At 37.6% G+C, this 116,058-nt stretch overlaps 1 protein-coding gene across 34 annotated transcripts; it reads left to right on the plus strand.

Moving 5' to 3' along the window:
• Positions 1-3,000: 3,000 nt before the first annotated feature.
• Positions 3,001-113,850, plus strand: col13a1 (collagen, type XIII, alpha 1). Of its 34 annotated transcripts, none has more exons than XM_048204421.1 (45): positions 3,001-3,650; positions 9,088-9,157; positions 49,922-49,966; positions 52,498-52,505; positions 59,877-59,903; positions 63,025-63,060; positions 64,609-64,635; positions 66,696-66,746; positions 69,010-69,045; positions 69,554-69,580; positions 69,885-69,911; positions 71,211-71,237; positions 71,340-71,366; positions 71,480-71,506; positions 72,505-72,561; positions 78,829-78,921; positions 79,383-79,424; positions 79,558-79,575; positions 80,069-80,095; positions 80,538-80,582; positions 83,273-83,299; positions 85,312-85,356; positions 90,155-90,199; positions 91,027-91,062; positions 91,150-91,194; positions 92,513-92,599; positions 92,761-92,787; positions 93,978-94,013; positions 94,138-94,194; positions 94,337-94,360; positions 94,497-94,550; positions 94,720-94,764; positions 94,869-95,003; positions 95,802-95,873; positions 96,028-96,072; positions 96,221-96,271; positions 96,472-96,498; positions 96,956-97,042; positions 99,320-99,355; positions 100,391-100,444; positions 100,776-100,829; positions 100,932-100,967; positions 104,792-104,878; positions 108,676-108,714; positions 112,674-113,850. In XM_048204421.1, exons 1-45 carry the CDS (start codon positions 3,366-3,368, stop codon positions 112,704-112,706), a joined length of 2,286 nt encoding a protein of 761 aa, XP_048060378.1. In that variant the 5' UTR covers positions 3,001-3,365; the 3' UTR covers positions 112,707-113,850. The 34 variants fall into 34 exon arrangements, with proteins under 34 accessions (XP_048060378.1, XP_048060380.1, XP_048060381.1 ...); XM_048204423.1 differs by having other exon boundaries at positions 78,832-78,921; XM_048204424.1 differs by lacking the exon at positions 72,505-72,561 and adding an exon at positions 73,963-74,004.
• Positions 113,851-116,058: the final 2,208 nt, after the last annotated feature.

Genomic DNA, 116,058 nt, shown 5'->3' on the forward strand with positions numbered 1-116,058 from the left:
GCTTGGACACTCTCCAATTCACGTGGAATGAACCTCTGTGGGGCCATCAGAGCCTCAGATGTGGTTGATAGTGGAAGGACATCTTTTAGTTTGACTAAAATCACAGCTCCACAACCTGGGCCAGGAAATTCTCTATTAGCTTTTTAAAGCTTTCTGTGGGCCTGTGGAAAACGTACTATAATCTAATCTGCCCGTGTGGTTTTGTAAATGTAATTAAAGCAGCCGCTGCTTGAGGTCTGCGATCTTGATTCTGGAGGTCCAAAGCTCATCTGCTCAGCTAACCGCAGGCCTAGTTGCTACAGACAGCAAAACAGCAAACAAATGAAGTAGTAATTATGACTGGCATGACCTTTAATTTACAGATTAATGAAAAGCTATTAAAAGAGGTATTTTGAAACCAATGTAAAAGCCTCTACACATAAATATATGGCTGGCAAAAAATACAAACACACTCTGAGCTGCCAGTTTGACAGAAAGTCAACGCTCACATCCCTGTGCTCGGGCGGTCTTTGCGTCAGGAGCAGAATTAGATATCATTCAGTACACTCTATCGGCCCTTTGCAGTAGTTGTGCCGAGCCAAATACTCCCCTGACAGCCAACTCACATGTGTTTTGTGGACAGAGGACAATTCTCCTTTTGTCCTTGTGCATGGACTGCCTTGTTCTGGCTCTTGTTTTTTGTGTCTTCTTTCTGGTTTAGCCTAGAAACATTCTTCTTCAGAGACATTTGGTGATAAAAATGCAAGTTTGCTTTGTCCTTTATTTGCAGACTTTGATTAGGTGGGACAATTTGTTGTTTGTTTATCAAATGAAGAGCCCTTCCTACTCACTCCAACTCACTCAACACAGATTGTGATGAAAGGAGAGAATAATCAAAGAGTTAGTGGTGGAGGTGGTAAAGATTGACGAGGGGGAGGCTAGTTTTTTTTACCTCTTGCTGATAAAGTTTTCTCAAACAGATCAACCAGATTCATTAGGAATTTACAGTCACCTGTCAAGAAGATACAAATTGCAAGAGGAGTGTTTTGAAAGGAGCGTTTTTCCTCCATTCTGTCACCTCATGGAGTTTGGGTTCCTTTCCACTGTCGCCTCTGTCTTGCTTAGTTGGGGAAACTTAATATTCAATATTCAGATGTGTGAACTGATTTTAGGCTAATAGATCTACCAATGTGTTAGGTTTCGCCCAATATGATGTTAAGTGGTAGATCAGTGGGCTTGCTGCAGTTGAATATCTAAGTAAGAGAGACGTCCTCTGTCCCAGATGAAACCTAAAATACTATGTGGAGGACGCAGATCATTTAATAATTACAGTATAACCATTTGGTAAACCTATGAACCTAACTCTAACAACTATCACTTTATGTTACACATATCCTTACAAGTATAATTTTGGCTGTATTATTTGTGTCTCCTTCAAAAATTGCTCTTGAGAAATTTTGTTTATTGTCCCCCCCAACTGTTAGATGAATTTATGCCCATGCCAAAACATTGAAGGTCTGAGAATCATAAAGCCAATGAACCGTCACTGCTGTGTAACCCCAGGTTGTTCCAGAGGAATTGTCCCTGTAATAAGTGTACGGTAAGTCATTTCGGATAAACGGATGTCTGCTAAAATGACTACTTACTTGTATCCAAGGCATTCATTAAAAGGAGGGATGGGAAATCAGACATAACCGTTAGCAGCGTTAACCTACTTTGTGTTCTGGCTACAAATGAAACCTAGTTTAAAACAAACAGACAGTTTTAGATTGTTGATTGATTGATCCCTTAAAGGGATAGTTCACCCAAAAATGAAAATTCTTTCATCATTTACTCACCCTCAAGTTGTTTCAAACCTGTAGGAATTTCTTTCTTCTGCTGAACACAAAAGAAGATATTTTGAAGAATATGGGTAACCAAACAGTTAAAGGGCCCCATTAACCTCCGTAGTATTTTCCCCCTACTATGGAAGTCAATAGCCACATTCACATGTATGCTTTTTTGTCTTTCTGATTAAAATCATTCCGATTGAAAGATTCGGTGGACTGTTTACATAAGACGTTATCTAATCCGATATGGTGTTTACATGCGCCAGTGTTGTGCCGAATTCCTACCCCCACCAAATTATTATCCCCTTAGTATTGGTAGGTTTAGGATTAGGTATGGTGGAGGGGTCAGGATTAGGTGTAGGGTTAAGATTAGGCAATCAGGTAGCGACTTCAACGAGGGGTAATAATTTGGCAGGGAGTCGAAATTCGGCACAACACCGGCGCTTTCAATCGGAATGACTTTGTGACATGCGCTCATTAGCCTATGTCCTGTTTGCCGCCTTTTTATTCCTGTCAACATGGAGTTTCATTATTTCTTATGCGCGCTATTTTAATGTAAAGTGTTGCTCCTAATCAAGCAACAGTGTGAATTTGTAGCATATTACTGCTGTAAGGTATGAGGAAAAGATGGGTGCAGGAAGCTGACCTTTTTGGTGGCTGCGCATCTCTAAAGAGTATCTCAAGCAATTTGCAATTTGATTTTGCCGCCGCCATTTTGCATTGTGACGACCCCCGACCTCTTGATGTGATGACATAGACGCAAAGCAATCAGTTTAATGCGTTTACATGGCAGAATTTTTATTTTGTTCGGTTTATAGAAAGGTTTATCCCACCTCTCTCAATCTGATTATAATTTCATTCAGCTTTGGGCATTTTTATTCCGATTGAGGTGTTTGGAGCATTTTCATTCGGATTGGACTTTTAAACCCATTTCAACGCTCCATGTAAACGCACCTTATTGGGGCCCATCAACTGTTTGGTTACCCATATTCTATTTGATGCATTCTGACTAATTTGTAATAATGTTTTGGTAACTGAAACGTTAACCCCGTGGTTATCATTTCCCCCTTTACACGTTGATTCAGTGAGTGCACCTAAAAATATCGTATATCCAGAGCCGGATCAAAGCCGGGGTCAGCTCCTCCGTGAATCCCGCCCTACCGTTTAGCCTAAATAAACCGAAAGGAGGGGCTTGTCCGCGACAGAGAAGCGAAGGGTCCCGTGGTGAGCGCTGCAGAGCCGTGTAGTGTGTGTGTCAGGTTTCATTCCGAGAGAGACTCAAGCTCGCAGCAGTCAGAGAAACCCGTCAAATGGCAAGACCGAAGCACACGGACTCCCACTAGAGCCGGACCTCACTCAACCAATATCTCCATGCACTTGAATGAGCAGCATGCCTCTGTTGAGGTCGCTTTGAAGATTCATATTTTCACTTGAAAAGCGGTTTAACTGCCTGAAAGGAAAACTTTAATCAGTTTATTTGAACAAGACCCTGCTCTGCCTGATAAAGTGGTGGATAAACATTACATTGCCTATATATATAAGCTACGTTTCACAGACATGGAGGACATGAAATTGCGAGTATCACCTCAGTCCAGTCGGGAGAGGACCTGTGTTCAGCATCCCTGCCAAAAGCGCATTTTGACGAACTGGAAGGACGTGTGTGCTATCTGCGTGTGTTTGATCTCGTTTGGAGTTTGTGTGTTGCTCTACCTGAGGACGTCGGATCTGCAGTCCAGGGTGCTCAGTTTGGAAAAGGACAGAGATCCCCGTATCTCCAGTTGGATCTCTTTGGAACAGGTGGAGCCAGTCCTGTGGAGTCGACTGGATCAGATATTAGAGGAGGTGAGCGGTGACTTTTATTCTTAAGATATTTGTGATAATATCTAGTCATAGTACTTTATACAAGCTATTTGCATGAGTCATGAGTGTGAGGACAGAGCGAAAGAGAAGATATTCATGTTGTCCCACCTTGTTGACATATCTTAACGAAAGGTAGAAGTGCGTTGCTCAGAAAGTTTAATGTGTTTGAGGTTGAAGATGAGGAATGTATTTCTGGAATTACGTTCAGGTGTGTTATAATATGAATGTAAAGAAACTGACGAGCTAAGCTCTAAATCTCCTCGTCCCCGTGTTAGTTTGTTTACTGGTCCTCGTTTGTTTACGCACTTTCACTGTGCACATTTGAGCTCTGGGGACTGAACAAACGCGCGTGCACATGGATCAAAATAATTAGTTGTTTCCTTTGCCCAGTTTTTTTTATTATTATTATTATTTTATTTTTTTATTTTTTGTTTGTTTATTTATCAATTATTATTTGGCATTATTTCATTCCTTTAGTAAATTGTCTTTTTAATGTATTTGTTGTCTGTGTGCTTTTTTGCCAGGTCACTTTTTTCTCGTTTTATCTCACTTAGTCCTTTTCACTTGGTTAAATATAATTGAGATAAAACAAACAGACTTCTACTTCTGTTTTAACTCTCTACTGACTTTAAAAACAAACTACTAGATAACATTAATTAGCTTAACCTATTGGTTGATATTAATATTTCAACCAATAAATGTCATTCACTAGAGTAGGAAATGATTAAATCATGATTATTGAATTACATTTGTTAGATGCTGTAGCTTTCCAGATGCCAGATCTCTTTTACATGGCTCAAATTCTCCACATCCTATTTAGCATTGCTCTAGAACAAGTGTCTATAAATAACACAATCGTATTGCCAAAATTTCCTTCTGCCATTTTGACACATCCATTAGTGTAGCTGTCTTAATAAAAGTACAGATAATTGATGTGATCCGGTAGATGCACCCGTATAACTCACATATGACCCACTGGATTTTAAAAAGGAATCTGTTGTTATATTTAGCAAATCTGCTACTGTAAGCTATGACTGTTGCTGTTCAGTAAAACTATTGTTTGCAGCATGCAAAACCTGCTAAACACATTGTGTCACCATACGACCACCTGTTTTACATCAACAATCAAGCAGTTAGGGCTCTCACCAGTTTCAGCACTGGCTGAGCACATGTCATCTGTGTAGAATAGGATTGAGCTTGAAGTGGTATATATTCAGTGCATTGCCTGTGGCCATGGTCCCTTCACACTGGCCTCTGGTGGATCATCACCTAGCTGCATGTAAAATATTTGCAGTGTTAAAAGTATCTTGGGTAGAATTTTGCTCAGGGAAAGGCTACCATCTCACTATCTGCAGTTCATAAAATAATAGAGTCTGCAGAGGATGATGCAGGTGGATATTTAGTGTGTTAACGAGACTAAGCAGACTGGTGTAGAGACAGAAAAGTGTGAGTCAATTTGAGGTTGAGTGTGATTACAGTGTCTGAATAATGTTGAGTCATTTACAGGTGAATCTCACTGAAATCTGTCAAGAGCATGTCAAGGAAAGAAATGTGAATTTGTTTAGCTTATTAGAAAATTAGATTTTCTTTTTGCATGCATTATAACATGACAATTAAGCATATTTTGCCACCCCATTTTAATTTGGATAATGCAAAAAAAAAAAAAAGAATAAGAATCTAATGAGAATTATCCTTCAGAATAATTTAATTTGCAAAAAAAAAATTATATATTATAGCAAAAAGCTATAATAAACTCCAGTGTTATCTCCTGTTATCAAGGGCAAATGTTTCTCATAGACATATTGACTACTGACATTTCAGCATCACCATTAAATTGCATGTACGTCTCCATTAAAGCTGAGAAACATATACATTGGAAGTGCCTGTTGAAGTTTAGAAAGGTGGCGATTTCACAATTTATAACAGAATGTGCCGGAATGTCCTTTAGGGGTGTAATCAAGATCTGGTGAGGGGGAAAGTAGAAAAACGAGAGAGAGAGAATGAGAGAAATGGAGAGAGAGATGGAGTTAGGCCTCCGGGCACAGAGTCTGGGGGTCTTAGCAGTAATCGGACATTGGAATTGTAAAACGTTTTGTCATCCTTTCAAAATAGATTGTTAAAACCAGATCAAATACTGGGCATCGAGTTACCATTAGAGCTGGGAGGCAGAGAATGTCGCCTCCCTCCTGTCCTAACCCATCCCTGCAAACACTGGGGCATCAGCTGTCACATGTCATTACTCCAACCTTACCATTTACATCACGTCATGATCTTAAAGTCAGCAAGAAATGTGTTCGCAAACCATTTTACTTCAATAATGTGATGCGTTTTCAAATGAAATGGTATTTAATGAGAAAAAATGTTGGACAGGACACAATTTTAACAATCAGGAAATTATTGGATTGTGAAAGTGGGCGTTGCATTCCAAAAAGTTGTTGAATGGCACTTGATGTCACTATTTGTGACATCAAAGTCGTTTCAGAGGTGAGCAAGTTATGACTTTTTGATGAAAGATTACAAAAACAAACATTTTTTCTCTCTCTCTTTGGAATAACATGCACAGATGAATGGTGTTCACAATAAGTACAGAGAGATGGGTATTAAGAAGGTAAATGGGGCCATTGTTGATTTCATGTTGACTTAAAGAACAGCTATATTTGAGCATAAAGGAACACACCCTAGCAGAATTAAATACATCAGTAACTCCATGTGCTTCAAAATGAAAGCTAAGTCTTTAGATCTTGTTCACTGTGCTTCCCGTCAATGCAACTCTTCATGCTAACTTTTCATCACTGGTTATTGTTTTCTCAATGTCACGCTGCATTGCTGTTTATGAGAGCACTTAGCTTTAAGTGAAACAGGGTCTTGCAAGCACTTTCCCATGGTTTTATGTAAAAACATTAAAGAAACCTTTTATTTGAACATAACCTGGGAATGTGGCACTGGAAAATCATGAGTTAAAGCTCTGGGAAACTCTGTTCCTGGACATTGCTCCTGTGGAAAAGCCGTTTACGCACAGCACAGGTTCCTTCCAAATTGTAGTGCATTTTCCACAGCTTTTCTGCTTGCAGAACAAACGTCTGTTGGTTAACCCAGCTGTCACATGTACGGTATATTTTCATCTTAACATTCTTCAGGTTTTCCTTTTTCTTCTTAACCTCCGTGAGTTCTTTTTCTGTTTTACAATATCTACCGAGTTCAGTAGTGTGGAAAAACTTCTACAATAGCTTGAGTGGTCTGAGTAAAGACTTCTCCAGCTGGGAAGAGGGTTTGCCAGTAACAACCAAATAAAGCCCTGGAACGATCGGTGGATAATATAAACTGGGGCAAGAAAAATGTCCAATAGTGGCCCCAGAATTATTTAGCTTGAGTGTTTCAATGTTAGATGGGGCAGGCGTGACCTATAGTACCACATTGTAGACGCTTGACAGACTTTACAATTCGGTCATAAATGTAGCCGGTCAATTATTGTTCTACCAGTGACATGGCATAACATACAGTTGGTATGTCTATTAAAGCTGGTGTTTTGTAAGTTTGGGATAAAAATGCAATAGTAGCTCTGTTTAATATCACTCACTGTTCTCTAAATTCTGTTAATCTATAGTTCATCGATCACTTTGATACCTTCACTACAATACCCTGGGGTGTCCATCTAAAACGGATGAACTGTTTGGTTCCATAGACTGACCTATGCACACATACATTGTTAATCAAATAACTAAGAACACTGCAGCACCTGTCAATGTGATGCTTCTAATAGAGTGAACGGCTCCAAAAGCTATGCAGAGACAACAGACATTGTGCCTCTGATCATGGTTGAAGTGCCAAATATATATTGTGCATTTAAAGGTGCCCTAGATTCAAAATTTGAATTTACCTCGGCATAGTTGAATAACGAGTTCAGTACATGGAAAAGACATACATTGAGTTTCAAACTCCATTGCTTTATCTTTCTTATGTAAATCTCATTTGTTTAAAAGACTTCCGGAAAACACGCGGATCTCAACATAACACCGACTGTTACGTAACAGTCGGGGTGTACGCCCCAATATTTGCATATGCCAGCCCATGTTCCCAACATTATGAAAGGCATTAGACAAGGGCAGCCAGTAACGTCTGGATCTGCACAGGTGAATCATCAGACTAGGTAAGCAAGCAAGAACAACAGCGAAAATGGCAGATGGAGCAATAATAACTGACATGATCCATGATAGCATGATATTTTTAGTTATATTTGTAAATTGTCTATCTAAATGTTTCGTTAGCATGTTGCTAATGTACTGTTAAATGAGGTTAAAGTTACCATCGTTTCTTACTGAATTCACGGAGGCAAGAGCCGTCGCTATTTTCATTTTTAAACACTTGCAGTCTGTATAATGCATAAACACAACTTAATTCTTTATAAATCTCTCCAACAATGTAGCATTAGCCGTTAGCCACGGAGCACAGCCACAAACTCATAGAGAATCAAATATAAACATCAAAATAAATACTTTACTCACATAATTCGAAGCATGCATACAGCATGCATGACGAACATCTTGTAAAGATCCATTTGAGGGTTATATTAGCTGTGTGAACTTTGTAAATGTGCTGTAATATAATCGAGAGCTCGTGTGGCAGGGAGCATGCGAATTAAAGGGCAGCGCGCTGAAAAAATCAGTGCATAGTTAATGATGCCCCAAAATAGGCAGTTAAAAAAATTAATTTAAAAAAATCTATGCGGTATTTTGAGCTGAAACTTCACAGACACATTCAGGGGACACCTTAGACTTATATTACATCTTGTGAAAAAGCATTCTTGGGCACCTTTAAGGTTAATTCATAAATATATTTTCAGTTTTCTTTCGAATTTGAATGTTTTAATTTTTTTAATATTTTTGTATATATTTTTATAATTATATTTAGTTTTTAATAAAATTTATATCCTTAAATATTTTAAGACGTTACACTACTGTTTAAAAGTCTAATGATGTAAATGAATAATTTTTTTCAGCAAGGACACATAACTTATCAGACGTTACAGTAAAGACATTTATAATATTACAAAAGATTTCTATTTCTAATAAATTCTGTTCTTTTATGTGAAAAAATCCTGGGAAAAAATGTATCACGGTTTCCACAAAAACACTGATAATGAAAAGAAATGTTTGTTTAGCAGAAAATTTGAATGATTTCTGAAGGATCATGTGACACTGAAGACTGGAGTAATGATGCTGAAAATTCAGCTTTACATCACTGGAATAAATTTGATTTTAAAATATATACAAGAAAACTACACTGTGAAACACTGTACTATTTTACTGTATTTCTGAATCATACCTATACTATCTGAATTATACTTTTGAATTATACCTTACATACAAAGCGGTTTGTTTCTGCACAGCTGACTTTAAATGTCCTGTTTATTTATTTCCAGAAATTAGCTGCACGTCTACCGAAGATCCGGGCGGCTCGGGATGCGCCTCACAGCTGCCTCTGTCCACCAGGTATGCCTGTTTACCCCATTCATCCACAGCCCACTCCTCCTTGATCACAACACACCTGTGACATTGTGCTCCGTTTGTTACTTCTGATATGCATTTAAATGTATGTTGCGGTTAAGCCTTTTGAGCTTCCCTTTTGCAAAAAATGCTATTGCCGGCCTGTATGAAGAGATTATATTGTTGCCTCGGCAATAGGATAGAGACGTGTACCATGCAAGTACATGAGTGAAAAGATTCTCCTCTCCCCAACCCTTTGCTGTCCACTTGTGCCCTCGGACTGGCATCGCTATGGTGACAGGTGCAGTCATATTTTCGTGCGCTGTTGGCAGTCATTGGTTTCACTCAACGTTTGAGTGGTTCGTGATGCAAGCCGGAGTGTTGGGATGGCGTCATCTGGACGTTCCTGAGTGCAGGGAACAGTCAGCAAGGTTCGCAGAGTACAACTAACAAGTCACATCTGTGTGTTTAACAGGACTAGCCTTGTTCAATATTCATAACATTAGATGAGATATTTTTCCAAGATTCTTTGATGAATAGAAACTTCAAAAGAACAGCATTTATTTGAAATAGAAATCTTTCGTAACATTATAAATGTCTTTACTGTCACCTTTGATCTATTTAATTCATCCTTGATGAATAAAAGTATTATTATTATGTTATTAACTATATATTATTATTAACTCTTACTTACCTCATCACGTGACACTAAAAACTGAAGTAATGGCTGCTGAAAATTCAGTTTTGCCTTTTCCATCACAGGAATGAATTACATTTGAAATATATTAAAACAGAAAAGTTCCTATTACTGTAATGATGTTACTGTTTTTACTGTATTTTGGCACAGATAATAGCAGGTGAGCAGCATAAGAGACTTCTTTCAAAAACTTAAAATATCTTAATTATTCTTTTAAAATGTATATGAGCACGAATTAAAATGACCTACTAGTCCGTCACACTTTTTATAATAACAATGTGGCTTCTTAGCAGCTACAATTTTACTTGCTTCCCTAACATAACCTCCAGATGTCAGTCATTAGACAACCTCTTGTGTTATAGCCTGTGTGTGTGTGTGTGTGTGTGTGTGTGTGTGTGTGTGTGTGTGTGTGTGTGTGTGTGTGTGTGTGAATTTACACATCTCTGAGAACCAGGCCAGATGGTACAGACATCTCAGTGTTAATTAGGCTAGTCAGTACTAGTCATTGTTGTGTTAACTGAGTGGGAAGTGACTTCAGACAGCGTAGTGAAACCAGTTTAAGATGGCCATGTCATGGATAGGCACTTTTGAGCCAGGTGTGGAGACCGTTTAACAGCAGGCATCCCAGATGATGGTCGTGTTTGTTGTTGTTTGGTCTTTATTGCTGAGCCGTGGGAGAGTGTCTGATCTCGCAATACAGACTGCGCTTTTACTTCATTTCAACCGTTTGATGACAACCAGGCAAAAGATCAGCATAGAATGTGTACTTGTTCAGCTGAAATGACTGTAGATACAGTGCAATAAAAGTACCGTTTGTATATTGTGTATAAATGTGTATAAATACTATCTGTATGTGAGGAAGTGTTCACATATATGTCGTTCTCCATGTCGCCAGCTGCTGCTTGTCAATCATTCCAGCACGCAGTGTTCAGATGGCTTCCATTCCATTGTTTATTTTGAGTGCTCAGCAGCGGGCAATAGTCTGTGACTCCTTCATCAAGCGCATGTATATGTATAGCATTGATTTAATGTTTGAGCTAGAGAAGAGGAGTAATAAGTTTTCTGCTTGCAAAGGTATCATTGTTTCAACCCATCAACAAAAATAGTTCTTTATTGTACAGTTTGCACCTCCTCTTCCAAGTTCATAAAGAATGCTATGTGTTTGTCATGTGCAGTTCAGCCCAAGGACAGCGTATTATTATTCTTGGCTCGGCGTGTTTAAGTGAAGATGATGTGTGGTGTGACTGTCTGTAAGACTACCTGGTGGCTTCATACATAATTTTAATTCTCTCTCATGAACTGTTATTAGTCTGAGCCTGTTCCTCTCGCAGCACTGCTACAATCTCAAAACACCTCGCATATGGGCCTGGGGAATGTTTCAACACATCCAAATGAGTTTATTTTTTCTGATTTTGCAAATCCCAAGGGGCTGCAGAGGTTAAATTCACTCAGCTCGTGTTTAAAAACCCATTTGGCCCATTCGCATTCACTCGGAAATTCTCCAAGATTTGTTTTTATGAACAAAGTCAGAGTCAGTTCATACATTCAACTGTTTACCCCCCAGCGCTGCACATTTCAGCACTGAAGCAGTAACAGTGCCCACATTCTTACTGTGAAGAAAACTAATCACCTTCTCAGAGGCATCTTTACATTGCAGGGATGATGAACAAGCCTGTGTGGATTAGAGGGCTGCACAATATTGGAAATTATGATATGTTGTTTTTTTGTGATATACAATGTTCTGTCATGAAACTCTAGATGGCACAGGCTGATAGGTTCTTAACTCAATCTGCTTGCAATCACATCATTCTCTATAGGGCACAGCTGATTGGTTCCTGCTGTATCAGTAGCCATTGAGCTCACTGCTCAACCTTCAAATACTTGGTCAGCATTTTGGAGTAGCAGTTGCAGCACACTTTCAGAAACCCTCCACCCTCCCCAGCTCCACCTGTGCAGATCTGCTATGAGTAATTCATGTACGCTATAATGTACAGCAGCTGCATGTCTTACTTCCTCACAGCAGCGTGTCGTGTATGTAATGGCAGTAGCAAGTCCTGTACTTGCTCTGCAGCAGCAGCAGCAATAACCAACAGCAGCATCAGCGTAGCTGATCTATTCCGCCAAGACCAAACATATCAACACTGTCATATCCTTTACCATGCCAAACACTCCGAGAGTTGTCATGACAGAAATATATTGCAATATGAAAAAATACAGGACTTTTCACCAGATGATTTGAATAGCTATATTTGGAAAGATTTAATAATTCTAGGATGGTCAGAGTGATTGTGGAGTGCATATGCATAGAAAATAAAAGGTTTTTAAAAATGGCATTAACTTTTTTCTTTTTCTTTTTTTCTTTTCTTTTTTTTAGTGTGAACCATCCTTTGATTTGGAAAAACTTGAAAAAATGGGGCCTTCACGCCTGGGTTTAAGACCAACTCAAACTTCTTTCATAAAGTGGACAGAGTTTTTTAAAAGAATCCTTCCACTTAGGTCATATTTGCACAGTTTTTAACCCATTTAATATCACTAAAATCATATTTATTATGATGTTATTGTGATTTATTAAATAAAATATTAAACATATAATATATTGTAATAATACTATTGTATTGTAAAATAAAAAATGTAAGTATTTAATAGTTTATTGTATAACTGTAAAGTTACAATACTAATATTTACATTTTACTTTCTTCATTTTCAAATGTTAAACAATCTAGCTTTTGTTTTGGCAGTTTCCGAGTGTAATAAATGTTTCAGGGTCAAGTGCGGCACTCTTCATTTACACACTTGCAGCTTGTGATGCAGTGTTTCAGCAGCTCAGTTCAAAGGAAATGTGCCAAGTTGCTCTGAAACTCTGAAACAAACACTGGATCATGAGCTGCGCACATGCAAATTGAACACAGTGTCACATTTCACTCTGAAATCCACCACGCATATAGTTATGTAAGCAAATCACAGCTTTTGAGATTTGAAAAGTCATATCGCAATATCGATTTTATTTATTGTGCGGGCCTAGTTATTACAAAATTGGCATTGTTTTAACTATACTTCACCAAAGCATGCCCATATTCATACTCATGTGAAACATTGCTTTAAGAATGTATGTTCTGATGTTATATTTTTCATTAATTTTAAAGCTTGATATTTTTAACTGTAATGAGAAGCATAGACAGATGCCAACATGGCACTTGAAGTGAGGATAAACGTGATTTGTACCGACCACAACAGGTTTTGTGTGGTGATTTATTAGCTGCCAAGAGCATGAAACCATTGAAAAAGACATTTAGAAACCAAACACTCAAACAAACCACTTGAAATTACCATAATACTTTAATAAATATTTAAATACATTTCTGTGTTTGATTTTGTTTACTTTTGTACAATAAACATTTTTTTTTTTTTTTTGGTTGGTTGGTTGGTTGTTGAGTCGCTGCTTTGTAAAACCAGTTAAGAACCACTGATTTTTAAGTGTTTTAGGTTTATTTTCAGTGTGCATGTTGCTTAGCTGTGCCCCTTTAAACAGATGTGTATATATAAACATCATTATTAAAAAATGACATCTGCGGCTTATCGTAGATGGCTGCATGTGTGACAGTTCTGTTAACAGTGACTGATGCATTGTCGCTATTTAGTCATCAGAGAAAACAAGAACGTAGTATGTATACATAAAGACAGTGATTTATGGCTCTAAAAAATGTTTTTGGAACGGTGTGTTTATCTGCCCTGGTATGGAAGAGTCACAATGACGTGAAAACCAAATGCACGCTGCTCAAGGTGTGAATGAACTGTGTAGACAATTGTGGCATGCTGATGGATATGATGCTCTTTGTTCTAGCAGAGATTTGTAAAAATGATCCTAGATGCTATTGCTGCCAACAGCTTTGTCAGTGTACAGGAAAACTCCCATGACAGTTAGATTGAATCCAGGCCCAAGCGTCCAGAACGCTCTTGAATCCACACATTGTTTCCCGAGAAGCTGAATGGCACTTTCTTGGATGTAGTAGTAGGAAACAGAGAAATAGAGAGAGACTGCTGCCACCCTCTTGGCTTCTATGCATCACACACTCACATTGCTCTTATTTCTGAAAAAAACAAAAACCAAAGACCCAATTCCCAAAAGGATTTAGTGTCTTTGTGACTAGATTCCGATCCGCAGGCCAGCATTGGTGGCCAGCATTAGTTGTGTCACCAGGGGTCGTGAGGGATTGGGTAAGAGTGCTATCTTTAAATGTGTGCATCACCGACACTAGTTCGACTGCTTCTCTCTTGGTCTTCAGTTGGATTGTTGTGGCTGCCATGAAGAGCGGGATGAGGGGTTTCATTGCATGCCCATCTGAGGGGATTAATCACGAGTACAACAGGAAGGGTGAGAGGCTTCTAAAGCCCCAAGCTTCACTGCAGGAAGTGACATTTGACAGTATACCTGGATGCGGTCCGAAGAGAAGCCATATCTAGCGCGTGTAACTGGAGCTTGACTCCGGGAACTTTATGTATGACATATTTGCCATATTTAACATCCTCATCATCCCTAAAAGTACAACACAGTAACACAGCCAAGTGGAAAAGTGTTCAGAGGTTAATTGAGTTCTCAGTTACACTTTAATTAAGTACTCAAATGTCTTCCGAATATGACTTAATAGAAATAAAAATACACGTATTAGGCAATTGTCGACAAACAGATGTATAGCATAGCTCTGGGTGAATGTGATGAGAAATATTTGAGACTTTTGATTGTAGATTTTGGTGTTATCTGAGCAAACCTCTTCAGCAAAAGTCTCTATTTGCTCCACATTTGATCTCATTTCTGTCAAGGAGAAACAACTAAGATATTAAAGAGATATAATTTGTGGAAGAAACTGTTCACAACTCAAAAACAAACCTAAATAGATTGGTCAAATATTGACATGTTTATTGTAACTAAGTGCTGTAGCTAGAATTGTCGTGATACCAAAATTTCAGTCAGTAACAATACCAGTAAAATTTCACAGTTCTCAGTACCATAACGGAAACTATTATTTCATTAACTATTTGAAAATGTAAATAAATAAATCAAATGAGTTATTATAAATGTTAATAATAATTCTAAGTAATAGGGCTGGGTATTGACACAATTTTCATGATTCGATTCGATTTCTATTCACATGCTTGCGATTCGATTCTAATTTCAGTTTGAGAAGGAAAAAAAATCTTTCAACTAATGCTGTAAACTACACATGGGAGTCAGTTGCTACTACATTACTATAATATTGAAGGTTAAAATTTAACTTATTTATATACAAACACTTAAATTACAAGAATCGATATCGGTTCGTAAAAATGAGAATCGATTAAAATCGAGAAATCAATATTTTTACCTAGGGCTGGACGATTATGGCCTAAAATCAAAATCTCGATTAATTGAACATTTTACCTCGATTACGATTAATGAACGATTATTTTGTTTCTGTGGGTTTTTTTTTTTTTTTTGCCCTCATAGTTAACTGACAAGGTTTGTAGGCTACTGTAAATATGCTTGACTATTATTATATTTTTTCCTATTGAAAGAGCGATCTGACAAACAGTAGCTGCACAAAACGTGAAGATCGCGCGCACAGAGAGGAACGCAGATACGAGTTGTCAGCGCTGTCCTGTGATTTATCACTAAAGTAGCTTAGAAACTCAAAACTAATTAAAGCATTTATTTTTCTACTTTTGAAGGAACTATTAACAACCCACAGCTTCACAGTTAATAGAGAGACAGCATGACTAATTCACACGTAATCGCTCTCATTACGCACTGGTACTGTGCTATCCAGGGCTGGACTGGGACAAAAAAATGGCCCTGGCATTTTTGCTCAGACCGGCCCACCACAATCGGTCGGACACCACCCACCAGAGTATTACAATTAATTGGTAGAGTTATTAAAAGTACACTTAGTAAGAGTAGGATTTCTAGATAGACAATGTGCTCCATGATATAAAAGCTAGTTAACCCTTAGAACGTGGATGTAGAATACTGATAATTCTATAAAGAATTAAAAAAAAAAAAAAAATTCCAATGAAACAGACAGCAGAAAAACTATAATTTACAATTACAAATATACTTTGTTTTAAAGAGCACAAACCCCTGTTTAAGTGTCAAACATTTACCTCTCATTGTTTAGATACTCCCCATTAAAAACAATGAAAAAGAAAACTATACTACCAAATTACTCACAAAAAACGTCCTAATAAAATGATATTCATGTTATTCACTTGCCATAAACAACCAAGTGTTCATACCAGAGTAATAGGGTACAAGAGCTACAAAACATAACTTTTTATAGCTGAAAAGTGAGATCTAGTAGACCATTATCACGACTAACAGCTATAAATAGACACCTATAGTCTCGTTGTGAAATAAACACATCGTCAGTAATATTACATTATAATAATAACCTGAATTTTTTTTTTTTTTGAAAAATCAAATTGCATCATTTCAGGTTTTTCTATAAGAAAGGCCGTTACTGCATAAGTGAACTCTGATAGCTACAAGGGCACTGCTAACTACAAAAAAAATAACTTTTGCTGTGCTATTTGACTTTAGTTGACTGAGTGACCACTGCAGTAGGTGACAGTCTGACTTTATAATAACGACGACGATTATGTTGTCTTATAATATTCATTCATTTAAGCATCATCGTCGTCGTCGTCGCATCATGAGTCCCTCGCTGTTAATCATGTAACTACCCTGCTTACCGCTTCTATTATACTCTCCTGCTTACTCTGTCCCTCATTGGCTTCACTGTCAGACACCTGCTGCTCCTCTGCCTTACAGGTGTCTCCTCCATGTTCTTCTATGTTCACCTGTTTTTGCACGTCAGGTACTGTAGGTTTGGAAACTGAAGCTACAGTAACCGCACTAAACATGCCAGTAATTTTTGCACGTTGAGGCATCAACCTCTAAATTTTTTGATTTTTTTTGCCCGCAACTTCTCCGCACCCCCCTTGCACTTGCGCTTTTGTTTCTCCATCCTCCTAATCCAAAAATGTTCTGGCGAAACAGAGGGGACGGGCTGGAGTCTGTTAAGAGATGTGATTGGGCCAGCCCAGTGTCAGTATGGAAAATGAACCAATGGGCCGCTGTCCCTGCTTTATGGGCCGGTCGTTGGCCAATTTTTATGTTTATTAAAAAAAGCCCTCAAGTGCGTCGGCCCACCGGGCATTTGCCCGGTATGCCAGATTACCAGTCCAGGCCTGGTGCTATCTGATTTACAACGAGCAGATAGTGACTAACTGCTGATAGTGAGCTGAGTGTTCATGCCATAATGCAGCTGCGCGAACGCGGTAGCTCGATATAATACATCTAATCGCTTGAATGTCCAAACCATAAAATAAATACAACTGACAAAGTTTAGGGAAGACGCAAGGCTCACCGCTCGCGCGCACCATCACTATGTGTTGAACCGGCGTTCACCTCCGTGTTTTGCTTTTATGCCACTGACTAGACGGGGCAGAGTCACGTGCTATGTTTTTAAAGGGGAAGGATTAAAAAACCAAAATAACCGACATGGGAAAATTACGTCGGTTAGAGGTTCTGAATTTCGGTTTCGATTACTTTTCTATTAATCGTCCAGCCCTATTTTATCCAGCCCTACTAAGTAAATGATACATTATAACATTGGCATATAGAATTCACAGCCAGGTCTATTTTGACGTCAGACTTTTTTTGTCCTGTTCATTGCTATGGTTATCATAGTTGATCATTGACAATTTAGGATTCAATCATGCATTTAAATACAGAGGTCACTCCCACACCTTTGCATTGTGCACTTGGTAGGATAATAGTACATTTATTGTATTTAAAATATTTCATATACAGATAGCAAGCAAATCAAACCCTTTTAGTCACTGAAGCTGTCAGCACAAGCTAACTCTTGCAAAAACTCCCGAAAATTCATTTTGATCTGCACTGAGTGGATTCTGACTAACTTTAACACCTAGATTGGTCACTGTGTTCAACACTCAACAGATTTCTGTGATTGGCTACAGTGATCAACACTTCAAAAACACCTGGTAAATAGAAACATTTGACACTCTTTACAGAGCACTCACACAAATGGAATGTCTGAAAGCAGCCACTCATCAGCGGGTAACGAATGTCCTCAATACCACCGGAATTGCAGAAAGGATGGTATCTTCACATTTTTTATATTTCAGTATCGAATTGGTTCTGAAGTAAAGCTAGTCTGCAGAGCTAGTCTTAGGATTGTTTGTCTTTGCTGAAAGCGAAAATGCTTCGTGACACAGAAACACAAACAATCAGAACAGGTTAAATGTGTAGGTAAATGTATAGCAGGATTTTGGACCAATGAGATTTCACTGTGGGCGGAGCTAACCAAAGAAATAGAAAATGGACAAATTTGGGATGAAATGACTTGTTGCTTTATTGTGTCACACTTGTTAGAATACAGTGTTATGTTCTGGTATTATGGCTGTTGGATATGGCACACATTGTCAGAGCGTCTCCAGAGCTCCCACAGGGACAGGGTGCACACAGCACATGGCATTCTGGGCACTCAGAGAATGCCCAGTGCATTGCCTGCTGACAGACCAGTGCAGACCCCCAGGACTGGATCAAAGAGCACTGCGGTGTGTGTTGGTAAGAGAGAGAAATACACAGAAAGATTAGCAGCAACCTTAAAGTAGCTACGTTTTGCGTGCTCAGATTAACCCAATACATTAAAACCAGTTGATACTATCATTTGAACAGCACAAGAGAAGAAGGAAAGGAGAAACGCTGTAGCATGTCCTTAATGCTCTTGTAAACAAGAGGCTTCTTCTGATCCTCACAGCAGGGTCAGGTGAAAGGGTCGTGCTGCTGGTTATTTAAGGAGTTCCAAGTTCACCTTGACATGTCTGCTGACAGGAAGAGGGGCTTTTGGATCTTGTTTCCTCACCCGTGATTACTTTACACTGCAGCTGCCAGAGAGCAGTCTTACTCGGGAGAGGTGTAGTCTGTGAGTCATGACCGACACAGACGAGAGATCTTCAGATGGACAGAAAGAGTGTAAGGGAAGCAGAGAGGATGAGACTATGAGAGAATTGGCTTGAATTCATATAAGTGACTCTGATTTGAGTTATTTGATTTATCGATAAAAGGGAATTCAGAATTATTAATCTATTTTTATATGTGTGTGTGTAAATAAAATGATGGTGATTTGTATGTTAACAAATGATGATGAGTTTGTCTGTTTCGGATCATTAAAAATATGGCCCCACTTTATATTAAGTGTCTTTAACTACAATGTATTAACATTTAAATTGATCATTAGATACAATGTACTTGTATTTACTTGTACATTCATTATCAGTTACATTCTAAATGATTCACAGCCTCTTTGACAAAGAAAGAGAGAGAAATGCTAGTAGTCATGAGAGTGAGTAATGTGTCTGTTTTTCACATACCACATCTTGTGCTGGATATTTATTCCTGATGTTCTCACAGAAGATATTCACATTGTATATTTGATTCTAATCAGTTTGAATCTTGGTTGTAGAAATATTTGTGGCATGAGGAATCTTCACTTGAAAACAAAGGAAAATGTACTATGAAAATTCAGTGGTTAAATATCTCTCGGCTAAAATATTCCAGTTTATTCTGGGAATGTTGCTCGAATAAGCAGTTTGAGGAAATGCACGGTCGTTCCATTGTGGTTGGCCAAAAGCGAGCACCATTTTTTGTTTCTACAGATGCATGATAGTGAATCTGTGAAGGTTAAATTGGGTGTAATAAAAAAATAAAAACAATTGGAAAAATAAAACAGTTGGAATGTCTATGATTAAAAAATTTACATAAAAGCTTGTCTGGAAATCTTGGGATTATTTGAGGTATAACAATAGCCCTCAATTTAAAAATCCTGAGCGGTATGAAAACCATTTCCTAGAACTGGGTTTACATAAAGGCTGATAATGAAGCGTAGAATTATGCACATAGCTCAATGGGAAAATAAACCAAAAGTGCAAATAATTTACCAAATTCTCATCAGTCACTATCTACTTGTTTATCATGATACGTAAGGAATCCAAAGATAGACTCTTCAAGACAAACAGACAACAACATACATTGTGATTGTGGTTTACAAACAGTTGTGTCACTGTTGGTTTGCTTGAATGAACTTTAAGTAAGCACAACATGTTGAAATCTTTGCAGACGTCATATCACCAGTACGCTCTCTCATTTAGCAGCACATTGTCTCTGGGGGGGAAAAAACATTAATAATTGTGATTCAGGCATTAATGAGAGTGCAACTGGTGCATCTCTCACAAATATTTTGAACGACAGAAATTCATGCAAGTTTTGATTTTCTTTGGACATGAACCAACAAACACAAACATCTTCCCACCACGTTTTAAATTCAGAGACATTTTAAGTATTTCTGCAGATGGTGATAAAAATTAGCAGTAAACTGAACCGATAAAATCTCCCAGCTGAACATAGGAATGATATCAAATGCTGCGCAAACTCGTTGTGGTCTACTGCTCTTTTTTTGAAATAGGACTGGAGGAATAGTTTCATTTTGGAAACCTGAAAAGCCTATCTTCTAAATCTTTCTGCCTCCTAACAGATCATGTGTATTTGCGTCCCCAGATGAATTCCACTTGTTGCACACACTGTACACTCAGCTTTTGGAAGATACACATAACCAAAGAAGTGTAGTCTGAAAAAGCATTTTAGTTGGAAAATTGTTTGTGGCTGTTCAGCAGTAGCCAGTGATGAAGCAACATAAGGTCAGGTTTTACACTGGTCCATCTAGATGCCTGGTCAACCCAATCAAAATGTACATTAATAATTTGTTTAGACGCTTTCGTGGATGCGAGCTCCAGGCCGTCAGTGGCCGTTCAGCACTCATGTACCCGCAAAGAACAGCTTCATCTCAGCCAGTCCTTCAGGAATTTGCTGCTGGCTCTTATGTGGATAGTGTTTAAACATGAGGTATAATTCATTTTGGGTATATCAAACGGGCTGTCTTTGGTCCTATTAATCTATTATTTGTTCCAGAGCTAATAGATTTAGCTATATTAACTTTATATTTACATTGAAATTAAATCCAGTACTAACTAGAGCGCTGCTTTTGTACATTTAACTGTTTGCTTGTTTATTTTCTTATTTTACTTCTTATACTCTTATAATGGCTATTGTTGTTAATTATATTACTGTTCAGTAAATATTTTAAATAAATAACGTGCCATATTTTTTGGTATTGAGAAAGAGTCAGTTAGTGATTTCGACTTCAGAGAAAAGTTACATTAATATGCCATTAGATGGCGGCAAAGACTGTCTTTATGAGTGAGTCAGTCACAAAGACTTTTATATTGAAATGGACTGAAACAAGGAAATAAGGACGTGGTTTTTACTTTAAGCAACATCTTACGAGACACAACTGACAAATGTCATGGAAAGTCCTCTTAAATGTTAAAAGGACAAAGATATTGCTTTCCTCAGTGGACATTGAAATGATTTTGTGATTATGATTATAAGATTGACCTGAAGAATATCAGCTATATGCAGGTAATGCACTCACTTAGTTGATCTCTTTCTCATAACACAATGAGGTTCAATGAAGCGACTTGGTGTCCCTTCGTTGCTAGTTCTAAAGTGACATTTTAGAATTAGTAACGGAGGCTTGGGCTCAACTGTTAAACTGTCAATTTGAGATGTGAATCTGTGGCGGAAGGAAGTAGTTCCTCTCAAAAGAGGGTTTTTAAAGACAATCCATTGTTGTTTCTTATTTATTTACACACTTGTGCCGTCAAACTGTTGTATAAACGCAATATCACAATCGTAGCCATGTGATATGGCTCTATATCAGCACGGCTGTGATTACCTATGGCCAAATCACAGCCGTGCTGATATAGAGCAATAATGCACAGCTTATTTAAACACTGGGATAGGTTCCAGCATCCCTTTGACTCTACATACAGTATACAAGTGGTTTGGAGAATGCATGGATTTATGTTATGTTATGTTATGTTATGTTAATTTCAGACTTTGGCAAATACATTAAGGCAAGGTAAATTCTTAAGGTAAATTTATTTTTCTATAAGGACAAGGAATGGAATATATAATGAAGATTTGAAGGTTTACATGATTTTGTTATTCATTTATTATAATTAACATTTATATTTGTAAAACTGCATTTTAAATTATGAATTAATATCTTTGGTATATCAGGCACTGAGGTCAGAATAGTTGGCAAGGTACAGTACAGTGCTTGGAAAATGTGGTTACTGCTACAATGTCCCTTACGATAGAAGTTAAATTGAAAATGTATTGAATGGGACTCTTAGCAAAGCCAACACAGCAAAATCAAAACCTAAAGTGTATTTACATTATGTTCCAGATCATTGAAGCACTGGAAAGCAGTAAATTTCATTGTAGACAGACGTAGGATTTGCATTCAGTCCAGGAGTCTGATAGTCTGATATCATAAACCGGTGTGGTCTGTGTGCATATGTGTATCAGTGTGTGTGTGCGTGTGTGTGATCCATGGTCCTGCTCCCCTGAGTCCGAGTGTGTGCTGGCATCATCAGTCGAGGCCCCCTGCTTGCAGCAGATTTCCTGTGGGCATCAAGGTGCATTCCGCTCACTTCTGCTCAGAGGGAGCTCGCTCACTTCTTATGTTAACAGCTCTGGGCAGACGTCCAAAAACAACAGTTTTTATTGAATTTGAAAGAGGAAAAAAAATCCCCTTTTGGACTATTTTTGTTCCTCAGGCTGTTGCCTTAACGGTAGTTGAAATTGTAGTAGCAGTTTTCTAAAGGTTGTGTGTCACCTTTTAGAGTCTAAGACTAATTAAGTGCTTGAAAGTCTTAGCAGAAGAGGATGTCGCCTCCCGCTCAGAGGCAAATCTCAGTCTTTAAATATTTCCTTCAAATATTTAAGTTTGATTTACGCTGCGTTCAGAAAGCATTCACCCCTCCATATGATATTTCTCACTCTGCTGTGCTCAAATGATAAGCCTACCATTAATTTGCACAATATAAACCAAAAATGAATGAGAATGCTCACTCTTGCCAAGTTTTGCTCAGCCTTTTTAGTACTTTAGTATTTTATCAACTCATATTTGTCATTTATGTTCACAATAGCATGATGCATTTCTTTTCTCCTCCAGACGTAAAACAATTTTTTTTTATGCCTGGAGGAGCATAAAAAAATCAAGTTTTTGCTTGATTTTTCACTGACATAATTAGATACTCTTGGGCATGTACAAATATATTATTCATCAGTAAAAAATAATTACACAGTAGATATTTTGATTCTGAAAAAGGTTTTGACATGACCCAAAATTCAAAATAATACAAAAATCTTATTTCAGATTACTAGAAAGTTGAATTTTGGAGTAATCTGGTTATGCATATTATGGTGATGATGCATATGAAATCAAAATACAAATTGCAGTCATATATCAGACTATATATGAGCAATATCACACTTGTAGCCGTGTGAGATGGCTTTACATCAACACGGCTGTGATTCGGCAGCCAAGTATTGTAATCACAGCGTGCTGATATACAGCCATATTGCATGGCTACAAGTGTGATATTGAGTTTATACAACAGTTCGACGGCGTGATTGTGCAAATAAATAAGAAATAACAACAAAGTGTCTGTAAAACCCTCTTTTGTGCAGAACTACTTCCTTCCAGGAGAAAGAGAGCTCGCCTGTGTGAGCATTAGTTACCTGTGTCTGATATAACATTCATTCATCAGGTTGATGTCCATAATATTATATCCATTATAAAAATCCGTTTGAATGTCCGCTGAGGAAAGCGATCTTTGTATTTGTGAATTTTCAATAACAGCGCTAAAACAACATCCTTTGTTTACAAAAGTCCCTTTCCATTTAAAAGTCCCCCGAAGCACTGGCCGAGATGAAGCTGTTCTCGGTGGGTACACGAGCACTGAACGGCCGCTGACGTCCTGGAGTTCGCATCTCAGAAAGCGTCTAAACACATTGTAAAACAGGCTCTATGATTAAATATGAGTCACATATTTCAGGTTTAAACAACTACATTGTCACCTGAAAAACCTGTAGACACAGTATAAATGTGATCTGTTAAATTTTGCCTGTTATTAAGCATTAGATGCATGAATTGGTGGTTGTGACCCAGAATTGAGATAGAAAAGCAGCCTGCTTGACATCAACCTTTTATTTGGTACGGAAGCACTGGCTTAGCTATTGTGTTTTTTGGAGAGACACAGGATCTCTCCAGTCAGCATAAAACTACACAGACTCATAAAACATGGCTTTTTTGACTTTGTCAGTAATTATAGTTATCTTAACAGTATAACATGCAAAGTACAGATTTTATTTCACCTGCTCTATGGAGCGAATCAGGCAAGTGTTTACCTAGAACAAGTCAGATCCAAATCTGATATCATCAAGCTTCTCACTAACAGAATTTGATCTTCAGTGATGGAGCAGGTTAGAATCTGTGCACCTTCGAATTTAAAGATCGTTGTTACTAGATGTTAATCTCAGTGATCTGGTCTCTGGATTTTAAACATGCCCTATGTGAAAAGGTTAAAAGAAAAGGTAATTTGTTGTCATAGGAAAGAGGAATCTTCATGCTTAATCCTCCAGTTTTTCAAGCATGCATGGTTCAAAATAATGAAGAAATCAGTCCTCTTCTGACTAAACGCTTGGCATCAGTGCAGCTTTTAAGCTAATAAGGACTAAAACAGATGGCTCAGTATGAAAAGACGCACGTAGATGACTTACCTCTCTCTTTTATGTCCACATCAGGCACTTATTCCGTAAATCGTCCTTGGAGTCATGCTTATGTCATTTCCTCTGAAGTTCTGAATCGCCTTTTCATATGAAACCAGAACTCATTAGATCAGTGACGTACATATCTGCGTTATTATTGAGAGGCACTTAAAAAGGATTAGGTCACATGAAGGTAGCAATTTTTAGTTATTAATTTAAAGGCATGTCAGTCTAATATGAGGTTAATTTGACTTTTACTACTAGCAAATGTATTTTACATTATTCTTAAATTTTATTTCGTCTACAGTACATGTGTATTTTGTTAAAAGGACACAATTTTTGACCAGAATAAAACTATTTAATTGAGGTGTTATGGAATATTATTTACAGCGTAATTTGTTACGCTGTTATAGCCACATTTTCCTTTGCCCCTCAATTCCGACCGTCATTGTGAAACAAGTTTTTTTTCTTTTTTTTTCTGCTGTATTTCTTGTGCCAGTAATTGGAGATTTCCATTCCAGAATCATATTGACGAAAATTGACAGGTTTAATGTTGCACTGTTTTTTAGGCTGGAGATAACCACAAAAGACTGCTGCTAATTTAGTAAAACAATATCTGTTTCAGGCTATAGAAACTCACATTGATCTCTGACCTCTCACCCCCTCCTCAGTCAATGCTGATTACTTATAATCCCTGTGAAGTATTTACTTGAATGGACATTGGAGCCTTTTGATCGTCACCTCGACACAAATCCAACAGTTTTTTAAAGGTGCCCTCAGCATAGTTGAATAACAAGAGTTCAGTACATGGAAATGACATACAGTGAGTCTCAAACTCCATTGTTTCCTCCTTCTTATATAAATCTCATTTGTTTAAACGACCTCCGAGGAACAGGCGAATCTCAACATAACACCGACTGTTACGTAACAGTCGGGGTGTACGCCCCAATATTTGCATATGCCAGCCCATGTTCAATGCATTACACAAGGGCAGGACGTCTGGATCTGTGCACAGCTGAATTAACAGACTAGGTAAGCAAGCAAGGACAATAGCGAAAAATGGCAGATGGAGCAATAATAACTGACATGATCATTGATATCATGATATTTTTAGTGATGTTTGTAAATTGTCTTTCTAAATGTTTCGTTAGCATGTTGCTAATGTACTGTTAAATGTGGTTAAAGTTACCATCGTTTCTTACTGTGTTCACGGAGACGAGAGCCGTCGCTATTTTCATTATTAAACACTTGCAGTCTGTATAATTCATAAACAATTTCATACTTTATAAATCTCTCCAACAGTGTGTAATGTTAGCTTTAGCCACGGAGCAAAACCTCAAACTCATTCAGAATCAAATGTAAACATCCAAATAAATACTATACTTGCACGATTAGACATGTTGCATGACGAACACTTTGTAAAGATCCATTTTGAAGGTTATATTAGCTGTGTGAACTTTGTTTATGGTGTTTAAGGCAAGCGCGAGTTCTTGGGGCGTGGAGCACGAGATTTAAAGGGGCCGCGTACCCTGAATCGGCACATTTATAATGATAGGCAGTTAAAAAAAACAAACAAAAAAAAAAACTATGGGGTAGTTTGAGCTGAAACTTCACAGACACATTCAGGTGACACTTAAGACTTATATTACATCTTTTGAAAACATGTTCTTCGGCACCTTTAAAGATCCTGTTTTTGTACTTTTTTTGATTACATGTACTTTATTTGCCCTACTGTGTTGTGTTTCTGAACAGTCACCTCTGTTTCCGTGTTCACAGTGTCCAGCCCCCATCTAGCCCCCCACCCCGTCCACGTAAAGCACTTAGGAACTAATTAGGCCCATTAAACGGATAGGCAGCATTTCCTTTCCTTTGTTTGCCCTGTCAAGTTTGAGAGCTTTGTCACCTTCTTTTTTTCTATTGTCTTTTACTGTGTTTACCTAAATCAGCCATTTTCTCAATCCCTCTCCTCGTCTGTGCTTTGCTTTCATCCCCCCCACCACGTTTTTCGTTTTTTTTCTCCATCTTTTGCAAGCACATAGTAAAGAATATTTCTAACCTTAAGCCAAAACGAGAACAGAATCATAAAAGAAAAACTTTTGGGTTCAATTCATGCGATTTGCTACAAAGCTACGGTTTTCTTGAAGGTCTTTGATGTTTTAATCAGCATACCCTTAGGACATTGCCATTTTATAGGCAGCGGTAAGCAATAAAATGACCTACATATTTTTTATGTGTAACACAACCAATTAGTCATAACATTTCAGGCATTTTTAATAAAGTTCAAACACATTTATAGACTCTGTGAAACAAAAGCGTGCACATTTTTTAAATATTTGTAATTATTTTATTTTTTTATACATTGTTTTATTACTTTAAAATATAATTAGCATTTTTGTCTTTTAAAAAATCTTTTTATCTGACTTTTATTTATAAGCATTTGGCACTATATGGTGACAAAACTCTTTAGTCATACTACTTAATTTTGTTGGGTGACTCAATATGTAAAGTAGACATCAATTTTAAACCTTTAGGCCAGATATTCTAAGCAAGTACGCAGACACGCTTGCTTGGCCAACACATTCTTGAATTCCGTACCAAACCTCAGCACTCAATGGTGCGATAGAGTTACTTTCAAATGTCTGTGCCATTAAACCGGATGTGTCATTATTCGGGTTGCTAACTATAAACATGTTTATGCAAGGTTCTCTTGTTGCTTCCCAATGACAGTTATTGACCTAATGCCCCATGTGGCAACAGTGAGAATACAACTCACGCTTGACGTATAAATTGCTCTGACCCATTTCAGAAGGCTACAATGTGTGAAATCGAGCTGCCACTTCTAGAAATGTGTGTGTTCATGTACGTTTCACGTGTTAGAGATGATGAGAGTATTTATCTCTGTTTTCCTGAATTTATCCAAACAAGCAAAAAACATTCTCAGAGTCAATTTTCTTCTTGGAAGAAGAGCTGTGGGATTCCTGAGCTCCTGGTTTCTTGGATTACCAAATTCATTGAATTGTAAAGTAGCAAGTAATTTAGCCTTGGTGGAGGTTCATTGGTTATATGGAACTACGAGCTTTTTTTTTTATTATTCAAGTATGAATTCAAATACTCCCACTTTTGTCTTGGAAAGACTTTAGAAAATTCCACTGATGAGTATGAAGGACACAAAAATGAGGTATATGTGTTTAACAGGGAGACTGGACACTGACTTAGCTTCCACTCTAATGTCGAAAAGCTCAAGACCTCTGGTTGACTTCCTGGTCAGGGAGATGGGGAAAAAGGCGAAGAAAGCATTGAGGAAAAGAAAGTGGAGAGACTGAGGGGAAAAAGTTGCCTCAGATATTTTGGGATACAATTACCTTCAATCAAAGCATTGAGAGACCTGAGACTGCCACGTGAAGTGATTTGTCCATCCAACATGGATGCTTGTGAATGTGTCTGTTTGAGAATCAACACACTAATTAACAGTTGAACTGCCAGTGAAGCAAAACAGATGCAAGCTCAACGGAGGGTCGAAATGCAGCCAGAGTGTGATCGTTTCAGACCCCTGTTGTTTCTCCATCTCACTGTGCAAATGACTGACACTTATCAATTCCAATAGCCCAGACAGGGACTGAGTTCACAAGCTTTGGAATCAGACGAGCCTCCTGCGCTGTCAACACGCTTTAGTCTTCCCAGAAATCTGCCCGTTTACTCATTTTATAAGACCCTTGGATCTTGCCAACCGGCATGAATTTTAAGAGACTCTGTGGGAAATTACGTAAAATACTCAAGAAGGAAAATACGACTGTGGCCAAATTGTACAGAAGTTTGCTTTGCTGAAATAAGGGAAAATCTGTTTGTTAATGCTAACCAGTTAGGTATGTAATTTGTCAAAGGGCATTTTCTCAGACTCGTTTACGAAATCTTTACTTTAGACAAATGAGCTTTTCAATTTCTTAAACCACCAACAGATCAGTTGCCCTGGAACTGAGCAACTTAAAGGTGCTTTAAATTTATGTTGTTTATGTTTCACAGGATCTTTTCCTAAACAACCAGTATGATAGTGGTGTTTATACTGCCACCTATAGGCATGGAGACAGCATTGCACGAAAGCAAAGTTTTTCAGATACAGCTATTATTATTGAATGATGCAATTTACAGGCATATTTTTCACCCATTATTTATTTATTCTACACCTTCAAGTGTCATTTGATCTCAACATGACAATCAGACCACCTTTATCTGGAAGAAAAAACTGAAGTAATTTTAGTGCCCCTTGTGGCAACACTGAGAACACAGCTCACGCTTGACGTATAAATTTCTCTGACCCATTTCAGAAGGCTACAGTGTGTAAATTCGAGCTGCCACTGCTAGAAATGTGTGTTCATGTATGTGGAAAAAAACTGAAGTAGTTTTTCTATGCCACTAACATGACTGAGCCTTCATCTCATGTGAGTAAAGTAGTTTAAACTTTGAAAATTAGAAGTGTTTTTACTACATTATGTAAACTTCTCCAGGTGACACAACCCTGGGGTTTGTCAAAAACAGTTCATAATTCACCCCTGGCTTTTCTTCTGGTAGTTAATTTGGTGGCCTTGGTATCTAATTGATTTTCTGGTTATGGTAAGAGCTGTTTAGACTGAGAGGAATCTGGTTGTGTTTATTCCAGATTTATCTCCAGCTTGATTGCGTTCTGTACCCGAGGTCAAAGGTCAGCTTTGAGGTCAGCTATAGCTCTTCATCAAGCCACTGATGTTAAGGCATATCTGATGATGCACTATGGACCCTAGGGAATGATTTTCCCAGCTGTGAAACAGGAGTGCGAGTGCCCACTTAGTTTGTGTATTGGGGGGAACCAATCAAACATGTAGAGGCCAGAGAAACAGGGAGGGTGTAATCATCTACAACTCCTTAGCCATCCTACCTTCCCCCAGCAGAGCCCCAATTGGTTTGCTCATCTTGCTGTGAAGTATCCGTTTGATGTCCTCAAGATAAACAGGGTTATTTACAGTGCCGCGGGCTTTTACTGAGGGGCCCCTTTCTGGGTTGTCAAGCAGAGGTGTGTGTGTAAACGTGGGACAGTGTCAGAACCTTGTTCTCAGTTCCCGTGGTCAGAGTAGACTAGTCACATATACACGTGATCCATCAACACTGACCTCAACTTGCCCTGTTGACCACAAGATGCTTTGTAGACTACATTTTCTTTTCATTTATAGAATAATGAAAGGGCGGTGTAATGACTGGATAGTATTTAGTATGGTCTCCCCTTTAATCAGGATGCTCAGCAAATTAGAGCAAACCTCAAATAAGCACTGTAACACAACCACACACTATGACAGTAAAGTGTAGTCTGACTACAAAGCACTATAGACAGTTACTGTTTTCAGAGAGTATGCAAATATTTATATAAATCATAGACACCTGTGTCAAGGTTTTTGAGCTTTTTGCCTGGTCTTTGACACCTTTTTTTTTTTCTCCAACATGATGCTAGTGATAGAGATGTTTCGACCAAAAGGTGGTTCTGTTCTGGATAAATAGACTAAACTGGCAGGTATTCAAGGTGGAACCATTGATGGCAGAGACCAGAATAGGGGGCAGATAATGTCCCCACAAAGTACAGTGTAATTGTACAACTTAGCCTAACTGTAATTCAAAAAGAAATACCAAAACTAAATAGTACAAAATTTACAAAATCCAATAAGATCATGTTGCTGTATTGTTTGTGGTATGTTAGGTAAATCCGTTATGTCATCATTTGGCTCCCTAAACTAAATCAGGGGCCTGCTGGCTGAAACTGTGAGTGCTTGCAGATAAAATCAAGCATGTTTGCAGGCTCCAAACCTATATTTACTGTACCCCAGCCCGACCAATGCCGCAGGGGAAGAGAAGGGGATTTAAGCTTGGTCTTTCACAGTCACAGATGAGCTAGTGTGGGGATTGTGTTATCAACTAACCAAAGTGCACTATAGTAATCCAGGATTAGAGCACAAAGTGACTGTGTGCATGTGTGTTGCGGCTTTCTTTTTATGTGCCAACCCTCTAGATCCCCATGTTTGCCTTCTATCAGTTACAGCTCTTGCTGTGGCAGGAACCTGGTAATTGATCTTTATCCAGAACTGAAGGTAAAGACGGAAAATCGAAACGAAGTCCGCTCAAATCCCGTTCTGACATGAAATTTCTTTGTACTATACTTCTTTCTGTTTTTAATGAATTCAAAACAATTTGGACTCTGGAGGAAGAACTCTGGAGGAAATATTACCACTCTGCTCACGTGCACTGTTGTGGATACAGATGATGAAAAACATGTAAAATACGCATTGATTGTGTTGATATGTTTTGTACTATGATAACATTAAAGGGGTGGTTGATTATGATTTATTAATGTGTAATGTTGCTGTTTGAGCATAAACAACATCTGGAAAGTTACGACACTCAAAGTTCAATGCGAAGGGAGATATTTCCTGGGTTAGTGATATCACTAACCCTAAAATGTAAATAAACCCTGCCCCCGAGAACACGCAACAAAGGGGGCGAGGCCATGTAGGGCTCCTTTTTTTTAGGGAAGAGTTGTAGTAGAGTGTTGTTGCCATGCCGTCATTTTATGCCGGACTGCTTCACTAAAGAGGGTCAATTCAACACTGAATTTGCACAAAAGATTAACATGACGGCACATGCTAGTCAATGAGTTGAATCAACTCCACCGCAGCTACATAAATTTATTCACTAACCATTTAGAAATGTCCAGTTGCATTCTAAAAGTTGTAACTTCTTCCTGAGTCTCTCCATCAGTGTTCGACTCCGGTTTGAACAATGTAAGGCTGAACACCGTTACTGACAATCATCATTTTGGCTGCGTGAGATTCTCCAGCTTTGTTGTTGTTGAGCAACCTTCCTGAAAGCGGCTGGGAGCAGCAGCTCATTTGTATTTAAAGGGACACACACAAAAATGGCGTGTTTTTGCTCACACCCAAATATGGAGCAAATTTGACAAGCAATAATAAATGATCCGTGGTGTATTTTGAGCTGAAACTTCACAGACACATTCTGGAGACACCAGAGACTTATATTACAACTTGTAAAAGGGGCATTATAGGTGCCCTTTAAAAGTGGTTTCTGCACTAGTGGCACCAAATGGAAATGGTGGATGGCAATTCTTTCCTTGTTAATCTTCTAACCCTGGTACAGGATGAGTTGTTTTTTGTCGCTCGCCAGTCGCCGTATTAAACATGACAAATCATTTATAGCAGTGTCTCATTGCAACTTCTCAATGCTCTGTTCTTGGAAGGCAGAGAAGCAACTCAGCACCTTTGTCTTTTAGCACCTGATGCCATAATTTCGACAGACTGTCGAAAATGTTTGGCTATGGTTCAGGGGTATATGTGACATGGGAATGGAATGGACACAAGAGACTTGAGAGATACACAAACACCTGCAGTTTTACTTCATGTCAATGTCTACTGTTGCTAATGACCATGTTTTTTTCTTTTCTGACGGATGGAGTGATCTTCATGGACTTAAATGAATAGTTCCTCCAAAATTCAGTGTTGATTAATGTTCCAAGCTGCTGTACTGATATTTTCTTAGAGCACTATAGAATTATATTAAAGAAACATTAAGTTTTTGCCGTAAGTTGAGTTTCAGAGATACAAAAAAAAAAAAAAAAAACATAAAAGAATCACAAAAATAGAAGCAAATTTTGGTGTCAGTGACATTGATTGAGTGAATAATAAATGTATGTTTTTTTTTCTGTTTTGTTTTGTTTTAATTTTTTTGGAATTTAGCCATTTCTGATCACTTTGAATTGTAAATATTCTACAAAAAAAATCAATTTTGTGTTCCACGGAAGAAAGAAAGGCATATGGTTTCGGAACAACAACCATTTTGAATTTCATTTGGAGTTCTTTAAACTTGTAAAGCCTGACATTTAAAATAATAGTCCAAAAAATATATAATTTTGGTAACACTTTACAATAAGTTTCATTACCTTTAGTTAAAAACATGGTTAAAATTAGTCAACGTGACTACAGTGGTTCAACCTTAATGTTATGAAGTGACGAGAATACTTTTTGTGGGCAAAAAAACACAAAAATAATGACTTTATTCAACAATTTGAACCATTGTCATACATAGTGAACTCAGCGCATGCTTCCTTGTTTACGTCCGAATGCCGGCTCCTTATTATACAGATTTCACAGCAAAAAGATGCATGTACCACAACCTGAAGGTGTACAGTTTTAGAATTATACTAAAAGGCCTTTTACTTGCTATTTAAGCATAAACTTTCAATCATATGACAAAAGGCATGTAATAGGTGGTGTATAACAGATTAATTTAAAGGTCTTATCAAAACCGATACAGTAGGCTTTATAGAGTTAAAAATCAAACCACTCACATTTACTCGTTCTGCTAAAATGATGATGTCAACAGACATTTGCCTTCTCCGTCAGTCTGCTGTGTTTATAGTCAAGTGACTTCCGAGAGTCTGCCCGCTCGCATGAACCCTTACTCCTGAAGACTAAACATTGCTGTCTTTGTTAGAAGTTGGAGAATTTGCAGTCATGGCTGACACCTCCACCTCTCGCTGTCTCTGTGTGATTAGTGGTGTGTGTTAAGAAGGATTTCCCCACGTGTGAGGCCCAGACGATGGATTGGGGAGGACTCCGCTGAGAGCCAGCGGTGGGCCCGTGCGCTTGAGCAGAATATATTGGTGTCCCATATAACCTGCATTGTGCATGTGAGGTGCTGTAGGTAGAGGGTGCAGAGCAGCCGGTCAGCACTTCTGGTATTTGGTTCAGAGTTCTGCATGGCTGATCAGAGGGACTGAGAAAAAGAATAGGCCACGATGTGAACAGGGGCCCACATTGTTCTGTGCATAACAGGCCAACAGCAGATGGTGGATGAGCCAATATGGCTTACATACACCCACACATTGACATGAGTATGCTGGACGTCACATGTATTGAATATATTGTCTGTCATGCTGCCTGCAGGAATCCAGAATCTGCAATTGAGCAAGACTTGCCGGGAGCCTTTCACAGTTAGATGTTTTTATTGGATTACGAGGTTCACACTACGCACTTTCAGTGCTTTGAAGTTTCATTTTTCCTGGACTTCATTTACTAGGGCTTAAAATAGAGCCATTCATACTCAGGATGTTGTATTTGAATAAAATGTCAATTCACATCTGTTCCTTAGTGATGGATTTAAAGGGATAGTTCATAAAATTTTTTTTAAAAAATTCTGTCATTATTCACACTCATGTCACTCCAAACCTCTAAGATTTTCTTCTGTGAAGCACAAAAGGAACGTTCACACCACTCTTTTCCAAACAATGAAAGTAAATTGTGACTTTGAGCTCTAGAAAAGCACCATGAAAGTAGTCCATTTAAAGGTGCTCTAGAACTTTTTAAAAAAAGATGTAATATACGTCTAAGGTGTCCCCTGAATGTGTCTGTGAAGTTTCAGCTCGAAATACCCCATAGATTTTTTTAAATTCATTTTTTTAACTGCCTATTTTGGGGCATCATTATAAATGAGCCGATTTAGGGCTACTGGCCCTTTAATTCTCGTGCTCTACGCCCACGGAGCTCGCGCTTGCCTTGAACAGTGCATAAACAAAGTTTACACAGCTAATATAACCATCTTTACAAAGTGTTCGTCATGCATGCGGCATGCATGCGTCGGATTATGTGAGTATTGTATACTGTTATATTGTTTACATTTGATTCTGAATGAATTTGAGGTTTTGCTCCGTGGCTAAAGCTAACATTACACACTGTTGGAGAGATTTATAAAGTATGAAATTGTTTATGCATTATACAGACTGCAAGTGTTTAAAAATGAAAATAGCGACGGCTCTTGTCTCCGTGAACACAGTAAGAAATGATGGTAACTTTAACCACATTTAACAGTACATTAGCAACATGCTAACGAAACATTTAGAAAGACAATTTACAAATATCACTAAAAATATCATTTTTAAATTTGGTAATGGTTGATGTTGGATATTTAATTGTGCACGCTCAATTTTTTCCATATTTTACATTTAGGTTAACTCTGATGTCAACGCTCACTTAATCTTAATCTTATCTTAAAACAAATAATTTATAATAGAAATTTAATATAGTATCATAATGATTGAAAATTTAATTTATCATTCTTACACTCTAAAAAATGCTGGGTTAAAAACAACTTTTCAAGTTGGGTTGAAAATGGACAAACCCAGCAATTGGATTGTTGTAACCCAGCGGTTGGGTTAAATGTTTACCCAACCTGCTGGGTAGTTTTATTTAACTCAACTATTGTATAAACTAAAGATGACTGTATTGCTTGCTTAAAATTAATCCAAAGTATGTTGGAAATTACATGTACCTGTATTAATATGTTTAATAAATGAACATTTATTAAGTTTAATGAATAATAATGAATGCAATTAATATTCAAATAAGTTTAATGAATAATAATGAATTTCCAACCTATTTTGAGTTCATTTTAAGCCAGTCATATAGTAATTTTTAAACAATAGTTGGGTTAAATAAAATTGCCCAGCACAAACATTTAACCCAACTGTTGGGATGAAACAACCCACCCGCTGGGTTTTACGTTTTCAGTCCAACTTGGGTTGTTTTTAACCCAGCATTTTTTAGGGTAACATGAAAATCCCTACATGGTTTGGGATCAATATGAGGGTAAGTAAATAATGATAGAATTTAAATTTTTGAATGAACTATTACTTAAATTGAATTCCAACACTGATCTCCTTCAGTAGCATTTTATATAATATATATATAATAATATATATAAGTTAATATATAAACAAATATACCCAAATATGAATCTAAGAAAACTGATGTGTTGTAATGTTACGATCTTTCAGGTACTAACTCTGCAGGACAACATCTGGAAACAGCCAGTGCATATATCACACATTGCGTGGTCAAGAATACAGGCACAATTTAGCCATTAGGATGGTGGCGAGGCAGCAGGTTACATGTTTTCTGTGAAGAGCTTTCTGACTTCCTCCACTGGTGAAATGCCTGGAGGGCAAACATATAGTGGGCCCCCTCACAAGCTGGCCTATTCCTCTCCACCGAATGTGAGAGCCTCCATATGCTTAACTCTGAGAGGCTCTAGACAAACAAGGCCTGTTCCCTGTTTATTTATGTTGTGTAATGTTTTTTTGAGTGTGTGTATACAGATTGTGTATGTAGAAGAGGTCACAGAGTTTTTCTCTCTGTGATATAGACACTCAAAGCCTCTTAAGCGATACATTTTGTGTTTTTGTTTTTTGAAATGGATGACTTGAATGTTGTGAAGTTGGATGGGATCATTTTGATTCTTTTAACAATTTTCATTTAATAATTTAGCTTTTTGGTATAACAATTTCCCCCCCAAAATTTGAGAATTTTGTTGCACTTGTGGCTTTCAAATAACGGGCCAACAAAAAAATGCTTATAAATCTCCCATTATGCTATGTTATTGCCAAATATTGGATTCAATCTTTTTGTCAACTTGTTTTCTTTCAATTAGCACAGGTTTTGTATTTCTTTTTGAGGCTGATTGATCATAGTCCTCATTGATCTGAGCTCATGCATCTACATTATTTTGATTTATAAGCCGGTCATTTTTGACCCAGAACACCAAATCAGATAGGATTTTTAACACAGATGCAAATGCAACGTTATTGTACAGTGTTACCCAAATTAAAATTTAATGCAGCCTTATAAAGACCAGAATATGCCTCTACTGTGATTATCATGTTCCTAATTTAATAAATTTCTTAAAGTAAAAAATATCAGGCTGATACAAGATAAAAAAGACCCCTGCAGACCCTCATTACTGTGCCAAGTTCAGAAAGTCTCTTAAAACACCAGGCAGTTTGATCTTTTTAGATTAGTTCAGGTTGTAATGTGGTGCAGTTCTTCTCAAAACTTAATGAGATTTTTACCTTTAAATAAAAAAGGGTTTGAAAAATAATGATTCACTGGGAGCATGAACTGTACCAAAGACTATAGAATAACACAAGACGTGTCACTCGTATTGTTTTGAATGGGAGAAAGTGTAACGCGCAATATGGCGGAATAAGTCCCGCCTTCTAAATAAGAGCCAATCGCCGACTGATAAAGTCTTCGCGTCACTTCAGCGGCCGTTAGAATCACCGGTTTCTATAGAAACAGTCAGACGCTCGCCTCCGAAGAGACGCGCATTTAGGTCTGCGCATGCGCATTAGCTTGATCCAGCCTGAAAAAATACAGTTTTTTTGTCATGATTCGAGCGTTTAGAAACTAAATTTATGAGCCGGTTGTTGTTAGATTTCTTTGTTGATTTCAAATATGAAATTTAATCATAATGTTGGCGAACAGTTTTGGAGAATTTGATGTTTCCCCATTCAAAGAGATTGCATGATGCCCAGGATGCCTGAGAGGCGTTTCAAAGATGGCCGCTGAGTGAAATGACTTGTCTTTAAGGGACTTTGACTGTACACACTGAACTTGATTTTTTGGAATTTTTGGAATGTTGAATTTCATTCCATCATCTTTACACCCACTACACATTATAGTGTGTCTGCAGTAGCGGTTGGCATTGGCACCCGCTCCAGGTCTGGTGGAGAGAGGACGTCCTGACCAGTTGTGCAGGCAGGGATGGTTTATGCCTTCGGTGAGACAGCGTGTTTGGTTGGCACGCAGTGGTGTAGGGTGACCGCTTGGCCAGCTAAGCAGTGAACAGCATCTGGACATTGCCGGAGCTTCCAGCGGATCTGATGAGCAGATGGACAGAAGGCAGTCTAGAAAGAACAGCACTGATCCTAGACAGGAAAAGAGAGGAAGATAAACTAGTGGGGGGAAAAAAGAAAAAGATGGGGTTCATAGGGTTGAGGTGTGTTTGTGTGTGTTGTTGGAACGCGTTCTGGGAAATGGCAGTGTGTGTGTTCTTGCAGCATGTGACAGGAACTGAGCTGAATCAAGCCTCTCCAAAGCACAGTAGATCTCAGACTAAGTACTTCCCCTGCTTGAGATCTCCATGGCAATGTAACATATGTAAATCAAATAAACACACATGCATACACACAAGTTCTCATATCATGCTTGCGTAAAAATACAATATTCATCATTTTAATTGGATTTGATGCATAAAATCTGAAAAGAGTAGTTCAAGCAAAAAAGATTCTGTCATCATTTACTCTCCTCATGTTGTTCCAAACCTGGATCACTTTTTTTCCCCATGCAATTGCAACAAATGCATCTGAAATGTTTTGGGCTTTACAAAGGACATTAAAGCATTGTAAAATTATCATGTAAGTATTCCAAAAGTAGTCTGAAAATGGCAGTTTACACCACACACACTGTAGCCATAACTATAAAGTTTTAATAATCTTTCTAATTCCTTAAGGAAATCCGCACCAAAATACGATAACAACACAGAGGAACAATATCAATGGAATAACTTTCAGAACAACTTTTTCCAGATGAATGATGAAAACACCAACTTTAAAGAGTGTGACATGAACATAATTCCAGCATATGCTTGTAATAAACAGATTACAGTTACTGTATTAGTTATCTTTATAGCTGTCGTTCTTGATGTGAATGGGACTAAAGACTCATGCACAGTTTTTCTAATGCTTTGTGTGAGAAACAGAATTTATATTGACATTCACTGAAAATCTTGCTCTCCTCATTGAGTCACTGGGGTCACATCATATATTCAAGAGTATATTAACTTTTTCAAAAATTTCTTGTGTTCCATAAAGGAAAAAATCACAACATGAGAGTGAGTAAATGATGACCAAATTTTTATTTTTCAATAACCAAGAAGGATTTTAATGGAGGTGGGTCTTCTTGTGCTTTTGGAAAATCCAAGTTGCTGTGTGTTCCCACACATCCTCACATCCTCAAAATGAATTTCCAGCGTCCATCAAATGCTCTGTCACAGCTTCCTCTAGTATGCCAGTGCCCAGAAACTCGCATGTAGGTAATGCAGAGCAGCCTTTCCAACTGTTATCCATGCAAATATATCTACCACAGTAAAATCAGTATAGCTAATGCTGCCTTCACATGCTATTGGAATTATCGTAAAGTTTCCTAGTCAGAAATTGGACATGAATGCCCTCTCAAGTTATATTAACTACTGGGAAACTCTGAGATAACTGGGATTTTTGCCTTTAAAAAGATTTCGCCAAGAAATAGACAAGAATAAACCCTGGTGTCCTCCGTGTTTTCTATTATTTCTGACAGCAAAGCACTCGAAAGTGACGAGCTCGTAATCACAACGTCAGAAGTGGGAAATATGACATTTCGGTAACACTTTAGTATGGGGAACAATTCTCAATTTTAACTAGTTGCTTATTAGCTTGCTGTTTATTAGCACATATTAATGCCTTATTCTGCATGATCATATTCTACATCCCTTAATCCTACCCCATACCTAAACGTAAACACTACAACAACTACCTTACTAACTATTAATAAGCCGTAAATTAAGAGTTTACTGGTGCAAAAGTCATAGTTAATAGTGAATATGTGTTCCCCATACTAAAGTGTTACGGAAATGTATGATAGCACGTGAAGGCAGCGTTAATCTTCCATTAACACATTAATTCATTAGTTCATTTGGAGTGTTCACACTGAAAATTTTGTATGCAATTCTTGCAGTCTACCTTAAAACTGGCTAAATTAGTGAGTAATCGTGCAAGCCCTGTTTTCTCACATATTCTTCACATAGTCTGGATGAAAGTTTGTGATGTTTGTTACCAAACAGATTGTGACTGCAGCCAAGGATGCTGGTTTTGTGCCACTGAATATTATTTTGAGGCGTAATAGAGAAGGGTGTTGAAAAGTTCTCTGTGTCCCCGTCAACAGGCCATAACTTCGCTGTAAAGGTCCGAGCACACCGCAGCAACAATTTACAGGCACATTACACATACCTCATGTTTGATTGTTTGGGATTTTGCTTCAGTTTAGTCTCACTTCAGTTTCATTCCCAAATGTAAATCCTAGATAAATGGGAGTTACAACACGACACTTACCAGCTTTGGGTTTGGGGAACAGAGGAATGTCGGAATTTCAGTCACTCCTGACTCATTGGATGCTGCTCCGTGTTTGTGGCGGTGCCTGTTTCTCTCATTTGAGTTAGAAACATATAACGGAAACGCAATCTTTTTTCATTTTATTCCGGTTTATTCTTTGTTCAGGCATGTAATCCTTCACCAAGACTAGGTTTATTTTGATATCATGTTTGGTTTATAGATTTGTACATATTGCTGATTGGGGAACAAACCTGAGGTTGCTATAAGAGGTGAAGTGGTGTGCAGTTGCCTCAAACCTTTATAGATTTATACATCTGCTTAATGTTCTATTTTTTGTATTACTTTAAAATACACATACATTCCCAATTTGGAAAGTACTCCACTTCCTTTGTGGCACACATGGAATTCAGATCAGGGGGGAAACAAAACGTAAATCGGAGGAACTAAGCTTATCACACACACACAAAAAAAACTTTTACCATGGAAAGATAGGTTTAGTTATTTATTTTTATTTCCCCAGTTCCGGGAAAGCATTATTTTATTAGTTTTGCAGATATAATTACTCTTCCCATTAGATAAAAACTGAGTTACTGACTTTTTGTTGAACTATCACCAATTTCGAAAATGCAACATTCACTTGTCTCATAACTTTTCTTCAAAAAAGTTCAAATGGTGGCAACTGATTTTCTTTGTAATTGCATGTCTGTAAAGTAATAAAAAGAACTTGGAAATGTTGTAATTAGGTATTTTAATGACATTTTCCCCAGTAAGTTTCCAGTGATTATGTTTTTACCAGTGGGAAAATGGGACTTCTAGTTATATCTGATTTGCCAAATTGGCTGACAGAAGATACTCAAGTGTATGGTTAGCTATTTCAATTTCAGGGCTTTATTTCAAAAATAAAAAGGACATGCTTATAGTTCTTAAAGTCTCCTTTTGTTTTGTTTTTAGATATGTTAACTACTTTATTATTTGTTTGATACCATGAAAAGAAATTCATTGTTTGTATGGTTTAGTTTTTTTTTTTTTTTTTTGGCATCTATGGTCTTTAATATCCATAAAACCTTTCCAATTGCACAAAAGGTTCTTTATAATGGAAAAAAGTTCTTTAGATCATTAAAATGTTCCTCACACTAAGAAAAAGTGGTTATTTTAAGAACTGTTAAGGTTCTTTGCCAAAATGGTTCACTGTGAAACCCTTTTTAACCTTTATTTTTAAGAGTGTACTTCCATATTTTGTTTCCAACTTGAATCCATGGCAAGTCTAAATAATGACCAACCAGTTCATACGTTTTCCGTTTGCACCTGAAAGCAGCATATAATTCAATTTCTTCATTACCACCATGGGTGTGTATGAAAGGTGCTGTAAGCCATTTTTTTTAATGCCATGCATAGTATGTCCCTGATTTTTGCCTTATTTCAGGTATGGTAGAAATATAAAGATCTCTCCTGCCTAGTAACCTTACATTAGCCCTATTAGAAAAGCCAGTGCATGGGTATTTTAACATGTTTTTAGCTGTGTAATGTTTATTTCAACAGTTCTGCTTTTGTAATCAGCCGACAGGCTGCATTTATTTGATGGCCACTTTTGACACACCAGCCACGGTGTGTGTTGAGAGCCGCTGGCCAAACGCCAGCCCTGTAACACATATGGTAAAGACATTGAGCTGCTCCCTGTTTATTTCAGCAATGCCACTGAAATCTCCTTGTCAGGCTTCTGTTTTAATAACTCTTGGCATGGCATGCCTTTTTACCCTCAGTAACCCAATATCGGCAGACGCCGGCTCTCTGAGCTCTCATCGCACTTCATTTTTTCGCTCTTGGCCGCAGCGTGAATGTGAGCGGTAAAACCCTCAGTGAGGAGGTCCTATGGGAGTTTGGCAGTCTGCAGTTTTTCGCTTAACCGATGTGACAAAGCTCAATAACGGATTTGTCTGCCTAGAGTCTCGGGAGAAAACTGACGCCACGTTGGGGGAAACCTCCCCTTTTTAAGTCCGTCTTTAAATTTCTTTTTAAGAATGTGTGGTAAGTAGCAAAGCTGTACAGATTGATCGGTATTTATGAAAGGAAATTGTGCTGTCCTCCTGCAATCATGATGTCAACATTAATAAATGTGTTGTTTCTTCGTTGTGATGAATTGTGTTTTTTCCCTTTCAAGCGAGTGTACTTTACTGCAAGGTCAGATCTTTTTTCAAAACAGACACACCAATCTTGCCCTTTTAACACCATTTTCGTATAGTTGTTGCATTCAAAGCTCCCAAAGGTCAGAGGTGTGCTCGCAAGCGTATGCATCGCAATTACAATTGTCAAGGAAAAAGCATAAAACATCCCTTAAGTTTCCTCTAAAGTGTCAGATTTTCTGTTCACCAGTAGTAAAGGTGTTGGTTTAACCCTACCCTGATGGCCATTTGTCTTGCACAAGTAACGTGTTTGTTGCTTTGGAGGATATGGACAGGGTCGTGCAGAGAGTTCCTCGGAGGCAGGGGCTCAAATGTAAAAAAGAGGCATCTATCATTATAATTCCTATAAATAAGGGGCCATTTCGTGTCACCATTTTGCATGTTCTTGACCAGCCTACATTTCACATAATAGACCTTAGATGGCACTTGAAATTAATTTAACCAACACTGATAGTTTCCTCAAACTGTAAATCAGTATGCAGTACATAAATAAGAGTAAACTGGACACTACTTAGCATTAACGTGACTTCTTTTACTGCATGGTTTTGCGGAGTGCTTTGTAGTCAATTCACATCCGATTTTTAAGCAGTGCTATTCAATTGTTAAATGAGACAAACCATAGATCCAGATCGCTCCACCAATGCAAAATAAAGTCAGTTTGTACTGTAAAACTTTTTGAATATTTTAACCCCCCCTTTAAGAGTTATAGCCATTTTATTGTTTTATTAAGTGTTTTGCTTTGCTTGGCAATAGTACAAACAAATCAGTTGTAGCTGGCAGCATAAAACAGCAATTTTAAAAACAGTCAAATTTTACGCCAACCGGTTGCATCTGCAGGGAACTAAATGATCACAAAAACAACAGGCAGTTATCCTAATATGGCAAGCACTCATTTATCTGTATTGCAGAAAACCATGTCATGTCACCTAATTAATATTCATGAGTTAAGCTGTAGGGTGAGGTAGTGATACCGATTTCAGACTTCATCTTGATTAAACGTGATCTTCTTTTGAGCGATCTTTTACTCTGTGCCAGTGTTGTCCTTGCAATATTTTTTGATTCCAGTTTGTTGTCAATCACTTCGCATTTTGAGTTATTTTTAGCTGTGCTGAATAAGCCCAGACAAGACTTCCTCCACTGTTACTACCCACACAGCCTGTCTTGCGATACTCTTCCTGCTTATTGGGCAAAGATCCAAATTCACACTGGATATTTTCACACCATAAAGGCTGTTTGATGCTTTCTCACGGTTACAGTGAGCATCTGACACTCTGCAAACAGCTCTGAGGTTACTGGGTACATTCAGCATTCTCCTGGTTAGTTCACGGTCAAGATTGATCATAATTTCAAAGAATTGCTTAATAAAGTTGCATATGTGAAAGTTTAAAGTGTGAACACCTTTTTTCTTTAGACGCATTTATTCATATATTCTTCTAGACTGACTCTAACACATGTGCACACACGCACACTCATTCTTTTCATTTCATAGCACTTTTGCTACTGAAGTATAATGACATAAGCATCTGCGAAGGCCAGCAGGTGTTAATGCAATTCTCTCTTTATAATCTGCATTTTATTTGTCGTAGATAAGATGACCTCAGGGCCAGTAACAGAGGATTTTTCCAATGGGTGGGGATAAAAAAGTGGAATTCAGTCGCTCTCAATGGCCCTATTGAGATTCCTGACGCTTCAAATCCATCCTGTTTCTGCTAATGAAGTCAAATGCTTGTACTCCTGGCTTTGCCTCAGTGATTCTTAGAACAGGACCCAACAAAGGTTCAGAGCAAATAAAAGCCAACCATATCTGCTTAAGTGAAATGTCAGTGGATCTCAATTCAGACCGGCAAATTGGCCAATTAAAGAGGAAGTAAGGCAAACTCTATTTAAACCAAATGCCCCTTGCACTTCCTGACCACACTTTTACTGTACATCATAGCTCAAAGAACATCTGCCCTTGATAAATCATCCAACACTACTGCTTTGTTTCTTTTAATCTGGTAATTAAACTATTGAGTGTGATGTTGTAGTATCATTTATATACATTTACAGCTTAACCAAAATGGAGGACTAAGAGTGTATTAATTTAAAAATAAAACTAAACATGTACTTTTCAAAAGGACAAAAAAGGCTGTGTTCGAAAGCTTAAAAATGCTGCCTTTGGAGGATGCATTTCAAGGTAGAAAGGCATCAAGGCATGTCCAATGTTAGCTTCACTTCCTGTTTCCAGGGGTGCACAATACTGTTCCTGGAGATCTACCTTCCTGCAAAGTTCAGCTCCAACCCTGATCAAACACAAATGAACCAGCTAATTAAGATCTTCAGGAGTACTTGTTAATTACAGACAGATGTGTTGGATCAGGATCGGATCTGAACACCCTGGCCTAAATGTACGTTTTTGACCAATGTTTTCCACTTTTGATGTCATTTCTAGCGAGAAATTAGTATTGTAATAAATATTTGCCTAGTTATCACCAAAGCTCTCTCTGTTTTGTTGTTGGTCAATAAACTGCTATGCTTCCGCAGAAGTCTGCAATCAGTTTAGTTAGGTATCTTTGTGTGGAAACACTGCCTGCAAAGTCATTGCCTGATAGGGCAGCGAAGCAACAAGTTAGCTTCCTAAGCTTTCATTCGCAGCCCAAGACTTCCTTGGTTATTCAGCTTATAAGTGAAAGTGACATGTGAAGGCCAAGTATGGTAACCCATACTCTGAATTTGTTCTCAGCATTTAACCCATTCAAGTTAGTGCACACACATTAGGAATCTCTTTTGAAAAATACAGCATTTGCTGGTTAGGTATGTTTAGAAGCATGGCAGCTGGTTTGAGCTGGTCCTTAGCTGGTCATGAGCTGGTTGAAGCTGGTCAAGTGCTGGTACTAAGATGGTCCTAAGCAACTAGCTCCAGCTCAGGACCAGCTTAAACTAGCTCATGACCAACTAAGGCTCATGACCAACCAGCATAAACCAGCTGCCATGCTTCAAAACATACCTAACCAGCATATGCTGTTTTTTTCAACAGGGATAGTGAGTAGTGAACACACACACACACACTGCAAACCGTGGACACACACACACAAAGAGAGCAGTGGGCAGCCATTTTGCTATGGCGATTTGGGGTTAGGTACCATACTCAAGGGCACTTTCCTGCCTATATTGAGAATCAAACCTGCAACCTTTGGGTTACCAGTCTGACTCTTTAACCATTAGGCCACAACTTCCTCACTATGCTGACCAGCTCAAACCAGCATAAAGCAGCCTGGAAATTCATGCTGATCTACTGTGGTCTTTTCAGCAGACTAGTCAATGGTAATGCCACTGTTGGGTGTTTCTCAGATTTCTAATCCTGAATGAATTTCTTTGGGGCCAAATTTCAGTCGATGACTATCTAAATCACCCATTTAGATGGAAAAACAGCCAAAGAAAATTCACTGAAAGATTTATGTGGCACACTCCAATTCTCCACTTCACCACCTGGTACAATTGGAGTAGGAAACCTTTCTTCTACCCAGAACGAAGGAGACGATGTATATTGATGTATATTTTTTCCTCCTGGGAGCAATTTGGGAGAATAATGGTAAAGTCAGGGTAATAGTGGTTTTTCTGGCATCATCACAAAAGAGTCTTTGTAGTGATCTCCTGTAAGTGACTCGCCGTAATTATTTAATCCCGGTCGTAATGGCTCACTTTTTTCTGCTCTGAGGATTGTTGGGGAAAATATTTCTCCACCTATCCACAACTTGGCATGAGAATGAATAAGAACTCTGCACCAATTCAGATTTTCTGGGAATGCTACAATTGGCCAGAAGTACGACAGAGAGGGTGAGGTGCACATTGACTTGGCTTAGAACTGTGTGCCCTTAAGAAAGCTTGCAAGGTTATTTTCCCAGCCTTCTAATGTTGTATGTCTCCTTTCTTATTTTTACAAGCAAAATACTCTGTTGCTTTTGAGCCTATTGTATGCAGGTCAGATGTTTTTTATTGACCGGTAGGTGCAAGTGTAGTAAAGTGTTTGCCAAACTCTTTCAGCAGAGAACTGGCTGGTCTGCTTCTGAATCCTGAATCATGGTATGAGGTTAGTACAGCAGGGGCCGAGAGCAAGAATGAAAAACGACTTGTGCTGTGATCCTTTTTCAAACTGTGACTGCAGTTTAACGAGGCAACAAAGCGGCAAGGGATCGTCGTGAATGGGCCAACTGTCATCGGTGGGCAGACGGGAGCAGACACACTGCCGTTCGGCTCCTGTAACCTGGCCTACGCTCTCTTTGGAGTGGGAGCTGTTCAACGAGACGTCAGTCATCTGGATTGCACCAGGTTCAGCATGGGTTGGAGTGCGTGATGGACTGTATGCTTCTCTAGGCTTGAAACTTTTGTGGACCTATTGGAACTTGATAGGGCCTTTGTTTAAGGTTTATTGGTTCCCTTAGGATACTGGAGGTGCATGGAGCACCACGTCGCTTTTTCAAAGAAGTCAACTAATCTTCTTGGCCTTCTGGAATTGCCACATAACCGTATTTTTATTTGGAGACCAAGAGAACTTACATTTGACAAGGTTATATATAACAGTTGTGAAAAGTCATGAAATGCGTGCAGCAATTTTTCCAGATTTCAAAAGGTGTGGGGAAGGCTTAGTTCAACTTAGTATAACAAAAGTGCAAGAGTTCATTCCTTTTCCTCTGACCGTCACACAACCCAAGCAGAACTAGTTTACATGCTAAATTGTAGATTTATCCTTGTTGAATTACTGCTTATTTACTGAGATTTAAGATTTCATTTTTTTTTTTAAATAAATTGTACAGTGTGTTTTAAAGGGTTTATTGGTGATTAATGTGACATTGTACATGTCCTGGCACATAAAAGAATTCTTAAAATCCTTATGTATTACATGTGTGCAACTACTTGAGGTTGATTAAATAATGACTGAATTTCCATATTGCATCACAGAAGCAGTACCATATCCTTGCACTGAAGTTGTCCATGTCTGAAAAGCAATTCATACATTGTTAGCACAACATTTGCTGTTTTATTCATATCCCTGTTTCATCCTCTGCTTGGACTTTGCTGTGCTGCGCTTGCAGTTTGGAAGCAGAAGCATTCAGTCTTGGGCACTATGGCATGTGTACAGGGGCAATCAGAGGACAGAGCATTTGGAGAAATTGGCAGATGATAAGGGGAGTGGAGCTGGCAGTGGATGGGTATTTTGGGTTGTATGGTATTCTTGATGTTATTCCTGGAGCTATATAACGGTACTCAGATCATCTTAAGATAGTGTCTCAGATGGCTTGAGTCAGTGTGTGCCTAAAAAATGGTTAAATTGTGTTTTAATTGTCACTTACTCACCACTTAAAAAATACGCTTCATTTTCTAAATGCAATTTTTTTTTCCTCCATTTAATTTTGGAGTTAAATGTAATCCAGACATATGTTCCAGTTCCATAGTCTATATAAAAATACCATAATATTACTGATGGTATCAATTAGGGCTGTCCGATTAATCATAATAAAATCGCAATGTGAGCATTGGTGACTTTTAAATCCAGCTCCCTCACTCTGCAATCCGAATGCAGCTTGCCTAAATCTAGCATGAAAACAGAACAGAGTGGATTTACCGTTACGACATGGAAGAAAGCACAGAAACAGGGAAGGTGAATTCAGTGCAGGATATGAACTTGGCCAAAAAAACAAAAAAAAATCAACATCAACATCCGTGGTTTGGGAACAGTTTGGATACAGGAGAGATGATGTATATCATTGGGCTAGGTAATTTGCAAGACCTGTCAAACTATCGTTGCAGCAAAACAAAGTAGGGGCCGGGCGATTTTGCAGTTAAAAACATGAGGCGTGGGTCTAGAGACCATTTATAAGTTGAACTTTTACCTTGAGCGTCGCGTAGAACGTTGTAAATGCGTGAGATGCTGCAAAAGACACAAGCACAATGGTTAAAGATGTCCATCTAGCATGTTTACATAGAAAAACCATGGCACATTCTGAACCAGGTGAACAAAAATCGCTAATACATGTATTTGTGAATTGCACAACATATGAAAAGTTCAAAAAGGCATGAAGAAATAACCGACACGTCATGTGCCGTCTCCAAAAAAAAAAATTATACAGACAAATGTGTGTAAGGAAATATAGTTTCAAAATCATGATTAAAATCGTAATAACAATATTGAGCAAAAAATTATGATCGTTTTTTTTTTTTTTTGTCCATATCTCAAAGCCCTACTATAATTGCACAATTTTGCTGCCAAAGAAATCTTTAGAAAGGGTTTCCAAAGGTCTATCCAGTACCATAGAAGTTTTTTTGGGAAAATGATACCAATCTATTTGGGTCATCACAGTTTAATATTCAGGGTTCAGTACTATGAAAAGAGGTGGGGCGGGTGACTCGGGTGCCTGCATGTCAGCATTCAGCAGAAGATCTCCATTTCCTATCACTTTCCAGTCCTCTTGCATAAGGACGGTAACAGGTGGTTGTGATATGCAGCTTGATATAAATACTTTAACTGACATAGCACTGCCTAAACATTAATGAAAGCATTAAGTGTTCCTTGTGTTTATAGTTCGCTGTTGTTTGTTGTGTGTACCACCACGCGGTCTCTCACACAAACATACTCCCCTAGACACGCATAGTTTTACACTTAGAGTCCTCTAGGCATCATCACATGGGGTATTTTTGACGCCCTGGCTCAATTGGCCTTTGGATGAAGGTTGTCTGTAGAGCAGGAAGTGGAATCAAGTCCAGAATGCGTCAGGAATCAGAACACATGCTTCCACGTGTCTGTGTGCTCGGTTTCGGCTTTCACTTTGGGGCTTTAAGGATCTCCACACCCAGTATACAGTCTACCAAATTGTCCACTCATCCTACTGCTGGCTGCACAGGCACAGTTTTTGACACGTTATCTGCTTCTTGCTACCGCTGCTTGCCGTGACTCTGTAGTGATGTATTTTTAGCCCGGTTTTTGCCTTTAATTATTGTAGCCACGGGGAAGCTTGGTTCAAAGAACTGTGATGAAATGATTGCTAACCAACACAGTTATATAATAAAGTATTGCAATACAATTCAAGATCTGTGCAAAAATTGTACCTTTAGGGGTGCAACAGCTAAAGGGTTAGTTAAAGGGATAGTTCACCCAAAAATGAAAATTATCCTGTGATTTACTCAACCTCAAGCCATTCTAGGTGTATATGACTATCTTCTTTCAAGCAAACACAATTTGAGTTATATTAAATAATATTCTTGCTCTTCCTAGCTTTATAGCGGGTGTGAGATTTTGAGGGCCAAAAAAGTGCATCTTTCCAAGCAATCCTACAAGTAATCCATACTGCACCAGGGGGTTAATAAAGGCCTTTTGATGCAAAGCGATGGGTTTTTTGTAAGAAAAATATCCATATTTAAAACTTTATAAATGGCTGTAGGCATCGATTTACAGCAAAAGAGTAACCCCTGACCTAATGCATGATGTAGTGATGAAAACCTATGGGAAACAAAATGTCTCGGGTTACTGGTGTAACCCTTGTTCCCTGAGTAAGGGAACGAGACGCTACGTCAATGACGTGATGGGAACCCATCACGTCATTGACGTAGTGTCGATAGTTCCCATTAAAGGGAACACCGGTCACGAATTAGAAGTCTAAAATGAAATTTTTTAAAGTGAAATGTCAGAGGTTTTTGATATAAGAGAAGAAGAGCTTTAGTTTGTTGCCCAGCCCTATTTGTTTGAATCACAAGAGGCGTCTAAGCTTATGCTACTCTTACATCCTACGTCATTTGTTCTTTTTATTTTAATATAACTCTGATTGTGTGTAGCTGAAAGAAGATAAGTCATATACACCTAGGATGGCTTGAGGGTGAGTAGTTCACCCAAAAAATCCCTTTAAAAGACCTGTGTGTGCCTTATATACCCCTAAAAATGCATATTAGTACCATAGACTAGTAATATGTACCATTAAAGTACTACTGTGAACCTTTTAGGGGGTAGATAAGGGTACTGCCCCAGTGACAAGTTGTTGTACCCCTAAAGATACAATTTTGGCCCTTTTTTTTCCCTGAGAGTGTAGCAGGGTAAGGCTGTGGTGTGGAGTTATTGCTTTAGACATTCTGTACATAAATGTAACTCTGGACTAATTGTAGGTTGTTTTTCAATCAGGATCCCCTGGTTTGAGGGGAAAGAAAGGCCGTGATGGGGCTCCAGGTAGGTCTTCAGTATGCATATGCCTGTGCCTGCAACTCCATAGACTGCTGTTGTGTATAAGCTTCTACGTGTGTGCTTTTAATAGCAAGAAAAGCATGAAAACGGACTGTCTTCAGTGGAGATCTTTTAAAGCATTCAGGGATGCTAGCACTCGATAGAGTATATAGGGATGAATTGAGTCCTAGTACAAAATTAGTAGTATTAATACAACAGAAACCTTTGGATGCAACACTGAAAAGTGTTTGGGTCACATCCATCAATATGGTATTTTTATTTCACACGATTATACTGTAGGAGTTGATAGACTTTTGATTTGAAACATGAAGATGGTTACTGTTTGCAGCTATAGCTAGCAAAGCACTGCCCACTTAGACTGTCTGAATGACATGTAAAGTGATCAATCACAGTTTGTTTAGCTTTTATTTGTCATTTAGGGTAGTTTTATCTGAAATAGATTATTATACAAAAATAATTTTTGCATTTTTATTACTGCTTGAAACCTCCAAGGGATAACTTTATATCTGATGTACCGCTAAAAGGTTAGAGTACTAATATGTCTGTAGGTGCTCCATTTGAGTCTGCTACTATACAACCTATAGATTCCTCTATATTTTGCGCTTATGAAGTGGTTTCATGTAAAGAGTCATGGGATCACATGGGTAAAATGAGAGTGTTTATGATGACAAAGATTGATCTGGAATGTTCAGAGAGCTATTCTTGCGTGACCACACATATATTGTGTGTGTTGTTCGCTCATTCTTTGACATTATTCCTGCTTTTAGGCCTAAAATAAGGCTTGCTGTCTCAGCAGCAGCTTTGATAAATGCAGGTTCTAATTTCTAAGAAAATACAGACTTCTCAAAACAGGAAAGGAAAGAATAATGATGGACCCATAGGAAAGCTTTGTCACCGGTGTGACTGCACCATTACTTAAGGCTGCCATATTTAATGCACCGTTCGGACTCACGGTGATCCACAGAGCTCAGTCTAAATGTAGATCTTCTCCTTGTTGAGGAATTCTATAGCTCATGTTTCCTTGAGACATTTCTCCAACAGTAAACGATTGTTTTAAAGGGAATTTTGTTCTCTCTTGCATCCATTATCTTTTTTTTTTTTTTTTTTTTTTCTCAAGTCAAAGTTCAAAACTGTTATTCTCTTAAGTTTCTGGCGTGCATTAACTTTTCAAACTCTTTAGAGGAACAAAAAGGTTCCTGGATGAAAGTCCTGGAAAGAACCCTTATGATTCTGATCATATTGTTCAGTGACAAATTGTTTCGACGGACTGATTTCATTCTTGCAGTTGTTCAGACATAGTAAGTTATAGAAGAGAAGTTCTGGGAGATATTAAGTTACATAAGCGGAAAAGATTTGTCATCATCGATTTTGAGTTTGCTCTTCCTCGATAAAGTTTGAGTGCTTGAAGCTATGATCTAGTTTTGCTTTGATTGAAGTGTCTTGGTTAAATGACGTAACAGAGGCTGTAAATTCTAATAATGCATGAACTTTTCTTTTCATATGCTTTTATAATGCATTAATATATGGCTGTCTAACTAATTTTAATCAACCTGCATCATTTGTTTGTTCAAAGCCAAGATATTCTTCTAAGCCCACATGATAACATTAAAGAACCAAACCTTTGAATGCAACTAACCTTATGACCAGATGCACATGGAATCTACACCCTCAGAACTCCACAGATTTCTACAGAAATCAAACAACTTTATTCACAAAATTCTCACATCCCTCACACTTGCGTGTTCATTACATACTGAAGTATATTATGCTTTCAGCAACCAATAAGAGTGTAGAAATCTTAGTTTCATTTAACATATTTTCCCCAAGGTTTTAATCTATCCCGCATTTTCCATTGGAATCCCTCTGGAAAACTATGTTTTTAACCTTTTTTTGACTAACGATGTAAATGAAATCTGTTTCCACTGTTTATTACGCTGCTAGTGTATGATTTAGCATTAGTTATGAAGGAGATGGACAGTTTGTGATGTCTGGGTGGGGTTCGCGTGCGCAGAACAGGGGTGTGATTTATCTGTGCAGGCAGTCTTCCAGTGATGTGGCTTATTCTCCCACTCAGTTCTCAGTGGTCTGTTGCTTGGTGGACTGGCTGCTCATCCTTATGCTGGAGACAAGCTGCACTTTCCCACAGAGAGCTTTTCAATCCTGTCATCTACTAAATTATAAACATATTTTTAACGCTTTATTTAAGTGCTGTGACGCACTTCGTTAAACTACCTGCGTGTGAGCTATAATCTTCCTTTAGAGATTGTCTTACGGTAAGAGAAATATTGAAGGCGGCGTTCGTCAGTTCGTACTGGGCTGGACAGCCAGAACACCCACTTCGGATTCTGGTTGGACTTCGGAAATTCAGACTTGCGTGACGTTTTTTTCCTGTTCATTGGGAAATAAAATCAGTCAGTGTGAAATGTTTGATGTAATGTGCACATGATCCAAACAAGATGATTTTCTTTTTTGTTTTTTAAGAATGACTAATCTCTGTTTCTCTGTTTTTATTGCAGGTCCTCCTGTAAGTAGACGTCCCTTTGTTGACTGGATTGTGGTAATGTGACCCAAACTCTGTGGCTTTCTGTGTATTTGTGTTTGTTTTGAGAGTGAATTTATCTTTCATGTGTTTCCTTATTGTCACTGCTGATGGTGTGCTGATTACACAACTTCATTCACATTATGGAAACTGTTAGTTACGTTTCCTTCCGCCACACATATAAACACACCCACACTTTCATCTGTCAGAAGAAGAGCTTGTGTTTTGTGTTAAAGGTGAAGTGTGCAAGTTTTTGATTTTGCTTTCTCATTTTGCAGAGATTCTGTGGCTCTATCAAAATATTGCTCTGTTTGTTTTAGGCCCAACCTAGCAACACTAATTCATCCAATAATGTGAGTTTAGGGCGGGGTTATCTGTTTGCACATCCAATGACATAGAGGGAGAGTGTTCAGGAGACTTGTGTGAAAACAATCATTATTTTTTCAATTTTGTTTGGTGTCGCTATAGTGCCACAAATTACACACTTCACCTTTAAATCGCATGGCATTATCTTGGACACATCAGTGTTTTCTTCTGCCACTTGGACGTTGGGAATTTGGTCAGACACTAATATAGAAGACGACAGCATTGGTAGACACAGTATGTTCAACTTAATTTGTCTTTTAAGGGCTAATGTTGCTGAATGAGGTTATATTGAGAAAGAAGGTCAAGAGAAATATATATAGTAGAGGAGAAAAGAGAGTTAGGCGGTATAAAATTAGGTGCGGTTGGACAGCTGCAGTAAGAGGGAGAAGGTTGAGCTTGAATGATTAATGAAATAACAGCAGCCACAGACAAACACTCCCCACAGAAAAGACAAATTACAAACAAGGTCTCTTTAACTGTTTCTTCTAGAAATCAATGAGAGTAAACGAAGAGACTCCTGCTGAAACCTACTGTAAAAAAAGACTCCAGTAATCTCACATTTCTCCTCTTAAGTTTTAGAAGACATCACTGTCTCAGATTTGCCAGGATGCCGAAGTCTGCAATCATTAGATTAGATTCTCCATAAATTATCATATAGTTCACCCAATTAAGAAACTCAATCCCGCTTTATATTAGGTGTCTTTACCTACTATGTAGTAACATTTCAAGTAATAATTTTATACAATGCCCTTATTGTGTTTTTATATTGTACTTGTATTAAAAAAATACCTGCGTGTATTTACAGCTGTAATTAATTTCTGTATTTACATCTACAGTATGATTACTCTGTTGACCCTTCCCCTACACCTTAACCCACCATTTCACCTACCCATATCACCAAAACAGTCCCTAACCTTTCCCGCATCCCACCTCAATAGCAGCAGAAGTGTTTTGCAATACAATATGAATGCAATAAGTACATAACTAAAATGTTTTTATGTAACAGTACTTAAAGATGCCTAATATAAAGTGTGACCAGAATCTCCCTCACTGTAAACCCTAACGCTCAAAATAATTAATTGGTTTGAGTAGGGCAAACTCAAATTAGTTCAATCAAATTAACTTTTATGAGAATTTAGATCTTTCTGTTTCTTTTGAGTTTACAAAACTGACACATTTTAAGTAATCTGAATTGTTTAATTGTTTTGAGTTTTATGAACTTGTTTCTTTTAATTTAGAAAAACTTAAATTTACCTCAAGTGTTATATAATGTTTTTTTGTGCAAGATTAATAGTAAGTGGGCTATTTAGTAGTGTTTAATGCTTTGCTATCCCAATTTAGAAGAGTTTCTGTTATGTGGGTTTTTTGGGGGGTCATGCATGAATAAGCATGAGCTTATATTGGAGCAAGTATATCATAAACGTTCTATATTGCTGTACTCTTTCACCAACTGCTATGCTAATGTTATCAAAGCATTGTGTTACCAGTTAGCATTTGCTGAATTACCTAAAAATAGTAGAGATTACATGATAATTTTAAGTTAAATGTATGAATCAACTTTTACAAAATTGAAATCTGATAGTTGTGCTTACTTAAACTTTGAAAAAAAAAAATGTATGTAATTTTTGTAATGTAACTGATTACCTCAAACTTTTTGAGTTTTGCCAGCTTATTCAGGTTAACAGTGCTGTCATCATTTACTCACTGTTGTAAAATATTCAATAATCAGTGATGTTCATTATCATTGAACCTCAAATCTGACATTACGTGTCTTCACGAATAGCCCACTTTTTAGGCTTGTGTGGTTGTTGGAGCTCAAATGAGTGTTTCCCCTCTCCCTTTCACTCACTTTTATTTTAGTTTTTGGGGTGAACTGTTCTTTTAAGTCTCTGAGCAATAAATATCCCTCTGGGTGAGCAGGTTCCAGGACCCAAAAAACACGAATTAGTATACAAACATTTCAACACCTGCTCGTATTACCCATAAATTGAAGGCAAATTGAGAACAACTGAAAGGCAGGTGAAAGTACTGTCAAACAATGCACACAGTATGTTAACTGACTTGACAACAGTAGAAGTATCAACTTAATGTTTAAGTAAGAATGTTTAGAGATAGTTAGTGAATTCTTTTAATCAAGTCAGTCTTCTTTAAACAAGTTTGGTGATCTATTGGCAATCAGTGTCAGTAGGTCTTTAACTACAGTGTTTGTTTTCAGTAAAGGGCGTTTGGCAAGCCTGGTCCCTGATCAATGGTCCTAGAGGGCCGTCGTCCCATTACACTGACCTATGGAAATTCTTAGAAGAGTGTTATACTCTAGGTTATCCAACAAGAACACTAAGACAACACTCTTACTGATGTGATGGCAACTGTAAACTTCACCAAATTGGCCTTTTCCTGTGCACTGAAAGTGAATACTTTGAGAAGTTTAAATACATAATTGTCTGGGGTTCTTCACAGGTCACCTCACAGGAGCATAGCCCTTTGCCCACTTTTGGAGGCACTTCTGGCCCAACCCAGCCTTAAACAATTAGTAGTGACACGAAACATTTTACATTGACAGAAAACACCTTCGTGTGTTTTCTCCTGTGGAACGTTGCAATGGTCATGTCAAGCACATGCTGAATGTGAGGGGTGAAACACTTGAAAATGGACCTGGTGATACAGTATTATATCATTTATGTTTAATGCAAGTTGTAATTTTGCAATCCTTTACACAATTGTTTCTTATTCACCTGCATTGGATTTCAGCGCTTTGTGCGATTATATTCTTAGGGTGAGTCTGTTTGTGTTTGGTGGAATAGAAAGAATCAAGCATGCATTGACCTCCACAATATTGCATCTGAAATCGCATTGCGTCTGAAATCGCATGCCCATAGGGATTTCGTGCAATGACGTGTGTTATCTACTTCTATGGCAGGGCATATTTGGAGTTTCTGCACAAGAGCGCCCTCTGGCTTTCTGATGGAGAAGCATTTACTACTGATCAAAGAGCAGTACAGCTCTGTCAAGCTTTGCATAAAATAATTGCAGCCTTTGCCAAATCGTGTGTGGTTTAATCGTGATAAATCATGCAGCCCTACTAGGGAAGTAGGCATTTTCTGAGCTGCGTTAGTAAGCCTCTTCAAAAATATTAATATAAAATATCACAATACTTTATGCTGGTTTGTTTTAAAGAACAGCATAATTAAATTAGTTTTCCCTGGGTACTTGTACTTTATGAACTCAGCATTTCTCCATAGCCAGAATGGCTTTTACCTGCTGAATATCTCTTATCCATGTAATGCTGCGCTCTTGGGAAGCGGTCGCCCCTGTTTTACTCTGGGGTGCCCCTTCATTTACCCAGCAGCGCTGTGGGCTAAATGAGAGCCACATGTACCCTGCTACCGTGGATCTCAAATGAAGTGTTCTTCCGGTGGGTGACCTCTGACCTCGCCAGACACTCCGCTGGGCCGGCCTGAGCAGCGCCCAGCAGGCCACAGTGGCCTGCTCCTACTCACCACCTGGGTCTGCACCTTGGACCTGCTATGCGTACTTCAACACGTTCATATATACACGGTACATGTAAACCAGCTCACTCGTATGCACCATAGACCACTATACACATTCCTAATGGCAGCTACATCCAGCGGAGATCTGTTCCTTTCTCTACACACTGCCGCTTATAAACACCTTCCAGCTGCGTCCAGGTCTCGTATACCTTACATGTGTGTCTACGACCTTTGAACCTATATATCCTATTAATGGTCTTTCATCGTTTCCCATGCACATTTCAGCAGTGATACACATTACATTTAAAGCGAGCAGGAATTTTGTGATTGCCCAGTTACTTAAATACAAAATAGTAGTCTTTTCCCTTTTTGGTCTCTTTAAAGGGGTGTAAAAATTCCGTAAAGTTAAAATTTAAAATGTAATTTATTTCTGTGATGCAAAGCTGAATTTTCACATGATCCTTCAGAAATCATTCTAATATGCTGATTTGGTGCTAAAGAACATTTTTTATTGTCAATGTTAAAAAAAACAAAATGTGCTGCTTAATATTCTTGTGGAAACTGATTAAAAAATTCAGGATTGTTTGATAGGAAGTTCAAATGAACAGAATTTATTTAAAATGTCGTCAATGTTAATTATGATCAATTTCATGCATCCTTGCTGAATAAAAGTATTAATTTCTTTATCTTAAATCTTAAATATTTTAAAAATCTTACTTACACACACACACACACACACACACATGCACGTTGGGTTTTCATTTTTTATGGGGAAATTCCATAGACATAATGATTTTTATATTGTACAAAGTTTATATTCTATCCCCTAGAAATTAAACCTAGCCATCACAGAAAAATATCTGCATTTTTACATTTCCCAAACCATCATTCTATATGATTTATAAGCTGTTTTTCGTGTGGGGTCCTTATAATGTAGTGTTTACCTGGTACACACATACAATCATGTGTTGTACACAATGTGTTTTACACATTTTTTCTGCATAAATAAAAACACAAGAAACAAAAATTTTCTTAAATTGTTTCAAGGAGTTTGAAATTTTATTTTTTTTAAATGTGTATAGTCATATCAAATCATACAGACAGAAGATAGTGCCATGGATGTTTTTGTCCGTCTGCAATAGTTTCCTCCCCTGGGCTGAGACTTGATAAATGGCTTCCCTCTCCACAGTGTAGTCCAAGAGGAAAGCCATTACACGCACAGGCACATGCACACACAGACACACACACACAAGTATGCACTTCCACAGGCTCACGAAATGAACTATCAGTGCATCATCAGATAATGAAGAGTCTCGAGGTGGTCTTAACAGAAAGGATCTTTATTTAAAGGGGGGTATCACACACAGTTTCTGCCAATCTCATGTTAATCTTGAGTACCTATAGAGTAGTAGTACATCCTTCATATCTCCAAAAAGTCTTAAGATACATACGCTGTACCGAGTCTTTCCGAAAACAGCCGAGCGCTTGGAGGCGTGCCGTGTGAGCGGAGCTAAAGAGTGACAAGCTGTCACGTAGCGATCGTCTGCAAGCTATCAATGGTCATCTAAACAAATGTATTTAAACACACACAATACACCATCACATTATCCCTGGATAACTTTTGAATCACTATAATGAATATAGCGTATAGGGAATGATATGAATTTTATGAATTCATTATGTTCGTGTTGTTTACACTATATGCACTTAGGCGCCTATTGCCAATAAAACAGACATTTGAAGCAGTTTTATTCACTGGTTCCGACTCATGACCAGGATCATTATCGCTGTGATCGCTCCATCTTTCAGTTTCAAACGATCTGTAAATCCAGCTTAGAACTGGGCCTTGTTTATGAAACTATAAGCGCTGATCCTGAGGGCTTGAGCAGCCATGGAAAAGCACAAGATATTCTCCATTCATTTTAACTAATAAAAAAGTGATTGCAACTATCAGTTTCTATGGTTATTTTAATAACAAATATCGAGAGTACATCAATGTAATGCATGAACACAAAACTCTCAGCTCCACTTAACGCTGGGTTCTTTGGGAAACAAGGTTATCTTTCCCTCACAACCAAAAACACACTTCTTTGGTGACATTAGTGATTTCGTGAAGTCCTGTGACCTTTGCAGCGTCCATAAAGCCACTCTCGCTCTAGTCAACGTGTGCTGCACGCTCTTCTGGAAGAAGTGTCCGTACAAGGAATTCCGACCTATCTGACGTCGCATAGCCCCATACTCGAAGTTTATGAGGGTTTGGAAGAGTATTTTTGGCACATAAACTTTGGCCATGTTTAGCATGAGAATCCAACTCTTTAACAGTGTAAATAAGTCAGAAAACATGAAATAGCATTATACCCCCCCTTTAAATGATCAAACAGCTGTCAGGTTTTTACCACTAAACCTCTGCAATGAAAAAAAAAATCATTTTTTTCACAGTGGATTAGCGCACAGTGAATGAAGTGGACTTATTTGATTTAAACCAGAGCGATCTCCTCAATCGACTCTCAAGTCAAGCATGATATAAAGGATTCTCAGCCAGCACCTTCATCTGTGAAACTGTTTCATGCATGCTCGGGCCTCTTAATGAACATCTTTTTTTAATCAGACATGTGGTACTATTCATTGTTCATGCTAGCACTAAATGCTTATGAAATATACTGAAATCAATCGTGTTTAGTGATGACATGAACTGAATTGACTTTCACAATGAAACAAATTAGTATTTTGTCTTCTTTTCCAGTACTTATATAAACACCCTTAATAAAGATATTTTACAGGGAAAAACTGCATAAGAGAATCCGATTTGTTTTCAGGAAATATTATAAAAATATTATAAACACAATATTTTATATATATATATATATATATATATACATACACATATAATATTGTCTTTATAATATTTTTAAAATATTTTTATATATTGTCTCATGGACATGTTTTTTTATTTTTTTAAATTTATAATTAATGATGTTTAAAAAATGCCAGTAGGGTTAAAAAATTAAACTTAATTCAAGAAATATTCTCTGAAAAATCGTTTTAATACCTTATACAGTGTTTGTTTCTTCTGGAGTAACTTATCTTGTTATAAGAATGTTTATATTGTATTTTGTACTGGGAAAATATAGATTAAAATGATTTTTGTTGTGCAAGTTGAAAGTCATTAAATAAAAATAAACATGTCATTATATTAAAAAAAGATTTTCTGGGGTCCAAAAAATATTCTGATATAAAAGCATTTGATGGTGTTTGCATTTGTGGAATGCTTCTTTGGAGTGTTTTCCTGCTGCTATCTTTGAGCCTTGCCACAATGAAATTTAATGCTGGATCACAGAGTTCCTCACTAAAATTGTTTTCATTATTCAATATCGAAATCAACATTATTGTAAAAGCAGACTGAATTTTATTATGGCTTGGCAGGGTGTTGTGTTCTTCTTAATCAGTAATGTTGACTGGTTCTTTCTTTATTCTGTACCCATTTCTCTCGCCCCTTTTTCAGGGTCCACCTGGACGAGCAGGCTTTCCGGTAACTGTCTCATAACGTGTCCTATTATCTGTCATTCTGTCTTGTTTGGTTTTCTTGCACTTTACATTTCTCTAGTAGTGTCTTATTTTTAAGAAGCTGTATTGAAAGAATTGTACCAGGAAACATTAATATGAAAAATACTACATTATTTATGTTGCAGCTATTCATATACAGCTTCTTTATTAGGACACACTGAGACCACCTTTTAACCAAGGGACTGAGAATATACAACCAATGTATTACGTTGAGAGTATGAGCGTATATTTAGCTTGTTTTAATTCTTAATATTGCCAATATACATTGGAGTGAAAAGCATTCAGTTATCATCTGTATTTTTTTATATACTTTAAAATTTAGGAATTTGGAAAAATTTGAAACCAAGAGGAGTTATGATGTAAAATGAATTATTTCAGATTTTGCAATATTGTTTGTTCACTTATTAGATAAATAAATGTATGACATTGTTAATGTGAACCTTTTTTAAAAACAATCAAATGATCTTGCTTCCACTTGAGATCTTTCTGTTTAGATCATTTTCAAATCATGCTGGAGAACAAGATCATCATGTTTTACACAAACGTGCGCACTCCACTGTTAAGCTATAGTATAATTTGTAATGTAGAAAAAGCATCAAATTAGATATGACTCCAAAGTGGTGCACTAGTGGTCTCAGACTTTTGAACCCCACTGAATATCGCTCTAAACCAGATAAGCTAAGCTAGGCTTAATGTAATGAGACTCATTGTATTTTATACACGATTGTGTTCTCTCTGGCCCTTTGGTGTCTGTCTGGATCCGTTCTTCTGAATTTCTGCTGTAATTTTAATATTACTAACTAAAACTCAAACACATCTGTCTTTCATTATGGCATGTTAGAAGAAGTCCATCTTATAAAGTATGTGAACTCTAGCCCTACCTGCCAATTATAACCTACAAACCCCCATCACACATGACAGCTCTTCTTGTGAAACTTTGCCATAAAATCTTTTTTTGTGTACGTTTTGTTTAAACTGTTGACAGGTCTGGTCAAAATGTGAATGTGATCCCCTGCCAAAGCTTTTGATTGATTGCAACCTAAGGAAATGAGATGAAATTTTGTATTTTTGTAGGATGGAAGGTAGGGGTGGGAAGGGGAGGGTGGCAAGTATTTTACACAAAATGTGTCCATTAGATTAGTTCTTCAAAAAAATATTGATATTGGCATTCACGCTCTGTTGAACTATTAGGGATACTTGTGGTTTGTATATTTAAGCTTTGAGGCACATTGGCGTGTATATATGGCTGTTTAACAATTTTGATTTGTAGTTAAGTACTTTGGGGTTCATTTGGATAAGTCTTTGTATTGTACTTTATCAAGCTACACTGTAAAGAATTATTTTCATAATTTGTTATTACAACAATCACAACTTAGATAATCAATGTAGTTCAGATAACATAATATTTTGAGTTTCTGTTGATTAAACCAATCGCCTTCATTGTATTAACTCAAATTTTTTATTTCAGTTAACTCAAAATTTTAAGGCAACCATGTAATTTACTTTATTAAGTTAAACCAACAATTCTTTTTTTACAGTGTACTTCTAATTTAAAGCTCTAGATCTATATATCTGCAGTTATTAAATAAGTTATACTTAAATATATACTTACATAAGTTATACTAACAGTTCACAGTATTACTAATTAATGCCATAAGGTAGTATTAAGTTTATCTCAAGTCAGCACCTTGGACAGAGCCAAGAGAATTCAGTCAAGTGACTTTCCTCTTGAGACCTTCAGCGGCAGGCAGCGAATTAACTCTGAAGGCTAACTAAATGGACACTTCTGATGTTGGAATCTTTATCTTAACAGCTTTGAAACTTATAAAACACCTGCAAAGCTACAGTCCATGAGATCAGTCGCTGTTTTAGCAAATGTTTTGTTGACTTCTGATGGGGTTTTGCCCTCACCCCCCTTTTCCATTACGTGTTACTTGAGTGAGTCGTCAGCAAGCTGTCAACGCTCCCAGCCCTTCTAATACACTGACCTGCAACGTTAGGAATGCAAATAAAAACAGCTGTAGGAATACAGCCTTGCATAATAAGTCACTTCAACATTGCTGGAGTTTACGGTCATGTTAAATAGTGTAAAACTTTTGGAAAAGCATTAGTCCAGGACTACAAATGGTGAATCCTTATGGCTGTTTATTATATCAGGATCTCAGGTTACTACTCACACATTTCCCATATGTTCTGGGGATTTTCTCCATAGTTAAAGTAAGTGGGATGTTTCAGTGTGGATAGCTAATTATGATAGGATGGGTTGTTTTCATAGTTTATTGTTGTTAAATGGATATTTCACCCCAAAAAAAAAAAAAAAATCTGTCATCCTTTAGGACTCATGTTGTTCTAAATCCGCAGGCTTTCCTTGGAACTTAAAAGGAGAACATTCCATTGTTGATTCCATTGATCATGATACCTTTATGGTGCTTTTGCATCATGTTTAAAGCCTGAAGGCTTCAGTTTCTGTGCATTGTAATTGCATGGAAAGAAGCATGAAAAACCAAGTTTTCCAGTGGAAGAAAGAAAGTCATGCAGATTTAAAGTGACATACTGTTGAATAAAGGATGACAGGATTTTCATTTTTAGGTGAACTATTCCTTTAAACCCTTCCAACAGGAAACAAACTGTCATGCTCCCAAACTTTTTCAGTCACTTTATCATATTTGATATGGTCAGATAGCAAACATCATCTTATGCAAGCACTGTGAAATCGCCCTAATACAAAAGGTTGCTGCGTCAACCCCATGCTTTCATTGGGACCATGTAATCACTGATGGCGCTTGTTGTCTGACTGCTTTCATTTCAAATTCTTAAGTAGTTGACTTTTAGCTTTTGAAGTCTTTGGCATGCCTGCATCATCAGCTTTCAATTTACCAGTAGGTGAATGTTTAGTAATATAGACATTTAGTTGGCGTCTCACTGGTCAGCTTAACATTACTAACTTTTCATAGCCATATCATGTAAACATGTGGCTGAATGTCATTTAGTCAGTAGCGGTAGTGGGAGTAACTGCAGATTGTAGAGATGCAGTCTGTCAGATTTATTGTTCCTGATTTTCCTTTTGACTTTGCATTGACCACTAGGGAGACAAAGGATCAATGGGCATTCCTGGAAGAATGGTGAGTGATTTGATAATATGCACTAAGCCCAACAAGGTAGTCTGTAGTATATCGCTGTAGTCTTGAATAATTGGTCATCAATCCTCAGTGGCATGCCATCATTTAAAGCTAAACATTTGTAGCTAACTATACGACACCTTTGCTTTTACAACAATCATTTATGCCAAAGTCCATATTGATCCTATCAAGTCAGATTGGACAATATTAATGTTTGATTTAATTGCTAAAGTATGTCATATACAACATCCAGTATCATTGGTTATTATTCTAGTTCATTTTGACCTGTTTTAGCTTGCACTGTGAATGTAAGCATTCACAAGCTTTCACATTAACTTCTTCCAAATGTTTAATGTAGCATTTCAGCTTTTCAGCACAACTGTATTATATAAACTAAGAACTATATCTTATTTATTCAGCCAGAAAATGGTTTCCACTTCATCGCCACCATTGATAGTTAGGGAAATGTCTGACTGAGAAGTCTGCAATATTTCCCTGTCACATTTGAACAAGGGCTGAAGAACAGAGTTCTTTCTGGCTGCATTGGATGAAATTCTCACTCCTTATTACTCAATTTGTCTTGGCTGCTCAGTCATGTAAAAATGATTTACTTGTTGAACTTTAAATAGAAAATAGACCTCAAAAAAGCTCTTTTTCTTATCAGATACACTCTACATGCTGAGAAGGTAAAATTCACAGCCAAACCTAGAGGAGATCTTGGAAGAAAAGTTTTGGATATATATCCACAGAGAGGACAATATGTATATGTTCAAGACGAGAGAAACAGATTTGAAAACCACAGACAGTTGTGAGCTCTATTTTACCTCCTCATTCATAAGATTTGTGCATTTGGAATTGGCCATTTTTCAGTTTAGCACAATGCATGATGTGTTGCAACAGAAATCAGGGTCATCCAAAATCCACATAGTCATTTAGATGTCCCCCTGGAGCGTAGCAGCTACTCTTCCTTAAACATTTTCACTAAGAAACCGATAAAACTGCATTGTCCTCAAAGGAGACATTCCAGAATCTTGACCCTTGTATAGTTGCATACTCTAAGCTCACCCTAATGCTTTCTCTTGAAAAACAATCCCTACCTAAAAGCAGTCAGCAGCATTCAGCTCAAACTGTGAGCCCCAAGCCGAGTTTTCCATATTTCACCCAGTGTAAAGCTACATTGTGCTCCTTTAGATTCTCACAGGAAGCGTTTTTTCACTCTTCATGGCTTATCCCCCCACCCCCCACCCCCCTCCAACCTCCTCCACTGACCAGTCTGTCTGTGAGAAAAGTTAGCAGCCCCCTCATCTACTATCCATTACTCCCCACAGGCCAGCAGTGTAACACTCCAGTGCTTCCGTTCCCCTGTAGCCTCCACCCCTCAACAACCAAAAATGCTCCAGTACGCCAGTGTGTCCCATTCCCCAACCTCCAAACACTCCGTCTCAGGCTGCTGCATGCCTGTGTCCTCTCAGAACCTCGCTAACCCTGGTTCCTCTCTCTGTCTCTCTCCTTCTCACTGTGCATGTGACTGTGTCTGCTGTGACTGACCAGGGCTTAAAGGGAAACCTGGGGGAGAAGGTAAGTGCAGGACGTCGGCCTGCATGTGCAAAATTGAGACTCTCTCACTGTGGGTGGCTGTGTTGATGCGGGAGTGGGGGGGGGGGGGGGGGGGGGGGGGTTGAGCGACCTGAATCCATTGCACAAAGTGCACAGGTATCGTGATTTATATCAGGAAGGCTTCAGGCTTTATTTTGAAAGGCCTTGGGGGTCACATTCGGAAGACGTTTCCCACAATGCTTGGATTACCTGTGTTAATTCTTGGAGCGCTCTGAAGTTTTAAGACTCCCCACTCTAGACAAAGAGATGTTTGGAATGGAGCAGCTTACGAAATCCTACCACTTCGGGACACCGCCAAAACTATCCAAATGTTATGTAGTCACTAGAAGTCTCTTCGAGTCTGTATTTGGTATGACTGAGAACTCTAAACTGAATTTAGTACATTGAGCTTCAGTTCCCGTTGTGGCAAATGTGGTTTGAGCCATTCTTAAACCAGTCCCATTTGGCAGCTTCGCTCAGTGTTTGTACAAGCCAGCAGTTCTGCGGCGTCCCTTCATCGAGCTGGAATGATATGTAATCTGTGAGGCCGAACAAGCAATGTGAGGAGAAACATATTCTTCATTTCACCATCACAGAAAAGTAGTGAAACTTCTGGATAGATATCCTCACTTGCCAGCAAAACTGTGTGGTTCAAAAGAACTTGGAAGGGAAATAAATAGTGATGTGACCACCGGGCCGACAAGTAGAGAAGCAGACAATATACGACCTTGGAAAGACCCACCTGATTCTCGTCCAGAATAATCAGTGGGCTTCCCTTGTTGTTTCAGGGGTTTACTTTTTATCCCCTCTTTTTAAGTGCGGTCATGTTTTACCTTCCAGAAAGGGTAAGTCTTGACCCAACAAATTTTGGGTGAAGAACTTCACTTCATTAGATATCAAAACAAACCCCCTCAAGATAAATGGGCATGCTAGCCCTGAAACTGGCAGCCTTAGCGCTTCAGTCCTCAAGCAAATAAATTCAGTTGAATCATAAGTGGTTGCGTTGGAAAGCTGAAGTCGGATGAAAATCAGGCGAATTGGTGATTGATTTGTTGAACTTTGCAAGAACTGCAGAACTTGAGACAATGTATTCTTTAAACAGAAAGGATTACTTGTTGAGCGAGATCGTATCATTCATGAGTAAGACCAATTCTTAAATACCAGCAGAATTTGCTCCTGCTTTGGCTGATTATATTTGGACTCTTTGTCCAGTACCCATTCCTAGCTGCCAAATGCTTGTAATGTAAGCCTGTTCAAAGGGATATCTCTAGATCTTCAGTTGTCCTGTTGCACAGATCTCTGCAAGATTCTGTGGGTAACCATAAACCTTGAGGGCAAAGCTTAGGAGTCCTTTCCTTTTCCACAACCTGAAAATCAGTCTTTCGCTCTCTAATAACCTTTGTAGGTGACTCAAAAAAGTGCTAAAACAAATACTCCTTCATCCCCTGATAAAGTGGGCATTGAACCAGAAAAATTGTCCACAATTTGATGGATGGCTGAGTCATCAAAGGTGTCTTCCTGATAGTGTTTCACATGAGAGAGCTAATTAGGGAAAGTGCAGGAAACCCGAGAGCTTTCCTGTCTGACCACAGAGCGTTGCGGGATTGCACTTGGATGTTTGGTGCAGTGCTGCGGACAGGCCGACACCGTGCAAATCACCTAGTTTACGCCAGATAACCAGCCCGCCGGGCCGTTTGCTATTTACTCAGCAGTGCTCCCTGACCCTCTCAATTCGCTGTCAAGATGTAAACTACGACTCTGAAATGAGAACCAGGGTCTGCTGACATTTTACTTATAGACCAAAATACAGTTTTCACCTCTGAGCCACATGCAAGCGCTCTCCGTGAGGCGGCTTAGCAAAAGAGTTATGTTAAACAGATGTTATAGGGTGTTTTAGAAAGGGTTGTTCTATTCTGCAGATACAATATACTCACTGATACATTTGGCTTTGTGTACTAGGTGTAGTTTAGTGGATATCATTCTTTCTCTTTTCTGTCACTTCCTCTCCTCAATGTCTTTCTACCTCTCTTATCTGTCCGTAGGGAGCACCAGGAGAGCCAGGTCTGTCTATCATTGGCCCACGAGGACCTCCTGTAAGTGTTTGCTCTGTCACTGCTTAAACTCTTCATCATCTTCCTCTAATATCAGATCTCCAGAGTAGATACAAGTTAGAGGTGCAGATTTTAGCAGCTTTTGGCCTCAATCCTATGATTCCAAGAGTTCTTGGCAAGGGGTTGTTCTATTGTTTTTCTTCCCGCACTTAACTTACAGACCACCCCAAAGTGAGCTTGATAAATATATGGTGTAGGGTAGATAAGCAGGATAAGCATCATCTAGCACACTACTGTATGTGGAGCAAATCCAATGAATCTCTTCTAATCAAGACCTGATCTCTAATGTGCACGAACAGGACAGGAATCCCATAGCAGCTTGTATGGAAGCACTTACACTTCATCAGTGTATTTCGGGGCTGTGACTCCCACGTAATGACGCCCATTAGGAATCTCATCTTCATTAGCAAGAAGGAATGAAAACATCCCAGCCCTTGTCATTATAATCCAGACATTAAACGTGCAGATTGTGCTGGATTTGTTAATGAGTGGTCAGCCATCAGGTGAAATGGGGCTTGTCCCCAAACTGGCACTCTTTCCCTTTCTTTGCATTCCTCTCAGTAAGACAAAATCGTAATGTTATGCCGTCAGAAGCGCAATTTCCTTGCTGATTATGCCGTGCAAAACTTTGTCCTGTGGTTTCCCCCATCCATCCCAACACACTCTTAAGGCAGGGCCGTCAGACTGTTCAGACATCTGTTTTTCTGCTTGCTGATTATACACTCCCCTATACCTCTGACCCATCACCTCTAATAAGGCGTCAAGAGTGGACATCAGGCATAGAGAACTGGTGACAGGTGAAGTTTCATCGCAGGGCTGCCTTAAAGGGAATGTCTTCAGCAGTTGAGCTGAAAGCATAGGCTTTGTCCTCACCTCCAAAAGGGTCACAGAGGTTGATTTGAGGCAGAAGTGTGGAGAGGCCAGCGGAAACGACTGCTTTAGCTAGGCAGGTAGACCTGATAGGGCGGTAAAAGTTTCTTTCTCACACATAAGTGGGGCAGTTAGGGAATAAAAAGAGTGATCATTAGATGATGTGTTGAGTTGTCTTTACATTTGCAGTTATTGTCCTAGCTGATCAGGGCCAAGGTTTTTTAACAAAGATACAACATCAATACAAGCTATTCTCAAACACGCAAAAGGAAAGAAGAAATAGATTTTTTTCCACAAAACTACAGGCAGTCTAACTATTAAAAGCTGAGGCTATCAAAACAATTATTGCTATGATTTCATGATTTGTCTTTAGAAGGCCAATTATTACATTAATTATAAATACATTGTAAAATACATTTAGCAAAATCCCCTTTATAGATTCCTTAGTACCTCTGGACTCCAGTTTGTCTTAGGTGTCTTTTTTGTTTTTGTCTTGTTTTGTTCAAGGTATTACGTTGAAAAATTGTGTCTGTCCTGAAAACAACTGAAAAGTGATATTTAATCTTGGTTTAATTCCAAGATCAGACTGCAGTCAGAAAACTGATGTTGTGTCACTCCTGAAGAATGTTATGGATTGCGTCCATAGTGGGTTTTTGGTTTAGAGGAATTTTTTTTGCTGGACTGGACTGGTATTCAGTTGTTTTCTGCTACATTTTGTTAGACTTTTGTGCCAACGAAATGAATGTTGTCAGTCCTTTTTTGGGTGATTCTGAGGGGGCACATGCTGCTACTTCCATTATTCCAGACCGTTAGGTTCCCAAGGCAGAGAAAATCAGCCATGTTCCAATAACTACCTGAGACCCAGACACACAATCCCCTTCATTAGCTCCGTTCACCTCTTCCTTGTAATTTTCTCTCAGGTTGCTCCAACACAGTCTTTTTTTGCCAGGCATATTGAATGACTTCCTCTTTTCCCAAGGGCTGGAAAAGTTTTTTCAGGAAAGCAAACTTAGTATTGTTCATAGGAGAATGTAGCACTAATGATTACTGACATTTACTTAATATGTGAGAGCCAATGAGACAAGGCTAACAAATTAAATAAGGACAAGTCTAATGTCTTTCAGTTAGTTCTTTCCAGTGTTGAATTTCAGTCAGTTTTTAGAGCTTTATTTGTCTTTGTCTCCTCATCCCACACAAAGTGCTTCCTACAGAGCAGGAAGGCTCCTGTCCTTCAACCTCAATTACGACACAACTGAGTTTGGAGGAACAATACTCCGTCTCTCAATACAGACCTCCTTTCATCGAGTTCACATAATCCTCATGTTTTTCGTATAGAAAATAACTGCTTATCTTTTTTCTTTCTGTCTCCCCTCAGGGACAGCCCGGTACTAGAGGATTTCCAGGCTTTCCGGTAAGTGACTTTTGTCTGAAGCCAACTGGACAAACTTCCAGTTTAGTTGTGAGTTTATAAAAGCCACCAATTAGCTACTGGTTCCTTGGCCCCTTATTTAATTGGTGCGCATGGAAATGACTCAAGTAAGTGAGAATAAATGTAGAGCAGACTTGTGCAGATGTCATTCTAGAAGTCTGTGAGACTATATATACACAGTAAGGCGTATAAATGTCCTAGAACCCTGTCTAAAGGCTGTTTACCTCCTCTGGATATTAAAGGCCCTTTTCAGGTGTTCATTACCCTGCATGTTCACCGTTCAGCAGGACGCATTGAGAACGCTGAGTTAAATACAGTTCCATCAGTGTGTCTAGAGAGCGTTTTACACGTGACCTCTAAATTGGCCTGACACTCAAGGAAATACCTTTTTTTTTTCATAAACATTGTCATATTAGCTTGTCTAGACAGAAGAATTGGAGCTGTTTTGTGCCTTCACAATATCGCCAATCTGCTGTTCACTTTTTTCCAGGGCCCCATCGGCTTGGACGGGAAACCCGTGAGTTTTGCTTCATTCCTTACAAATCTTTGAGTAATTGACACTTGTGCAGGTTTGGAACCTCCGAACCCTTGTACCAAATTATTTGGCAGTAATTGATAATTGACAGTCATTTTGGCAATGAAGAGGATAATTATGGTAATAATAATTATGCCAATTATCGTAATAAATTCACTATTGTCGTCATCATGACAGAACATGAAATCAATAACGATATGTGTACAAAGAATTAAGTAAATTGTGTTACATAAAAAGACTAAAGAGAATGGATATTTTTCCTTTGCCTTTCCCCCCAATCTTACAGGGACAGAATGGTCCAAAAGGTGATATGGTAAGTATTTTTGTAACCATTTTACCTTACCATTGTTAACTGGCTTGTGCAAAAGCAATTTCCTATAAATGTGATCCTAAGAAAACACACCTTGGCTGGAATTAATTGAAGTGTTAAAATACAAATCTAAATACTTTTTGTTTAAAGGGACACACATAATGAGATCTGTCATGTTCACTTTTACTAATGAAATACCATTGGAATAAAAACCATTCATCATAAAGAGAAATATGTAAAGAAGTAAAACATGTCATGAAGAAAAATTTGTCAGTGTCCATAAAACTCACCAGTTGAGCCATTTGTTTTCAAGATGGCTTGTTACAGTGATGTTTATCTAGGCTGTAAGCATGGCCATATAAATTCACAAAAACAACACTCTTGTAGTTTGATTTATGGGGAGAGTGACTGAATGGCATTGTGTGTGTGCGAGAGAGAGAGAGAGAGAGAGAGAGAGAGAGAGAGAGAGAGAGATGAGAGGCCGCATTTCATTCAGTGGGATTTATCAAAAGTAACTTTAAGTGAATATCTATATGACTTTAGCCGCATGTGGTATTAAAACAAGGACATTGGGTTGGCTCTGTCCTCTTAAACTGCAACTTGAAAAAACGTAGTCAAGATTTTTCTTTTACGTGATGAAAGACAATGGGCAGATAGATTAGGCTCCCAGGCTGTGCGCTTTAAACCATTCCTTATAAAATATAGTACAACCCCTATGTTCTCTCCTTTATAGCATCATGAGAAACGGCAAGCTTAGAAACTATAAAAGAGAAGCACTTTTCTGAATTGACACCTTTATAAGACAGCATCAGAGCTGAACGGCCCCTGCTGAGCTTTTGAACATGCCTGAGCTTTTAAAGTAATACGTAAAATGGATTTTATATATATATATATATATATATATATATATATATATATATATACGTTTCTGCTAAAGTTCTTCACACTCCACATTTGCTTTTAACTTTGTATGAAAGTATTACAGAAATCTAACTGTCATTTCTAAGGCTGCAGGTTACATGTTTTTCAGAGGGCATGATTTATTAAAAGCAGCCACTGAAGCTCTCCATACAAGCACACAATGATATTTTTAACTTAGTAAAACACTTAAAAAATAAGAGGTTTGTTTTTAGCTATTAGCCTTTTTTGTATTTCCTTTTCAGCATAAGAAATTAATTTATAAGGAACTGTTTTTGTGATTGTTATGACTGAGAGGTTTGGCATTGTTGGTTGTAAACAGGAAAAGATAATCATGGACAACCCAGTAACACCTCCATATTATAATTGTGATTATTTTCCCAGGGTCCTCGTGGTCCCAAAGGAGTACCAGTAAGTATTTGCTTAAATATATATTAATATATTATCATAATACCAGAGGAGTTTTTACAGTGGAATGGATTTTAAGTGTTTTGTTCAAATCTTATTTTTCAGGGTGAACCTGGTCCAAAAGGAGAGAAGGTAGAATTCATGCATAAAATTCACTAAAATAATAGCAGCTAATTTTCTTATAATTTGTGAAATTACCTTAGAGGACAATGCATAATAGATTTTTTTTTCTTTCTTTTTTCTAGGGTGTATGTGGTGACTACACTCACAGGGTGAGTGAATGTTTTATTAAACTTACTTAATTGATTTTGTGATGATATAAACGCTGTGAATGTTTCATTTATGGTTTAAAAATAAGTTACCAAATATGATTCGAAGGTTGTCTGGCGTTGAGTGCTGAAAAATCCCAAGCATATGTTTTCATTCCAGTTTTACGTGATAGTCTTCTATTTGTCAAAGAGATTTGTCTTGTTTACCCTTAAAAAGACATGTACGACATGCTTTGCGGTTCATTTACAGACATTAACATAGAGGGAAAAAGGGAAGGAATAATGGATCGGCAGCTTGGATAGTCTCAGATAGGTAGCACATGAGCACATGCCAAGGCAGGGCCTCAAAAGTCGATCAGCCCTCTCTCGGGAAAATCACAGTTTCATGTAAACACAGCAATTTTACCAACAGCCTGCTGAATTGGATTTGATAAGACTCTCTTTTAAAAGGAGTTTTGGTAACAGCCCTAGCCTATTTAAATGTAATTTTGGCCTTTTGAAGCTATTTTATCAATTATGTAATCTCAAAAACAACACGCAATATAAAAGCAGAAAAATAGACTTGGCAGTAGATGTTTCTACTGAATCTGTGTTTTGATTGAAAAAAGAAAGAACAGAAACAGCAGCAGGACACGTACAGTTGATAGTTTTGTTTCTAAGTATTTCATCACTTCCTTTATTATGTACAGTATAAGTAAGAGTACTCAGTATATCATACAGATATATCACATCAAAACAGAGTCATTCTCTCTTCATGCATGTCAGCCAGGCCTCGTGGGAGGCAGTTGACTATTTAGAAGGCTGCACATAAGGGTGGTCTTTTTGTACTGTAGGTTATTTGCAGTTAAGGTTAAAGCCAAAGGTCACTGCGCTAGACTGAAAGGATACACCCTGCAGTGATGGAACAAAAATGGGTATTATCACTTGAATGTGTGTGCGTGTGTGTGTTTATGTATCCGTATCCATGTCCGTGTATTTATATGTTGGGCCATTTTAAGCAGGGGCTCCCAATGAAAACGCTGGCAGCTTTGCGCTCCAGTCAGGCTCTGATGTTGAAGGTTTGTGGGCTGTTCGCTGTCCCTCATCCCTAATGTCGTGATATGTGTGTTACAGTCCTGCTGCAAAGAGAGACATAGCTGAAAACTGTGCTCTAGTTTATCTACATGCACTGTTGGAGGTGCAGAGAGGTGCAAGCTATTATAACTGATTGAAAACACTGTAGGAATTTATAATGGCTTATATTAAAACACAGCTGTTTTCCTGCCTTTTCTTGGGCCTTCTCAGGGAACTTTTATGGTCGTGGTATAACATTTTAAGGTACACTATGCAACTGTAACTTTATATGACATCAAGATGCATCCAAATGTTTTTTGGATATGTTAAATACATAAATTCCATGTCTCTTTTATATTTTGATTGGCCTCCTTATGCATAGAGTACCCTAACACAATGTAACATTCTGGTTAAATTGGTGAAAAACCTTCTGCAGGGAGATAAGGACACTTTAAAACGCTTGCCTTCTTTCTTTATTTGTCTTTATTATTTCTTTATCTAATTTGTATTTTCCTCTTTCTCTGAAATTCATTGAGACAATCAGTGTGTTTTTGTATATATGATATTATAGATTATGTATATTGCTTTTTAAAATATATAAAAACATAGCATATATATTTAGATTCATATATTATGTTTATATATTGGAATATGTACACTACGTTCGGAAGTTTGAGGTCAGTATGATTTTTTTTTTTACAAAGATGCATTAAATTGATCAAAAATGACATAAGACATTTATGTCAAAAAAAAAAAAAAAAAAATCATTTTCAGATAAATGCTGTTATTTTGAACTTTATATTCTTCAAAAAAGTCCTGAAAAAAGTACCACTGTTTCCACAAAATTTATAAGCAGCACAACTATTTTCAGCATAACATTATAATAAGAAGAAATGATAATAAGTAATGTTTCTTGAGCAGATTTCTGAAGGATCATGTGACACTGAAGACTGGAGTAATGATGCTGAAAATTTACCATCACAGGATTAAATTATATTTTAAAATATAGTGAGACTGAAAATAGTTATTTTAAATTGTAATCAAATAAATACAGGCTTGGTGAGCTTAAGAGACTTCTTTTAAATATCATCATAATTCCACATAATTCTTTTAATTTTTAAAAACCTCACAGACCCCGAAACTATTGAACAGTAGTGTATATTCCATGTGCAGCAAGGTCCAAAAGACCTCATTGAAAATATTTTAAAGTAGAATTAGAATGCAAAATTGAATCATTTTCAGTAATTCTTCCGTTCTTTTAGACTTTTGGAAACATTATAGATAATTTTTACATCCAAATCTCACAAGAAGGCAAGTTTTATTTAGGGTAATATCAACTATTAGTGGTTTATCTATGGGTCAATAACTCTTGAATCTGTGCTTTGCAATGCTGCTGATCTCAACAGAAACGCCGTATTGTCAACGTCTGTGCTGGAGGACAGGCCGCAGTAAGTCTGTTGCGAAACTCTCTTTGTAGCAAGACTGAATCCAGCCTGATCTACACAGCATTGCTGCAGAGTTACAGGTGCTGTCATAGTGGAGATGGACATAGAAACATTATCATTGATAGTGTTTGATATGTGAAAAAATTATCAACATTTAATCAAAAGCATAGTTTATATTCTTTTATCTACATATTACTAAACCTAAATCTTTTATTGAGCCATTAATTTGATAATTGTGAGAATTTCTTACATTTATAAATAGCAAACCTACAGTACTCCGCTCTGATGGACCCGTGACTCTGTACAATGATGCTGAATCCTTTTGGCTCTGTCTTTCCTTTCTTCTTCATCATCTCTCTCTCTCTATCCCCTTGGCTTGATTTTTCCTTACTGTTCACTCTCTTTTTCATTTGTTTTCTGTTTTTTCCCTTCCCCTCCTCTTCTATCTCTGGCCCGTTTCCTTCCTTTGGCCTCCTGGTGAACTTGTGTGGCCTGGTGGTTTTGTGCACCGTGTCCCACCTGTGCTTTGTGACCTCAGCAGATGTTGCCCATCACCGTCCGCAACATGCCCTCAATAAGCCCTCTAATCCTAAAGCGCCTCAAGGTACATCTCTCTCTGCCACCCTCGCACCCCTTCCTTACGGATGCCAACCTCCATCCACCGACTGCCAGCCAGGCCTCTTGTTGCCCCTATACTTGACATCTCTGTGTTGGAAATTTGAGTTCATTAACAATTACTAGGCTCTAGACCAGTGGTTCCCAAACTTTTTAGCGTGGAGTACCCCCTGAAGGCATTGCCATCCTTCCGTGTACCCCCTCTCTTACACTTTGACTGCAGTCACACCTTTACCATTAAGGGACAATTTTTGCCCCCTAAATTGATTTTCCAGTGCATTTTTTTTTACCTTTATGAATAACTTTATAAAATAAATAATGTTTTAAATAAAAATGTTCAATAGAGAAATATGCAATGATGGTAAAACTAAGTAAAACTTTTAAATATTAAACTAAAACCGCCAGTAGGTGGCAGCGAGTCACTGTTTTTATGAGTGAGCCATCGAGTCATTCATTCAGTAACGAAGCAAGTGGCTGTGAATGAATCATTGAATCGACTCTCACAATTCGTTCAAAGCCGCAGAATTGTTCGCGAATCACGGACGTGTGTTGTAGTTCTGCTGTGGTTTTCGTTATTATTTCATTGTAAAATAGAGTAAATACTAGCAGTACTGTGTTTAAAATGTACGTGTAAAATGTAAATGACCTGTTGTATAATAATGTCACGTTTGCAGTCATGTGGATATTTGGGAACAATTGCATTCTTGCTCGTTATCATCATTAAATACAAGAACTCACGCAAGGTATGTTTTTGTACCGGAGAAAGTTTGAGTCTTAAATCGAAATTAATTCATTATCTGTGTCTATATTTGTTCTTCATGCGAGTAAGTGCTAAATCCCCACTTTTACAAAGGTGCACTGTCGAGAACGACAGTAATTTAGCGCGAGTTAAGGCAGCAGATTCGGCACGCAATCTACAGTCATTTTTGACGGCAAATGGTGAGGTAATTTGATTAAATGTACTGGATTTACGACGTTTTGACAGTTAGAAATACATGCTCTATTTTAATATTATTTTAATGTAGAATTAAATGAAATACTCAGCATTTTGTTCGCGTACCCCCTTTTGTCACCTCGCGTAACCCCAGTTTGGGAACCACTGCTCTAGACAAACAGCCAGAGGTGAATTATCATAGCCAATAGTTTCATTGTCTTGAAATACACTTCTTTCCTGAAATAATGTTCAATTCTCAAAATTTATTGGCGTATAAACTCTACCCCACAGCAAGAACGTCTGTCAGGCCCTCTCTGTCTTTTCAGTCATTGTCCATCTGTTTTAACTGGACATTATCTCAATAAAATTCTCTAATACATAATGGATTATCCTTATATGTCTACTCGTATGATAATGTTGGACAAATTTAAGGATCGTTCAGGTATTTTTGAGCTGACAAGAAATCATCTGAGTAGTATCAAAAATTGTAATACTTTTTCAGATTTTTGGCTATTTTGGAAATAAAAGATTAATACATCTACTAGAGAATTTGGTATGTATGAAATATTTTAAAGACCCCATGAAATCAAAATTGAAGTTTTTTAGTCCAGGTCCATAAGCTAAATTAGCCAGTAGCATTTACAATACAGTTCAATTTGTTAACATTAGGTAATGCATCCAGTATCATGAACAATAAATAACAATTTTTTTAGGTTAATGTTTATAAATTTACTATTGTTCATTGTTAATTCATGTTTGTTCATAATGTATTAATGGCCACATTTTATTTGGTTACACTTTATTTTAAGGTGTTATTGTTACTCTGTAATTATACATTTAGGTACTGAGTAATATTAAGTAACTTCATGTACTAGTTATAGGGTTAGGATTAGGGTTTGGTTTATGCATGTAATTATGCACAATTTATAGTTATTACTATAGTAACTGCATGTAACATATGTAACAATAACACTAAAATAAAGTGTTACGCTTTATTTTAATGGGTCCTGGTTACAGTGTAATTAGGTTCAGGTATAGGGTTTGGTTTAGTGTTAGTTTCTTGTAATTACACATAATTAAGGACACATTAATATAAAGTGTTAGTTTATACAAATTGTTAAAAATGTATTTGTATAAGTAGGAATTAACCTACATACTGTAAGTATTTTTCTTTATTTTATTTTAGATATTACATTAACTAATGTTGACATGTAGAACCTTATTGTAGCGTGTTACCAATTGACTTTCAGCACATACGCATTTAAAATTAACACTCTTTCTCAGGAAAACAGACCAAAAGTCTTATGACATAATCTTGCACTCATCGGCGTGTCCAATTTGTTTGTCCAATCAGATGCTCTCAAAAAATTTCATGGGGTGTTTAAAAGTTAAAAATGTATATAGTTTATTCTGCAATGACTCATCAAATCCCTTAAGAATGGTAAGCAGGGCTACAGCCATGTTAACAAAGCAAACAGAACTTATTCAACAGAAGTTTAAAAACAATGACTGTCAAAAGATAACACAAAAATGAGACCGCTTATTTAGCAGAAAAGTGAGTCTTGCCTTAAGGAACTTCGGCCTGTCTAAAAGGCTCTCTGCCTTTACTGCCCACTCAAGGAAGTGCCCCTGGCACAGGTCGACCACGGTTGGCACCCGTCCTCCATCTTATTTCTACAGGTGTGTAGTCTTTGCGCACCAATTTCGAGTACCATGTTTGGAGACAGTGGTACAGACTGTAGAAGACCACAGTGTTAGAGAAAGTACTTTGCAGCTGGTTTCCTAGGTCTCCAGATTGGGTCGGGTCTGTGCATTGGATGGAGATCATGGAATGTCTCCATTTAATGGATCTACATCTGGCCCCATAAATCAAATCTTGACAAGTCCTGTCAAGGAATAAATGGATAAAATATGGATCTAAAACTGATGGATGTATTCCGGATTTCTTTGAGCTTCAGACTTTGCTACTGAACAGAGACAGTGTTAAAGAAAGGGCTTTCTTTGTCACGGTATCTGCTCTATTTGTGGTTAATCAGTCGTGTACATGGCTGCCAGCATGTTGGAGGTCTTAATTTTCTGTCTATAGTAGCAGACTTGGAAATAAATGCAGTTAATGGAAGGAAAATTATTCGAACTTCTAACACCAAATGTTCAGTTTGCAGACTACGTCTCTTTAATGTTGAAAACAGACTTTTTAAAAATTAATTACACAGCAGAATTCTTCAGAACTAATCAGTTCTCCTCATGGTCTCTTCTCAGGAAGAGTAGGATATTGTTTAGTCCAGTCTTATTTCCTATTTTCACATCCTACTCGCTGTGTAAATACTGGACACTTTCCTGTAGATGATTTTGTTTAGTCTCTTTTTGTGTTGAAGGTCTCTTTTTGCTCATAACTGAGAAGTACCCGAGATAGTATTAAAACAGCCATGAGTGGATCATGTAGAGCAGTGGTCCGTCGGTAGGATTGCGGACACCAGGGAAAAGCTATGCTAAACGTGAATAATAAAATAAATAGTCTTAACAACCAAATAAATAGGCTTATCAACCTTTCGAAGGGAGGAGAAAAGTCATCTCATATATTTTGTTGTTTACGTCTGTTGTTTAAGGCTGTGCGTCCAATCAAACTCACCGGAAAAAAACATGACCCAGACTACATGGAATTTGAGTTCAGTTACAGTGAGGATAAAATTGAGGTTTCAATTTTAAACAACAAACAATTTTGGGTTGCCACTTGATGTCTAATTCTAAATAGGCTCTTGAAACAAACTCAGTTAGGAACCACAGATGTAGACCTGACTGAGGAAGATCTGTGAGGCCACAAGCAAAATTGTACGGTTTGTTAAGTTGAAGGCATTAGCTAATGGCTAGTGGGCCACTGAAGAGGTTCTTAAAAGCATTAAGTTTTTCAAAACTTTTTTCCCAAATCTTTTCCTTCTACTATTTTCCAAACATGGTACTCTATAAACTAGAATAACATCAATCATTTCATCCTAACACTTGACTTTCAACTCGATCTTCAAACTTTGGTTCCTCTCAGCTTCAAATCCATTGTTTCATCAGTGAATTATTATAAATATGTTAAATATTTTTCTAAATTACATTTTATAAAGAACTTTAAGTAGATATTTCATCAACAGCTTTGCTCATTCTATAATTTCATATCTGATTATTGTGACTTACTGGATTTGAATCGGAGTGGATCCTGCCATTGATGTTATGAATTGTACATTATATCCAAATGGTTTCTTTATCTCAGATGCTAACTTCCTGTCTCTCAGCAGGGCGAGCCTGGAGCACAAGGACCACCGGGACCTCCTGGCCCTCCAGGGCCTCCTGGGACTCCTGGTCTAACTGGTGCTAGTGGGTCTCCGGTAAGTCTCAATTATTTATTTATAAGCTAAATAATGTACAGTCAGGATTTTTTTTAAAATTATTATTGCAAAATAAACCCCTTTGTGGCACGTGCAATAATGGCTGTATATTATTTCTGGTTTTGCACATTTGTACTTTAGTAACTCCATTTGTTGATGTTGATGTTGTTTGTGTGTGTGTGGTCCTGTTAAACCCTAAGTTGTGGGGACCAAATGTCCCCAAAAATACAGTAATACCAGTAATACAGTAATACAATCATATTATATGTTATTTTTTGACAAAGTAAAAATACAGTAAGTTTTCTGTGATGGGTAGGTTTAGCGTAAGGGTTAGGATTAGGGGAATTGAATATAGTTTGTACATTATAAAAATCATTATATCTATGTCTATGTTTCCCCATAAAACATGGAAACCCAACATGTGTGTGTTTTAACTATCTACCTACTCATTTTTGGCATAGGGTAAACCTGGAGAACCTGGAAAACCTGGAAAAGACCCAAGGGTGAGTATTTGAATACATCCATACATTGTCATCCTTACCTTCCTAACATGGATACTCATCATTACTTGAAATGAAACCAGAACTGTCTACAATGCTTCAAACTGAAAGTATGTTTCTCTTTCTTTCATTTTAGATGCTACCGGGGCTGAAGGTAAGCTTGAAAACCATACAGCTGTCCAGCTGCATTGCAATGATAGTATTTTCCACAGGCGAGTCATAAACAGGATCACATGAAGTTCACACACAGTTCAGCAGCCTACAGGGTGGGTCCGCTCTGTCTTTGCCAGTACAGAAGGGGTGGATATGCCACAATTGATTAACCGTGTTGCTGTTAGATAAGTATGTATTTCCCCTGATGCATTAATTGCCACTGATTTTATACTGAGGAATTTTGATTGTACTCCATTTAGAAGCCCTAGAAGTCCCTTATAGGAGCACACTTCAGCTCTCTAAAAAAGATTGTCTGCCAGTCTATATAAGAGCTGTAACTAGAGGCTTACTCCTTTGGACCTGAAGTTCCCAATAAATGAATACCACTCTACTTATTGCCCCTTTTAAACAAATAAAACCGCTTCTCGATAAAAGCCACAGAGCAATTAGATGGATATTTGATAGTTTTCTTTTTTCTTTTTCTTTTTTTATAGGGTGAACCCGGTGTACCTGGACAAAAGGTGAGTATGTCCATCAAAGTTCATGAGTAGACATTTATTGTTTGTGTTAAATGAAAAGCCATTTTTTACATCCCACATTTTAGATCTAGAAATTTGGCACTGCTGCTGATTGCTTAAACAAAAGGGTTAGAAATGGATCCTTCTCCTCTGAGGAACCTTCAGGAATTAAGCTGAACTGTGAGGGAGTGACGTATCAATTAATCATTCAGCAGAGTGATTGAAAACCACTAAGCTACAGGGCAGAGCCCTGAATGTGGGGCTCATTAATCGGCATGCTAGATGAAACATTTTAAACTGGAGAAGGAAGCTTGGCACATCACTTTAAAGTCATGCTAGACCACAGATAAAATATTAGTGGATTAGAAAGAACATAATTCATCTGCTCAACAAACTCTTTGCTTCATGCAAGGCCTTCTTTTTCTGATTTTTCCTTATCTCTCAGGGTGATCGTGGTGAAGAAGGTCCAAGTGGACCTGAAGGCCCCAAGGTAAGAATCTGTAACCTTTGACTTGTTTAAGCAGCTTAAATAATTACCCTGCTCCACAGGTCACCCATCACTTCTGGGTCAACCCATTACATAATCCCATACATCAGATTGACAGCCCCCTTTGAGTCTGATTCAAATCTTACTATCTTTCTCCCTTTATTTTGTCAATCAAAGTCTTGAAGTTTGGCTGCAGAAAAAGGCGTATTCAAATTACACACTTTCTTTAATCAGGCCTCCAGCAGAAGAGAGTGGGATTTCATCTAAAACCGTCTGTAGGTGTGACATCAGATACCCAAAGCATACAGTTTTGATTAAGCCAGTGGGACGGCACCTTAACTGTTTGAGTTACCACTGGAGCACTAGAGGATTTAGACAAAGTATCGGGCTGATAACGGCATCTGTTTGGGGTTTTACTGTCTTCCCCTTCAGCAATGTGCTTAACTCTAAAGTCATTGAGTGCATTATCCCTGAGGTAATGAAAGATTGAATTAAGATAGTGAATGAGGCTTAGTGTAACACCATGAAAAGCACAAAACACACTACAGTAAAAATGTTTAATGTTTTTTAAAACTCTCTTATGCTTACCAAGGCTGCATTTATTTGATCAAAAATATAGTAAAAAGAGTAATAGTGTGAAATTATATTTACAATTTAGAATAACTGCTTTCTGTATACTTAAAAATGTCGTTTATTCCTGTGTTGGAAAGGTTGAATTTTCAGCAGTCGTTACTCCAGTCTTCAGTGTCACATGATCCCTCAGAAACATTTCTTATTATCTGCAATGTTAAAAAGAGTTTTATTAAGTGCTTCTTAATATTTTAGTTGAAACAGTGATACACACTCTAAAAAGTGCTGGGTTAAAAACAACCCAAGTTGGGTTGACAAACCCAGCCATTGGGTTGTTTTAACCCAGCAAATGGGTTGTTTTAACCCAGCGGTTGGGTTAAATGGTTGCCCAGCCTGCTGGGTAGTTTTATTTAACTCAACTTTTGTTTAAAAATTACTGTATTGCTTGCTTAAAATGAACCCAAGGTATGTTGGAAATTAACATTTATTAATAAGTTTAATGAATAATAATTAAACAATAAACATTTATTAACTTGCTTATTAATAAATGTTCACCTTTTGATTATTATTGTTGCCACTAGTAATTGTGTCTGATTTTTAATTTCCAACCAATTTTGGGTTCATTTTAAGCCAGCCATATAGTAATTTTTAAACAATGGTTGGGTTAAATAAAACTGCCCAGCACGTTGGGCGAACATTTAACCCAACCATTGGGTTAAAACAACCCAATCGCTGGGTTTGTCCATTTTCAACCCAATTTAGGTTGTTTTTAACCCAGCATTTTTTAGAGTGCTGGTTTCTTAGATAAGAAAGTTCAGAAGAACATTACAAGTGGCCTTACAGTCACTTTTGATTCATTTAATCTGCACTCGCTGAATAAAAGCATTAATTTCTTTATTTAAAAAACAAAACAAAATTACTGGCCCCAAACTTTTGGACTGAATGGAAGAGTATGTAACAATATATTGTAGAGAGAAAACTATCTTTCAGTCTTTTTTCTTGAATACTTTCCTGCACACAATCAATCTTTCCACCTCATTCCATACTTGTTTCCAGAATAACACAGTGGGTCAAACAGCTTAGCCTATGTGAAGTTACAAGTGCATTGATTGACACTTTGTGAGGGATACATGTTGGCACAAAAACCACATATAATTTTTTCCATGTGAAATTGAATTTGCTTTGCTTTGAAACAACCTATATAGTTCGCAATCTTGGATTTGTGTTACGCTTTTACCCATGTGAACTCTGGAACGACCTGCATATCGATTCCCATCCAATCTACCTTAGTGAACTTGAGCTTTCTTCCATCAGCCACGTAGTTCATGTCCAACACACGTACCCAGTCAATTCCTAAAGCTAGATTGATAGTAAGCATGTCACACAGTGAGCTTATGGAAAATTCCTCTATACTAGAGTTAGACTGAAGTTAGGTTTATGTTCATTTTCATCTTAGCTCAGGTGAAATGTTGTGTGCTACAGCAGAGAAGCAGTTATTTTGCACAACTGCACCACCTTCTGGATACGGGCAAGTGTTGCGCTCATAAATACTCACAAACCCAAAGATTTATGAAGGCAGTCTCCCCTGTGTGCTGAGGTTGTCTCCTGTCTGGCCTCTCATTTCTACTCAAAAAAGAGACGTATTTCCATTCATCTGTGAGAGAGGCAAAAGGCCAAGTCAATGGCTTTACAATTAAAAGGTTAAAATCAGAAGAGACATGTTATTCGGCACATTACCAGCGCAATTAATCAACAGGACTTTGTCTTCCTCCCACGAGACTTTATTTCTGAAAAATTACTGTCTGTCAACTTCATGGTTGTTTAGCTATTTACTCAGCGCAGCATACGGCATTGAATGGCACAGAAAAGAAATGTTTGCTCAAATAATTCCTCCACTACACAGGAGACCAATGAACAGGTTGTTTAGATAAATGATGTCATGGACTGAAACTCTGCTGACTTTAATATTGCCCTGTTGCTATGATAGATGTAAATTAGTTGCAAATTAGTTGTTTTGGGCTGAGGAAAAGCAGGTCACATTTGACATTTTTACTTACCGGTATTAGAAGGTGTTTTTATTTTCATAGCATATTAATCACTTCATTTGCTTTGTTTCTCTTTAGGGAATTAAAGGAGATGAAGGTCTGAAGGTAAGGAATGCATTTGGTTCTGCTTGCTATTTTTTTTTTTTTTTTAATGGCCATTTTTATAATGTTTGGAAGTTTTAACAAAAAAAATTGATCTGTTTGTTTGATCTCGACCAGCCCAACATAGCAACATTGACTCAACCAATAGCATGGGTTTGGAGGCGAGGCTAACTGTTTGTTTAACCAATGGCAGACCAACTTGCAATTGTGTGTGGTGACACATAATTTGCACACACATTTTTTTTTTTTTTTTTTGTGTACCTCTTAGATTTACATTCGGTTTTGATTATCATGTCATCTTTGGGGTTTATTAAAGTGATAACACTTTACAATAAGGTCTAAATACACTAATGTTAACAAACACAACTTTTAATGATATTTAAATTTAATCAACTAAAATTAACAAATGCTGCAGAAGTATTTGTTCATTCTTATTTCATGTTAAATAATGTAGTTAACTAATGTTAATAAATGAAACCTCATTTTAAAGTGTTACCATTAAAGTCATAAATCTGTGTTTTGTTAGGCTCCAACCAGATATTTAACTTAACTGGCTAAAGTAGGGGTGTCAAACTTAACTCCTGGATGGCCACAGTCCTTCAGAGATTATTTCCAACCCTGCTTCAGCACACATACCTGGACTGCATTTAACTCCACTTTTAGACATACACTCGCAAACTTCCATAAGCACTTCCCCTCTGTGTAATCCCTGCCACCATTCTGAAGTGCGCTCAAGTGGGTGAACTTGACGAATATAGTTAAGGGCCTTGGCTTAGATCTTAGTTCAATTAGGACATTTTAGTAGCTTTTATAAATGCGCCTTAGAAAAAAAAAAAACATTACTGATGTGCATCTTGAGACAAAACAATGGCACTGACATATTTTAAGATATGTCAACGCAAGATGCTTTCAGCAAAAACAGCTAAAACGTGCATTTTAGTCTGGGACTAGGCTTGAACCTTGTCTGTGAAACCAGGGGATAGTTTATTGTTTTGTTATCATTTTCATTTGAGGATTTTTTTTAATTATCTCTTACAGTCTAAGCATACATTCAGGCCTATAGAATGGTGCATAAAACAAATTTATAGGAAAAAAACTGTAATTAATAAATCAGCTCCATAGCAGATTCCAAGTCATCGCGGGCTTAGGGCTTTCCATTTAAACCCATTGCAAGGTTTCCGCCAATAGGGGGTACGCATGCAATGTTAGCAATGACGTACATCCGAGTGAACAAGACCTGTCCTGAATTTTTCAAATAAGCCTAAAGGACTTGATTAGCTGCATCAGGTGCTTTTAATTGAGGTTGAAGCTAAACTCTGCAGGGCTGTGGCCCTCCAGGAACTGAGGCTGACATCCCCCGGTTAAAGCATCTTGAAAGAGCAGTATTCTATAGAGAGTAAATCTAAACATTTAAAGATTTATGTTTGTGTGACTATCACATGTCTGAGGCATTGCTCCTACTGAAACATGCATCTGCTGGAGTGATTACACTGTTTCTCTCTGGGGAAATTTTAGCCTGTAAAGAGAAGTGGGACACACGTAAAGTTTACACCTGCTGATGCATCAATAGTCCCTTCAGAATACTGCTATTCAGACTGTCTAACTGCTTAATGCTGAATGTTGTCCTCTAAAGCCAGCAGTGAGGCTTAAGTTCATGGGCCAGACATCTTATGTGAACTGTGTCCCACCAAACTCCTTTACTAGCCTGAGTTTGATGGAATTTTCATTTCCTCTGCACATCTTTCGCCTCCCCTCCCACTTCTGTCTCAGGACCACCCTAGAACCCCATAGTCATTTGTCCTGATGCTCACAACATCAGAGGCTTACTTTAGATCTGGCTTATTTATTTGGATTGTGCCAGAAGAAAACACTTTCTAATCTCATGACTTTGTTTGGGATTTCACAGTCCCATTTCTGCATATGTTCTTCGGTTGGCTTCCAGCAGTTTGTGTGTATTTGTGGTGTACAGTATGTGTTGATCTGCTGAAGATTTTCCCATCTGTGCATTGGTGTAGGGCGAACAAGGGATGGATGGGCAAACAGGAGAGAAAGGGGAAAAGGTACTCTGAGTCTGAGAAATTTTGCTTGTAGTGCATTTAGCTTTGTGTGTATGAAGCAGAAAACTAACTATCGTGATATTTGCATGACATTGCATGACCAGCAATGTTCTAAAACTTCTTGGATATATACTGCTGCACGATATAAGACACTTGAGATTAAGATCTAAAGTGGACAGGACGTTTTTAGTGAATAACGTCTTAAATTCTGGTCTGTTCGTTCGTTCATTTTCGAGTTCGTCCTACATTATTGTAACTCATCCACCTTCATTGACTCGTGTACCACTGGTAGACACCAGCTTATGTTACCAAAGTGAGGACTCGCATGGGCTGTGGGCAGGACAAATGCTTTGCAACTGAAACCAGGATGTGCACAAAGACATATGACCCAGTACCGGAGTCAAGCTGGGAGACCAGAGGGATTGCACGCTAAGAGAAAAACAGGCCGCTAGCACAAGACATTCCCTCCTTTCTTCATCTGAACACCTGTGCATCTGATTTACAGGCCTCTATCCCTGCTGTTTGTGGAGAGTCCCCTGTTACACACAGCTTGATGGACTTAGCACACTTATTTTTGCTACCTGCTTTTGTCCCTGCCAAACACATGCTGCCATACTCTTCGATTGTTAAGTCTGTTGTCATGACAGTGCTTTGTGTTTCTGCATTTGAGCAGTCTGTTTAAGTATATGAATGTTTTCATCATCAGATTCAGCAGACATGCCAGCTGGGGAACTGACATAAATAAGCACATCTGCAGCAGTGCTATATTTAGTGTTTTTTATACAATTATATATATACAACTTGATCACCGCCTCTAATTGAATGCAGGACAGTAGTTTCAGGGTTTCAGGCTTGGGACCGGGCTGTTGCTTGTTTGAATATATCATTGAGGGATTTACATGTAGTTGTTATGACTCTTCATTTACACTGTACCATTTAACACAACACTGTATGTTACAAATTAAGGCAGCATCAAAAAAGTACCAGAAAATATCACTGTAACATGATATCATTCAAAAGTTTGAGATTAGTAAGAATTTTTGTTTTTGAAAGAAGCATTTATTTGATCTCAAATAAAGTAAAAACAGAACTATTGTGAAATATTATTACAATTTATAATAACTGATTTCTATTTTAATTTATTTTAAAATATAATTTATTCCTGTTATAGTAAAGCTGAATTTTCAGCATCATTACTTCAGTCTTTAGTGTCACATGATCCTTCAGAAATCATTCTGATATGCTGATTTGGCGCTCAAGAAACATTTCTAATTATTAGCATAACATTTTTTAGAAAGCATGACAATTTTTACAGGATTCTTTAATGAATAAAAAGTTCAAAAAACAGCATTTATTTGAAATAGAAATCTTTTTTAACATTATAAATGTCTTTACTGTCACTTTAATGCATCCTTGCTGAGTAAAAGTATTAATTTCTTTAAAAAAAAACTTTTGAATGTATATTCATGTGTAGTATACATAAATATAGTACCATGTAATAATAATCAAAGATTTGGACAAACCTATGCACTCTTATTGTTATTATTTTATTTATTTTAGAATAAAATAAAGTCATCAAAACTATAAAATAGTAAAATAGTATAAAATAATTACATAGTGGCTAAAAATTGTAAACAAAACTCTTTTTATGTAAAATTTTATGTAACTATATTTGACCAAATATAGTTGATATGATGCACTCTTGACCAATTTGGTCCACTTTATGCATTAAAAAGGTCTTTTAAATTTTACTCCTGCAGCCAACAGTGGGTGAGCCTCATCTGTATTAAGTGAGGCTGCTAAAGACTGTCTGTATTTCTCTCCAACTGGAATAAATGTAACACACATTTACAGTAACAATCAAACTTGCAAACACACACACAGAGATTAAAAGGCAGATGTACCCTCATGTAACAAGTGTTCAACCGTGCCTCTGCCATTAGATTCTTATGTTAAGTAGGAATGAGAGATGATGGCATGACATGAATTTAAAGAACCGCCCAGTGAAGCACCTCCAAGATCAAACGAGAGCCGCTTTATTTTTTTCTACTTGACTTTGGCTCTTACAAAACTTCTCAGTTACACACTCCCCTCCAGATCGGGATTGCTAAAATAGAGAGCCCAAGGGTTATTAAAGCAATAAGTCAGGAGAAGCCATGCACTGCAGTGATTTTACTGGGTTTTTAGGCACTACATGAAGCAGCAGCAACAGATTAAATGACTGCAAAGTACCGTGAAGATTAAGTCCAGTGACGTAGGACTGCACGCAGCTTTCCTGCTGGATTTCGTCCTCCGCGTATAAACTTAATAAAGCCTGAACCTTGTCGTTGGTCCATCGGTCACATTCATATCAACTCATTGTTGATTCGAATAGCAAACAACTCTTACTGCATGCACTGCACTGCAACAGACAAAAATGGTGGTTGAAATAAAATGTTGCATGGAGTCAACCAATCAAAATCCTGCGTGAACTCAACCAATCAGCATGTTCAATTACCAAGTCAGCCCCCTGAAAGTTCCTGATCTTTGAAAAAGTACTACCCCGCAAGCAGGTACTTTCTGAGAGGGAAATTTTTACCCGGAACTTCATTTAGACCCTAGTTCGTTTGGTCGAAACACACCGAGTACAACCCCAAAGTCCCTAGTTCCTGGGGAAAGTTCCTGCGGTGGAAACGTGGCTAAACACACTGCAATTACGCTGCTAGTGCCTCAAAAATGACACACGGTGTCTTTAAGAGTCAGAACTGAACGTTTAATAGTTGTTTTTCCTTCATACAAGGATCCTTTGTGTCTCAAAGTGCTTGAGCAGTATATGATGCATGTCGATATATAAATGGAACTTATTAGGTTTATTTTGGAAATTTCTTTCACCCGTTTTCTCTTTATACCTCGGGCCAAGCACGTATACCATGCTCTCGTATTTCATAGGAGCCAAAGTAAGTCATTACTTATTATGAACAGTCCTGAAGGAATCAAGTTTGTCAGCAAAGAATGCAGCCACTTCTTCTCAGTGCTGATGACTGTTCTCTTCACCTTCCCAGAGTTCCCCTCAACTCCAAAGGCTCCGTCTTCATCATTTTTAGCCTGAAGATTAGCACTCCCATAAATCACTTGCAGCCTGTGTCTGTCCACACTTTAGCCTCTGCCCCACCAAGCGCTCTTCACTCTAAAATAGAAGCAGACGGGGTTGAAGGAGACATGATGATGGGCAGCAGGGCCTAGTGGAATGGTGTGAGTTGATTGGAAATGAAGATGATCAAAGAGACTTCCTGTTTTCAGCATGTGTCCAAGAAGTTTCTCTTTCATGATTAAAGTGATCAACCATCACTGCATCGTTCCAATCCCTTAACGGGACAGTTACATGCAGTCGGACTCTTTCATCTACTGGGAACACGCATAAACTCCCATACGACTCTCTGCCATACGACTCTCTTGTCCAAACCCAACTGCCCTTTCTGGTCCCTGATTGGTCAGCGTTTATGAAAGCAGCTGAGTATGACAAGCAGTTTTGTCTCGGGCCCAAAAGCACACTAGAGTGCCTTGGATCATTAATACCCTCTCAAACCGCACACATTTGGCGTCTGTCTCTCTTGACAACCTGCAACCCTCTCCAAGGTCTGACCACTGCACCTGTCAAAGCGGGTTATGCCAAGCTAGGCTCTGCCACCTGCCCTCTGCTCAGACTCACTGGAGTCTTCATGCCATCTTTGACCTCTAACCTCGGCTGCCTGTTGTCTGGCTGCCAGTCTTTGAATGTCATGCGTTGTTTTCTGTAGAGGCTTTCTGGACATGTTGTAAAACGCTTCCCTTGTGGCACTACCATGTAATATAATGATTGAGTACTGACTAAGCTACCTGTTTGTTTGTGTGTTTGATAAACCTACTAAAGAAACCAGCTTAGTAGTGGTTTATGCTGATTAGATGTGCTTTGCTGCTGGTCTAGCTGGTGAACCTGCATACGGTCAACCAGTGTGGTCTTCTAGTTAAGCTGGTTGACCAGTGAAGTATTGCTAGTTAACTGTGTTGGGAAACATTGCTTGTAAATGCAACACATTACTATGTTGCTTTAATTATTGTAGAAAGTAATTGTGTTAATGTAGTACATTTGGTGGAAAATTGTGTGTTAATATTGCCATTTTTATTAGTTACAGCTGACTGAAAATCTGAAAGTTCTTGGCTTGCAGTCATTTTTTACATTAGAATTACATTGGAAATATACACTGATCAGGCATAACATTATGACCACCAACAGTTGAAGTGAATAACACTGATTATCTCTTCATCACAGCACCTGTTAGTGGGTGGGATATATTAGGCAGCAAGTGAATTTTGTGCATTTTGTCTTCAAAGTTGATGTGTTAGAAGCAGGAAAATTGGGCAAGCGTAAGGATTTGAGTGAGTTTGACAAGGGTCAAATTGTGATGGCTAGACGACTGGGTCAGAGCATCACCAAAACTGCAGATCTTGTGGGGTGTTCCCAGTCTGTGGTGGTCAGTATCTATCAAAAGTGGTCTAAGAAAGGAACAGTGGTGAATAGACGACAGGGTCAAACGCTTAAAATAATGTGTCTATATGACACGTTACAAATCCCAACACTGCCAGCATACAAAGCACAACTTACAACACAGCGGTGAGCAGATGTGCTGGGCAATTCTCGTTTGTCATCATGTCTAACATCTGCTGAAGCAAAAGACTTTCACTGGTGTTTTGCTTGTGTTGTGAGTGCAATCTTTGGTTTTGGCTTGTGAATGTGTGACTTCTTAAGTACTGAAACGATGAGTAATTCATGATGATTTTACAGGGTGAGCTAGGGATGCCTGGAATGCCTGGGAAACAAGGAGTGAAGGTAGTTCACTTCTACTGCAGCCTATCTATCCCCATCCACTTTTACCCATGATCCCCAGCCTTTTATAAAGAACTATCCTTTTTTCCCAGAAACCTGCATGCTCTTCCAGAAGCATTCCTTTGCTAAAATGCTCCTTTGAGATCTCAATATTATATGTTATGATTTTAAGTAGAACTGCTTGCACACCAGAGGGCGATTAATAGCTCATTATATAGCCACGTCACATATAACCGTCTCACCTTCTGACACTGTAAAGTGGCGTCTGAGACTTGAGGAATGAGATGGCTGGAGAAAGACGGATGGTGCCACAAGCAGTCAGACCCCCCAGTCACCCTCGACCCCGATGGGTTGAGTGTCCTCGTGCAGCCACAGCTGTGTCTGTAAATCACTGCCTTCATGTCTGCTCATTAGTCTGAGATAACAGACATGAATTAAATAACTGTCATGTGCTCTTTACTATTAATAACAAACCAATTGTGGGGGGCGGCTCATTGCGGCATGCTGCTAGTGATCAGCTATTTGCGTGCCTGGAGAGCACAAACTTCGACATTCCAATCTAAATATTGATACCAGCACGTGCAGTTAATTGTTTCAATAGAAATGATGACATCTGATAGACCCTTGGGGGTTTACGATAGATGTAAACAGTGTTTGGCTAAATAATTGCAGAAAATAATCTTCAGTTGAAATTAAGAATGATTTTTTCAAGCAAAATATATGATGTTGATTTTCAAAGGTCAGAATTTGAGGGTGTTTAGGTCTTTTCTCACTGTTTTCCTTTTCTCTCTTTCTCTGTTTTTTTAACGTTGACATCTTGCACTCTTCAGGGAGAGCCTGGTTTCCCAGGCGCCCCTGGACGAAAGGTAAAGGCCTGGTTTGGTGTGGTTGTATCTTTAACATATTTACTGATCATACGAAATTCTTAAAGTCATTTTTCTGTCAATATGAAGGGTCAGGCAGGTGTTTCTGGTATCCCTGGAAAACGGGGCTACAAGGTACACCTGAATGTGTGCTGTGGCTGTGGTCTTGCACAAGTGCTTGTTCTGACACCGTCAAGCTCAGCAGTGTTTTTTGATGTGATGTTGAATATTGAGGGTGAATTTTACTCACCCTTTTGCAATTTCAAACCTGAATGTATTATCTATGTTCTCTTTTTGTAATTTTGTTGTGTGCTTTTGTCATTTTTATTAGTTTTTATTTCGGTAACACTTTATTTTAGGGTCTTTTAACTAGTTTTTTAACTAGAATATTGGCTATTTATTAGTACTTATTAAGCACATATCAATGCCTTATTCTGCATAACCATATTCTACATTCTTAATCCTACCCAATACCTGAACACCTACCTTACTAACTGTTAATAATCAGTAAATTAGGGGTTAATTGAGGAAAAAGTCATAATTAATATTTTCTATGTGTTCCCTATACTAAAGTGTTACCCATATTTCTATTTAGTGTTACGGTACTTTCATTTAAGTTTTAGTCATTTTACTACTTCGACTTCAATTTATTAAAGTGTACGTTTTTCATTAATATTTATATTTTATTTTATTTTATTTCAGCTTTATTTGAAATTTTAGATTTAGTTAATGACATTTCTCAAAAAAAACAAAAAAAAAACAGTTTTTTGTTCCACAGAAAAAAAGAAAGCCATGTGGGTTTGGAATAAAAAGAGGCTGAATAAAAATAGCAGCTATTTATTTTTGGGGGGTGAATTGCGTTGATTTGACTTTAATTATACATGCATGTTTGAAAGACATCTGTGAAGTGGTGAGCTGAACGTCTGCACTCAATGATGTTTGTATACCTGTATTTATTTATTTAATAATGTACTGTGTGTTTCATTTAATTTTAATAGTCAGTATTACTTTGTCTTTACTGAAGCTTAACAATATGTCATGCTTAATTTGCGGTCAAACTTTGTTTTCCATTTATTTTCATTTATGCACATGCAAATACAAACAAGAATTACATCTGCATGGTTTGGTTTACAGTGTTGCAGGAAATGAAAGAAGACAGTATGTTAACTTTTTAAAATGTTATGATTAAATTAGCGTATCTACAAAACAGAAGCCTTAGAAGGTAGCAATATATCGTCTGAAATCATTTCATCTAATGTGACCACACCTTTATGCTCGCTCCCTGTGTTTAAGTACCACAGCTGTCATGAATTAAAGAGGCTAACTGTAATGCTTCAAAAGGAAATGGGAACAAGATGCTCACACTAGAATATTTATACGCCTTCATTAAATAGAGCTGAATCTTTGAATCAGTCAAGTCATGGTTAACTCCTACATTTGTATTTATTGCTAGGGAGAAAAAGGCGAGTCTAGTTCTGCAGGAACTGGCATTAAAGGAGAACCAGGTGCCCCAGGACAGCCGGGACAAGCTGGACCCAAGGTAACGTGCCCGCATTCTCCACCAACTGGCTCTAAGTAGCCTAATATCGGCTGCTAAATTGATTTCTTGGAGTGTTATGATTACATGTCCAATCTGCCAAAATCTGCCTATGGTTTAGTAAGAAGTGAATTTCAGGTTCATTATTGCATGTCTTTTCACAGGGTGACAAAGGTGATCAAGGCATAAAGGTGAGCAATTGGCAATAAATGAGTGCTTACGCATTGCAACTGTAGATGACCTTATATGATTGTTATATTTTGAATACGTCTTTGGTAGTGATGCGCCGATTGATCGGCCACCGATCATGATCGGCCGATATTGGCTAAAAATAGCTTGATCGGCGAACCCCAAAAGCGCCGATCAAAAAAGCCGATCACGTGACGTAAATTACTCGTGCGACTTTTTCACACGTGCATGCACGGCGCACAGGTACACAACAGCAGAGCGGAGCTTGTCAGTGGCAACATGAGTTCTCCCGTCTGGAAGTTTTTCAAAGTGTCCGATAAAGACGTAAAGTTAGCCGTTTGCAATGTAGTGCAGTGTAAACGAGGCTTCACACACTGTCGGCTGGTTGAGGGATGGGGATGTTGTTGGCTTCGGCTGGTTTAGTTTCTCATACTCGGCATATGTTCAGTTGTATGGCGTGTTCTAAGGTGTCTATCATGTTAGTGGTGTTAAAATGACGTTGCTTGCTTCCACCTCGAGGGATTTCATCACGACATACATTGCAAACGGCTAACTTTACGTCTTTATTTTGTATTTGAGCTGCGCGTCTTGGACGCGGCGTCCGTCAAAAATAGGCGAGGCGCCTATCTTTAGCGAAGCGGCGCGGCTGGTGTAAACACGAGCATTGACTAGAGTGGCCGCGTATCAGCTCCGGTAGCTGCACCGCACACGCGTGCAGTGTAAACGAGGCTTGAGTGATGTATTTAAACGACGTGAACCATACAGCAAGGATAGTACGAAGATATCACGTTCAGAATTATGGAATTCATTTGGTTGGTAACTATCTGCTTGGCCTCCTTGTTTCTCTGCTTTGTTATTTAGGAAGGATGGCATTGGCATACAGTAGCTTACATTATTTTATTTTTTGGATCTGATATAGTTGGTTCCTCAACTATATCAGATCCAAAACTAAGTTTTTTTTTCTCAATACGGTTAATTTAGAGTTAGTTTCTTTTCTACAAATGGTGCAAACTCTGCTAGATTGTAGATAAAAGATTCCCATTCCCCTGCCATTCTGTGATCGGCAGTGATCGGCAATCGGCAGATCATGATCTTGGTGATCGGTAATCGGTGATCGGCCCCAAAAATGCTGATCGGAGCATCTCTAGTCTTTGGAGAACAATAGCACAAATGAATGCTTTTTGCTTTGCAGGGTGAAGCTGGCCAGGAAGGCCCATCTGGACCAAGGGTGAGTAGAGGCCATGTGTACAGTGTAAGGTTTGTCACTGAAAGATAAAATGTTGATGTGAATGGTTGATATCAGAAGTAATGTTATATATTGATTGATTGATTGTTCTCCCATCACTCAACAGGGACCACCAGGTCCAACCGGGGAGCCAGGAAAAACTTTAATCAACAACAATGAAAATGTATGTCTATGCCTTTATGTATACAAATGTTACTTTATTTATAATTTGGTTATTTTGCATATTCCCTTCTCTGCCTTGTTGTAAAAGTTTCAACAGATTCATTTGTAATATGTGAAGGCACTAAGTTCATTTCTTTTTTCAGGATATTCGCAACGTGCATTCAATGGTAAGTGTCACTCTAAAGGCCTTTTCTGTTTTTGTTGTGTGGTTAGGAAACTGGATAACATTTTGTTCGAGTATTTGGACATATAAACAGAGAACAAATTTCAGTGTTTATTTAAGCATCTGTTTTGTAATTTTAGGGCCCTCCTGGTCTACCTGGACCCCCTGGGCCTCCAGGGCTTCCTGGTTTGAAGGTAGCTGATCAACTTCTCTCATTCTTAACTCTTTTATCCTTGTTGTCTAACATTGGGAGAATTTCATACTAGATTCATACTAAATTCTGGTTAGATTTGAGGAAGTATTTTACATATCTGTAGACCACCCTTTTCTTTTGCATTAAACATCACTTCTTTTTTTCCTCAGGGTGATGTTGGACTTCCAGGTCCCCCTGGTCTTGATGGGGAAAAGGTAAATAATAATTAACATTTACTATAAATTTACTAGCCACTAATCTTTGATTAGCCCATTGGTGGACGCATTTACTTAAGTGTTTGCACCTGTTTACTTCTTAGGGTCCAAGAGGAAAGCCAGGAGAACAGGGACCCATTGGCCCTCCTGGACCAGAGGGACCACGGGGAGAAGGAGGAGTCATGGGCTTCCCTGGGCCAAAAGGAGACAAGGGAGACATGGGCCCCTCGGGATCACCTGTGAGTGACTGCACCAGCTTTCCCATCACAAGTAGTCTGTCTGACTACACCTGAGTTGTTAAATAATCACAAGGGTGTTGTGACCTTTAACCCCTGCACGAAAGAATCTTCTGATATTAAGCAAAATATCATAATATTCAAATTATGTAAACATAATGTAAACGCATTAACCAGATTGCCATAACCAAATTAACCCAATATTTGTTTTTCTAGAAATTTTAATAATAAAAAAAAAATGTATTAATAAATATATATATATAAATATATATATATATATATATATATATATATATATATATATATATATATATATATAGGCATATGCCTGTTTGGATTCTTGTATTCAGAATATCCACTAAAACTCAAAAAGAAAGCACCTTCTGTATTTTCAGAGGACCATGCATTTGTGTTTGTTTGTTTGGAATATTCTGATTACAAGAACATTAAAATATTCCAATAATTGTGAAGCATGTAAACATCTTTTTCAAATGAAAGGCTTAACCAGAATATAGACCTTAATCAGAAAATGATTTGCATGTAAACTTGGTTTTGGTAATGTGAGCAAGTGGGATCATCATGAGTGCTTTTGAATTTTGAAAGAGTTTGTGGTGAGTGGGCAGCATTGCATTCTTAAAAGCCTACAATTTACTAATCACTAGTCCTACGTGTTGGATGCTATGAGTTCAAAGGTCTCTTGGTTGTGGATTTTGTTTTAGAGGATGTTCATCAACCCAGTCCCCCTAATGGACTTTTCTGCCAATTTTAATTGCTATTTCACATTCTTTCCTCATTCTGTAGGGTTTAGATGGCCCTACTGGAGAAAAGGGGGTTTCAGGGCCCCCTGGCCATATTGGATTGCCAGGCCCAATGGTATGCAATGCTGCCCCTCAAGCAAATGTCATTGATGAAAAGACATCACATGACTTTGGGGTGCAGTGTATTTCATCATGCCAGTTTTAATTCTGTTGAATGAATGGTAAAGTTGAGTATTCCGTCTCTTTTTGCTTTTTCATATCATCTTCAGGGTCAGAAAGGTGAACCTGGAGAGAAAGGAGATAAAGCAGAGCTGGTATGTTTCACATTTTTTAGCATTTGATTTGCACATTTTGGGGGTTATAATGGGGTTTGTATAGATATCACCCCTGTGGGTTTCCTAAGTTGGTAAATATCTTGAATTAAGTATCTTAATGTTAACTCCCCTATCTTTGTTCTTTCAGGTCTATGGGCCTGCTGGACCTCCAGGACCTGCAGGGCCAGTTGGGCCAGTGGTGAGGGCATTGTCTACTCCATAAAAGCTTATGATAACAGCAGGCATATTACAGGCATATATGTGGGCATAAGGAGCATCAGTGCATTTTTTTTGTTTTGTTTTTTTCATTTGATGGTGCATTTATAAAGAGGAACTAATTTTAAACAACTCAAAATGTTTTGATACTGATTTCTCATATTTATTTTTTGTGCCTATCAGGGACCTCCAGGTTTGTCAGGACCAAAGGTAAGTATCCCAGCCTAAGTCACTTTTATATTCCAGGTTAACCAACTTAAAGAGATAGTTCACCCAAAAACGAAAATTCTGTCATCATTTACTCACCCTCAAGTTGTTCCAAACTTGTATAACTTTCTATATTCTGCTGAACACAAAAGAAGATATTTTGAAGAATATGAGTAAACTGTCGATGACTTCCATAGTATTTTCTTTTTCCATATTATGATAGTCAATGGGGCCTATCAACTGTTCGGTTAATGTCATTCTTCAGAATATCTTCTTTTGACTTCAGCAGAAGAAAGAAATGCATACAGGTTTGGAACAACTTGAGGATGAGTAAATGATGACAGAATTTTCATTTTTAGGTGAACTATCCCTTTAACTTAATTAACTTCAATCGAACTGTTATGGGCCTCTGTCATATGCTAAACAAGACATTAAATCTCATATGTTGTTTCTGGGTCAGGGAGAGCCAGGAATAGGCTTAAGAGGAGAGAAGGGATCACCTGGACAGAAAGGAGAAAAAGGAGACAGAGGCCATCTTGGACTCCCTGTAAGTACATTTCTGATTCTTATAATCTAGTTGTTAATGCTTGATAAACATGCATTGCAATTACAGTCAGAACAATGTAAGATAAAATAGCTGTCCATATCATTAAATCAATCATTTTGATGAATAAAGGATGAGTACTTTATACCAGTGAGTAATTAATTTATTAATAATATTCATTCAATCTTGTCTTTCCTGAGTGCAGCGCTAGTGGAAAAGCATGTTTTTTGTAAGGTTTGTGCTCTAGCCCCCTTAATGCAAATATCATTGTGCTGCTATTTCATGTGTCTTTGTAACTAGACGTCATGGTTCATGGCTAAGTGTCACATTGCATGAATCAGTGGATGTCCACATTTGGCAATCATATATACAAGTGGCATCATGTAATCATCTTGTCACATTGTTTTATACACATTTTAATAGATTACCAACAAGTTCCTGATGAATTTATATTACTGTAACTGACTGACGTCCATGTTATTATTTCAAAATACTGTATGTGGTTGTTTATGAAATGTTTCCTCTCTGCTCTGTTAAATAGCATGCTATAGGTTTTGTTACTGTGAATTTCAGGGGTCTTTTCCTGACTTCTGGTGTATATCTATGGTGTCAAAGTCATTGATAAACTTGTTCTAGTCACATCATCAATGGCACAGTAACTCCTTTTAAAAAAAATTGAAATGTTAGAAATTGAAATGTTAAGAAATCCTTTAGAATGCACTGCAAAAAAAGGTTTTAATCAGTATTTTTGTCTTGTTCTTCAGTAAAACAAATAGATAAAATTAGATAAATTATATATATTTTTTCTATTAATTTAAGCATAAACCTCACAATATTGATTCTTAAAAAACATTTTACCAATTTGGAAAGAAAATTAAAAATTAGAGCCTCGTGCAAGTAAATTTTAAGTAAAATAACAATTGTTTACAGATTTTTACTGAAAAACAACATAAAATGCTACTTTAAAAACAAGGAACCAAAGCTTTTTGTAAATTTTATCCATTGTGCTCCTCTGTTCCATAACCTAGTGAGCTGCCTACCTAGACATCATTTTAAGAGACTGTCCTCCAAAAAAAAAAAACGACCCTATAGGTCATTTTTCAAGCACCTTATTACGACCTATATTTACGTTTTGAAGTCATGCGCCCTCTAGCTGGCAGTGTCATGTTACGTCTGTCGTCATGAAATGCGTGTTCATTTAAATGCAGCGTGTGGACTTTTTCCATTTAGCAAAACTCATTTTTATTAATGACTACACCCACCCCACCCCTAAACCTAACCTTAGTGATTTATAGTGCATTTAAACTTTACGAGCACATGCGTTCCCTGGGATCAAACCCACGCTCGCATGATCACATGATTGCATATTGTTATTGCAATGCTCTGCCAATTGAGCTACGCCAAACCTGAAATATGACGCAGATAAAAGGGAACAATGCATTAAAAGTTTCCTGTTGTCGAAAGGGGCGCAATTTTAGCAAACGCTCCTATGGGTCATATTTCATGAATTAAAATGAAAGTGTCCTGTTGTCGATAGGGGCGCCACTAACGCTCCTATGAGTCGTATTTCAGGGAAGTGACAAACGACCTATATGGTCGTATTGGTTGGAGAACATGTTGCATTTTAAGCCATCATAGACAAAACTGCAGCATGCCGCTTAGAATAAACAGAACGATATCATGCGCTATTCTTATAAATATCTTTAGTTATCATTCTCGGTGTGAACAAGCCTTTAGCATCCTGTTCGGTCAACTCTCCTATGCATTTCTCATGTGGAGCGCTATTTGTGTGGCATGCAAAGTTGCTGCCTATGTATAGTGTTCCACTTCAGTCACTTATGAGGTTGCGTTTCAGTTAGCATGCCGCCTTAGAAGGCAGTAGACGGCAGTGCAGCTTACTAGGTTTTGGAATCGAACAACTATTTACAAGTATTATTTTTAGTTTTTGCATCTCTTCTGGAATTTAAAACCCACCTGTTGTTATTTTATCACCATCCATAGAGTTGAAATGAATGATTGAGAACAGCATGCTGTATTAAAGAGTGTTCGCTAGCAGTCACACCGTAAGAAGCTAAAGTCACAATGAAAGGAGTTACTGCCCGTCTCTTACATGTCATCTTCAACACGTCACCCCTCCATCAAAACTAGTGTTGTTTTTATGTGGCACACAAGTCACTGCTTCACTCACCCACCCTCTCCTCCCCCCACACTTCTCCCCTCCCTCCCTCTCCACCACCTCCATCTCTCCTCTCGCTCTGTAACTCTTTACACACTGTCCAGGGGGCTCATGGTTTAGACGGCAGGCCTGGTCCAGTGGTGAGTGGCGCAAGACCCGTTCCCATCATCCACCCCTCCAATTCCATCCATCCCTCTATCTTTTCCCACTCCGCAGTCTGCCTGCTTCTCTCTTTCTGTCTATCTGCCTCTGCTTGAGCTGTTGCTTGCTTGTCCTCTGCGTTTCTTTGTCTTTTCTGTGTTGTCTAATGGTCAAGGCCTTGTTTAGCTCTCTATCGAGGTTGCATCGGCATGAGTATGACTTTGATTTGACTTTGTCCCTAAGCCTGTTTGGCTGTTGCCTCTTGCTGTTTCCAGAGGTACCGCGCTCGGTTTATTTCTCAACCTGTCAACACGCGAGTGAGTGAAGGGGAGCATGGCCAAACACTTATAAACATTTTGCTCGCTCTCTCTCTGAAACGCACTTTCTCTTTCTTTGAAAAGTACGTACTTAGTACTCTACCAGTGAAAAATCCCTTCACATTTCATGCCGTCGCAGCCCTCTTTACCTTTATATATATATATATATATATATATATATATATATATATTGAACATGCCTGACCTCTGTTGACCTTTCAAAGGCTTAATTCCCTCCAAGCTTCAAAGCTTTATTTTATTCCAAGACAAGCTTTGACCTTGTAATGTCATACCAGGAGAGAGCATGATGGGATGCGGCTGCATGAACAATGATTACAGTATGGCATACAACTGTACAAATGGCTGAGAGGCAAGACTCCTGAAAAAGCAAGATGTTTAACAGCCCTTCTCTTGAATCCTCTCCAAGTCATGAGAGGAAAATGGAAGATGGATTCGCTGTTATATTTACTTGTGTGCCTGTTTATTTCCCCTTAGATCAACAAACTTTGGAGTTTTATCGGGTTTCTCAGCAGATTGGACCTCAGATGGCTGTTTTCAAACATACATTAGGAGTTTAAAACTGCTTTTGTTCAACTCTGAAAAAGTTTGTTGATCTATTGGTGCTCAACACTGACTATTTTCTCTCCCTTTCTGACCTCGTCACCCACCGCCGTCCCCTCTGTTGAAGCTCACGCGTGTCACTTTCTTTGTTCAAAGGGTCTGATAGGACCAGCAGGAGTGCCTGGGCCTGCAGGACCAAAAGGAGAAATGGTTAGTGCAGTTTTTGGTTGTAAAAACAGTGTGCGGAGCTCCAGAAATGGATGTTCTTATAGTAAACTGCAATGATGCGGTGGGCGTAAAAAAACATCCTCATGACCGTTGACCAAATGAAATATTTTTGAATGTACATCACAGTTAATTGCATCATTGCTCAGCCTGAGGTGATAAATAACTCATGATCGGTTGATTAATTATTACATGCGTAACTCAATAATTCAGTGGCCCCTTGTCAAACAATCAAAAACATTCACTGACTGTATAAGGTATAAAGTCCAGTGTAATACAGTTCAATATAATGTCCGTGTATGTTTTTACTAAACAGGGAGAAAAGGGCGACATGGGAGTAGCAGGACCAATCGGGCCTCAAGGCATCCCTGTAAGTGCTGTAACAGAGCACAATTTAACATTTCCAACCATGTACAAGTGCATTCAAATGAAAAAATTAACCATTTGTAATGTCTCTCCCCCATTTATTCAGGGTTTAGTAGGACCACCGGGATTAAAAGGAAACCGGGTAAGATTATAAATGCGTTCTTGATCGTAGTTTGTTTGCTTAATATGTTATTGTGACTTTAAAGGACAATAACATGAGTCCACTTTCTTAAAATAAAGGGATGGACGATATTTCTAAACCAGCATGAATCTGCCAAACTTTCAAGCATTTGCTATTGTTCATTATTAAATAACAGTAGTTATCAGTTATTATGCAGTATTTAGTCAGGCTCAGACTACAGGAGTTTTAGGGTGATTTACCCCTCCCAACAATCTGAGAGAAAATCTTGTCCAGAACCTTGGTCGGTTACGATGTTTGTCTGGTAATGTGAGGCGTTTATAAAACTTAAACCTCCCGATCTGCTCGCAAAAACATCAGGCCACCCCGATAATATCAGACATGTTTGATATTTAGGATTTTAAATCAGGATGATTGACTATATGTCAGTACTTTCACGATAGCCAATGAGAACCAGTTTACAAGGAGACAGAGGTGAATGAAATGGCGACCGTGAAACAAGCTGATGTACGGCTCCCTTGGACAGCGGAGATTTAGGAATGGCTTGTGGAAGTGTGGCAACAATACGACTGCCTGTGTAATATGTCTTCAAGAACGAGTAGCTCTGTTTTGAACGTACCGGTTGAGTGTAGAAAGCTACTAGCTGCTGACAGTGTTGTCAAGCATTGGTAAACATTTTAGCTCTTGAGGCTAATGTTAGCTAGCATATCAACAGATATTAAACTTGGCAGTTAAATCTCTCCTCCAGTTTTCGCTGAAGAACAGACAATATCCTTTTTGTTTATATTTGAGAGAAGACAATCTGTAGAGATTGTCCTTAGTGCATGATGCAACAAGATTTCATAATCGGTTAGGATTTCCTGCAAACTCCTGCAGTCTTGAGCCTTTTTTTGTTGTTGTTGTTCTTGCTTAAAGACACAAGCAGAAGCATGCTGGGTGTAAGAAATTAGAATGGCTACTGCTCACCGCTAGAAAATATGTGTATATATACAGTGGGGTCTAAAAGTAAAAAATAAGAAATTAGAAATCTAAAATGAATAAACCTGGAAATAAACACAGAAAACACAATTAAAACACAGAAACATTATGACATAAATAATGAGGAAAAATTTAAGTTTCTGCACTTTTTTTCGGTCAGATGTTCTTGCTGCCTTTGAATCACAAGATACTCTGTGGGTCATTCTCAAATCATGCTGAATGGAGCATCATATTTTATACGTGTACACGTACAAATAAAATTCATGTTAATTTATTCAACTGTAAGTCCAATTGATATGTTATTAATTTAAAATATTATTTAAACATATGTATTACATTTACAAAAATGCTAAATAGTCTTTTGGATGCTGCTGTATATGTTCATTGATCATGATAGAATTGTTTAAACATATATAATTATTCCAGAACACTATATTTGTCAGTCTGTATATATAAATATATTTGCAATTATTTTTGTTTTAATAATTTCTTTGCAGTTCTTATTTTTTTAGTATATTTAAAATCAATTTTTGCATGATTAACGCAGAAATTGACCTATGATATAAACTGCTACATTTAAAATGTCCTGAGAGTTATTATTATATGTGAACTGACCATGCTTTTCCTATGCTTTCATCCTCTTAGACTGTATGCCTGTCTCCTATTAACACTAATTTCCTCAGTTAATGACTGAATGTCTCCCACCTTGAAAGTCAGGACATGTCAGTGCTCCTCCCAGCATCCTCCACTGGTGAATTGAACTGTTTTGGATAAATTGTCACTATGCTGCTGATGCTCAGCTCAGTGGAAGGTGCTGTGAAGGACCCTTGGACACGGTGCTGTTTTTACTCTTGTCCTTTCCTTGTCTTCCTCTCTTTTTTTTCCACAGGTCTTCCTATCCCCTTTTCCTCCCCCCGCACCTTGGCCTGTGTCCGTGGCTCTTTTTGCGGAGTCGGGCCGGGTCGTCCTCTCTGTCCCCTTCTCACTCCCTGGCCTCCTCCTGCTCCTCCTGCATCCTAATGTTGTAGCCTGGGTTAATACTCCTCCTCTTCCTCACCTCCTACTTTTGTTCATATCCTTCACTTACCTCCCTACCAACCTGCATTCATTTTCTCCCAATTATGCTAATGCACAGAGTTCTTATTGTTCCACGAAAGCCACATCTGGATCTATTTTGAAAAAGGCACACAACCAAGCAATGTGGGAAATGGCATTATGTCAATGTAGAGCTCATTCCGGCATCCTGATGAGAGTATTTAGAACTCCTGATGTGAGCCAAAAGTTCAGAAACAGTCTTAAGGAATCAGTATTTGTCAAACAGGATTAGAAAATGAGCTCCATGTTGATTCATAATGTAATTCCACTTTGATTTTTTCCCCTTCCTCCATTAAGTGTTAGAATAACAGTCATGATGAGGGCCGTTCGGAATGTTAGAACTCTGTATTATAGCATAGAAAGATCCCACTTTGAAACATTTATATAGCTTAAATGTAATAGTTTTCTCCTTCAACTTTGCGTGCAGACTTGAGGATAAATCATCAAACACTCTAAAGAGCAAAGCTGGTTTTAATTAGTAATATAGAAGAGGGATGATGATTAAAACGTTTTAGTGCCTCGTCAGGTTTTGTACATTAGCCTTTGTAATTTCATTTTAGTGTTCAATATGGAATCAATCACAGATTGTCTACTTACTGGTGCCAAATTTTGATTCCAAGATCAGGGAGTAAAGATATTTTCCCCTCGAAGGTTTAGATGTAGGGATCAAAAATAACATATGGTTATACGAAATGGCTGCCATGATTTTTCTACAACTACCTTTATTCAAGCAATGACACCATTAAATTGATCAAAAGTAACAGTAAAGAAATATTTATAATGTTACAAAAGATTTCATTTTATTTCATTTATAAATACACAACTGCTTTGAACATCAAAGCACCAATCAGCATATTAGGATGATTTCTGAAGGATCATGTGACACTGAAGGCTGGCATAATGGTGCTGAAAATTTAGCTTTGCATCACAGGATTGAATTACATTTCAAAATACAGTATATTAAAATAGTTTTTACTGTATTTTTGATCAAATTAATGCGCCTTGGTTAGCGTAAGAGACTTACTGAGCCCAAACTTTTGAACGGTAGTGTATATGTAGTTGAGGCTCCCCAGGCTATGACCGTTTCATAAGTCAGTCAACTTATTTAACCATATTTATTCATTTTTAAACATTTATTAAATATTTAGTAAATGTACATTCAGTATTTTTTACACAAAGTTAGTAATACTTTTTACAAATATTTTTAAATTCCCACACTAACCACACTGGCTGACCTCCTTTCTCCTTAACCCCTCCACTTACCCTTCTTAAAGGGATAGTTCACCCAAAAATGAAAATTTTGTCATCATTTACTCACCCTCAAGTTGTTCCAAACCTGAATGAATATCTCTCATCTGCTGAACACAAAAGAAGATATTTTGAAGAATGTTTATAAACCGGTAGCCATTGACTTCCACAGTAGGAAACTAAATACTATGGAAGTCAATGGGGCCCGCCAACTGTTTGGTTACCAACATTCTACAAAACATCTTCCTTTGCGTTCAACAGAAGAAAGAAACTCGTACATGTTTGGAACAACTTGAGGGTGAGTAAATGATGACAAAATTTTAATTTTTAGGTGAACTATCCATTTAAATGAGCCCAATACTCATTGTAGCTCAGTTCAAAAGCACATCTACTTTTAGAAAGTGTCTTACAGTTATTCTTAGTGATAGTGCTTTTCTTACAAGTACTGCTATAGTAGACTAGGAGGACTAAAGTCTGACTTTTTTCGAATGCACTGTTGTTTACAGGGGGAGAGGGGCAAGAAAGGCAACAGGGGGGCCAAAGGGGATAAGGGAGACCAAGGAGCCCCGGGATTAGATGCCCCGTGTCCGTTGGTATGTCTTTCGTTCAACGTGCAGCACTAAGGCAAAAGGAGACTTCCCGAAAGCCATGTCTCCTTATGTCTTTGTGTAATAAACACTAACAAATGCCCAGAAGAGTTCTGGTCTAAGTCTGTGAATTACAGTGTACTGTATATAGAGACTCATATATGACTCATACATTACATTAGAACTATTGTAGATGGGGATTTGACTTAACAATGACTAGGCACCAGAACTCTCAATGGGATTTTTGCTTTTCAGGATTAAGACTGACAGGAACTTGGTTCTGCTGAACACAGTAGGATGGAGCCACTAGTTCAATAAGTTTGTTAAATCAGTTGAACTATGTGAAGTTTACATCCCTGTGGACACAGTGAACATATTCCTGTCAGTCTCAGGTCCAGTGTGCTCTGGACCAATCAGACACTGGAACAGAGCGGCCATTGTGGGGGTGTGGCTGGACGACAGGATGTTTATATGACTGATTTCATGAACAGGGTTTCCGAGGCTTTAAAGGGGAGAAAGGTGAACCGGGGCTGCCAGGCCTGGATGGGCTAGATGCCCCGTGCCCTGTGGTATGCTGCTGTCTATCCCTTTCCTTATTCTGCATGCTCTCTACCTTCCTGAACCTAACACTTCAGCATAGTCCATTTAGAATAGAGAACAAATAAGAGAATAGAACAGAAAAAAAGCTTGCATGGTATCTCAGTATTAATATCTTTAACTCTGTTAAATCTATGAACTTTAAAGGGGTCATGAATTGAGAAATCAAATTGTCCTTGATCTTTTGACATATAAGAGGCTGTCATACTATAAAAATATCCTGTAAGTTTCAGAACTCAAAATTTCCTTGTTAGTCCAAAAACAGCTTTTATTGAAACCAAGCTCCTAAAATGACTTGCTTCAGATTTTGTCTCAGTATGATGTCATCGTACACTGTAAAAAAAATCCCAGTAAAATTTACGGTAAAAAACCGGTAGCTGTGGTTGCCAGAACTTTACCGTAAAAAATACAGTAGCAACGTAAAAAAAAAAATCTGTTAAATTTACGGTAAAATAACGTATTTCATTAACTGATATAATGTTAATTTACCAACCTAATGAAGTACTAATATCTGTTTTGTACCTTTATAATACACTGACAGTCACCAAACACAGTGGTGATAAGAGTCACATGATGAATCAAAGTGCACACAGTGTCATTCACACACACTGAACACCATCATGGTAACATGCATGAAATTTTAAAAATGCAATAAACATTAATTTAACAACATTAGATGTAACATAAAACCCTAATGTACATAACTGATTAGAAAAAAATTAGAAAAACTAAGAAGAAACAGAGTTATTTCAACGAAAATATATCAAATGTGAAGTGTCACGCAGGGAATTGTGGGAATGTCAATTTATGGTTTTTCACTGTAAAGTTTACAATGAATTGTTATTTTTCACTTCCAAAAACTGTGAATTTAACGGTATTTTACCTTAAAATTACATTAAATGTACCGTTAGATCTATTACAGTTATTCACCGTATATAGTACAGAAACTTTCTGTAAACAAATTGACAGTTTTTCACCGCAGCATTTTTACAGTCTTTTACTGTTAAAATCACGGTCATTTTTTACAGTGTACAATGAAAGACTATTTCTTCATCATTGCCTCTTTAGCCCCGTCCACCGATCCTTGCATGTCATGTAGTAGTATATGCGAGACAGCAACAAAATGATAGAGATGCCTCTGAGGATTATAAGATGTTTTGCAATGCCAAGTTATGATCCTAACATTAAAGTATTAGTTCACTTTCAAATGAAAATTCCCCCAAGCTTTACTCACCCTCAAGCCATTCTAGGTGTATATGACTTTCTTCTTTCTGATTAACATAATCTGAGATCCAAGCTTTATAATGGCTGTGAACAGGGGTCAAAAGTATGAGATGAAGAAAGTGTTTCCATCCACATCCATCCATCATAAACGTGTACTCCACATGGCTCCGGGGGTTAATAAAGGCCTTCTGAAGAGAAACAATGCATTTGTGTAAAAAAATATCCATATTTAACAAGTTATGAAGTAAAATATCAAGCTTCCGCCAGGTCGCCTTCCGTATTCAGTGTACGAAGAAATTGTAAAACTCTTGCAGCTCAAAAAGCTTACGCTACATCCTACGCCTTCCCTATTCTACTTGTGGAAATAGTGTAACTGATGTGACGCCAGTTTACACTCTCTTTATAACTTAAATACAGAAGGTGGTCTGACTTCAGAAGGCTTTTGTTAACCCCTCAGAGCCATGTGAAGTACGTTTAAGATGGATGGATGTAGATGGAAGTACTTCCTTCAGCTCATACTCATGACCCCTGTTCACTGCCATTATAACGCTTGGATGCATCAGGATATTTATTAAAATATCTCTGAATGTGTTCATCAGAAAGAAGAAATTCATATACACCTAGGATGGCTTGAAGATGAGTAAAGCTTTGGCTAACTTTCATTTGAAAGTGAACTAATCCTTTAAGAAAGCATTGATGAACTTTATTTTTAACAAAGTTCTAGAACACGTCAGTAAGACACGATTCATGTTCGCTTCATTTTACTGCGGATTCGTTTTTAAACAAGACACAGTTCAACGCAGGGTTTTCAGAGACATTGAAAATAAAAGATGATGCAGTGCTGACTAAACTGGATCTGACAGTAATGTCGCCACACATAAGTGTGGGTAACAATGTTTTTACCACATGTCACTATTGCGTTTACTTCAAAGTCTTACATGCAGCGCGTCTATCAAAAAAGTGTGTTTCAAAGAGAAGGTAAAAACAGGATGGAAAATAGCTTATTACTTATAAGTTAGGATGTTTTTTGATCTTAACAAAGAACATTATATTTTTTTTTAGAAAAATACAGTTGATGACCCCTTTAATTATTAACCATTCAGAAAAAAAAGACAATTATTGTATTATTAAAATAGTAAAAAATCTAACTGTTTTCACCAACACGTTAGTTTTTTAACACTTAAGTTGATTTCTGTAAAATATGTATAAAATATTGAGACTACTTAAATAGGATAGTTGCTGTTTAACTACTTTACTATTTTTTTTTAATGTTTAACATAAATGCATGCATTCAGTTTTAATTTTACTTATCTGTGTATCCAATATTCTTACACTAACCTGCATATTGACTAAATAACCCTTTTCACCACATCTGTTTTCATCCAGTAAAATGGAGCACCCTGGATCATCACAAATATCTGCATGAAAGAAAGTGTTCAATAGAAATGCATTGTTGCAAAAAGGAGGCATCTTGACTGGTCATTATTTTCTTGGATACTAATTTACCTGATTGAATTCTTAAGAATTTAAAAACTTTGGTTTGAAACATCCAGGTATATCATCTATGCATAGATAACTAGCTATATTATTATTATAGTATTATAGATGTATTATTTTAGTTATAGGTTTTGAGTGTTGCTTTGTAAGTGTTTATGTTTGTGTGAATGGATACAGTCTTGATTGATTGATTGATTGATTGATTGATTGATTGATTGATTGATTGATTGATTGATTGATTGATTGATTGATTGATTGATTGATTGATTGATTGATTGATTGGTTGGTTGGTTGGTTGGTTGGTTGGTTAGTTGATTGATTGAATCATGCATTCATTCATTCATTGCAGAGAGGAAATGTTTGTTTCAAAAGTGGCTGCTGAAATGGTTATGTATACTGTATGTGCACGGATAAAGTGAAGTTTCCTTTCTCAAGAAAATGAAACGATTTTTACTGTTCTTCACCACTCCTCTTCTTTGTTTTAGGGTGATGATGGTCTGCCAGTACCAGGGTGTTGGAATAAAGTGAGTACTCTTGACTGATCATATTAACATTTTGCTTTTGAAATAATAGCGTCCATCCATACCATCCTTACTATGATATAACTCATGCTATGAATTCATGGAGGTATAGATTTAAAGTTACTACAGTATATTAACTTATCTTCAATCAGTTTGTAATATAATCATAATTTAATACAAATTAGTTAATCATTTTCAATCTGCTACAATATAATACTTATGACCAGTTGTTTAGAATATGATTTGAGATTTATTAGTGATTCAACATCTGATAGGAAACACTCTATGCCTCCATTTGCTTGAAAGATGTGTGCTTTGAAAATAACATCTGGTCTTTTGCCTCTTGTCTTGCAGTGACGTTAATTCCTGAATGCCGTGTGTGATTGTAAATAGAATATTTATTTTTGTACTTTTTTTGCCATTGATCTGTTATATGGATGGAAAATACAGCAAACCATAAAATATTGGCAGGACTTTTGTACAGATGTTTATTTTTATTACTGGTAATGTTTTTATGTAATGGACTTTATACTGTACCTATGCATTATGTCAAAATGTTTTGATCGAGGAAGAAATATACTGTGGCAGCATATGCATGATATTTGTGCATCATGTTAACTGATACGTGCCTATTAACTTATTGTATCATGGTGTTTTAATGTGTTATGTTGGACCACGCTGCACTGATTAGTGGGGCTGGAGTTACAAATTGGCCTTGTGTGTAAGAGGAAACCCTTTGCTCTGAGAATAACATGGACATGTTCACACCACACCTAATGATCTTACACTGTAACTGCATATGTTTACTGAAAATTAAAATGACTTAATTCAAAGTCCATTCTACATGCAGTATAATTATCAAGTCAGTTGTTTCATATGAGTTTCAGTGCATAAATTATAAACATTTGCACTGCTTGACTTATTTAGTGAGCATTTCGAACTGTTTTCTCTATATCCACTTGCCGTTTTTGCCAAATATATTATTGCAAAAACTAAATTAGTCGACTGCTTTATGTAAGGAAAAGAATGACATCTTCATGCAATGCTTTGCCTCCATGGGCTTTATGTAAATATGCCAGAATCTTGCCCTTTCAGCAGTTATTTTCTGTTTCTATTCTTATCTCTGATGAATTAATAATAGAGAGAAATTCAATTTACATACTTGGGCAATGGATTTAGTGCTTATTTAATTTATCTCATATATTGCTGCTCAGTGTCAAGCACATCTTTGTGTTTGCTAATAAGCATCTACGCAACTGTTCAAAAGCTTGGGGTCAATAAGATATATATACTGTATATGTATTTTGAAAAAAACAATCTATTTCAATTGTAAAAAAAACAATCTATTTCAAACAAATGTTGCTCTTTGAACTTTCTATTCATCAAAGAAGTCTGAACAAAATATGTAATAGTTGTGTAAATGTAACTGTTTTCAACACTGATAATAAGAATTGTTTCATGAGCAGCAAATCAGCATATTAGAATGGTTTCTGAAGGATCATGTGACACTGAAGACTGGAGTAATGATGCTGAAAATTCAGCTTTACATTTTAAAATATATTACAAGAAAAAACTGATATTAGTAATAGTACTATTTTTACTGTATTTTTTATTTTAAAAATTCAGCTCTGTGTGCATAAAAGAAAAAAAAACCATTTAAAAAATCTTACCGACCCCAAACTTTAAAACTGTAGTGTATGTCCCGTTACCTCAACTATCAAGTACAAATGAAGAATAAAAGTTAGTATTATAAACATGCAATTTACATTATAATGTCTATTCCCAAGAAATATCAGGGTCATAGAAAAAGGCCCTTAGCTAAAATGGTTTTGTTTTGTTTGTTTTGTGTTCATTCAGTGTTGAAGTCATTGAATTGTGTAGGATTGCTGCTGCTTACATTGACAAGCTATTCGGGATCCATTTTGCCAGTTAATATCGAGTTAAGCATGGTTTGTAATCATCAGTGTCTATAAACTCTTTATCAGTCTGTAATACCTCATACTAACATGTGCCTTAATGCTTTTACTCTGCCAAAGTAGTTTTGAGACATATCAACAATAATGTCAAAGAAGCTATGCTGTCAACATGAGGAATATAAGACAATAAATGGCTGTAAAAAAAGTTCAGCCAAAATGTTTCCTAACGTCTTATTTATTCATATGTTCTCTTTGATTTGATATCCTAAGAAGATTTACTAATTTTTAATTGTTTGCATAGTGTTGAAAAATTAACACCCTCTGGATGTTCACATGCCACAGGTTTGCTTGTTATCGTGATTTGCATCTGACAAAAAGTGTGAAATTAGAATTCAAGATTCAGTTATTTTCAGTGTTGGGGAAAGTTACTTTTAAAAGTAATGCATTACAATATCGCTTTACTCCCTAAAAAAGTAACCAATTGTGTTAAAATTACTTTTTATGGAAATTAATGTTACGTTACTTTTGCATTACTTTTTATCATCTGGGCTGGGCTTGCTTGTTTGTTTTTTAATAATAAATTTTTTTTAAAAATAAATCTGTTTTTGGCAAATGTAAAGGCCCTTTCACACCAAAAGTGAAATACATAAACCTCAGGCTGAAGGAAATGCAAATTCACCTGTACAGTAGAGGGCGCAGCTCTAACCTTTCAGAAGAATAGGACACAGGAGAAGAAAAATGAACAACAATTTTAAAAAAAAAAAAAAGAAAGAAACACAAATGTGATGTTTGTCTAAAGTAATTTTTGCTTATTCTTATGGTTGAATTGGATCATCGAAGGTCAGCAGCAAAGACATTGGTTAATAAAGTGAGATTAAATACATAAAGTATACAGTATTTGTATTATTTAACATTTAATTATTGCAGGTTTGCGTAATGTTTCGTATGAATTTCACTGTTCTGAACTACAATACAACTACAATAGAGTGGTGAAACTTTGAAGCAGTTTTGTATGCCAAAAACCGAAAGCATTTTAGCACTTACGGTATTATTGTCCCAAAGTCAGTGGGTCTGTGGTCAACACAAGCTCAAGATACTTTCAAATTTTATTCTATGACATAAAATGCATCTCTATTAACCTACCCATGATTTTATTGAACTGTCTTGAAAATGACAGATGCTAACAAGTGGCTAAATTGGACTGCAAAGGCTGTCGGTGACATTAAACGTCATCATGCCGAACAGGTAAGCTCAGTCCACGTTTACAGCCTTGTTATGCTTATAATCACACTCTTAGAAACTATTATAATTCAAACTTTCAGGGAAAATGTCTTTAGATAAAGACTTAAAGAGCTGTCGGAAGCTTAATCGTGGTAGCGTTGAAATTGTGCAACCGTGGTGTAGTTCTCTTTAGCCTACCTTTAGCTTTTTGCTTCTGGAATTTAGGCTTCAAAATTCATAAAAGTTGTGTTCATCTGTAAAAAAAAAAAAAAATTATCTTGATGGACAAAACATGTAAGTATCATAAAATTTTGTTGATCACAGAACGTATTTTTTTTGCGATAATCCAAAAGCCTATGGGAACCAGTGTGATGCTAACTGCCGATTGGCCTACAAAGTGACTAGCCCATAACTAGCCCAATCTAGTTTTAATTGGGGATGGTAAAAATCGTGTTCTGGGGGGTAAAATCCACGTTTTTGGTGGGATTCCCCTGGTAAAATTTACATTCCAGGACTAAATACCATGTTATTTGGGGGTGCTTCAACCCGCAGACATGAAAAACAAAGTAACTTTTTCAAATAACTTTTACTTATTTGAAAAAGTAATATTTATTGTAAATTTAAAAGTAAAGGGTTACTTTACTAGTTACTTGAAAAAAGTAATCTGATTACTTAACTGGCTTTACTTGTAATGCATTACCCCCCAACACTGCTTATTCTATATACATGCATGTTGTCTGAGGCTTTCTCCATCTCCATGCATGTCATTTTTACAGGAGTAAAGTGTTGGTCCATTATAAATGCATATGTTTCTTTTATTAAAAGGGTCAGAATCCGTTCCAGCTAGCCAAGAAGTAATCCAGCGGTGAGATTCACATGGTTCTGGTTTGATTTCCTTCATAAGCAACACAAAAACTTGAAGAGGTTTTGGGAGATCTTTGAGTTTGGGCTGCTCTTTGGTGGCTGTTTGAAGGATTTTGTTTCCTGTATAACCGTCCTGTAGTACTGGAAGGCCCCAGAGGGCGGCGCAGCAGATATGAACAGACTGATACTGACTGAACTACGGAAAAGACGCTAATTCAGAAGTAGCTTGTCATTTCTCCAAGTTTTACACTCTTTTCTTTCTCTTTTATATTATTCACTATGTGAAAGAAACATTTTAGCACATTTTGTTCTTTGTTAATGACCATGTTAAATACAATTATTAATGTTTGTGAGCAGAGGATTCAGCGCAGCTCATTGAACATGCAGATGTGGTGTTCTTGTGTTTCCAGACAAACCAAAGAAAGAAAAATCTTTGATGATTCCTTATTCAATCTATCACTGCCTTCTGTTGAGAGTTGTAGGTAGAATGTAACCTCACACTTCACTCATAGTACACATTTACACTATGCGTTTTATTTAACATGTAGGTACAAAACAGTTGTGCTTGTACATAGCATAGTGATCAACCTTTAAAATCACTCATACAGCTAAAAACAAAGTGAACATGAAGGACTATCGATGTAAATACTTTGAAATGCTATGTACCAACTTTCAAACCTCCTAAAAGTTACTTTGCAAAAACAGTATTTAAAAAATGTAATAGCTAGTTGCAACAAGGGCATTTGATGGTGTTGCAACATTCATGTAGCATTTCACTGCTGTAAACATAAATGTTCATGCTGACTTGATCTGTATATTTTGCAAACTCTGAAATGAAAATAACCGAGCGCAGTTTGTTTGGGTAAATCTACTTGTACAGAACGGCTGTAATTTTAAGAATGTATGAGGCAGCTAAAGCAACAAATTTTAACCAGCAGTAACACATTTGATTGGCCGTTTCATTTATTGTTGGTTCATCGCATGTGTGACCTTCAGATAAACTATTTGTTTATGTGAAGTTTTTTTTATGGCTGCGACTGATTAGAGTAAACTTCTTTTTTTTTTATGTGAAATCTATTTTTGGTTGTCCATTACATTATCAAATTCACAGAATATATACTGGATGACAATATCACAGCAACCATAATGGGGTTTGTGAGGGAAAATATTCTAATGTCCTTACAATAATTATGACCTAGATCAAAAAAAAAGTAAAATTAGATGTGGTATCATATGAACCAGCAGCTTTTTTGTTTTGTTTTGTTTTTTAACCTAATGCAAGCATTCCTTACGTTTTATTTTGACACTTGTTTAGTTGATTGGTTGTATATAAACCCACTGTATAGTTTCATTAAATCTTCTTTTCTGTCAAGTTTTAATTGTTTAAGGTGTTATACAGATAGCAAGGTAATTATTATTTTTTAAATGAATGAGTTCTCATTCAACTCTTTCAAGCCTAAAAAACACCTATTTTATTATCAGTAGGCCTATACACTAAGCCATTGTTTTCATGGTCATCTGAACATTAGGAGATAAGTCAAGTAAGTGAGGAATTAATATTAAAATTTGTTTATTTGTAATATTGGTTATTGGATTATAAATTACAGAGAATATACTTGTATTTGTTTTTGAAGACATTGTGTGATATAGGTCTATAGAGACAGAACGACATGCGTCTGAAAACCATGCCCACCGGGGGGAAACAATCCAACCGTTTCCATTGACTTTGTATTGTGTGAAGCTGCCTCCTTGTCATTTCTGACTTATAACAAAAAAACAGAACAATGTCTAAAAGCTGCTGTGTGACAAGGTGTACAGCAAACAAGCTAAAAAAAACCCAGAATGAAAAACCCAGGAGTTTTTATAAGCTGTCGACCCAAAAAACAAGCGTTTAAGGACTAAAAAGTGGATACAGGCGATTGAGATAGAGTGCGACATGTCATATTACTATGAGAACTACACCCACTGGAGGGTAACGTAATCAGCGACAGGACATATAATATATAAAACTGACATTTGGATATTTGACTTAACAGTGACTAAATGTTTACTGCACACGTAGGCTTAATGAGGCATAGTGAGTGTCAGGATCCCAAAATTTACCCATTCTTCCTGCTGATACTTCACAGCTTATTGCCTGTATCTAATTTTGTCTCATTAAAGGCTGGCTTTTACAGTTTGGTAGCTTATAAAAACTTAGTTCTGGGTTTATTAGCTTGTTTGCTGTACACCTTGTCACACAGCAGCTTTAAATGGTTAGTTCACCCAAAAATGAAAATTATGTCATTAATGACCCACCCTTATGTCGTTCCAAACCCGTAAGACCTCCGTTCATCTTCAGAACACAGTTTAAGATATTTTAGATTTAGTCCGAGAGCTTTCTGTCCCTCCATTGAAAATGTTTGTACGGTAGACTATCCATGTCCAGAAAGATAATAAAAACATCATCCAAGTAGTCCATGTGACATCAGTGGGTTAGATAGAAGTTTTTGAAGCATCGAAAATACATTTTGATCCAAAAATAACAAAAACTATGACTTTATTCAGCATTGTCTTCTCTTCCACAATCCTTTCCATTGAATTGATTCCATTGAATCCTTTCATCTGTCGGCGTTGGTAATGCACTTTTACATCGCCGTGGTTGTTTTTGGCGATTAGGACATCCGCGACATTTTGAAGCATCGAAAATACATTTTGGTCCAAAAATAACAAAAACTACGACTTTATTCAGCATTGACTTCTCTTCCAGGTCTGTTGTCAATCCGCGTTCACGACTCTGCTTCTTCTTCTTCTTCTTCTTTCCTGTTTTACGGCGGTTGGCATCCAGCTTATTGGTGCATTACCGCCCCCTTTTGCTCCAGAGTGTGGTTCACGACTCCGCAGTGACACTGCTGACGTAAGACGCTGTTGACGTGTTATCCGGTGCACCCGAGCCTCGTTTACAGTCTGAGGGAGACGCACGCTGTATTCAAGCTATTCTACATTGTTTGTATTTTGGTATTGATATTTTTCAAAATGGTGCGTAAGTGTGCATGTCGCGGATGTCTTAATCGCCAAAAACAACCACGGCGACGTAAAAGTTCATTACCAACGCCGACAGATGAAAGGATTCAATGGAATCAGTTCAATGGAATCAGTTCAATGGAATCAATTCAATGGAATCAATTCAATGGAAAGGATCCCGGAAGAGAAGATAATGCTGAATAAAGTCGTAGTTTTTGTTATTTTTGAACCAAAATGCATTTTCGATGCTTCAACACATTCTAACTAACCCACTGATGTCACATGGACTACTTTGATGATGTTTTTATTACCTTTCTGGACATGGACAGTCTACAGTACAAAC

The sequence above is a fragment of the Megalobrama amblycephala genome, linkage group LG10 (genome assembly GCF_018812025.1).
Source record: "Megalobrama amblycephala isolate DHTTF-2021 linkage group LG10, ASM1881202v1, whole genome shotgun sequence".
In the NCBI taxonomy this organism is placed as follows: Eukaryota; Metazoa; Chordata; class Actinopteri; order Cypriniformes; family Xenocyprididae; genus Megalobrama; species Megalobrama amblycephala.

Coding starts and splice junctions, on each gene's coding strand:
- col13a1 (XM_048204417.1), top strand. CDS start 3,366: ATGGAGGACATGAAATTGCGAGTATCACCTCAGTCCAGTCGGGAGAGG. Junction 74,606..78,828: donor TAATCCTAAAGCGCCTCAAG/GTACATCTCTCT, acceptor CCTGTCTCTCAG/CAGGGCGAGCCTGGAGCACA. Junction 83,300..85,311: donor AAGGAGATGAAGGTCTGAAG/GTAAGGAATGCA, acceptor GCATTGGTGTAG/GGCGAACAAGGGATGGATGG.